The sequence below is a fragment of the Pelophylax lessonae genome (assembly GCF_965119305.1).
Source record: "Pelophylax lessonae genome assembly, chromosome: 4".
Taxonomy (NCBI): domain Eukaryota; kingdom Metazoa; phylum Chordata; class Amphibia; order Anura; family Ranidae; genus Pelophylax; species Pelophylax lessonae.
The window spans coordinates 659665488-659776165 of NC_138771.1; the positions used below are offsets into that span (position 1 = coordinate 659665488).

A 110678-nucleotide genomic window follows, 5' to 3' on the forward strand; every position below is an offset into this window, starting at 1 on the left:
TTTCAGGTGATCAGCCCAGATTAAAAACAGTGTCGAACAATAAACAAATAAATAATGTTTAAACAAACTTTACATCAATCCCACAACTGCACAAGCTCATATATTTACAATTGATACAATTGGCACATTTAATCCCTGAGGAAAGGCCAGAGCTTTTAACAAGATATATTTTGCCTAGGCTTAAAATCCACAGTCTCATGTAAAGACCCACATGGCACTCGGTCTCTGTTATCTTTTAAAGTGAACAGTGCATAAAATATTTACATTTGCTGTATGTGTAAATATTTTAAATTGAACTTACCCGTCCTGCCGCAGGATTCTGTTTGAAACAGGAATCCAATCTTCATCCATCACAGTGAGCTTTGTCATGGCAACCTTCAAGAACCGGGTCCCCTTGTTTTAGAGGGCCCATGGTCTTGGACCTGTAGAGCACCCTGCATGGAGCGCCTTTTGGGTTTGGTATTACCAAGGGTCCAGATCCCAGGGTCCAGCGCCTAAAAAGGCAACATTACAGGCAAAACCTCGTAGCTGCTTCCCGAGGCACAGGTACCATCTTCTTAGTCCATTAATTTTTTTAGATGGATCTGAAAGCAAATCCCTTGGATTCAGTGATCTTTGGTCGGGGTATGTAGCATAATCTTTTTTTCTTCTTTTGAAGAAAATGTGGAGAAACTCTCTACCGTGACCATCACCTTTAGACACTGGTGAAAAAAACTGAGGTACTTCCTGTGTGGGAGGGGTTATATAGGGGGACATCTTTTATGATTGGTTGCCAGTGTCCTGCACCTGTAGGTGGCTATATAACCCATATGTTATTTTTAATGGCTCTGTCTCCCGTGATGTACGAATAGATTATAGAGTAGTGGTATCCAAAAGGTGGCCCAGGGAGCCAGATGCAGCCCTTTGCTTGCCTTTATCTGGTCCTCGGGGCACTATTCCTCTCACTGACACCAACAATAGGGCACTATTCTCCCAACTGACACCAACAAAAGGGCAAAATTCCTCCCACTGACACCAACAATGGGGCACAATTCATTTAATTGACGCCAATGATGGGCCACTATTCCTTCCACTGATACCAATGATTGGCCACTATTCCTTCTACTGACAACATCAATGGGGCACTATTCCACCCACTGGCACCAAAAAAGGTCACAATTCCTCCCACTGACACTAACGATGGGGCAGAATTGCTTCCATTGACACCAAAGATGGGGCACTACTCCTTCCACTGACATCAAATATAGGACATTGTTTACTCCCACTGGACGCCAGAACATTTTCTACTCCCATTGGCCCTAGTCCAGCCCCCCTAAAGTCTGAAGGACTGTAAACTGGCCCTTTAGAAAGTTTGGAGAACCCTGTTATAGAGCATAGATTACTCCCTAAGCTATTATCTTCCCATACAAATATTTGAGAAACAAGGAATCAAATACATTTTCCCCCCTTCTTTAATCCGATTTTAATATTTTTTAAGAATATCATCAGAATTAAATCAAAACACAAATTAAAAAAAAAAAAAATCTTAATAACATATAGGAGTCTGGGAACACACCCACAGCCCAACACTCACAAGACCACAAAATCATCCCCAAATGAATACCTTTGATGAATAACCCATAAATATATACTTGTAAATAGGTGAGCATCTATTTGACAGCCCTGCAGATCCCAAAATAATAAAACTAAATAAAAAAAATCACAATCAACCAACAAACTAAACTTCGTAAAAAGCTAACCTAGAACAAGGCAAAACAAAACCAAACCAACAAAAACAGCGAAGAAAAAAGGAAAAACCCAAAACACACCCTACATGCTATCCACCCCGCCATGACAACCACCTTAAGATGGATCTGAACTCCTGGTTCAGTATGTAGTCCAAGTAGTCCAAGTCACAACATGCTTATCTAAGCTATCATGTTCCACAATGGAGTAGATTTAAAATCACAACTCATCGGTGATTAATTAATTGATTAGTTGATTAATTAAGTCATCTCTCAACTTAAGCTGGCCATACACCAGTAGAATTTTGTTCAAAAAGTGTAATTTTTGGAACCTTTGTTCAGTTTTCTGATTGTAGAGTAAAAGTAGGTTTTTCACCAGGAAACATAATTTAATATTGTAGTGAAAGTGCCAGGTCTCAACAAAAGGCTTTCAAATGAAATTAGTTGACTCAACAATGGGAAGAAAGAATGTTCTGATGGACGATATTTCTATGGACGTTCAATGGATACTATGTATCCCGTAAGGCCAGCTTATTTCAACCAATGGTAAAACAAGAGAAGAGAGTTGTTGTTTTTTCTCAAAAAACACATTGCACCACTTTCTAGAGATGAATTCAATAGAGCAGGTACAAAGCAGGCAAAGACAACATGCAAATATGAAATAAGAACAATTTCGATCGGTTGATAGAAGATTATTTTACATCCCACATTGCTCCTTATGCCTCATTTCCACTGAATGGTACGGTACGGTTCGGTTCAGTACGGTACGGTTCGGAACGGTACACCTTGCGTTTCCACTGCCAATAGTACCCTTTCATGATAGGCGTGGTGTAGCAGGAAAGCTGTGATAGACGATTCTCTGTCAACTAATCAAAGTTCTGCATAGTGTAGCTCCACCCTGTTGGTACGGTACTAATGTGCTTGGTACCCCAACGAAAGGGTCCCAAAAAAGTGGTACGGTGCGGTTCGGAATTGGGGTACCATTTATAATGGAAACGGCAAAAATAGCGTACCGTACCGAACCAAACTGTATCGTACCGCTCAGTGGAAACGAGCCATTAGAGTACTAAATAAACATTAATGAGTTTGTATGTGTTGGGTTGGGGGCGAAGTCCTCTTTCTTCCATGCAGTAGAATGATTAGGTGTATATTTCCATTTGCAGAATACTATAGAGATAAAGGAGCCCATACCTCCATCTTGTTATCTCTGGATACAATTTTGGGTACAATTTACTCATTTACACTTATTAAAACTAATTCCTCTAATTTTCCTTCCACTGTTTTCTTCTGCAATTGGTTGCCATCCCTGAACTTCCACATCTGGTGGAAGGTAAACTTTTTTCTTTGATGTGATAATTGTAGAATGAAAGGATCCCAGATAGAAGTTTCAAGATCTTCTCATTTTAGGTCCCAGAAAGTCCTAAAAGAACAATGGTCTTCTGTTGTACACTGTTGCAGAATGGCAGAGATATCAGGAGTAATCTAGTGTCCAAGAGCACAAATCACCAAATTTCCTTCTCACAGATATACTTAAAGTTCCAAGAACAGTTATACATTTCCCAGTGATATCCGTATGTAATCTGAACGCAGTCTTTTTCTTTTCCATTACCATGACCAGGCAATTCAAGGGATATATCTTCTTGCCAGAACCTGCCAGAGACAAGAGATATTAGTAACTAGGACTAGACTGATGGTGGGACCCAGACAGCCAAGATGGCTTTAGAATGTCCCTAGGGGACCACAAATAAAAGGACCTTTATGTAAAAGGACTGCTAACAACAATGACAAATCTGTAAAAATGAGAGAAGATATTTGGCAATCATGTTGAGATTTTGAAGAAGAACGAGAAAGTGCCTTACGTTGGCGTTGACTCATAAGAAGTCCCATCCACCCAGGCCCAGGTTCCATCCTCCTCTTCAAGACCGATCCAGAAGTTATCTGATCGTGAAAAATTACGCAGGAAATTCTTTAGGAAAACAAAAGACAGAACTTAAGAGACCTGCTGAGAGTTTCCAGTGTTCATCTTATTATTCTGGCACAATTTACAGAGCCTTAAGTCACATCAGGTTCTGTCCCAGATAACATCTCTACAACAAAATACTATATTATTATTATTAGTAGTAGTAGTTGTAGTAGTATCTGTATTAATATTATTAGGATTATTATTATCATCATCCCCAAAACAAACATCTCCATAACAACACATAATGATAATAATTATAATAATAATAATAATAATTCGATCCCAAATGACCCAGCCTTTTTTTATTAAACATCTTGGATTTACCGGTGTCGGTTTTCCAAAAAGGTATTATTAGCCATCTCCTCAGTGCGGCTAAGTCTTATATACCTTTATATTGGAAGCAGATGACCCCCCCTTCGGTGGCAAGTTGGGTGCGCAAAGTGGAAGCCATCAGTAAGATGGAGGATCTGGTTTGGTCCTCAAAACACCAGTATGAGAATTACGTATCAATATGGGGGGGTGGGAAAGGTATTTGTTAACCGAGGAAGGGTCCGCTTTATTGAGTGGTTAGAGCAACGTATAGGTTTGTAGCTAGTTACTTCCATGGTGGCCCCGTTGGGGGGTCTGGGAGGGTTCCCCCTTTTTTTTTTCTCTTCCCCTCTCTTTTTAGGTTTTTTCCTTTATAAATAAGGGGCATGGGATAGGTTAATATGATTATTTCTTTTTAACGGCTATTTGGGTTATACTTTTTGGGATAAATATATGAATATAAGACTGCTTATGTATAAAAATGCATGAAATTATTCCTATTTTTGTTATGCAGTGTTTGTAATTCCCAGCCTTAATAATAATAATAATAATAATAATAATAATAATAATAATAATAATAATAATAATATTAATAATAAAAATAATAATAATAATAATAATAACACTAAAATTATTATTATTATCCGAATTATTATTATTATTATTCATATTATTATTAATATTATGATCTGTTAATCAGTATTATTATTATTATTATTATTATTATTATTATTAATAATATTATCATCATCTGTATCATTATTTTTTTGTTTATTATTATTATACTACTAATAATAATAAAATAATTAGTATTGTTATTGTTGTTATTATCATCATCATCCAACTATCATCAATCATCCATCATCATCCATATTTTTATTATTATCCTCACAACAAACATCCCCATAACAACAAATAATAATAATATAATATCGGTATTTATTACTATCTGTATTATTATTTTTATGTAAAAAAAATGTCATAACTTAATCTCCTGTATATAGTTCTGCTTTATTGAGTTGACAAATAAATGGTGTAAACTGTTGAAAATATGAGCACTATTTGTAGATTTTTTGGTCATTCACCCCTATACCAGAACATAATATCCAATTGTTACAATACTTTATTTGATTGCAAAATAGTTACACATGAAAACAATCTCCATAAAACAATTGAAACATATAGGTGGGACCCTGTTATATAAAAAACAACATAGGCATTGTTTGCATATATTGTATAGCATACTGTGTATACTGTATACCACACATTAGGTCACCATAAAAAGTCTTTGCAGAGGATTGTCTGGAGGTAGTTCTATTATGCACATTCTGAGCACTTGACATTTTTGCAAATTCTTTGTTTTAGTGACCTTGTGCATGTTATATACTGGATGTTATTTATATGATCTATGCCTAAGACCTCATGCACATTGGGTGTATAGCAATGGTGCATGAGACTCTGGGATTTAGCTGCAGCTGAGGGGAACAGGTGCACCGTCCAGCTCCACTACCTGCAAACTCCATTAGAGTCTGACAGCTGCTCCGGCTGAACTGGCTGGAGATGCACGCAGTAGTATGTACACTCAGGGCAGTATGTGGCCAGGAACCATTCTCCTCTGTGGGCATCCATCCCTGGGTGCATACTGCCCTAAAAAAAGTACTGTTGAGTGCATCACCCAACCCCAACCAGTTGCAGCAGCTGTAAGACTCTCATGGAGTTTGGCAGCAGGTCTGGATGGTGCACATGTGCCCTCAAGCCACAGCTAAACTTTGGAGTAGGGATAGACTGATATGGTTTTTAGGGCCGATACCGATATTTTGGTCACAAGGTATCGGTATGTACATTTAAAGTTTTGAAAAATAAAGACAATTTTTACACAAATCTGGTACTGAACATGTTAATTGTTGTTTCATGCTTAATGGCTGGTTTGCTGGCACCCTGTGGTGGGTGGGTGGCTGACTGGCTGGCTGGCTACCTGTGGTGGGTGGCTGGCTGGCTCCCTGTGGTGGGTGGGTGGCTGGCTGGCTGGCTACCTCTGGTGGGTGGCTGGCTGGCTCCCTGTGGTGGGTGGCTGGCTTTCTGGCACCCTGTGGTGGATGGCTGGCTGGCTGGCACCCTGTGGTGGGTGGCTGGCTGGCTGGCACCCTGTGGTGGATGGCTGGCTGGCTGGCACATTGTGGTGGGTGGCTGGCTGGCTGGCACCCTGTGGTGGGTGGCTGGCTGGCTCTCTGTGGTAGGTGGGTGGCTGGCACAAGGGCTGTGGGTGGCTGGCTGGTACAGGGCCTGTGGGCGGCTGGCTGGTAGAGTGCCTGTGGCTGGCTGGTACAGGGCCTGTGGGTGGTTGGCTGTCTGGCACCCTGTCTGTGGGTGGTTGGCTGTCTGGCACCCTGTCTGTGGGTGGTTGGCTGTCTGGCACCCTGTCTGTGGGTGGCTGGCTGTCTGGCACCCCGTGGTGGTGGGTGGCTGGCACAGGGGCTGTGGGTGGCTGGCTGGTATAGGGCCTGTGGGTGGCTGGCTCGCTGTTACAGTGCCTGTGGCTGGCTGGCTGGTACAGGGCCTGCAGATGTGGTTGGCTGGCTAGCACCGGGCTGCTGTGGGTGGGTGTATGGCTGTGATACACTCCCGCGAGACTAGTCCCGACTCCAGACGAGGCTGTCCAAGGCAAGGGAGACGGCCTAAGAAGGCAGAATAACGTCACAAAAATATTGGCAATATCGACCAGTTGCCGATAATCGGTGTATCCCTACTTTGGAGCCTCATATACCTTGGCTAAATGCCCAGTGTGCATGAGGCCTAAAAATACTAAAATGTCCACTTTGCAAAGGGAGTTGCACTGTTTAAGAGAATTCACCCCAGAACATAATCAATGTAGTGGAGTTTCACTTTGCAAAGAACAATCACTGTCAGGACCTAGAATGCTGGACAGCTCCCTGTCTGATCCATTGGATAATCTTGCCTTGTGCCTTGTTTCTCCTAAACTTTGAACTGTTTGCTCCTCCCATGGACTTCCTATTTAAGCCATGTCTCTGCACTTCCTGTTTGCCAGATTATTGTGCTCTCCCCAGTCAATATCTCACGCTTGTTACTCCTGCTGCTGTCCATATCTTCGTTACCACTCATTACTGACCTTGTTCCCTAACTATGCTTCTGCTTGATCCCAGCCTACAACCATTTGTTACCAACCTTTTTCTTGTTTACTGACTACGCTTCTGTTTGATCCCTACCTGATATATCTGCTGCTGGACCCAGCTTGCTCACCTCCAGGTGGGGTGATCCTGAGGCCTGCGAGCTTGTACTAACAAGCAAACAAACCCCTCTCCCCCATCAAGAGCTTTGGTGAACACCGGATAGTACTTAGACTCCGTACCTCAGGTGAGTCAATGTCATCCGCCAGGGTGACCTGATTTTGTACGTATCCAGCTGGTCGGTGGGTGCTGACCTCCCAGTCTGACACCAGACCGGCATCACATGCAAGAAATATATGTAAACAGCATATTTGCTTTCACATGATTGGATAATGGAAGTCAGCAGAGCTTCACCTCATTCACTAAGCTCTGGGGCAAATTTTCTTGCAAAGTGCAGCTTCCCTTCCATAGTAAATGGCCAATTAGCTTTTAGTAATTCAAACTCAGTGTTTCCAGAAGGCGAGAAATTTGCCCCTGCCCTTTGCAAACCCCAAATGCTTGCTTTACTCGCTCCCTCACGTCTCTTGCTTCTCTGCAATCCAAGACCCTACCCAGCACTCCTGGGGTATGAAGGAGTTCTTTTATGATGATGCTCCGGCCTAGCAGCCACTTTCTAATTCCAATACATAGCAGTAAAGGCCAATGAAGATAGAGTACCAAAATCATTTATTATCAAAAGATCAACAGGATAAGAAAACCAACACATTTCAGGGGATCAGGGCTTTTAGGTTATGTCACTTCAGGAATGCTTAGCCTTTAACCATGTTTGTGTATTTCATACCCAATGTTAGCACGGGCTGGTAATGTAATGTAATTTATTTATCTATAAACAATAATGAAGTAACCTGCGCTGTGTGTAAAAGATTGGAAGCTAAACACAAATGTGGTATACCTAACCAACAAAACACATATACAAAGCAAAAAAAGTGTAGCGCACTAATAGCAATAATAGTCTGTGAACAAGTTTCATAAAAATTGAAGTCCAAAATGACAATCATAAATGTTCAAATCCTTCTATGAAGGTGCAACAATAGATCACTCGTGAAACACCGCCACCACCAGAGAGATTGAAAACTCACCAGATGATGCTGGCATATTACCTTTAATGCTCATGTGCTACTGTAATGGTAGCAACATCATCTGGTGAGTTTTCTGGTTAAATGTTTTTATTGATTTTTCAGAAGCATTACAAGTGAAAATTTATGTAAATTTTTTTTTACATAAAAATACCCCCGGACAGTCAGGGCTAGTGCATTCCACAATGGATAGCCTCTGAACTGTCCCAGGTTGCATTTACCTTTTAGAAGAAGTACTTAACTTGAAAATATCTTGTCCAGCGCTGCCATCTCAGGTGTGGGCAGCTGAATTCAGTGCGATCCTCTTCTGTGTCCTCTGCGCATCCTCTTCCGTCCTAGAATGCCCTGCACTGGCCCAGACGTCAGTTTCAGTGCAGATGCGTCATCCCTGCACAGCTTCTGGGCATGCCCAGAAGCTGTTTAGCTGGGAATGACGCGCCTGCGCAGGAACCGACGAGTGGGGCCGGTGCAGGCGCATTGATTCCTGGGAGCGATGATGTTCAGCTCCCAGGAATCAATGCAAGCAGGAAGTCACGGCGGCGGACGTGTCCACAGAGGGAGGAAGAGGAAGTTAGGTAAGTATATTTTCTTCATAACAAGGTAAGTGAAAAAAAAATAATTATCCAATTCTTTTGCAGGTAAAAAAAAAGAAGAGGATAGCAAAAAAAAAAAAACAGGGTGGAACTCCACTTTAATATAAAGGTTCAAGCAGTGTACTAAGGATGTGTTCTCGCTGCCATCTAGTGTTAGAAATGGATAGTGCATGCAATTACATATCACATATTGAATATCACATTTGTGTTCCATTGGATGCCATCTAGTGACCAAAATGTATATTACAGTATAGGTATTAGTGCATAGGGATGATCGAACTTTTGAAAAGTTCGGTTCGACCAGAACACCTAAATTTCCCGAAAGTTCAGTTCGGATTCAAGAACCCCATTGAAATCAATAGGACCCGAACTTCTGGAATCAAAAAACACTATTTTGAAGCCCTAAAACCCAATAAATGCCCCTAAAAAGTGCCTAGGGTTCTGGGTCATGCCCCAGGGACTATGAATCAGGCAAAAAAAAGTTCTTAAAAATTGTCGTTTTTGATATATATATATATATATATGTATACCCCTAACCCAGAATCTGCATAGTGGGGTCACCCTGACATGGCAGAGTTCGGTCACCCTGACATGGCAGAGTCAGTTCACCCTAAACTACACTACGGTCACCCTGACATGGTAGAGTCAGTTCACCCTAAACTACACTACGGTCACCCTGACACCTAAAGCTATCCCTACAAAAACTAGATTTTTGAATCTAACTATAGTGGTATATAGTACCCTAACTACACTGCATATTCCTTTCCTCACACTAATAATTGCAAAATGACACTGGAGCTTTACAAGCAGCAGGAGTAACAGAAATGCTTCCACTCTCTTCCACAGCCTCTGTATTACAGTGCTAGAGGTTTTGCGGGGCTATGTTAAAAAACTGGGGGGCGTATGGGGGGCGCATTCACTCCTGATTGGCCTCTGGACCCTGTAGTCACTCCAATCACATTTTACTGATGTTTTTGGGCCAATCATGGGCTTTTAAAGCCCAGTTCCTGTCCCATTGCATTTTGGGCGGTTCTGGTGGCCGAATTCCGAACTTTTACCGCAAAAAGTTCGGAATTCGGCCGAATTTCGAACACCCAATGTTCGGGTCGAACCGATGGTCGACCCGAACCGTTCGATCATCCCTAGTGCACAGAGAATTGCTCCCTTAGTGAAGTGGGTATTGTACCAAAGTGACCACTGCTGCCATTTAGATTTTTCTTTTTGGTAAAGGTCGTAGCTGGATGTCATAAGTAGCTCATATGTGTGGTGCGTTTGTGTAACATCAATTATTTCCAATAAAGAAGGTGGGTTACTGCATTTCCATTTTCTCATTATGGAAATTCTGGTTGTGAGAAGTATGTTGATGGCTACTTTGCAAGATTGCGAAGGAAGGTTTTCTATAGTTAGGTTTACCAAGGCTAATTCTGGTGTGGGTGGGACGTGTTTCCCTATGATTGTAGACAGTAGGTGGAATACCTGCTCGGCTGCTCCCATAATGCGGCAATAGGGGGGCATTCCCACAATATATGCTTGAGTGTGCCTTCTTGACCACAGCCTCTCCAGCATTGGGATGGAGAGCCTTTGTCAAATTTAGCTATTTTAGTCGGTGTGAGGTACTACCTCAGGGAGATTTTTTGGTGTTGTTCCCAAAGGGAGGCGCTATAGGCACTTTTCCACTGCAAGTACCGGCTAGTACCGGCTCGGCTCTACTCGGCCCTGCTTGGCCCAGTTTGCTTTTCCACTGCTGGTACCGCATGGTATAGGGTCGGAACGGTTCGGTACGGTACGGTATAGGTTTGCTTTTCCACTAAAGTAGTACTAAGTTAAGTGGGTGGGATAACAACGGGGTGGGTGGGATTCTCTGACCAATCAGTGGCTAGTAGTGACTGCATGCAAAGGATTGTGGGATATGGTACCAGTTTGGTACCTGTTGGAACCACAATCGAGTAGGTACTGTTTTTTCAGTACCGTACTGTTCGGTTCCATGCAGTGGAAAAGCAAACCTATACCGTACCGTACCGAACCGTTCCGACCCTATACCATGCGGTACCAGCAGTGGAAAAGCACAAAAGGGTGCCGAACCGGTACGGTTCCATGCAGTGGAAAAGCGCCATAAGTGTGGCCTTATAACCTGAGGTTAGTGCTTTTGTCCCATCTGGTGAGTTTTCAATCTCTCTGGTGGTGGCGGTGTTTCACGAGTGATCTATTGTTGCACCTTCATGGACGGATTGACATTTATGATCGGCATTTTGGACTTCAATTTTTATGAAACTTGTTCACAGACTATTAGTGCGCTACACTTTTTTGCTTTAATTTATTTATCCTACTTTACCTGCTAGTGGTAATATTGGTCCCCATACTGCTTATACTGGATTTCCCTCAGCACCTGTCCCTCATTTGGAGGTTCTTTGTTGTATGGGAGCAGCTTCACGGAGGATATTCCGCGAATAATAGCAACTAATAAGATGGTTGTACACAACATTGGATAATAAAAATTCCTATTTTGGAATCCAATCAAGAATTGTAAAAACTGGATATCTGGTTAGTTCTGGTGCTGGAATGAAAAACCAAAAAGCTACAGTGTTCCTATTTGCAATAGATAATATTGGCTGGGTCTTTCCCTCTTTGGATTGAACAAGCACACTCCCAGTATAGTTGGATCAGGATTTTTACCCATTTCCAAGAGATAGCAAAAAAAATGAAAATGACTAATGAAGGCCTAGCCTTAAAGGGAGTGTCCTGCTTCAACATACTCAAAGAAATGGCTCCTACCTTCGTCATCAGACACCCATCTCTACATCAACAGTAAGAGGAGGGCAGAAAACATAGACATAGCAGATCATAAAACACCAAAAAAAGTTGCTGTGCTAAAGGTAACAAAACAAAATATTAAAATGAGCTGCCAGCACACCATGTATAGGATACACTATACCAGTGATGGGGAACCTTGGCACCCCAGATGTTTTGGAACTCCATCCAACTACACTGCAGAGTGCATGAGCATCATGGGTAATGTAGTTCCAAAACATCGTGGGTGCCAAGGGTCGCCATCACTACACTATACCAATAAACAATAATATACAATCAGTGCAGCGCTTAAACAAGTGAAGTAAATATTATTTATAAGGCAATTGGCTCTGTTTGGCCTCAGTGCCCATGTTGACATCATTTATGACGAAACACGTAAGGCAGAGCTGGAAGCTGTGACATCAGTGTGCATGTGCGCGTACCCCCAAGGATTCTGGGAATTGTGGTTTGACATGCCTTTCTATGTATAGCGTTCACGTGAGTGTTTTTAACCAGTTTTAAATCAAACATATACCGGGTTTACACTATTGAAAGTGGTCTTTCTTGCTTTTTATGCTTTATATGCTTGGCCTTGACTGAATGGTGGATTAAAGCAGACATGTGATTTACCTCATCCCATGGTGCCCCATAATGATCACAACAATAAGTTCTTGCTTACTTCCCATTTGAGGGTCAGAACCTTTCTGTTAAGCCACAGAGTTGTTATGGAAGCATGAGCTGGTGTCTGCTTGAACTCATTGTGGATGTATAGAGGAAGAATACAAGTATTTGTTTTTTATGAACTCACTGGTGGAAGCTATTTACGAGTGTTACTGTGGAATATTATGTAACCATTTATTTTCATCTCACTTGTTTACTGTGGACTGTTATGTTACATAGTTACATAGTTACATAGTAGGTGAGGTTGAATAAAGACAATAGTCCATCCAGTTCAACCTGTGTAGGTGTGTGTGGCCGTACTCATCTCTCATACCCCTGAATGTTCTGATCCTTGAGATGTAAGTCTAAGAGTCTTTTGAAAGCCACCATACTACCCGCAGAAACCACCTCTTGTGGTAGAGAATTCCACAAACTTGTAGCCCTAACAGTGAAGAACCCCCCACGTTGCCTGAGGTTAAACGCTTCTCCTCTAATCGCATTGTATGCCCTCAAGTCCTCATGCAATCCTTTTGACTGAATAGCTGTTTTTCTATGCCGAGATCACCATTGAGATATTTATAATTTACTATCATGTCCCCCCTCAGGCGTCTCTTCTCCAGGGAGAATAAATCAAGCGATTGTAGACGCTCTTCATAGTCAAGGTCCTCCAATCCCCTAATTGGTTTAGTTGCCCTTCTCTGGACTCTCTCCAGCTCCAACACATCCCTCCTGAGGACTGGCGACCAGAACTGGACAGAATACTCCAGATGCGGTCGGACCAGAGTTTTATAAAGTGGTAGGATTAAAGTCTTATCTCTGGAATACATCCCTTTCTTTATTCATGCTAACATTCTGCTGGCTTTGGCAGCTGCCGCTTGACATTGCATGCTATTGCCTAATCTATCATCAACCAAGACTCCCAGATCTTTCTCCATTTTTGATTCCCCCAAGGGTTCCCCCCCCCTAACGTGTATTGTGTTTTTATGTTTTTAGTCCCCAAGTGCAAAACCTTACACTTCTCCACATTAAACCTCATTTGCCATGTCGTTGCCCACTCCGTTATTTTGTCCAGGTCATTCTGTAGGATATCTGCTTCATGATGTGAAGTTATTGCCCTGGCCAATTTTGTGTCATCTGCAAAAACTGATAACGAACTACTGATCCCGTCCTCAATTCTGTTTATGAATAAATTGAACAAGGTTGGTCCCAGGACTGAGCCTTGGGGGACCCCGCTTACCACCTCAGACCAGTCTGAGTATGCGCTGTTTATTACCACCCTTTGGGCATGCCCTTTTAGCCAGTTCCGTATCCAAGAGCAAACCCTGCGATCATTTACAGTTACTTGTTTAGGTGCTGCACTTTTTGTATTTTATTGCTAAAAATGATGAAATTAAACTTTTTGGTACAAGGCACCAGAAGTTTGGTGACATTAGCAGTAAGCAAACAATCGTGGCATGTGACAGTTGGATCCCTCATTATCAGTTGTGCAGTTGTGGACTTTTTGTTAACAGAAGTTTACACAGGTGGGTCATACAAGAGCCTCTCTACTCCCCATAGTGGTGCTCACCACTCTTACCATCTCAGCCTCCACATTAATGACCACCAGGTGAGCCGTCTTGTTCTTGCAGTCTTCCTTGGCAGATGTCCATGATTTATAACTTGATGACCTGTAGTAGCAGCTGAGATCGTAGTATGTCCACCCCTCACTGCACAATGAACCTGAAAAAAGAGATAGAGAGAGGGAGAGGTGAGGGTGAGAGAGAGAGAGAGGGATAGGGAGAGAGAGAGGGAAAGAGGGAGAGAGAGAGAGAGAGAGAGAAGCAAGGGACAGAGGGGGGGGAGAAGCAAGGGACGGGGGGGGGGGGGGGAGAGAGAAAGAAGCAAGGGACAGGGGGGAGAGAGAGAGAGAGGGAGAGAGGGAGAGAGAGAGGGAGAGAGGGAGAGAGAGAGAGAAGCAAGGGACGGGGGGGGGGGAGAGAGAGAGAGAAGTAAGGGACAGGGGGAGAGAGAGAAGCAAGGGACAGAGGGGGGAGAGAGAGGGAGAGAGGGAAGGATGGAGAGAGAGAGAGAGAGAGAAGCAAGGGACATAGGGGGGAGAGAGAGAGGGAGAGAGAGAGAGAGAGAGAGAGAGAGAGGGAGAGGGAGAGAGAGAGAGAGAGAGAGGGAGGGAAAGAGGGAGAGAGAGAGGGAAAGAGGGAGAGAGAGAGGGAAAGAGGGAGAGAGAGAGGGAAAAAGGGAGAGAGAGAGGGAAAGAGGGAGAGGGAGAGAGAGAGAGAGAGAGAAAGAGAGAGAGGGGGGGAAGGGAGAGGGGGGGAGGGAGAGGGAGGGAGAGAGAGAGAAGCAAGGGACGGGGGGCGGGGGAGAGAGAGAAGCAAGGGACATGGGGGGAGAGAGAGAGAGAAGCAAGGGACATGGGGAGAGAGAGAGAGAAGCAAGGGACATGGGGGGAGAGAGAGAGAAGCAAGGGACAGAGGGGAGGGGAGAGAGGGAGAGAGGGAGAGAGAGAGAGAAGCAAGGGACAGAGGGGAGGAGAGAGAGGGGAGAGAGAGAGAGAGAGAGAGAGAGAGAGAGGGGGGAGGGGGGAGAGAGAGAGGGAAAGAGGGGGAGAGAGAGAGAGAGAGAGGAGGGGAGAGAGAGAGGGGAGAGAGAGGGGGGGGGAGAGAGGGAGAGAGAGGGAAAGAGGGAGAGAGAGAGAGGGAACGAGGGAGAGAGAGAGAGAGAGGGGGGAGAGAGCGAGAGAGAGAGGGGAGAGGGAGAGAGGGAGAGAGAGGGAGAGAGAGAGAGAGAAATAGAAAGAGAGAGAGAGGGAGAGGGAGAGAGAGGGAGAGAGGAATATGAGATAGAGAGAGAGAGAGAGGGAAAGAGAGAGGGAGAGAGAAAGAAGCAAGGGAGAGAGAGAGAGAAATAGAAAGAGAGAGAGAGAGAAAGAAAGAGGAAAAAGGGGGGGGGGGGGGAGATGGACTGAGAAAGAGAGATCCACTGTTGAGAGAAGAGGGTCCATTGATGTTGGCTGCTGGGGGAATATATTGTTGCCAGCAGGGATTTTTTGTTGCTGGGGCATATCTATTGTTGCTGGGAGGGATCTATTGTTGCTGGGGCATATCTATTGTTGCTGGGAGGGATCTATTGTTGCTGGGAGGGATCTATTGTTGCTGGGGCATATCTATTGTTGCTTGGAGGGATCTATTGTTGCTGGGGCATATCTATTGTTGCTGGGAAGGATCTAGTGTTGGGGGGGGGGGTCTGTTAATATTAACCAATTCCAAACAAATTACTTAACAGCACAAAATCATACTTGGCTTTTTATTTCCTAAAATGAGTGGTACTAGGAGGGAGATAGGGGTGGAGACTCGGGTTAGTGCTCGGAGGTAGGTCAGGGTGGAGAGAGCACCTGCACTTATTCTTTGAGAAAAACAAAAACTCTGAATAGCCCCCTATGTATACAGGGAGTGCAGAATTATTAGGCAAATGAGTATTTTTGAGGATTAATTTTATTATTGAACAACAACCATGTTCTCAATGAACCCAAAAAACTCATTAATATCAAAGCTGACTATTTTTGGAAGTAGTTTTTAGTTTGTTTTTAGTTTTAGCTATTTTAGGGGGATATCTGTGTGTGCAGGTGGCTATTACTGTGCATAATTATTAGGCAACTTAACAAAAATCAAATATACAGTATACCCATTTCAATTATTTATTTTTACCAGTGAAACCAATATAACATCTCAACATTCACAAATATACATTTCTGACATTCAAAAACAAAACAAAAACAAATCAGTGACCAATATAGCCACCTTTCTTTGCAAGGACACTCAAAGCCTGCCATCCATGGATTCTGTCAGTGTTTTGATCTGTTCACCATCAACATTGCGTGCAGCAGCAACCACAGCCTCCCAGACACTGTTCAGAGAGGTGTACTGTTTTCCCTCCTTGTAAATCTCACATTTGATGATGGACCACAGGTTCTCAATGGGGTTCAGATCAGGTGAACAAGGAGGCCATGTCATTAGCTTTTCTTCTTTTATACCCTTTCTTGGCAGCCACGCTGTGGAGTACTTGGACGCGTGTGATGGAGCATTGTCCTGCATGAAAATCATGTTTTTCTTGAAGGATGCAGACTTCTTCCTGTACCACTGCTTGAAGAAGGTGTCTTCCAGAAACTGGCAGTAGGACTGGGAGTTGAGCTTGACTCCATCCTCAACCCGAAAAGGCCCCACAAGCTCCTCTTTGATGATACCAGCCCAAACCAGTACTCCACCTCCACCTTGCTGGCGTCTGAGTCGGACTGGAGCTCTCTGCCCTTTACCAATCCAGCCACGGGCCCATCCATCTGGCCCATCAAGACTCACTCTCATTTCATCAGTCCATAAAACCTTTGAAAAATCAGTCTTGAGATATTTCTTGGCCCAGTCTTGACGTTTCAGCTTGTGTGTCTTGTTCAGTGGTGGTCGTCTTTCAGCCTTTCTTACCTTGGCCATGTCTCTGAGTATTGCACACCTTGTGCTTTTGGGCACTCCAGTGATGTTGCAGCTCTGAAATATGGCCAAACTGGTGGCAAGTGGCATCTTGGCAGCTGCACGCTTGACTTTTCTCAGTTCATGGGCTGTTATTTTGCGCCTTGGTTTTTCCACACGCTTCTTGCGACCCTGTTGACTATTTTGAATGAAATGCTTGATTGTTCGATGATCACGCTTCAGAAGCTTTGCAATTTTAAGAGTGCTGCATCCCTCTGCAAGATATCTCACTATTTTTTACTTTTCTGAGCCTGTCAAGTCCTTCTTTTGACCCATTTTGCCCAAGGAAAGGAAGTTGCCTAATAATTATGCACACCTGATATAGGGTGTTGATGTCATTAGACCACACCCCTTCTCATTACAGAGATGCACATCACCTAATATGATTAATTGGTAGTAGGCTTTCGAGCCTATACAGCTTGGAGTAAGACAACATGCATAAAGAGGATGATGTGGTCAAAATACTAATTTGTCTAATAATTCTGCACTCCCTGTACATAGCTCAGTAATGCCTGTATTTTGGTAAATCCGATCGCGACTGGAGTTCCCATTTATACTCAAGTGTGAGTAAAATGTGGATGAGAAATGGAGGATGGAGCTCTGCGTCTGTGTGAGAATTCAGGAAAATGGCGATCTGATAGATTTACTTACTGCCATTTTTCTGCATCTTTTCTGCCAGTTTCCCCACAGCTCCCAAAGCCCTGTGAATGTTGCTGGAAATAGAACCTGTAAGATAAAGAAGGATGGTTTATTGCGGGGCCGTTCTCTTTATTGCGGGGCCGTTCTCCTATACACTCACTGAGACGGTGACAGCTCCTCTTCCACAGCTGTGCAGACTTGCATCAGTCAACATTTTTGTTTTATTTATATAGCGTTCACATATACTGTAGCATCGCACATCCCGCTACACATCAAATATACTGTGCATTCATTGCTACAATACAGAAAGTAACAAAGACACAAAAGTGTATGGGCGTCCTGTTGATGACCATGAATGAGAAATAGCAAAGCTCTGAACATGGTCATTTTTTCATTTAACCACTTCTGGACCGGAAGATTTTACCCCTTAATGACTCGGCCATATTTTGCGATTCGGCACTGCATTATTTTAATGGACAATTGCGGGGTCGTGTGACGCTGTACCCAAAAAAAATTAATGTTCTTTTTTTTCACAGAAATAGAGCTTTCGTTTGGTGGTATTTCATCACCTGTGCAATTTTTATTTTTTGCGCGATAAACAAAAAAATAGCGACAATTCTGCAAAAAAAAAAAAAATAATTTTTCACATTCTGCTATATAACATTCCCCCCCAAAAAATGTAAAAATCAAATTTTTTTAACATTTTAGGCCAATTTGTTTTCTGCTACATACTTTTGGTAAAAAAAAAAAAAATCGCAATAAGCGTATTTTGATTGGTTTGCGCAAAGGATATCACGTCTACAAACTACGGGAAAGATTTATGTAATTTTTATTGTTTTTTTTTTTTCTAGTAATGGCGCTGATCTGCAATTTTTTGCGGGACTGCAACATTGCGGCGCACAGTTTGGACCCCTGACTGCCATTTTTTACACTTTTGGGGGTACCAGTGACATTACTACAGTAATCAGTGCTAAAAATATGCACTGTCACTGTAATAATGACACTGGCAGGGAAGGTGTTAACACTGTGGGTGATCAAGGGGTTAAATGTGTATCTAGGGGAGTGATTCTAACTGTGGGGGGGGGGGGGGGCGTGGCTTCTGAAATGACCATAGAGACATGTGATTCTATATAGAAGGATCAGAGGAGCTCTGTGATCATTCCATAGAGAAGAACGGTCAGCTGTGTTTACAACATCTGACCATCCTTCTCTCTCAGCGAGGGACGATCGCGGGTGTCAGGCGGCAATCGGAGCTACCTGCCACTGTATCGGCTTCCCCGCTGATGAGGGGGCGGGAGCGCGCCACGGGCGGCGCACACTCGCCCCTTGACTCCCAAGAGCGAGCGCCGTACATCTGCGGCAGACGGTCGTAAGCCGGTTAACATGTTTTTCAGACTGGTCATACCTGGTTTGCTGATAAAGCGTGACGTTTACAGGGCTCAATAACTCATCACAGAACTGAATGTTTATTTGACTCCTCCCTTTTCCCCTCCCTCCTGCTCTGTACAAACAAGGCTTAATGGAGTTTCACTGTAAGAGAGACCAGCTGAAAGCAAACAGTATCTGCTCTGATCTCTCTTTGTGAACCTGTCACCCTGGGTGCTCTTGGATGTTTATTTGCAAAATAAATAATTTATATAAATAATTAAAAAAAATATAAAATAGTTTAAAAATGTAAAAACTTAAAAATAATTGTATTTTTCATAAAATCTTCAAAAAGGTGGAAAGAAACATCTTTGAACTCATTTTGGGGGTTATTTGCTGTTAATGTTTTAGATTTCTGGAGATTTTTCTTGTATTTCGAAGTTTGCATTTATTTGAAGATATTTTTTTGGACAATAGCAACATATTTTTTACATTTTAACCAGAGTGCATGCCTATGTGACTGACAGTTTCTAATAATATAATACCAGAATTATAGTTTTGTCTTTTCAGCACTATTTTCCCTTGGGAAAATGCCTAAGTCAAAGTTTTGTTTTGCAACTGGGGGGTTCTGCGTCCGTCTTTCACCCCCCGATCTTTTCCACTTTTTTGGCCAATTTAATTTTAAGAAAAATAAACAAGCATCCCCTTGATCAGTTACCACCATCCATGCCTGCTCCCTCCTTCTCTCTCCACCATTCACGCTTGCACCCTTCTTCTCTTCCCGCCATCCACACCTGCACCCTCATTTCCTCACCACCATCCATGCCTGCACCCTCCTTTTCTCACCACCATCCATGCCTGCACCCTCATTTCCTCACCACCATCCATGCCTGCACCCTCCTTTTCTCACCACCATCCATGCCTGCACCTCCTTTTCTCACCACCATCCATGCCTGCACCCTCCTTTTCTCACCACCATCCATGCCTGCACCCTCATTTCCTCACCACCATCCATGCCTGCACCCTCCTTTTCTCACCACCATCCATGCCTGCACCCTCATTTCCTCACCACCATCCATGCCTGCACCCTCCTTCTCTCTCCACCATTCACGCTTGCACCCTTCTTCTCTTCCCACCATCCACACCTGCACCCTCCTTTTCTCACCACAATCCATGCCTGCACCCTCCTTTTCTCACCACCATCCATGCCTGCACCCTCCTTTTCTCACCACCATCCATGCCTGCACCCTCATTTCCTCACCACCATCCATGCCTGCACCCTCCTTTTCTCACCACCATCCATGCCTGCACCTCCTTTTCTCACCACCATCCATGCCTGCACCCTCATTTCCTCACCACCATCCATGCCTGCACCCTCCTTCTCTCTCCACCATTCACGCTTGCACCCTTCTTCTCTTCCCACCATCCACACCTGCACCCTCCTTTTCTCACCACAATCCATGCCTGCACCCTCCTTTTCTCACCACCATCCATGCCTGCACCCTCATTTCCTCACCACCATCCATGCCTGCACCCTCCTTCTCTCTCCACCATTCACGCTTGCACCCTTCTTCTCTTCCCGCCATCCACACCTGCACCCTCATTTCCTCACCACCATCCATGCCTGCACCCTCCTTTTCTCACCACCATCCATGCTTGCACCCTCATTTCCTCACCACCATCCATGCCTGCACCCTCCTTCTCTCTCCACCATTCACGCTTGCACCCTTCTTCTCTTCCCACCATCCACACCTGCACCCTCCTTTTCTCACCACCATCCATGCCTGCACCTCCTTTTCTCACCACCATCCACGCCTGCACCCTCATTCTCTTGCAACCCCCCCCCACCACCATCTATGCCCGCACCCTACTTCTCCTGCAACCATCCACGCCTGCACCTTCCTTCTCCTACCACCATCCATGCCTGCACCCTCCTTCTCTCTCCACCATTCACGCTTGCACCCTTCTTCTCTTCCCGCCATCCACACCTGCACCCTTATTTTCTCACCACTATCCATGCCTGCACCCTCCTTTTCTCACCACTAACCATGCCTGCACCCTCCTCTCCTCACCATTATCCATGCCTGCACCCTCATTTCCTCAGCACCATCAATGCCTGCACCCTCCTTTTCTCACCACCATCCATGCCTGCACCCTTCTTTTCTCACCACTAACCATGCCTGCACCCTCCTTTTCTCACCACCATCCATGCCTGCACCCTCCTTTTCTCACCACCATCCACGCCTGCACCCTCATTCTCTTGCAACCCCCCCCCCCACCACCACCACCATCAATGCCTGCACCCTACTCCTCCTGCAACCATCCACACCTGCACCTTCCTTCTCCTACCACCATCCATGCCTGCACACTCCTTCTCTCACCACCATCCATGCCTGCACCCTCCTTCTCTCACTACCATCCATGGTTGCACCCTCCTTCTCTCACCACCATCCATGCTTGCACACTCCTTCTCTCACCACCATCCATGGTTGCACCCTCCTTCTCTCACCACCATCCATGCCTGCACACTCCTTCTCTCACCACCATCCATGGTTGCACCCTCCTTCTCTCACCACCATCCATGGTTGCACCCTCCTTCTCTCACCACCATCCATGGTTGCACCCTCCTTCTCTCACCACCATCCATGCCTGCACACTCCTTCTCTCACCACCATCCATGCCTGCACCCTCCTTCTCTCACCATCATCCACACCTGGGAAAGGACAATGTAAATGAAACAGTTTGTGTTTAGTATCACTTTAATTAAAATTGGCCAACAGTGTCTTATAGCAATGTAGGGGTTCTTCGGAAGCATCCAGTGGTGGACCAGGAGACCAGCACTGGAAGGTTTAGCTTGGTGGGTCACTTAAAGTAATATCATATGATTTGGGGAGAGTCCCCTTTTTTCCCTTCTTTTTAGAAACCACTTCCAATATACACAAATGATTGACTTACTTCTTTCCTTTTTATAAGCTTCTAGTTGTAGAGAAAGATTAACGACTGCAAAAAACAAAAAACAAACAAAAAACAAAAAAAAACAAATGCATTGTTATCTTTAAAGAGGAATATACACTTCATATTAAACAATGTAAATTGTAAACCAAATGGCAGGCTTCTTTTCCTCCTCCCCTGAATTGCTTAGTAGCCAATCCCAATGACCATGTCACAGGAAGGCACACCCCCTCCTTCCACACTCTGTCACCAGCAACACATATGTAGATACAAGGATATGGACATAATGAATCTGCAGAAGGTCAGGCCTTCAGATATTTCTAAATAGAAAGATAGGTAGACTTGGTAACCATTGTTTAGATGACAATTTTATTATATTATATTATAGTGAGTTACAAAGTGATTGCCAAGTCACCACTCTGGGTTATTGCCAAAAAAGAGAGAACCAGAATAGATGGACCAGATTTGGTCAACTTCCAACTCAAGGAAAGAGTAGTTGTTTCCAGGTTCAGTCATCTCCATCCATGGATCATAACGGTAAGAGATGAAAACCAGGTTCAGGACAGAGAGGGCTCAGTTCTGAATTGCCTAACACATCACCCAGTCCATACCAGTATAGATTCCGACACATCACCCAGTCCATATCAGTATAGATCCTAACACATTACCCAATCCATACCAGTATAGATCCTAACACATTACCCAATCCATACCAGTATAGATCCTAACACATTACCCAGTCCATACCAGTATAGATCCTAACACATTACCCAGTCCATCCCAGTATAGATCCTAACACATTACCCAGTCCATACCAGTATAGATCCTAGGACATTACCCAGTACATACCAGTATAGATCCTAACACATTACCAATTCCATACCTGTATTGATCCTAAAACCATACCCAGTCCATACCAGTATAGATCCTAACACATTACCCAGTCCACACCAGTATAGATCCTAACACATTACCCAGTCCATATCAGTATAGATCCTAACACATTACCCAAATTATACCAGTATAGATCCTAACACATTACCCAGTCCATACCAGTATAGATCCTAGCACATTACCCAGTCCATACCAGTATAGATCCTAACACATTACCAATTCCATACCTGTATAGATCCTAAAACCATGCCCAGTCCATACCAGTATAGATCCTAACACATTACCCAGTCCACACCAGTATAGGTCCTAACTCATTACCCTGTCCACACCAGTATAGATCCTAACACATTACCCAGTCCATATCAGTATAGATCCTAACACATTACCCAATCCAAACCAGTATAGATCCTAAAACATTACCCAGTCCATACCAGTATAGATCCTAACACATTATTCAGTCCACACCAGTATAGATCCTAAAACATTACCCAGTCCATACCAGTATAGATCCTAACACATTATTCAGTCCATATCAGTATAGATATCCAACATGATAGTTTTCCCCATTAAGCTCTGATGCGTTTTCAAAGTGTTCCTTGAATTTTTGTTGAACAGTGTATGAAAAAAAAATGCAGATTATACCTTTATATCAGAGCGTCTCCCGGCGCTCATGTGACTTTTCGGCTCTCTTTTCTCTCTCCCCCCTTTCCTCCCCGGCTGATGTCAGTGGGAGTGCTCGGCCCCGCCTGCTATAGCTGTCAGCCAGGGAGAGGAGAGGAGTTACGTGAGCGCCGGGAGACGTTGTGAGCGCCAGGAGATGCTCTGAAATAAGGTATAATCTGATTTTTTTTTATATAGATCAGATACTGGGACACATATTGTTATATAACAGAGGGCATGGCATGAATAGATTATAGTGGCTTAACAACCACATTAAAGACCCTCCTGGGGGATCGCTGCAAGCAGGGCTGCTGTTGGAAATCATGGGGCCCTGTACAGCCTTCCTGACGGGGCCCCCTTCAACCCCCGAGGTGCAGCAGAACAGAAGCACTGACTTTATCCGCATATGCCCCAAAATGAAAAGAAATCCCTCCTCTGCTCCCACCTCCTGAGAACCCTCTGTTGACGTGATGGGCCCAGGAAAATATCATTTAAGCCCTGGTAAGAGAGTAGGAGCGGGGGGCGTGGTCTAGTAAAATTAATGTATTCATTTAGGCAGAAATAAACAAAAAAGCTGAACTGGGCCCCCCTGTTTAACTGATGGGTCCTGGGCCCAGTACAACAGGCAACAAAGAGAGAGCCGCTCAGGTGTCAGTTCAATGGGTGGTGCTGGTCAGATCCGCCGTCCAAGCTATGAAGAATCCAAAAAAGTAGACCGCACTCAGGAAAGTAAGATGAAAACAATCAAAACTCCTTTATTCTTCTTCGGTGTAGCAGACAGACAGTACAATGCACATAACAGACGTGCCGGGTTAACGCGTTTCACGAATTAAATCGCTTACTCATAACCATACACTGTGTATGGTTATGAGTAAGCGATTTAATTCGTGAAACGCGTTAACCCGGCACGTCTGTTATGTGCATTGTACTGTCTGTCTGCTACACCGAAGAAGAATAAAGGAGTTTTGATTGTTTTCATCTTACTTTCCTGAGTGCGGTCTACTTTTTTGGATTCCCCAGTACAACAGGACCAGTTGTATTGCCTCATCAGCGGCCCTGGCTGTAAGATCCAAATGAGAGACTCCTCTAGGAGGCCCGCAAACAGCCTGAGTCTATACCAGGGACGCCGTAGCTGTGCACCGCCATGCCCGTACAAGTGCGCACCGCCATGCCCGTACAAGTGCGCATGCATATGGTCCAGCCGGCGCCGCTTTTCAACAAGTAAAAACCATTGCACAGGGGGAGGCAGGAAGGCAGAGACACATGTCACAGTTGTTGTGACGATGCATTACGGAGGTGTAGCCTCCTTTATCAAGTCACACCAACTCCCTATCCATCCAGGATTATATAGAGAACACAAGCCCCTCCCCAAGTCAAGATCTTAAAGAGACCACACCAGGAGAGGCTGGTTCATTTAAAATATATAACAAAAACTATCAGCGCAAAAAAATATCAATAGTGAATGGTGCAATAAACAAATGATATAAAGACCGGCTGCACACACTAAAAGTGTCTAAACCACACAATGTAAACTAAATAAACCAAAAAGTAGTGTTGCGCCAGTCATGTGCACACATAGTGTAATAAAACTCAAAATCAGTGTCCAGACATGTTCCAATGTCCATACAATCAATCAAATAAACGGTGAATCCATGTGTCCAAAAGAATCTTGTGCAAAACTTAATTAATGCTTTTGTGATTAGTGCAATCCCACCACCAGGTGAATTGGTCTCTCACCTCCACTATAGACCCACTGCTGGGTCAATCACAGCGTTGTATATAAACAGGGACCTTCAGATAGGAAAGGCTATGGATAGCCTATCACCTCCAGAGGGATTCTCACCGATAGACATAAAAGGAGAACAAAGGAAGAGATCTAGTGCTCTCTGTATGGTTGCAGTAAACCGCTTTATTGAGTAAAAGGAATAGTACTCACAAAGGTGGCGCTTCCAAAGCGCATAGCAATCAGCATAAACGGTATCTAGGAAGAGACAGCTTCCAGCACGCAGGCTCTGTCCCCTATACGAGTCACGTCGAAGCCCAACCACAGGCGTTGACTTCCTCAGTAGGGGTCTGAGGAAGTCAACGCCTGTGGTTGGGCATCGACGTCACGCGTATAGGGGACAGAGCCTGCGTGCTGGAAGCTGTCTCTTCCTAGATACCGTCTATGCTGATTGCTATGCTATGCTATGGGATGATTACATTGCTTCTCACAGCAATAAAAGTGATCCGATTTTTTTTTTTTTTAAAAAACAGTGCTAAAATTAAAATAAATAAATAAATAAATAAATAGGAAAAAAAAAAATATTTTAACCGCCCCCCGTCGCCGTGAGCTCGCACATGAAAGAAAACGTATAAGGAAATCACGCCTGCAAATTAAATCGCTGTTTAAACCACACATGTGAGGTATCGCCGCGATCGCAATAATTTTAAAAAAAAGCTACTCTCTAACTCTAAACTGGTAACTGTTAAAATAATTTAATGGAGATTTTTTATTGACGTACTTTGTCGCCAATCCACGGGTGTGCGCAATTTTAAACCATAACATGTTAGGTATCTATTTACTCGGCGTGACATTATCTTTCACAATATAAAAAAAAAACATGAGCTAACTTTACTGTTTAGTTTTTTTAAATGCAGTGAAATGTAATTTTTCCTCAAAAAATGGCGTTTGAAAGACCGCTGCCCAAATATAGCGTGACAAAAAATATTGCAATGACCGCCATAATATTCTCCAGAGTCTTTGCTGAAAAAAAAAAAAAAAATATATATATATATATATATATATATATATATAATGTTTGGAGGTTCTAAGTAGTTTTCTAGCAAGAAATACTGATTTTAACTTGTGAACAAAAAGTGTCAGAAATGGGTCCGGTCCTTAAGCGGTTGAATAAAGTTTATTCATGTCCCTGAAGTAAATCCGCTATCGATCATGGCATCAAGCATGGTGCTGAGAGAGGTTTATATTTATGTGCACCTGGTTGGGGAGTGATCTTACCTATTAACTAGGCGTTTACTTAGTCAGTGGTTTCACCTGTCCACTAGATGGTGCTCTAAGACTATGGATCCCTATATTAGATCTTCTGGAAATAAAATTGGATTGATTCAAGTCAATCTATATGTGGTATAATGTTTTATCCTTAGAATAATCTAGATGTGTTATTTTACTCATAATCAAGTGTAAGTGTAATTTCTGGTGGATGATCTTTTTGTAGTATTACACTTATGTCCTATAAAAGCAAAAAGTGTCAGAAATGGGCTTAATATAAAATATAAAACTATAAAATAAAAATTATATAAAAATATATAATAAAAATAGTAAAAAAAAAATGAGAATGTGTAAAAGTAGAAATAAAATAAAAATAAATCCATACATAGCTGGAAACAAAGGACTAGGCGCATGCGCACACTGGTGCATCGCTCCAGCGCCCCTGGTATAGCCTCTTAGAGGTGTCCCTCATTCGGATTTTACAGCGATCACCCAGGAGGGTCTTTAAAGGCTCGGACACGCTCATTATTACCTGCAAAATGTGAGTGTATTGGATAAAGGTTTTATTATAGTTGCTCTAAATAAACTGTATTACACAAGGGTGGATGTGCGATCTCTTTCCTTTGTGTTGTTTCTGGTATTCTTCCACCACCTACTGGATCTAACAGAGTGCTGCAGCACCCCACTGCTTGTGTTCAGTATATTGATCCAGAGCAACTTCTTTCATTATGGTGGTGGATTAGACCAGTGCACCAACTAGTTTGTGTTTTTATCTTATGTTCGATATAAACCGCGCTCGTTATGGCAAAGGTCAAGCAGCAACTTACAGTGAGACAACACAATATCCAAAATACATTTAAAAAAAGTTGCGCTATATATGAGATATAAATAAATTAGAATAACAAAGTGAATGAAATTATGAATACAATGAATCACAAATCAAAGTGAATTAATTAAATAAATATATAATAACTATGAAAAAGTATAAAAAAGTAATAATGAGGGTTAATTTAAAACCCAGTGATTAACCACTTTAAGACCGGAAGGATTTGCCACCTTAATGACCAGGCCCTATTTTGCGATTCGGCACTGTGTTACTTTAACGGACAATTGCGCGGTCATGCGACGCTGTACCTAAATAAAATTGAGGTCCTTTTTTTACCACAAACAGAGCTTTCTTTTGGTGGTATTTGATCACCTGTGTGATTTTTATTTTTTGCGCTATAAACAAAAAAAGAGCGACAATTCTGGAAAAAAAAACAATATTTTTCACATTATTTTATATGACATTCTCCAAAGAAAAAAAGAAAAAAATCAAAATTTTTTAACATTTTAGGCCAATTTGTTTTCAGCTACATATTTTTGGTAAAAAAAAAATCGCAATAAGCGTATTTTGATTGGTTTGCGCAAAAGATATCGCGTCTACTAACTACGGGAAAGATTTATGTCATTTTTATTGTTTTTTTTACCAGTAATGGCGGCGATCTGTGATTTTTAGCGGGACTGCGACATTGCGGCAGACAGATCGGACCCCTAACTGACATTTCTGACACTTTTGGGGGTACCAGTGACATTACTACAGTAATCAGTGCTAAAAATATGCACTGTTACTATAACAATGACATTGGCAGGGAAGGGGTTAACTCGGTGGGTGATCAAGGGGTTAAATGTAAGCCTAGGGGAGTGATTCTAACTGTGGGGGGGCGTGGCTTGTGAAATGACCATAGAGACATGTGATTCTATATAGAAGGATCACATGGGCTCTATGGTCATTGCAGGGAGAAGGATGGTCTGCTATGATTACAACAGCTGACTGTCCTTCTCTCTCAGCGGGGAAGGATCTCGGGTGTCAGGCGGCAATCTGAGCCGCCTGACTCGTGCATCGGGATCCCCTCTGCACTCCCTAGCGCGCCCCCAGCTTCCTGCGCGCGACCGACATAGACCTACGTCGGTTTGCGCAGGAGAGACACCCTGCCGCAGTAAAAAGGCAGCGGGTGGTTGGGAAGTGGTTAATAGTCCCTAAAAGTCCCAAACGTGAAAAAATTATAAGCCAAGGATCTGAGATCTTCTTAAACAGCAAATACATGATGACTCGTGGAAAAGCACATGTGAAGAACCCAACGTGTTTAGTCACATATGACGTCGCCCTGGACGACGTCATATGTGACGAAACACGTTGGTCGCAACATACTGACGTCACCCGCAAGCTGAGACGGTTCCCGGAGGGACGGGTAGCGAAGAGCCAGCTGGCTGTGATTGTGTTTATCTGCATACTTCACGAAGCCTTATGTGACAGAGTAAGGGGAATTTGTATTGTTTAATAAAGTGGTTGATGGTTTTACACTATGGAGCCGCTACCTCTTTTTTTGGAGATACTCTGTCTGGAGACATTTCCTTAATATAGACAGAGTACAGCGAGGTTTACATCAGCGGTATTTGCTCCGTTTGGCGTTCTGACCTTTTAGGTCGTTTTTATTTTTTTATTTTTTTTTTTTTTTCCATAAACAAATTTTTATTTTATTTGGTTGAAAGCAAGACAAAACAATAAATGAATACAGTCAAGTACATCGAAAGTCAATGAACCCACATAATATCAAGAATTAACAAGTGTGATAGCTTATGAAATTGCGTATTGACAGACATATGGAGGCATAACATTGGCATGTGATTAGAGCACTATATTCGGCAAGAGAGTTATAGTGAACAAAAAGAGAAGGAAATGTGCTTCTTTCGGGTGTCTGTAATGGGGATGCAGGTTTTCTTGGTAACGAAAATCATTGGGAGTGCGGGGGAATAGCTTGAAAGGAAGAAAGAGAGAGAGAAGAAGAAGAGGAAGAGAAAAGAAAAAAAAAAAAAAAAAAAAAAAGGGGGGGGGGGGGGGGAGGGGGGTGAAAAAGAGTATTGGGGGGGTCAGAAGGGATTGAGTATAATGGAGATTTGAGCTCGACTTCTCCGTTTCAAGTCATTCTGGAGAACCCGACTCAAATGTAATACTATAGCACCACAACCCACGGAATCAGGTCATGGAACACGCATGATGGATTTGTATTCATCTGTCTCCTTGTACCGGAGCCAGTCAAGCCATTCCGCAGAGAACTTGGAGATGTCATCTCTTGAGATGGCTATCAGTTCCTCTATTTCTTCAGTTCTATTCAGTCTGCGGAACCACTCTGCGAGTGAGGGGATCGTTGTTGAACGCCAATGGCATGGTACACAAAGTTTAGCAGAGTTCATCATGTGACGAGCAAGTACAGTTTGTGAGGAATTAGGTGTTCTAGGAGAGTAGTTCAAAAGGAATTTTTCAGGGGTGAAGGGAATCTCACTTGATGTGGCCTTTTTAATGGTGTCATGGACTTCCCTCCAGAAGGGTTGGATTACCGAGCATGACCACCATATGTGTAGCATGGTACCCGGGGATGTCAAGCATCTCCAGCAAGTGTCGTCAGCTGCCGGGGCGAATCTATGTATTTTGTCTGGTGTTCTATACCATCGGGAAAGGATCTTATATCCGTTTTCTTGGACGGTGACATTGATCGAGGAGCGATGGGGCGCGCGGCAAATAGCTTCCCAATCTTTTTCGGAGAGGGACAGTTGCAGGTCTTTTGACCAAGAAAGAGCAAATGTGGCAGATGATGCCGATGGAGCCTCAAGTATGTGACCATATAATTCTGAGATTATATGTCTTTGAGGTTGAGAGCGTTCACAAATGGATTCTAACGGTGTTAGGGTTCTAGACCACGCTGCCGGGGTGCCCCTAGATGAGAGGAAATGGCGTAATTGAAAGAATGTCCATAACGGAATGCCTGGTGGGTGTAGTGAGGAATTAAGGTTTTCCCACGAAAGGATTACTCCTTTTTTAAAAAAATGTTTAGCGAAAACTTCCTGATGTGGCCAAAGGGAGCGCAAGAAGCTACAAGACATCCCTGGAGGGAATGCTGGATTATGCCTAAGAGAAGTCAGGGGACCACATTTAGGGTCTATTTTCATTTTCTTGCGCCAGGCATCGTGAGTGATAAGCGGAGGTCCAATGTGAGGATGTGTTCTGAGGGATTGCGATATATCAGATAGGGGAAGCCATGGGAGAAGATGGAGAGGGGTGTTCGTCCAGTGATTTTCTATCTTTACTACCTCCTTTTGATTGGAATGAAGGGACCAATCAACTATTCTGCTAAGTAGACAAGCTTTGTAGTAGCTTGCCACATCCGGCAGGTTGAGTCCACCTCTGTGTTTGGGGGCTGTAAGACGGGAGAATTTAATCCTGGGAGGTTTATCCTGCCAGATGAATGTGCGCCACATATTGCGAAGAGAGGAAAAGAAGGCAGAGGGAATGTGTATAGGGATTGTTTGAAACAGATACAGAAGTTTGGGGAGGATGGACATTTTAAGAATAGCTGCTCTTCCAAACCACGAGACCTGGATATTCCTCCATGATTTCAGATCTGTTCCAATTGCTGAGAGGAGGGGTTGGTAATTGGTGGAGAAGAGATGTGACAGATCTCTTGGGATATGAATACCCAGGTATGAGAGTGATGAATTAGCCCATAAAAAAGGGAAATTGGATTTACATCTTTCCACTTCAAGGGAAGGAAGGGAGACGTTGAGGGCCATCGATTTTGAGTGATTGATTTTAAGGTTGGATAGGGAACCAAAATATTCCAAGTCTTTCATTAGGTTTGGGATAGATATGTGCGGTTGCGACAGAAATAAGAGCATGTCGTCCGCGAACGCAGCAACTTTATGGATGGAATTGCCCATCTGTATGCCACGAATATTGGGATTCTGGCGGAGCATGTTTAAGAGGGGTTCAAGGGATAACACAAAAAGGATGGGGGATAGTGGGCATCCCTGTCTCGTGCCGTTAGTTAAGCGGAAGGCGTCCGACAGGTGGCCATTGACCCTGACCCTGGCAAACTGGTCTGTATAAAGAGCCTGGATGTTGGAAAGCATCCGAGCTCGGAATCCAATAGACTCCAGGGTCTTCAAAAGGTAGTCCCAGGCCACCCTGTCGAACGCCTTCTCAGCATCCAGAGAGAGAAAAAACCCGGGGGTTTGTTTTGTGGTTAGCCAATGATGAATGTTGAGAGCTTTTGTGGTATTGTCTCTCGCTTCTCTGCCGGGGACAAAACCTACTTGGTCCAAAGAGACAAGAGATGGTAGAAAGGGGAGAATTCTGTTGGCTAGGATTTTAGCATATAGCTTGGCGTCGACATTAAGGAGGGAAATCGGTCTGTAGCTTGTGACTAAAGAGGGATCTTTCCCTGACTTCGGGATCACTGAAATGTGAGCCTCTAGCAGGGAGGGCGGGTGGTAAGGTGAAGTGGCCAGACTCCCAAACGCTCGGAGGAAGTGTGGTGTGAGAATATCAGCAAAAGAGCGATAATACTGGAGCGAGAGTCCATCGGGACCCGGGCATTTACCCGGCTTCATTTCCTTAAGGGCTCGATGTAGTTCCTCTCCAGTTATAGGGTTTTCTAAAGAGATCGCGTCCGTTTCGGAAAGGGGGTTCATGCCATGTTTCTGGAAGAAAGTATCCAAATGAGCTTTTCTGGTGTCTGAGGAGGGTTTATGAGCACGAGAATCAGCAAGATTGTATAATTTCCTGTAATAAGATTCAAAGTTTTTCGCAATCTCAGGATTAGAATGGTGATCCTTACCAGAGGCGTCTCTGATTAGATGTACCGGGGTCGACGTATGTTGGGGACGCACCGAGCGTGCCAGTAGGCGACCGCTTTTGTTTCCCTGTTCATAAAATAATTTGCGGGATAGAACTAGTCTACGATGAGCTTGCAGACCCAGCATGTCTCGCAGCTCAGTTCTCACCGCAGTTAGCTCTGATAAAGTAGATTGAGCTTGGGAGCGTTTGAAGGATTTTTCAAGTGTTTCTAGTTTAGAATAGAGATCATTAAGTTCCTTCTGCCGGGCTCTTTTGAGTGAAGCTGATAATGCAAGAAATTCTCCCCGAATCACGCACTTGTGTGCCTCCCATTGGGTCAGTGCTGTGGTGTCAGGGGTGTTATTCAGATCAAAGTATTCCGTTAAGGTATTTTGGAGCTTCGTGATTACCTCTGTGTTTCTCAGGAGCGAGGTGTTAAGTCTCCAAGACTTGCATTTCGTCTCGACTTCTGGAAACAACAAAGACAAGGTTATGGGGTTATGATCTGATAATGCACTGGATTCTATAGAAGAGGAGGAAAGGTAAGGAAGGTCCGGTTGGGAGAGAAAAAGATAATCAATTCTGGAGAATTTCTGATGGGGCGAAGAAAAGAAAGTATAGTCCCTGGTGTCTGGATGAGTCAATCTCCAGGTATCATGAAGCCGGAGAGATTGAAGCAGTGTGGTGATTTGGCGAAGAGCTTTGTAAGGAAGAACCGAGTTACCCGTGGAGGAGTCAAGTAATGGGTTCAGAGGGGCGTTGAAGTCTCCCCCAAAGATCAGGAGTCCAGATGTGAAATCCTGGAGCTCCTGAATGGTCGAGCGGAAAAAGGCCACTTGTTTGGTGTTGGGGGCATAAATATTTGCAATTGTGATTGGGCGAGAGGCTAGGAGTCCCTTAACAAAAAGAAATCTACCATTGGGGTCTGTTTTGGTGTCAGTCAATTTAAAATCTAGATGACGTGCCAAAAGAATAGAGACTCCTTTAGATTTAGAGCCTTCCGTCGTGGAGTGGAATCCTGTAGGGAATCGTTTGTTAGATAGGTAGATCGGGTCGCCAGTTCGGAAGTGGGTTTCCTGAAGTAAAACAATTTGCGTCCGGAGTCTGTGTGCCTCTGCTAATATTTGTGAACGTTTTTCTGGAACGTTAAGTCCATGTGCATTTAATGAAAGGATTTTGACACGATTTTGTATCTGCATCAGTTTAGGGTTAGACATGTTGGAGGGGAGGGGAGAGGGGAGGGAGGAAAAAAAAAAAAAAAAAAAAAAAAGGGGGTGAGAGAAAAAGAGAAAAATAAAAGAGAAAGAAAGGGGATGAGAGAGGGTAGATTGGATCAAATAATCAAGAAAGAGGGAAGGGAGGTAGAAAGAAAGAAAAAATAAATAAATAAATAAATAAATTAAATGAATAAAAAAAAAGATAGAAGTATTAGGGGAGCAGAAAGAGATAGAGAATTAGGGTCGGAGGCGCCCCCAGAAAGCTTACCAAGGGTACCGGCAAAGCCTTACTCTAAGGGGCGAGGAAATGCGCACTTGGTGCTCGGGGTCAACGGATGTCTGATAAAATGTGCAGGCACCCGTTGTGGTGCGGGGTGGAGTCTTAGAACAAAAAACCAAATAACCGTGGGGCTATACGGCATTGGGGGACAGCAGGGAAATGAAGAATAAGTTGGGTGGTATCTCCAAAAAAAAAAAAATAGTAATAGAGTAATAATACATTCAGAGAGTAAACTATATGATAACAATCTTGGCCTCATGAATTGAAGGTCATCTGAGGCATCTGTAAATACAAGTGAAAAGGACAGGAAATAACCGCTGCAGAGAGACCTGGTGGTCTATACAGGGCATTCTCGCGGTCGCTACAGTGCCCATGTCGGGAAAGAACCAAACGAGCGGAAATCCCGCCCGAGATGGGCATGCCACAGCGACAGACATGTGGTACCTTATAACTCAACAATAAGGATAAGTTTAGCTTCATGTAAGCATTATTTAACTACTGAAATACATAAACTAAAATGGCAGGAACATATAACGATGCATGAAAATCAAACAAAGTACTACTGGTTAACAAGTATATTTTGTTACATCTCATTGAGCCTGGATATGGAGTGGATTTCAACGAGAGGCCTATCCTGAACAGTCAGGAAGGAAGTAAAAAGGGGATTCCTGAAGAAATTACAAGGAGAGGAGTAAGGCATAAGGAGTTCAACAGGAGGAGGGGGCAGGATTGGGGGAGGGAGGGAATTGGGAAGGGGGAGAGGGGGAATGGGGGGGTGAAAGGATAAAGCAGGAGGATGGGAGGGAAGGGAAGAGCCGAGGGGGGGGGGGATAATCGAGGGAGAAAGAGGCTAGGGAAAATGGGCAGATCGGGGGGAGATGGCATAGGAGTAAATGATGAATGAAGCGCTGTAGTATCACTAGTAGGAAGATACAGAATTATCAACCAGCACTAACATAGAAGACATAAATGATTACAATCTCCGTGTTTGAAATAATGAAACTCCCCCCCCCGTCGCCCCCACCCCCCCTCCAGACCAACATCCCCAGCCATGGACCAAGCATTGATTTGGAGCGAAGGGGTCTAGAAACCCTAATAAGTGGATCTCCCCTATCTCATCAAGAACACTAAATCATGCTATGGGGGTATCAAACCGTAATCAGTAGGGGATCCAGAGAAAGGGTCAGTGTCCTCTTCATTCGATCAACGATCTGAAATCTCAAAAATCGCTCTGCAAAAATACACAGACATATCCTCAAGTAATTCTGTAGGCAGTTCAGGTGAATGAGGTTTGATCTGCAATCTGGTATATTGAAGAAAAGTTTCGTTACTGGAGCACAGTGCGGGAGCAGATTATATGGGACAGGGGATCGGACTCAGGCTGCGGCATTAGTCTCATGCACAAGTAATCAGTGTGGGATGGGGGGGGGGGGGAGCGGGGGAGGCGAGCACGGATGAGAGGAGCAGAGGGTGCTTATGACTGCTACTGAGAATGGTCAGGGTGGGGGTTCAGGCAGGGAAGCAATGATATTAAAAGTCATAGGGGCTTTATCTGGGCATCAGGAAAGTCTGTGGGTCAGGAAGATGGGTATAATAGGTGAGGACAAAGGAAAGGAAAGAACTCACATTGGCAGGTATCCAGGCTGAATAGATGAGCAGGTTCAGAGATCTGCGTGTTCCCTCTGCTGGGCTGGGGAGCGCAATGGACTGTTCCGGTGATCATCCCTTCCACGGTTAGGTGTTGATCCATGATGTGATTGACGGCGCCTGTGACGATGGCGTTGGGATTTAGGGGTTGATGAAGATGTGACTGCAATCCAGGGTTCTGGGGTGTAGAAGGTGCTGTACCAGTCAGGTAAGTCCATTACCGGAATCTCCATAACTTCGCAGAAGGCAGGTAGGTCTTCTGGGATTCTGAGTGCTGCGGGTCTCCCCCGAAATGTTGCGGACAAACAGAAGGGGAAGCGCCATCTGTAAGTTATTCCCTTGGCTCGCAGGGTTTCCAGCAGGGGACGAAGAGCCCGTCTGTTCTGCAAAGTGATAGAGGACAAGTCTTGGAAAAGTTTGACCTCAGATCCCTCATAGGATATATGATCTCGGGCTCTCGCCTTTTTCAAAATAGCCTCCTTCACTTGATAATTAACCAAGCAAGCCACGACATCCCTTGGGGGGTCCGAATCAGCTCCTCTTGGTCTTAGAGCCCGATGAGCCCTCTCAAAGTCCACAGGGGTGTCTGCTGGCCGTTCAAGCAGATCATTAAAAATGGCGGTCAAAGCATGCATCAGGGCTGGGGGTTCCACTGATTCAGGAAGACCCCTCAGGCGAATATTGTGTCTCCGACCCCGATTGTCGAGATCTTCCAGATGTCTGTTAATCTCGATTAGGTGTATTGTATGGGCGTCTGTTGAGCGTTGAAGCTGCTTAATGGCGGTGGCCTGGGTGAAGGAAGACTTCTCTGTCTCAGTGAGACGCGCTGTCACCGAGCGCAGCTCTACTGAGAGTTTGGTGATGGCGGAGCCCAGGGTGTGTTTAATGTCAGCAGCGACTGACTGAAGGTCTGCTAGGCTGGGTAGCGGAGTCGCCATGCTCGGTCCTGCTTGGAGCTGTGTGGGAGGGGGAGGGAGCGATCCAGGCGAGCGGGGAGCTGGAGATGGCGAGGCCGCCCTTAGGCCTTCCCGCTGAGATCGGAAGAGCGCTGGAATGTTACCCGAGGTCTGAGCATTCCGGTCGGGTGTTGCTCTATTGGCAGAGGCGCTGCGACCCGATCTTACCATTTTGAGGCGATGTAGAGATACCAAAAAGGCTGTAATTAGTCCCCCAATGCAGAGAGCTCCTCTAACATGCGGCCATTCAGGTCCGGTGCCAAGCCACGCCCCCCTTTAGGTCGTTTTTATCTCCTAAGCAGGTTCTTCATATGGTGGTGATGAAAAGTCCATTCTTCAGGTGTACTTTTCCACCAGTCATCATTTATTTGCTGTTTAAGAAGATCTCAGATCCTTGGCTTATCCTTTTTTCACTTTTGGGACTTTTTGGGACTATTAAATTAAATATTAATATTGAAATAAAATAATATTTTAAATTAACCCTCATTATAACTTTTTTATACTTTTTCATAGTTATTAAATATTTATTTAATTAATTCAATTTAATTTGTGATTATTTTTTTTTTTTCATCATTTCATTCACTTTGTTATTCTAATCTATTTATTTCTCCTATATAGCGCAACTTTTTTGTGTATTTATCTATCTGACTTGCTGCAGCTTCGAATGCACATTGTGAGAAGCTCACAGTGTGCGGTGAAATCAGAGTAAGCCATTTCAGTCCAGTAGAGGAGGCGGTACAACTGTGCAAGACTGATGTTCAGATTTTTTTTTTTCTGCTATAGATCATTGCATGTATGGTCCTGCATAAGAAGTTTATGATACATAATATATACTGGCCTATTACCACCTACCTTCATTCTCCAGGTGTGACTGTGTCCCGGAGAGACTCTTATCTGGGGAGGAAACACAAAATACCTCAATATGAGAACCCAGGGCCTTCCCAGGCTACAGGAATTAGAAAGATCATGTATTATCTTTAATCAGAAATTGACAGTTTACATATAGAACCCTTCTAGATAGGTGCTAGGTTAGGTAAGTTTAGTTCTTAGCTCTCCTGTAATCAGTAGAGCTGCTTGTGATTGCTCTGGTCTGCTCTGAGTTACACAGGCTGTGGGTTTGGCTACCTTCCCCTGTTTTCTGAAGGGATCTGGAAAGTTGTGGACTGGGAGAGCCAAGGCTACAGTATGAATATCTATGTTGTCCCAGCCAATCCCTGGGATGAGGCTGCCCAGATGGTGGCTGGGAGTGAGCATAAACAGTCTGAAGTCATGAGCAGAGGGGTTCTTGTCCAGGAGGAGGTGATCACAACCTGAAGGGCTTCTACTAGTGTTGAGCGAACACGGACTGTATTATTCGTGTTCGTACCGAATAATTGGATTTTTGTTACCCGAACACGGACACGGACACTTTACTGTATATTCGGGTAAAAATCAGTGTTCGGTCATTTTATTTCCGGGTTTTGCATGCTTTGGCGCGCTTTTCATGGCGGGCTTTCAACAGCCAATCAACAAGCGTTTAACTGGTGTGCCTTAAGCCATCCCAGCCATGCCTACAAATGTATCAGTAGCTGTGATTGGCCGTCTGAAGCATGTGACCAAGTCTTTATAAGTTCGAGGCAGCGCCGCAGCGGCGTCATTCTGCTGCTTAGATCAGGGAGAGAGCACACATCAACGTGCTGGCTGCTGATTAGGGAAAGACAGGCAGGAAAAAAAAACATTTGTGTCCGGATAGAATTGAGGGACAGGTCGGAGTGTTTTAGGCAGGGCGAGTTGTAGGCATTTTAGGGAGAGGCTGCTGCTGCTGATTTTAGGGAAATTGTGTTCTACAAACTACAATCGATATTGCTGTGTGGTGTGGGATAGGAGATAGGCAGGTGTCAGTGATCCACATCCATTTTGCTGTGTGTGGGCTGCAGTGAACACAATCTTTTTGGGGTGCAGTGAACACAATCTTTTTGGGGTGCAGTGAACACAATCTTGGTGCAGTGAACACAATATTTTTGGGGTGCAGTGAACAAAATCCTTTTGGGGTGCAGTGAACACAATCTTTGTGGGGTGCAGTGAACACAATCTTTTTGGGGTGCAGTGAACAAAATCCTTTTGGGGTGCAGTGAACACAATCTTTGTGGGGTGCAGTGAACAAAATCCTTTTGGGGTGCAGTGAACACAATCTTTGTGGGGTGCAGTGAACACAATCTTTGTGGGGTGCAGTGAACAAAATCCTTTTGGGGTGCAGTGAACACAACCTTTGTGGGGTGCGGTGAACACAATCTTTGTGGGGTGCAGTGAACAAAATCCTTTTGGGGTGCAGTGAACACAATCTTTGTGGGGTGCAGTGAACACAATCTTTTTTGGGTGCAGTGAACACAATCTTTGTGGGGTGCAGTGAACAAAATCCTTTTGGGGTGCAGTGAACACAATCTTTGTGGGGTGCAGTGAACACAATCTTTTTGGGGTGCAGTGAACAAAATCTTTGTGGGGTGCAGTGAACACAATCTTTTTTGGGTGCAGTGAACACAATCTTTGTGGGGTACAGTGAACACAATCTTTGTGGGGTGCAGTGAACACAATCTTTTTGGGGTGCAGTGAACAAAATCCTTTTGGGGTGCAGTGAACACAATCTTTGTGGGGTGCAGTGAACACAATCTTTGTGGGGTGCAGTGAACAAAATCCTTTTGAGGTGCAGAGAACACAATCTTTGTGGGGTGCAGTGAACACAATCTTTGTGGGGTGCAGTGAACACAATCTTTTTGGAGTGCAGTGAACACAATCTTTGTGGGGTGCAGTGAACAAAATCTTTGTGGGGTGCAGTGAACACAATCTTTTTGGGGTGCAGTGAACAAAATCTTTGTGGGGTGCAGTGAACACAATCTTTTTGGGGTGCAGTGAACGAAATCCTTTTGGGGTGCAGTGAACACAATCTTTGTGGGGTGCAGTGAACACAATCTTTTTGGGGTGCAGTGAACAAAATCCTTTTGGGGTGCAGTGAACACAATCTTTGTGGGGTACAGTGAACACAATCTCATACTTCTGAAGATTTGAGGGTGCTGCCTGTTCCATACTCCTCCTACTCCTCATCCATCCTTTTAGGGGTACAAACAATAGTAATTGGGGCCTAGTGTGGTTGTGTACGTGTGAGATACATACACTTTTTTTGATCATATTTCCTATTCCGCTATTCAATAAATTCATTTTTGCTCTTTCTCACTCTTTTGGGGTGTACCCTCATTTAAAATTTGTGAAAAGAAGCAGTGTTGGCTACCTCGTCCTCCTCCCTCCTCCACCGCCGCTTCCACCTACACCGCCCATAGGTATGCGCAGCCTATTGCATTAGGGTGTGCACCCCAAAGTTGAAATACACATGCATGTGTTTGCCTACATGTACATGGCCCCGATACATTACTCTCCCTGCTGGCAAAGAGAAATGGAGCAGAGCAGGTCCGAGGGAGATCTTTCCCATCTCCTCACTGGCAAACAGAGCGATAATGCTATGTGCCCTAGGTGATTAGGGTGTGCCCAGGTACACCCGGCACACCCTGTGTGCACGCCTATGACACAGCCACATCCACCACCACCTCAACCTCCCTCCTACTCCATATGGGCCTCGTCCTTCAGAGATGAAGAACATTGTTTTATTTTTCTGTTTTTTTTTTGTTGTTTTAAGTTATTTCCCTATCCACATTTGTTTGCAGAGCACTTGCCACTACGTTTTGCTGCCATTTTCAGCACTCTAGCCCTTTCCATTGGTGTTTTAGAGCCATTTTAGTGCCTGAAAGTTCGGGTCCCCATTGACTTCAATGGGGTTCGGTGTCCGGGAAAAGTTCGGCAAAAGTCCGGGACACGGACCCGGACTTTTTTTTAAAGTTCGGCCGAACCCGTCGAACACGGACATCCAGGTGTCCGCTCAACTCTAGCTTCTACCCTTCTGGGCAGTTGAGGCATGCTATCTGGGGGGAGGGGCGCTATTCTACGGAACTTTGCTGGAGCTGATTTAGGGACTTAAAGTGATTGTAAACTCTCGTTTTTTTTCAATAAAAACAACAAACATGTTATACTTACCTGCTCTGCACAGTTAGTTTTGCACAGAGCAGCCCGGATCCTCCTCTTATGGGGTCCCTCTTAGGCTCTCCTGGCTCTTTCCTCCTTTAGAGTGCCCCTACAGCAAGCAGCTTGCTATGGGGGCACCCAAACCGAGGCACAGCTCCATTTATCCATTTAGACATGGAGCTGTGGTTCAGGCCCGCCCCCTCTCTCTCCTCATTGGCTAACTTTGGTTGACAATAGCGGGAGCCAATGGCGCCGCTTCTGTGTCTTAGCCAATGAGGAGGGTAGTCCCAGACGGCTGAGACCATTGCAGGAGGACACAGAAGAAGGAGATATGGACTGCAGTGCATCCTGGGGCAACAAGAGCCAGCTGGGAGGAACTGATACTTGTGGTGGATGTAGTTCCCAGATTGACTGAGCCTGCGTATCAGATTCCCAATGGAACTAGTTACTGTATCTCAGCATGATTATGGCTCTGTGGAGAGGAAAAGGAAGGTCTGTTCCTGCACTCAAGGCAGATGAGATGAGGACATTGTGGGGGACAGACCATACTGCAAGCCTTCAGAAGAACATTTTGGCAAGCTAATAGCAGCAAGGATGTAGAGAGGAGGAGTAGTGGACATCTCCTGGTATATGAGAACACCACTATGGCCAATCAATGCTGCCACCTGATTGTTGAGGATAATGCCACTGTCACTGACTGGTGCTTCCACCTGATTGTTGGGAAGAACACCACTGTCACTGACTGGTGCTGCCACCTGATTGTTGGGGAGAATGCCATTGTCACTGACTGGTAATGCTGCCTGATTGTTGGGGAGAATGCCACTGTCACTCACTAACTGGTAATGCCACCTGATTGTTGGGGAGAATGCCACTGTCACTGACTGGTGCTGCCACCTGATTGTTGGGGAGAATGCCACTGTCACTGACTGGTACTTCCACCTGATTGTTGGGGAGAATGCCACTGTCACTGACTGGTACTTCCACCTGATTGTTGGGGAGAACGCCACTGTCACTGACTGGTGCTGCCCCCTGATTGTTGGGGATAATGCCACTGTGACTAACTGGTGCTTCCACCTGATTGTTGGGGAGAACTCCACTGTCACTGACTTTTAATGCCACCTGATTGTTGGGGAAAATGCCACTGTCACTGACTGGTGCTGCCACCTGATTGTTGGGGAGAATGCCACTGTCACTGACTGGACCTGCCATCTGATTGTTGGAGAGAACACTACTGTCATTGACTGGTGCTGCCGCCTAATTGTTGAGGAAACACAGACTAATCACTGAGGAGAACACAACTGCTACTAACTTTGAGAACAGAGGATATCAACTGGTGAAAAGCCACTGACCAAACCCTACTGCACCTCATTACAGAGGAACACCATTGCTTCAAGACAAAAATGTGATGCCGTAGCACCTATCCCCTGTGCTCAGAGACACGGCCCCCTGTCAGACTTAATGGAAGATGTTATTCAATGGATCTCACACCTGGCTTCCCAAATGGCCATGGCCTTGCTGCCCTTTTAAGACTGGGGTGGTCTGAAGGCACTAGAGTCAAAAAAAGAAACAAAGGGCGCCCTGAACTAGCGCATTATCCTCAATAACAGGCTTTAATAATTAAAAGTATATATACTCACAAACAAAGGTGTAAACAAGCATATCCAATCTGAACATCTGGACCAAACAGTATCTGTGACCAATGTCCTCAATATATGATGGCTAACGCGTTTCGAGGCTTAGCCTCTTCTTCAGATTGGATTGGCACAGCACAGGCACCCGAGCTAGGAGGGAATTTATCCTGAGTAATACCAGTTCTGAAACCCAATGCGCTGGCCAGCAAGGAAAGGCCAAAGGTCAAAGTCCAAACCCAAAAACAGAAGGACTGCTCGTCCCTGATGGTCTTATTGGAAAAAGGGGGGGAAGTATTATTTACAGCCCCAATCTCTAGGCACCCACACAAAATTAAGCAATAGCTTGTTAATGTCCGTTGACCAGCATACTAGAAACTAGAACAAAAAAAGGAGAGGAAAAGATTATCCTTAAAAAGAGTCAACTGGGGACACTTGGGTATGTAGAGAAAAATAACTTTATTGAGGTAATTAGAAAATCATTGACTCCAAAACCAAAGACACAGACTCACATAAAATACATTTGTTAAAAACAAAAACTAGGGATCACTGCAATGACCAAAAAACATTCCTAAACTTGTGAGGGTGTAAAATCTTGTGGCTGTAAGAGAAAATTGAACCCCGGTGTCGGGGGAATTGGGCACAGTCACTGTAGAAACATTCACTTCACAGGTGGCAATGGTCTCATGAAATAAGACCCACAGAACTTTCAGAATTAGCCAGCATAAGATAACACAGTCCTTGGCTGTATAAAGGAAGATACGTCTGTTGTTTGCTGGATGTACTGTCATTTAGGACATAGGGAATCGACCCAGAAAGCATGGAGGCTATATCAATCAGCTTAAAGCATGCTTAGCATAGACTTTGACACAGTTCTTATGAGTAAAGGTACCTCCTTCTATGTAGGGCGGTTCCGTGCTTCTGATACAGTACTTGCAGGTTTCCGATGTGCTGTGTTGGTCAGCAGTAGCCGACGTGTGTCCCCTGCCAGGAGGCTCTCTTCCACCTCCTTCGCTCTTCCGAGCTGGTGCAGGAGGGGTGATCGGCAAGCCGTCACTGCGCCGTGACTTCCGTGCTTGCTCTCTCCATTGCGGCTGGGCTTGATCACATCAGAGTCCCTGATTGGTGCAAAACAAAGGATGCGGTGCTGACGCCTTTCACCAGCCAATGAATGCTGGTTTCCTCAGAGCTAGGGGAGTGTTCTCTGGTGTCCCTCTACAGGGGCTGACTGGCGACTTTCAGCCGAGGGGGCAAGTACAAACCAGAGGCCCATGGTGCAGCAACTTGGCCCCCCCTCCCACTCTCCCTCGTCCCTGCCCCATCCTGACCCCCATTCCAGGCTGAAGCTCCGCTCCAGGTACTCTCTACCCACTGGCTGAATCCGGGTTCCTGACCTGGCCAGCAGAGGGCGAGGTCAGGTACTGGGACTGGGGGGAGCAGGGACAGCTCAGTTGGGTCTGGCCGGAGGGGGGGGGGGGAGTCTCCAGTAGGGCATGGAACCGGCCTCTGCTCAGACACAGTTTACACCATCCATGCTGGGGGGGGGGGGGGCCTGTGCTCGGTCCTTGTCTTCATCCCACACTCAGTAGGTCAGCGGCAGGGACTTTTTACTTCTCTTCAGCAGGAATTCTTTAGGCATGTTTTTGGCAGAAGCAGTGCAGCCTTTTTATAGAGCATCAGAGTGGCCCAGGGGGCAATTGCCCCCCTGCCCCCTGGCCCAGTCCTCCCCTGCCTCTATAAAAGGCCCTTAATTGGATACAGGTTTGTGGTTTCAAATTAATTATCAGTGCATTACCAACAAACGTCCACAAGATGCCCTCAGAGAGCAGGAAAATTTCCCCAGCAGCATTCAATTAATTGAAAACAATCCACATATTGAATTACTTAAAATTAAAAACAGGATATAACATTTCTGTGGCCACATCTCTTAATCAGATACTTTATATTAAAGGACTTCTTAGACAACTGAAGTAAACTTAGATGTATAGAAGGGCATACCAGGGTATAAACCTACAGCCTGAAAGATTATTTTTCACCTTTTTTTCCCTTTTCAGATTAATGTGCACATCTTATAGACAGTATAAATTCAATAGGTATATGGAGACTAGAAAAATAAAGGTCAGAAGACAGAAAAATAAAAAAATGAAAAATAAAAAATGAAGTGAATATACTGAAAATGAATAGTAAATAAAGTGGGTACTGCATATACGGGCACTATAAAGACCATATTAATGGGATAAAGAAAAAGGCTGGGAACCCATAGATCCATTATTTAGATTGGGTACATATTTTATCACACTTATCATATATAGTTATAATCTTCTGGGTACCTGTTTCGTTCCATCCATTATTAATAAAATGATCCCACTCTAGAATTTCCAGATCCCAAAGGTAGATCACAGAGCGGTAGGGAAGAGGGGGGGGGGGGGGGGACACACTAACTAATTTTAAAATTGTTAGTTAATTAAGTCTATATAGGGTCCTTTTGGTTACAATGGAGATAATCCACATTACCGTTCAAGGAAGGGTTGCAAATTAAATTCATATTGAGACATTTTGGTGTAAGAGAACCCATTTTATAAATCCAGAGTGTTTCTTTCTGGAGGAGGATTGTATCGGAATCTCCTGTGCAGGCTGAGTGTATAAGTGCATAAATTCCCCTCACTCTCAGACATTTGGGGTCAGCATTATGGTACTCAAGTGCAATGATAGGGTTTTCTCATCATCTTTCTATTTAATACTGGCTATATGTTAATTTATTCTTATTTTAAGTTGCTGTTTTGTCTTGCCAATATAGGTTTTTCCACACAGGCAGATTAATTGGTAAACCACTCTGGTTGTCAAACAGTTGATGAAATTGTCAATATGAAATACCTTAGTGCCATCACAGCTGGTAAATGGATCTGGTTTCCAGACATATCTGCATATGGAACAGTGTCCACAGGCAAACATGCCCTTTTAAAGGGGGTAAAGATGTTAACCAATTACTCCGCTCCTGTGTCCTTTGAAATCCTGAGTGGACCAAAATGTCCTTCAAATTTGTGGTACTTCTAGCTGTAATAAGGGGCCTAGGTCCTTGTGACGGAATCCTCTAAGTGCAGCATTTATTATTAGGCATAAAACCACAATAAAGTATCAACTCACAAGGTAGAAGTAATAATAGGCTTGTAAGCTCCGGTGGTATATCGGGCGGTAGGTGTTAGCCCAGGGGTCCTGGAGGATGGAAAACCTTGTGCCGGTCTGGTGGACGGATAGACACTGTGCATGGGATCCTCCGTCTTCCGGGTTTGGTTGGGCGCCAAGGACCACGCTGGAACGCAGCGTAAGCTGCTTGACGTCACCGGAGGCAGTGGATGACACACTGCCTCCGGTGACGTCACGCAGCGTACGCTGCGTTCCAGCGTGGTCCTTGGCACCCAGCCGAACCCGGAACCCAGAAGACGGAGGATCCCCTGCACAGTGTCCATCCGTCCACCAGACAGGCACAAGGTTTTCCATCCTCCATAACCCCTGGGCTAACACCTACCTCCCGATATACCACCGGAGCTTACAAGCCTATTATTACTTCTACCTTGTGAGTTGATACTTTATTGTGGTTTTATGCCTAATAATAAATGCTGCACTTAGAGGCGCTCTGTCCTTTTCTTTTACATTTACCCACAGCACCGACTTCACTGGGTTTTTGTCAGAGCTAGCCCTTACAGCAGCAACTATTTATATATTGACCTTCATCTGTTGGACATTTTTTGGACTTTCTTTTGGACTTTTTTGTACTATTTACTGTATTTTATCCAGTCCATTGGTCTGTTCCTTCTCCCATCATCCATATTAGAGCTACGCATTGGTCATATTTAGTATACAGCTACCATCCCATCTAGCCTATACCTAGAGCGCTTGTTCCTTTCCTGTTGCTTGTGATGGAATCCGGACACCCAAACTGGGTATCTCCGCCAGTAACCTGCTTCCTAAGCTCTGGAACACGGGATCCGTGAATCTGGCTATAGTTACCCCAACAACTCAACAGTACAAGTTTTGGAGTCAAACCAGAATCAAACTGTTTATTCAAACACATGCACAAAGAGATATACACTCTGACAACCCCTCCCCCTTAGAACCAATACACACAAACATACACATCCCATAATAAGCTTACTCAAGGCAGACAGGAACAATAGAACAATGGAATGCAGGTATTCAACAATAACAAACCCCCACCCCACTAGCAAGGGTTTATGAAAACACTTTATGCAATATCCTAGCAATCTGCAATATATCTTTATATATTTCCTGAGGGACACTGTTAAGAAATATTACAGTCCCAAGTGAAAGAGCCCCTCACTCCCCCAACACAAACCACACATATAGAACCCAGGATAACCGGGGTAACATAAAAGGCTGAGTCCAGTGTGGTTGTACAGCGAGTCTGATTAGTGCAGACCTGACTGGGGTTCTTGGTCACCCTGTGCCCCTAATAGACACAGGGTGACTTACACATAAGAGGGGCTGGGGAAGCTGGACAAGTAGTCTCTCAACCTCCCAGAAGCACTCTGGGTTCCACAAGCCCCCCAACCAAAGTGACACGTCACAGTCCTACAATTATTTTGACCATTGGTGACACTGTGAGCACTTTCCAGTGTCTATCAATGACACTTTTGACTTGCTTCCATTGTGCTCCAAATTTCATTATTATACGTGGGTGAGTTGTTGTTCCATCTTAAACAGCAGGCTGGGACTTCTTATCTTCTCCCAGAAGACTTGCTCCATCCCCCACCGCTACTTTCTTACGTGCCTTTCTAATCATGCCATGTGAATAGCCCCTCTCCCTGAATCTCCGGTGGAGCTCCCTGGGCTCTGTTTGATAGTCATTAGGTTTTGAACAATTTATTTTTATTCGTAGAAACTGGCCACCAGGGATTCAGGGTTTTTAACCACTTTACGTCCAGCCGCCGCAGATGTACTGCGCAAGCAGGCTGGCTCTCCCAGGCAAAGCCCCATACAATTACAGCGCTCGCCTGGGAGGAGCTAGGGGGCGATCGCGCAGCCGACGGCGGCACGCTCCCACCTCCGCTCGTCAGTGGGGAAGCTGGCGCGAGTGTCAGGCGGCTCCGATGGGCCGCCTGACACCGGCGATCGCTCCCCGCTGACAGAGAAGGACGGACGGCTGATGTAAACACAGCCGCCCCGTCCTTCTCTCTGACATGATCACATGATCTGCTATATAGGATCGCGTGGTCTCTCCCAAGCCCAACCCCCCACAGTTAGAAGCACACCCCTAGGCTTACATTTAACCTCTTGATCACCCACAGGGTTAACCCCTTCCCTGCCAATGGCATTATTACAGTAATAGTGCATATTTTTAGCACTGATTACTGTAGTAATGTCACTGGTACCCCCAAAAGTATCAAGAATGTCAGATAGGGGTCCGATCTGTCCGCTGCAATGTCGCACTCCTGCAAAAAATCGCAGATCGCCGCCATTACTAGTAAAAAAAAAAAAACAATAAAAATGACATAAATCTTTCCCGTAGTTAGTAAACGCAAAAACTTTTACACAAACCAATCAAAATACGCTTATTGCAATTTTTTTTTTACCAAAAATATGTAGCAGAAAATAAATTGGCCTAAAATGTTAAAAAAATTTTGATTTTTACTTATTTTTTTTTTGGGAATGTCATATAACAAAATGTGAAAAATATTGTGTTTTTTTCAAAATTGTCGCTATTTTTTTGTTTATAGCGCAAAAAATGAAAATCGCAGAGGGGATCAAATACCACCAAAAGAAAGCTCTATTTGTGGGAAAAAAAGGACGTCAATTTCGTTTGGGTACAGCATCGCACGACCGCGCAATCGTCCGTTAAATTCACGCAGTGCCGAATCGCAAAATAGGGCCTGGTCGTTAAGCAGCAAAATCTTCCGGTCTTAAAATGGTTAACAAATGTATTTTATGTGAGTCTGTGTCTTTGATTTTGGAGTCAATGATTTTCTAATTACCTTAATAAAGTTATTTTTCTCTACATACCCAAGTGTCCCCAGTTGACTCTTTTTGAGGATAATCTTTTCCTCTCCTTTTTTGTTCAAAGTCCAAACTCTACTGCACCCCAGTAAAGAGGAACAGTATTGCATACTTGAGACACAATGCTGGATCAGGACCCCAACGTACCGGCTATCAGGGAAAGGGTTTTTATTTCAAAATAACAGACTGTTATTGTAACATTGTCCCTTAGTCAGGGCCCTTCCCAGTATAGGACTTAGGGGTCATCCTCTAGACCAGGGCTTCCCAAACTTTTTTGGGCCAAGACCCACTTCTGAACACAGTTATTTTTCGGGACCCACCTGCTTGTTATTAAATATTGTAAAGCGCTACAGAATTTTTTGGCACTATATAAAAGCAAATAATAATAATGCATATTTTATGTTAAATTAATAATATCAATTTACTACTTTTCAATTTATTATTGAATACACTTGTCAGATGTTCTAAGTGAGGGGTCAGAAACCTGCGGCATGTTTGGCATATAAGCGGAGTTGTAAGTAATCAGCACCCTCATAGACAGTATAAGGCAGGCAGAGGACAGAAATCAACCACCCCAGGACAGGGATCAGCAGGCTATATGGCACTCCCCCTCCTTCCTCCCCCAGCGGTCCACAGTGAAGGTGAAGCCCCTGTTTGCCCTCTCCAGGGCCCAGCACACCTCACCCAGAGTCTCCATGATGAGGAGCTTTATGCTGGTCTTGGTGTCCTGGCTCTTCTCCTTCAGATCCTCTACTGGGATCACCAAAGCTGCCATGAACTCCTGGCACCGCCGGGCCACCTGGTCCTCCTACGACACCAAAGCTGCTGTCTCTGCCCACGATAGCTGGGAGAATCCCGCCACCAGACTAGCCACCACCGCTGCCGCCAGCAGGACCGAGGAGCTGGCTCTGCACACCATGAACATATCCTACATAACGGCCCACATACGTACTCACCAGTGCAAGTATCCTCCTCGCGGGAAATGCAGACCAGCCTCCGTAAACTGCGTGGGCGGGGTCCTGAATCCATCGCGATTTGACTGCTCTGGTTCTCTTTAATTTGCGCGGGCTCACACAGCACAATTTAAGCGGGCCCGATATCAGTGATTTCCGGCTCACCGCGACCCAATCAAACGCAGTTCGCGACCCACCAGTGGGTCCCAACCCACAGTTTGGGAACTCCTGCGGTAGACCATTGGATTATTATCTACAGTATGTCCTATTTGTTACTGTTTATTCATTTGTTTTCCAACTGTATACCCTATGGGCTACTATTTTACTAATTTATTTGAAGGGTTATTTGCCAGTTCTATTTCTTTTGTTATTTTAGTATTACATATATTGATGCAATATATATCAGCTCTATAGCCTGGGAGTATCAGAGAGCGCAGTGCAGCTTGGAGAGTCGCGGGCTCTGGAAACAAATGAGAAAACAGCGCCTCCTTCAGGAGCAAGTGCTACATACATGTGTCATTCGTTTTTTTTAATGTAGTAACAAAGAAAACATAAAATGACAATTATAACAAAGATACTTACAGTAAATCAAGAGGAGACTGGTGAGGATGACCAAAATAATGAAGGCCAATATTAGGAGGACCCCCAGGATCAGTATCATACGGTGCTGTTTACTCCTGGCAGCCGGAATCTCTACAGACAGAGAGCAGAGTGAGGAATCCTGTGTGTATCAGCCGCTATAATAATCCTCCAGAATTCTTATCTCACATAAAGACATTTTATATCCATCCCGGATCATCTGTGTGCTTCACCTCAGCATACAAATATATTATATTAGGTGAATATGACATTGATACAATCATCTGCTGAATTATAGATCTTCCGCTATAACTGTATATACCAGTCGTCACTAAATGGGGACCCATGGTCAGAGCACGGACCGAGCAACGCTCCTGCCCGGACCGCCAGACCGCCACTGCCAAATGTCAGCAGTCATTGGTTTGCTGGGACCGCGGGTTTCCCAGCAACCAGTGATGTCGCGTGTGTCCCCGCCCCCCTGCTCATGGCCGTGGCTCTACACTGGCTCTCACTTCCAGCCGGGCTACGAATTGGCATGTGACTTCACATGCGCGTCCCGCCCCCTTCTGCTCACGGCTCGTATATCCTGCAGCTTGCCAATTGTGCCGACTCCTGCCCTCAAGGTATGTGGGGCACATTACTGCCTAGGGTGATCGCTGATGGGCATATTTTTTTAATGTGCACACTGATGGGGATATTTTGTAAGGGGCACACTGATGGGCACATTTTGTTGTGCCCATCATATTGCCCTTTAACATTAAATGTGCTCATCAGAGTGTCCCTTAACATAAAATGTGCCTATCAGCATGCTACCTGTATTATGTTAATGGGCATTTTTTATTTTAAGAGCAACACTGATGGGCACATTTTATGTTAAGGATGCACGCTGATGGGCACATTTTATGTTAAGGGGTACGCAGATGGGCACCTTTTGTTGTGCCCATCAGAATGCCCACTTAACATACAATTAAAAATGTGCCCATCAGTGTGACCCTTATTTTATGTTTAGGGGCACACTGATGGGCACATTTTATTTTAAGGGGCATGCTGATGGGCACATATTTTCGTGCCCCTTAACATCAAATGTGCCCATCAGAGTGCTACTTATTTTATGTTAAGGGACACTCTGATGGGCATATTTAATGTTGAGTGGCACTCTGATGGGCACATTTCATGTTAGGGGTCACACTGATGGGCACATATTATGTGAAGGGGGCACATAGATGGGAACATGTTATGTTAAGGGGGCTCTCTGATGGGGACACCTGATGTGATGGGGACACCTGATGTAAAGTGGTCACTCTGATGGGGAAACCTGATGTGCGTGGGGGCACCTGATGTAAGGGGGCACTGTGATTGGGACACCAGATAAAAATAGGCACTATGATGGGGACACCTGATGTAAGGGGGCACTCTGATGGGGACACCTGATGTAAGGTGGCACTCTGATGGGGACACCAGATGAAAATGGGCACTCTGATAGGGGACACCTGATGTAAGGGGGCACTATGATGGGGCCACCTGATGTAAGTAGGTACTCTGATGGGGACACCTGATGTAAGGTGGCACTGAAATGGGGACACCTGATGAAAATGGGCACTCTGATGGAGATACCTGATGTAAGTGGGCACTCTGATGGGGACACCTGATGAGAGGTGGCACTGTGATAGGGACACCTTATGAAAATGGGCACTATGATGGGAATTCCTTATGTAAGGGGCCACTCTGATGGGGACACCTGATAAAAGGGGATACTCTGATGGTGGCAACTGATTTATGGGGGTAGTCTGATGGGGGCACCGAGTGTAATGAATTACTCTGAAAGGGGCACCTGATGTAAGGGGGAACACTATTGGGGACATTTACAATGTATTATCAGAGAGTGTGGAGGAAACAGTAAGAAAAGCGCTAGACAGTGCAACTTGTGCCAAAAAAAGGAAAGACAAAGTGTACAATCGTTCATGGCATAGATTTGTGATTTGGACCTCGGGCGGGAATTTTTTTTTAGTTCCCGGACCTTCTTGAATTTGAATTCACTACCCCTAGTATATATACTATATTACCAAAAGTATTGGGACACCTGCCTTTACACGCACATAAAATTTATTGGCATCCCAGTCTTAGTCCGTAGGGTTCAATATTGAGTTGGCCCACCCTTTGCTGCTATAACAGATTCAACTCTTCTGGGAAGGCTGTCCACAAGGTTTAGGAGTGTGTCTATGACCATTCTTCTAGAAGTGCATTTGTGAGGTCAGGCACTGATGTTGAAGAGAAGGACTGGCTCGTCTACTTTATCACTTTATCCCAACTGTGTTCTGTAGGGTTGAGGTCAGGACTTTGTGCAGGCCAGTCAAGTTCCTCCACCCCAAACTCACTCATCCATGTCTTAACGGACCTTGCTTCCTGCACTGGTGTGCAGTCATGTTGGAACAGGAAGGGGCCATCCCAAAACTGTTCCCACAAAGTTGGGAGCATGAAATTGTCCAAAATGTCTTAGTATGCTAATGCCTTAAGACTTCCCTTCACTGGAACTAAGGGGCCAAGCCTCACCCCTGAAAAAAAATTCCCACACCATAATCCCCTCCACCAAATGATTGGAGACAAGCCAGGCCTTCTTGTCTAACATCAGTGTCTGACCTCACAAATGTGCTTCAGGAAGAATGGTCAAACATTCCCATAGACACTCCTAAACCTTGTGGACAGCCTTCCCAGAAGAGTTGAAGCTGTTACCACTGCAACTACGGACTAAGACTGGGATGCCATTAAAGTTCATGTGCGTGTAAAGGCAGGCGTCCCAATACTTTTGGCAATATAGTGTATATACAGTGCCTTGCGAAAGTATTCGGCCCCCTTGAACTTTGCGAACTTATGCCACATTTCAGGCTTCAAACATAAAGATATAAAACTAATTTTTTGTGAAGAATCAACAACAAGTGGGACACAATCATGAAGTGGAACGAAATTTATTGGATATTTCAAACTTTGTTAACAAATAAAAAACTGAAAAATTGGGAGTGCAAAATTATTCAGCCCTTTACTTTCAGTGCAGCAAACTCTCTCCAGAAGTTCAGTGAAGATCTCTGAATGATTCAATGTTGACCTAAATGACTAATGACGATAAATAGAATCCACCTGTGTGTAATCAAGTCTCCGTATAAATGCACCTGTACTGCTATAGTCTCAGAGGTCCGTTTAAAGCGCAGAGAGCATCACGAAGAACAAGGAACACACCAGGCAGGTCCGAGATACTGTTGTGGAGAAGTTTAAAGCCGGATTTGGATACAAAAAGATTTCCCAAGCTTTAAACATCCCAAGGAGCACTGTGCAAGCGATAATATTGAAATGGAAGGAGTATCAGACCACTGCAAATCTACAAAGACCTGGCCGTCCCTCTAAACTTTCAGCTCATACAAGGAGAAGACTGATCAGAGATGCAGCCAAGAGGCCCATGATCACTCTGGATGAACTGCAGAGATCTACAGCTGAGGTGGGAGACTCTGTCCATAGGACAACAATCAGTCGTATACTGCACAAATCTGGCCTTTATGGAAGAGTGGCAAGAAGAAAGCCATTTCTTAAAGATATCCATAAAAAGTGTTGTTTAAAGTTTGCCACAAGCCACCTGGGAGACACCAAACATGTGGAAGAAGGAGCTCTGGTCAGATGAAACCAAAATCAAACTTTTTGGCAACAATACAAAATGTTATGTTTGGTGTAAAAGCAACACAGCTCATCACCCTGAACACACCATCCCCACTGTCAAACATGGTGGTGGCAGCATCATGGTTTGGGCCTGCTTTTCTTCAGCAGGGACAGGGAAGATGGTTAAAATTGATGGGAAGATGGATGGAGCCAAATACAGGACCATTCTGGAAGAAAACCTGATGGAGTCTGCAAAAGACCTGAGACTGGGACGGAGATTTGTCTTCCAACAAGACAATGATGCAAAACATAAAGCAAAATCTACAATGGAATGGTTCACAAATAAACATATCCAGGTGTTAGAATGGCCAAGTCAAAGTCCAGACCTGAATCCAATCGAGAATCTGTGGAAAGAACTGAAAACTTCTGTTCAAAAACGCTCTCCATCCAACCTCACTGAGCTCGAGCTGTTTTGCAAGGAGTAATGGGCAAAAATTTCAGTCTCTCCATGTGCAAAACTGATAGAGACATACCCCAAGCGACTTACAGCTGTAATCGCAGCAAAAGGTGGCGCTACAAAGTATTAACTTAAGGGGGCTGAATAATTTTGCACGCCCAATTTTTCAGTTTTTTATTTGTTAAAAAAGTTTGAAATATCCAATAAATTTCACTCCACTTCATGATTGTGTCCCACTTGTTGTTGATTCTTCACAAAAAAATTACAGTTTTATATCTTTATGTTTGAAGCCTGAAATGTGGCAAAAGGTTGAAAAGTTCAAGGGGGCCGAATACTTTCGCAAGGCACTGTATGTATCACATCCTATTATATTGTAGAATAATCTGCTATAACTGTATATGACTGTATCACATCCTATTATACCATATACTGTATATCATTATCTCATATACATTGTATTTAGGTGTGAAATTTATCCTGAAGCATGGCAACCAATGAGATTCTGGCTTTTATTACCCCTATACAGACATAGTAAGAGGTGATATGTGATTGGTTGCTCTGGTTTATAGATCCAGTATAGTAGTATTAGTATTAGTATTAGTAGACATGTGTACTATAAATGGAGACTCGGGTCCTCCTCAGCTGTCTATAATGGATGGAGAGGAGACCCCTCATTATAATAACTTACCTTTGGCTTTTTCTGTATTCTTCTTCTTCATCCTCTGTAAATCAAGATCACACGTGTTGACATACGTATTTTCCTCAGAAGATTGCCCTAGAGACGAAAAAAGACCTTCATATCAATATTGTAGAATTCAGGGAGGATATTCAGATATAATGGAGCTCTATGAGAGCGATGTATACTCTCCAATCAGTATTGCATCCAGTGTTTGGCTGTGTTGACAAATGCCTCACACAGATCAGTCCCTGCTGTAGAGTCTATCCTTGCGACTTGTTACAAAGCAAAGTCCCCCTCCTATATAACCCCTCCCATACTGAAAAACCCCTCCTATATAACCCCTCCCATACAGGAAGTCCCCTCCTTTATAACCCCTCTCATACAGGAATTCCCCTCCTATATAACCCCTCTCATACAGGTAGTCCCGTCATATATAGCCCCTCTCATACAGGCAGTCCCCTCCTATATAACCCTTCTCATACATGAAGTCCTCTTATATAACCCCTCTTATACAGGAAGTCCTCTCCTATATAACTCCTCCCATTTAGGAACTCCCATCCTATTAATCCCCTCCCATGTAGGAAGTCCCCTCCTATATACCCCCTCCCATGCAGGAGATCTCCTCCTATACTGTATATCCCCTCCCATGCAGGAGGTGCCCTCCTCTATACCCCCTCCCATTCAGAAGGTCCCCTCCTATATATCCCCTTCCATGCAGGAGGTCCCCTCTTATATATCCCCTCCCATGCAGTAGGTTCCCTTCTATATATCCCCTCCCATGTAGGATTTCCCCTCCTATATATCCCCTCCCATGCAGGAGGTCCCCTCCTATAGATCCTCTCTCATGCAGGAAGTACCTCCATTTTTTTTGCCATTGTCTGAAGGAAATTTTCACTGCTGTGCCGCTCTTTGGACAATGTTACCAGATACTCAACTTTCCCAATTAGTATCAGGAGACTAGTGCTATCTGGATCCACTCCTATGGCTATCACTACTCATCAGAATTGTACCCAGACCCTGCACTGGACACAGTGGCGCTGCTATAGGGGTGCGGGGGGTGTGGACTGCACCCGGGTGACACTCACCAGAGGGGTGACACCATCAAGTAGGAAATTATATCCTACCATATTACCCCTATTCATGACAGTGCGGAAGGGTCGGTGTGACACCAGAGAGCCCAATGGGGGGGGGGGTCTGTGTGACACCACAGAGTTTGATGGGGGGATTAATGGAGTTTGGTGTTACACACAAGAGCCCGATGGGGAGGGTGGGGGGGTGGTTGATGTGCCATCAGAGAGCCTGATGGGAGGGGGGAAGGGGTGACACCATGTTTTACCGCACCAGGTGACTCCAGCCCCAGTGTTTCCACCTACTAGACAAAAGGAACATGACAGGGGGATAGGCTCTAAGCAAAGAACAGTGGCTAAGTGGTTAGCACTTTCACCTATCAGCAATAGGGTCGTCGGTTTAAATCCCAAACACGGGACCACCTGCATGGAGTTTGCATGTTCTGCCTGGGTGGGTTTCCTTTGGGTACTCCAGTTTCCTCCCACACAGGACATGCTGGTAGGTTCATTGGGTCCTGTCTAAACTGGCCCTAGTATGTGCATGAATGTAAGTTAGGGACCTTAGATTGTAAGATCCTTAAAGGCGGGGACTGATGTAAATGTACAATATATACTGTATGTAAATTAGTGGAGCTATATAGGTACCTGTAATAAATAAATAAATGTTGCTGGTGGTACTGGACCCTGCGTATACAAAGCCCTGTGCAGTAGAACAGCCAAGGTGTTTTCCAGTAGGGTACTATACAGGTCCAGGGCAGTAAACCCCAACTGGCTGAACGCCCCTCTTAAAGCACAGCCCACCCGGATAGGTTAAATCAGGACATCTCTGGAAGGAGATGGGTCCTGCAGCAAAGAATTTGTTTTGGCTGAAGGAAATGTATGTGGTGTGTTAGGTGCTGGGGATGTAATAACCATTCTAAATGGTTGTTAATATAAGCCTGCTGGCTGTGTATTGGTGATCTCGCCATTAGGGGGGTGGGGTGGGAGCAGCATGGGCTCTCCACACTAGCTAGATCAGGGCACACCAAATGCATGCAAACACATGCACTGCACACAGAATCTAACCTCATGGGGCAGGGCTATGTGGTGGTGGCCATGTAGTGGTGTGGGCCTTTATCCAGATTCAGGTGCAAGTCCCTTTACCTCAACTCCCCACAATCCTCTGGGCTTCCAGAATCCACTGAGCTCCTGGACACGCCCAGGGAGTATAAATGCCAGCTCCTCCCAGCTTCCTGTGCTCAGAGAGATCCTGCCTGATGGGACAGCAGTGGCTGGGCAAGTGAGCTGTCCCCAGGTTCAGGGTCCTCCCCTGTTAAGTCTGGTGTGCGGGCCACCAGCAGTGAGCACAAGAGCATGCAGCATCGGTCCAAGACCCAATCACTGGAGAGGACTCTGGTACAGACCATATGGAGAAGCTGTCCATGCAGTGACGTGGTTCTATCTACAGCCCCCAGAGCCTCCTGACCAAAGTCAGCATCAGCAGTGCCAGTGTGAAGTCTGTGCCAGCAGAAAATCCCCTCAGCTCACAGTCTGTTGAATGAACGATTACTATCTTGGACACATGAGATTTCTTTAGCTCTCTACTCTGTCAGTAAACATAGCTCAGAGCACTCTGCTGCCATCCAGTGGCCACTAGTAGAACTGTTTTTATATGTTCTAACCCTGCTTTCTTGCTGTTCATATTATCATTTTGTACTGCAAACCCCTGTTCATGTGATCTCCAGTCCTGTGTAATCAAGATTTTCATTGTTAAAGCTGAGTTCTGTCCCCCCCCCTCCAAAAATTAAAAGTCAGCAGCTACACATACTGTAGCTGCTGACTTTTAATATTAGCATACTTACCTGTCCTGGAGTCCAGCGATGTCGGCACCGCAGACGATTATTCCATCACCGCCATTGCCGGTCAGGGAACCCGGCAGTGAAGCCTTGCGGCTTCACGGGCGGTCCCTACTGCGCATGCGCAAAGCGCACTGCACATTTGGATTGACTCGGCGGCGGAGGAGGGGTCCTCACTTCGCAGCTGCACCGTTTCCGGAAGTGGGGAAGGGTACCTGTCAAAAACAGGTACCCGTTCCCCCCTCCCCCCTTAAAGGTGCCAAATGTGGCACCGGAGGGGGGGAGGAAGCAAATGAGCATATGCTCCACATTTGGGTGGAACTCTGCTTTAAGTAAAGTAGAATTTGCACATCACCACTGGTCTGATCATTTGGCTGATACCGTTACATAACAGCCATAGAAAGGCTTATTTGTGTCCTGTGATGTAGTTTAACCACTTGAGCTCCGGAAGGTTTTTTCCCCTTCCTGCCCAGGCCATTTTTTGCTATACAGCAGTGTGCTACTATAAAATGGTAATTGCACAGTCATGCAACACTGTACACAAACAAAATTTAAATCCTTTTTTTTCACATAAATAGAGCTTTCTTTTAGTGGTATTTGTTAACTACTGGGCTTTTTATATTTTGCGATATACATAAAAAAAGGCCGAATATAAAAAAAAAAGGAAATAATAACTTCTTCATAATTTTTGCCAAAATATATTCTGCTACATGTCTACATGTCTGTAGTAATAAAAAAATAGTATTTTATACTACTAATGGCGGGCGATCAACTACTTATAAATTAAATGCGACGGACAGTCTGACACTAACTTACGCTGGGGGAAACTGACTAACTGCCACTGACATCACCAGTGACACCAATACATTGATAAGTCTAATACTACAAACTGTGACTGTACTTGTCAGGGACATGCTGGCCATGGTCCAGCTGATTCCCCAAGGCAGATATAAATGCACATGCGGGATCCCGCAAATGTCCATCGTGCCAGGCACACAATATTCGCACACATGCGCCAATGCGCACTCACCAATACCGTTGGTGCCAAATGCCATATATACTGTAAGTTTAGCAGGTTCACTAGTACTTTGCAGTCTGATCTGAGCTGTACCTGTAATCCTGAAACCTGATCCTGCTGACTCCTGTATTTGACCTGGCTTGCCTCTGACTCCGTTGTTCCTCTCGTATCCTGACCTTGGCCTGTATCTGGACTTTGCCTTTTATCTCTTGCTTAGCTGCCTGAAAATGTTGCCAATCTCTGCCTGTTCTTTGACTATTCTTTGCTTGCCATCTTTGCCTGCATCTGACCGTCTGTTACTAATCCAGCTTGTCTGACCACCATGCATCTGGTGTCTCTTCTGCCCAGTATAATCCTGCCTGTCTCCAGCTACCTCCTGCCACCAGCCCAGAGTCTGCTGATCTACCAACATCTGCTGCCTGTCTTTCTGGTCCACCTGGGTAAAGCACCTGGCACATGGAAGAAGGTTCAGGCACCCTTACACCACTGTGCTCTAATGGCCACTGTTACAACGTCAGAGGTCCCTAAGCCAGGGTTGTATGAGAGGCCTTCTTCTGCACATCAGGCTCAGCCAACAGTACCCCTGTTAAGGTGCCCATCTAATAGTTTTTTTGAAACTGTTGATGCTCCCTGCTGATACCACTGCTTGTGGAAGAGAATTCCACATCCTTACCGCTCTGACAGTAAAGAACCCTCTATGCAGTTTGAGGTTAAACCGCTTATCTTCCAATTTTAGTGAATGGCCGCGTGTCTTTTTAAATTCCCTCTCGCTGAAAAGCTTGTTCCCTATGCTAGGGTCACCAATACAGAATTTGTACATCGCTATTATATCCCCTCTCAAGCATCTCCTCTCCAGAGTTATTAAGGTAAATGCTTGTAGTCGTTCCTCATAGCCGAGATCCTCCATTCCCTTTATTAGCTTTCTTGTCCTTCTCTGGACTCTCTCCAGTTCCAGCACATCCTTCCTGAGGACCGGTGCCCAGAACTGGACGGCATACTCCAGATGCAGTCAGACCAGAGTCTTGTAGAGTGGGAGAATTATTGTTTTATCTCAGGAGTGAATCCCCTTTTTAATGTATGCCAGTATTCTGTTGGCTTTGCTTGCAGCAGCTTGGCATTGCTTGCCATTGCTGACTTTGTCCTCTACTAGGACCCCCAGGTCCTTTTCCATTCTGGATTCCCCCAGAGGTTCTCCCCTAAATAGTAACTTGCGTTCGTATTTTTATTACCCAAATGCATTACCTTACATTTTTCAACAATAAACCTTATTTGCCATGTAGTTGCCCAGTTTTTGTAGTTTCAACATCCTGCATAGAAAATATTGCCCTGCTTAGCTTTGTATCGCCCACAAATATTGAGAATGAGCTGTTTATCACCTCCTCTATATCGCTTATGAATACATTAAACAGAATTGGTCCCAGGACAGATCCTTGAGGGACCCCACTTTCCACACCAGACCATTCCGCGTACTCGCTATTTATCACCACCCTTTAGACCCGCCCTGTAGCCAGATTTCAATGCAGGTACTCGCCCTATGGTCTATACCGACAGACCTCAGTTTGTAGAGTAAACATTTGTGGGGACCTATATAAAATGCCTCTGCAAAATCCAGATACACCACATCTACAGGCCTTACTATCTAGATGGCAGCTCACTTCTTCATAGAAGATTAATACATTGGTCTGGCAAGAATGATTTTCCATGAATCCATGCTAATGATACCATTTCCATTACTAAATTTTGTATATAGACCCTTATCATCCCCTCCATTAGCTTACATACTATTGATGTTAGGCTAACTGGCCTGTAGTTCCCAGGGATATAGTTCAACCATATTTAAATATTGGTGCCACGTTGGCTTTTCTCCAATCAGCTGGTACTGTTCCAGCCATTAAATTGTCCATAAAAATTAGGAACAATGGTCTGGCTATCAACTCGCTGAGTTCCCTTACTTATTGTTCACTTACTCTGATGTTTGGTACACCTGCAGATAGTCAGCAGCGGTTACAAATAGCAAACAAAACCCCTCCAAAAGTTGCTTACAACCATTGATAACATTAGCGCCAGATCTTTCTCTTTTTATTAAATACTGAGATTGAGCTGTTTCTTCCCTCCTCTAGATTGTTTATGAATACATTTAACAGGATTGGTCCCAGGACAGATCCTTGGGGGGCCCCACTTTCTACACCAGACCATTCCGAGTACTCACTATTTATCACCACCCTTTGGACTCGCCCCTGTAGCCAGTTTTCAATCCAGGTACTCACCCCATGATCCATGCCGAGATACTTTAGTTTGTACATTAAACGTTTGTGGGGAAATGTATCAAATGCCTTTGCAAAATCCAGATACACCACATCCACAGGCCTTCCTTTATGTAAATGGCAGCTCACTTCTTCATAGAAGGTTAATAGATTGGTCTGGTGTTTTCATTATTAAAGTCTTGTGTATAGTCCCTTATCATCCCCTCCAATAGCTTACAGACTATTGATGTTAGGCTAACTGGCCTGTAGTTCCCAGGGATATATCTCTGGCATTTTTTAAATACTGGTGCCATGTTGACTTTTCCCCAATCAGCTGTAACCATTCCAGTCAGTAAACTGTCCATAAAAATTAGGAACAATGGTCTGGCTATCACCTCACTGAGTACCTTATTGTTCACTTACTCTGATTGGTACACCTGCAGATAGTCAGCAGCAGTTACAAATAGCAAACAACACCCCTCCAATAGTTGTTTACAACCATTGATAAACTTAGCGCCAGATCTTTCTCTTTTTTAAATACTGAGATTGATCTAGCTATCAACTGACTACGTTTCTTAAGGACCCTCGGATGTAAGTCATCTGGTCCTGGTGACTTATTTATGTTACATTTTTCAGGTCTATTTCTCATTCTGTCTTCTGTTAGCACGAGGGTGCCTTCTGTGACGTAATATTACCATTACAGTCTTGGTTAAAATATCCACCATTTCCTTTGTGAAAACTGAGTAGAAGAATACATAAGGACCTTTGTCTTGTCTTTTGTAACCAATTTTATCATCCTTTATGGGCCAATATTATATGGCCAAACTTTCTTACTGTCAATATATTTAAAGAATTCCATTGGGTTGATTTTTCCTTCCTTCCGCTATGTGCCTTTCGTGGTTTATTTTAGCTGCCCGAGCATTAATGACCAGATTAAAACCATTAATTGGCAGGCTAAATGTACTAAGTTGATAGACTGATCAACTTAGGTACAACCAGCCTGCTGAATTGGCTTCCCATAATCACCATCTTCTCCCAGTGGGGACAGCTTCCCTGACCCCCAATCAGTAAAAAGGCAATTGCTTGGCAGGAGGGATTCCCCTATCAACACTGTCTGTGTTGAAGGGGGAATCGTGCACATTTCTTACCTGTGGTTGCAGGAAAGGAATTTGCTTCATCTATGGGCTACCTAAGGAATAATAGAGGTGATCTGCTCTGTGTTCCGTGACAGATTTTACAAGTGAGTCATAAATCATTTTTTTTTTTTTTTTTGGTGTACAGTATTTAATAGCGATCATAATAATTCAACTTATTATCACAAAGCACGTCACCAACAACTGGTGTTATGATAAAAATTGTGGAGGACGTCTGCAGTGCTGATCCGTTTCCTGAAAGTCTAGAACAGCGTTTCTCAACCAGGGTTCTGTGGAACCCTAAGATTGCTCCAGAGGTTAGTAGGGGTTCCTTGAGCAATGGGCAATTTCTGCCTCTTAGATAAGTTCCCCCTGACACCATTGATCTTTTTAGCTATCTGGAAGAAGGTAATTCTTCCCAGTGTCCACAAGTGTAAGGAGCATTCATCCCACTGACCATCACACTAATAAATCACGAGTTGTAAATATAGTCATTTTTAGCAGGGGTACCCTTAGACTTGAAAATTATTTCAAGGGTTTCTCTATGTTGAAAAGGTTGAGAAAGGCTGCTCTCGAAGGAACTAAAATATTTGTTGAAATAGGAAGATAGAAATGACAAAAGAAGGAAAAGAGGAAGTGGGTAAAATGACGTGACCATGAAAAATACAAGATGATCATTGTATGAGAATACGAAATTCAGAAGATCCAATCTCATAACAGTAAACTATTGATGACCTGCCAGTAAATTATTCATGTTGAGTTGTAAAGTTATTGTATCAATTTACAACTTAAAGAAATTCTTAGTAAACGGATGATGACTAGGGATGGGCGAATGGTTCAGCACGTCCATTCGCTGAACATCCGAATTTTCAGGGTGTTCGCCGGGTGTTCACCCTGATGAACACCCTGCAATGCACTGAGCACTGCGCAGTGCATTCTGCACCCTGATTGGGCAAAGCTTTGCCCAATCAGGGTGCAGTGTAAGCTGGTTGTTAAGGAGCAGGGCCGGGAAGCCAGCCACGCATCCTTAACAACCAATGAGTCATCAGCTGTCAATGGGTTTCCCCGCTGACAGCTGAATACTAATAAAAAAAGTTTCGGTAAAAAAACAGTGCCCCCCCCCCCCAGTCTACATCAGGGGCTTCAGGTCTGTCATGAATTTAGAGGGGAATCCCACGCCAAAATATAAAAAAAAAAAAAAACGGCGTGGGGTCCCCTCCCTGAATCCATATCAGACCCTTATCTGAGCATGCAGCCTGGCAATCCTCACATTCATGAAAAAAGAAAGGGGAGAAGCTTTGATAGTGCATTAAAAGAGTATACCCCCGGAAGACGTCACATATGATGGAACATGTAGGGCGTGGTCTACGGCGGTGACGACATCACGTTTCCCTGGCTCTGATTGGAGGCTGACCTACTCCCCTCCCGAATGCCGGGTGTGTGAAAAACGAAGCCACGGCAACATCTGCTGTTTTCTATGCCATCACCGACTGAGGAGATTGTGAGTGCAATAATTTGTATGTCTTTTTAAATAAATGCATACTCTTTTAATGCACTATCAGAGCTTCTCCCCTTTCTTATTTCATGAATGTGAGGATTGGTGACCGCTTTTTCATGGTATTGGCTGGAGGCTCTTTTTGATCATCTGATCTGATTATTTATTATTGATGTGATCCGGCTGACAATCTGGAGGATATGAGAGCATTCCTATATGGATAGATGTGACACCTTTCTGACCACCTATAATCTGGTGGTCCACTTGCTCTGGTAAGGAGATTATTGTACCACAGAGGGTGTGAAGTGTCTTTGCTGACTTTCTAGTCACCCTTTTTCTCCCTATCCGGTTTCTGGTTCCTCTGGGATTATTGGTGCCATTTCTCCTGGACTGTCTGTTATGGACTCTGCATGAATTTTATTTATTTTATTCACTTTATACTACCTTTTACAATGGATTTTGCATGAATTTTTTTTACTGCATTTACCAATCATGTTGTACTAATATTTTTAGCGCTGCACTACTCTGTATATTGTTTTCTGTTGGAAGCCTGTATCGCTATTCCAAGTGCTAGCAGCTTCCCTGATTAGCGCAGTGTTTTTCTGTTTATGGGAAAAAATTAAACAGGATTGGTCCCAGGACAGATCCTTGGGGGACCCCATTTTCCACACCAGACCATTCCGAGTACTCCCCATTTATCACCACCCTTTGGAATTGCCCCTGTAGCCAGTTTTCAATCCAGGTACTCACCCTATGGTCCATGCCGACATACTTTACTTTGTACATTAAACGTTTGTGGGGTACTGTATCAAATGCAAAATCCAGATACACCCCATCTACAGGCCTTCCTTTATCTAAATGGCAGCTCACTTCTTCATAAAAGGTTAATATATTGGTCTGGCAAAAATGATTCTTCATGAATTCATGCTGATTACTACTAATGATAATGTTTTTCGTTACTAAAGTCTTGTATATAGTCCCTTATCATCCCCTCCAATAGCTTTCAGACTATTGATATTAGGCTAACTGGCCTGTAGTTCCCAGAGATATATCTCTGGCCTTTTTTAAATACTGGTGCCATGTTGGCTTTTTTCCAATCAGCTGTAACCATTCCAGTCAGTTAACTGTCCATAAAAATTTGGAACAATGGTGTAGCTATCACCTGACTAAGTTCCTTAAGGACCCTCAGATGTAAGCCATCTGGTCCTGGTGACTTATTTATGTTAAGTTTTTCAAGTCTGTTTCTGATTCTGTCTTCTGTTAGTCATTAGGGTGTTTTCTGTGATGTATTATTAACATTAACATTACAGTCTTGGTTACTGTATCCCCCCGTTTCTTTTCTGAAGACTGGGGAGAAGAATACATTCAAAACCTTTGCCTTCTCTCTGTCCTTTGTAGCCAAATTCTCTTCATCGTCCTTTATGGGGGCTGTATGTTCTGACCTCACCTTCTTATATACTTAATGCATTTCTTGGGTTTTTTTTTTACTCTCCTCCACTATGTGCCTTTCATGCTCTATTTTACCCGCTCTGATTACACTCAGGGCAACATTTCTTATTGCATTCTTTGTAATGTTGGAATGCTGACAATGACCCCTCAGCCTTGTCTTTTTTGAAAGCCATTTCTTTTGATTTTTTATGCATTTTTACATTGGAGTTTAGCCACCCAGGATTTATTTTAGCTCTTTTAAACTTATTTTAGGGAAGTGGGCTCTTTTTCGAAATTCAGTTTCCTTGTATTACCCTTGTGCTTCCTATTTCTGTGATTTATACTGAAACTAATTGAACTGTGGTCGCTGTTTCCTAAGTTTCCCTGTATTTTTACATCCACGATCATGTCTGTATTGTTAGTAATCAGTAGGTCTAGTAATGCACTATTTCGTGTTGGTGTGTTCACCATCTGACCCATGAAACTGTCCTGTAGGAAATGGCGAGCCTTAGACGAATGTCTATATCTGAATAATTAAAATCCCCCATTATAATGACATTTCCCAACCTTGTCACCATTCCAAGCTGTAATAGGAGGTCTGCCTCCCCCTCCCCCTCCCCCTCCCCCTCCGCCCTCTGGTTAGGGGGCCTATAGGATACGCTTAGTGTTACTTTCCCCTTAGTTTCCTCCCTTTGGAGCTCTACCCACAAGGTTTCCAACTCCTCCATAGCTCCATTAGTGATATCATTTCTCACATTCACTTGCTCATCATTCTTGATATACAGGCATACTCCTCCCCCTTTTTTACCCTCCCTATCTCTGTGAGATAGGGAATACCCCTGAACGGTTGCCAGCCAATCATCCTCCTCATACAGTAGCAGCTCCAGTTCTCCCATCTTGTTAGCTAGACTTCTAGCATTGGTATACAAGCCTCGTTCTTTTGTCTGGCCACATACTATTTTAGATAAACTCCTCTTTAAGGTGTCCTCAAGAGATTTCTTCTTCTGCTCCCTCTGTGGGGACAGGATGAGTTCTGAGACTTTCCTCTTGTAACGGTGGTCAAGGAGGGTAACCAACCAATAGTGATCCTTCTCCTTGATGCCACGTATTCTTGAGTCCTTTCGCTGGCTTTGAAGCATGAGGGAGCCCATGCATCGCAAGTTTGTGGAGGCGTGAGAAGTAGACTCCTCGGGGTCACTGAGGACTGCATTATCTGGAACTGCCTCCTCCCAGCCACATACTACTTCCAAGGGTTCTGGGGATGAAACACCATCTGTTAAGGGTTGGCGTATGTCTTGCTCTGCTTCAATGCCTCCAAAACTCCCAGAATCCTCCTCCTCCCTCTCCTCTTGTGTGTTCTGTAGTGTGGCAAGAATGGTGCTGTATAAAGCAGGCCTTGAGAAGAAAGAAAGTACTCCTCTTCCTCCAACAGGAACACAACAAGGATTGTGTCACTGATGCATGCACTCATGGCTCACTTTCCCTGTCACCTCTTCAAACAGTGACAGTACAGTGCATGCATCCTTTATCAGCAGCCATTGGTGTGGGGGAAAAAAGCCAGCCTGAGTGTGTCGTTGTACCATATTCACATAGGTACTCACTGACAGCCCTCTGCTGCATGTGCAGCCTGCATGTGCAGCCACTGCAGCATTGCCAAAGTTGATTTCCACCAATCAGGCAGGATAACCGGCAAGTGGAATTCCCACTGAATTTCAGCCAACCAAGCACGGCTGTGTATGACCGCCTGAAATGGCTACAGACTCTTCTGGCCTGCTTTAGCAGATATTCTAACCCTGTGTAAGCCAGGCATGGCACATGTGTCAACTTTCCCTGCCTAAGGGTGGGCAAGAGGTTTTTGCCATTCTCGCACACCATCATTCTGTGATATCATGGCATGAACCATCTCTGGACCTGCCTGTGCAGAGCTACAAGAATCTCTAATCCGGTGTGGGTCCTGTCACCTAGACACACCAGCTGAGACACTGCCTGGCACCTTTTTTAGCCTGACCTTTTAAATAGCCTCTTTAACGCTTAGGGGGCACTTGTGGTTCATAGGAAAATTCAGCAGAGGAGGGCACGGAGGAGGTGGAGCAGACAAATCTTGCATCTGAGAGGTCATTAGGTAAAGTGGGGGTAGACTGAGGTGAGTAAGGAGGAGGAAAAGAATTGTGTCCCTTTTGTGTGGCTATCAGGTGCTCTTGCCAACGGGCTAATAGTGGGAGGTTAATGGGAGGCCTTGTCAAGCATTTGGTACCAAAATGGCTGGTGTTTTTGCCAAGCTTGATGTGCTTGAGACAAAGATTGCAAATTACAACAGTGCGATCGGCTGCACATGTGCTAAAAATGGCCCAGACAGCTGAGGTGTGGGAAGGGTGTCGGGAGACATGTTCCTACCTTCATCAACCTCAGAACCAACATCTGAATAAAGTAATGGCTGTGCATCCTCAAGGAGCAAGAGGCTGATGCTGTGTTCAAGTACTGTAACTCAGCTGACTCCTCCATGCCTGACGCTGGGGCTATGGCAGGAGTAGCTGTGGACAAGGAGGCATATTTAGCCACTCTGGCAGCTGTAGTGCACTGCGCACTAGTCTCCGCTTGGATGGTTTAGTAAGTGAGCCCACCACCTACTCCTCATGCTGTGTGTCACGTACCTTGTAGCAGAGCCTGACGTGCAGAGGGAGACCTCTCGTACAGCCCTGGCTCAGGCACCACTGGAGTTGCAACAGTGGATGCAAGAGCGCAGTGAGGTAAGAGTGCCTGCGCTGGTCCTCTGTTGGCAGTTGAGAAGAGTAGCTGATAAGTCACTGAACGCGGCTGGATTGCTGAGCAGCAGGAAGAAGCAGGTAAAGAGGTGCGGATGCACAGCGGATGCAGGACAGCGTCTCCAGGCACTGGAAGGAGCTGGATGGGCAAAGACTGGAGCAGGGTCAGACAAGCCGGTTTCAGACACAGGTAATCAGATACAGTTCAAGCAGCAGGCAGAGAGTAGTCAGTGTACAGGCAGGGGTTGGCAGCAGGATATCAGGCAGGAAGCAGGTATAGCAGAGTCAAAGCAAGCCGGGATCAGGACTGGAGATAGCAACGAAGTCAGACAAGCCAGGTCAATACAGGAATCAATACAAGCACAGGAACAGACTCAAAGTAAAGCTGCAGATCAGACAGCAATGACACAGTGCTTCTGAGGTGTTTAAATAGGGCAGCCTGTTACCAATCATTGCAATTAGTCTGCACTAAGTTAACCCTTAGGTGGCAGACCCATGACATTGCCCCCTCCCGACGGGCAGCCTCCGGATGCCTAGCTGGTTTTCTTTTTCTGGATGGGCACGGAAAAAGGCACGAACTAGCTCTCTGGCATGGACATTACATTCTGGTTCCCAAGAGTTCTCCTCAGGACCATAACCTCTCCATTTAATTAGATACTGCAATTGGTTCCTCCTCCTTCTGCAGTCTAACACTGCTTCCACCTCATATTCCTCTTCTCCATCAACCAACACTGGTTCAGGTGGGCCCGCCCCCCTATTAGGAAAAGGATCTGGTGTTGCAGGTTTCAGAAGTGACACATGAAATACAGGGTGAATTTTAAACGAGTCAGGTAAGGATAGTTCATACGATACCTCGTTCAATTTCCTCTTCACCGGGAATGGACCAATAAACTTGGGTGCAAGTTTCTTCGAAGGACACGCCAGTCTGAGGTTTGCTGTAGATAGCCATGCTTGATCGCCCAACTGAAGACTTAGTTCCCCTCTTCTTTTCTTGTCAAATGCTCTCTTGTTGTCTGCCTGGGCTTTTGTTACTGCTTCTTGTAGTACTTGGTTATTGCGTTTGAGGAAGTCCACTGTGCTCTGGACAGCTGGAACTGTAGATTCTGGAATAAAATCGGGCAAAAAAGACAAGTGAAAACCATAATTGGCATAGAATGGTGATTGTCCTGTAGCTGAGTGACTGGCATTATTATAAGCAAATTCTGCTAATGGTAATAAAGACACCCAGTCGTCTTGAACGAAGGAAGTGAAACATCGAATGTACTGTTCGAGTGTCTGGTTAGTCCTTTCTGTTTGCCCATTAGTTTGAGGGTGATAAGCTGAGGAAAGGGATAATTCAATCTTCAGTACCCCACATAAGGCCCTCCAGAAACGTGATGTGAACTGCACACCTCGATCAGACACGATGTTTGCCGGGATTCCATGCAACCTAACAATCTCTTTAATAAATACTTGGGCTGTTTCCAAGGCAGATGGTGTATTTTTTAAGGGCAGAAAATGGGCCATCTTAGATAACCGATCGACCACTACAAAGATTGCTGTGCAACCTTCAGAAGGTGGAAGTTCTACTACAAAATCCATAGAGATCATTTTCCAAGGCCTGTCAGGGACAGGCAAAGGCTTGAGTAAACCCCAAGCCCTGCTTCTTGCAGTCTTGTTTCGGATACAGACAGCACATGAGCTCACGTATCTCTTGCAGAACCCTTCCAGATCTGGCCACCAGAAGGTACGTCGTACCAAATCGAGAGTCTTATGGATGCCGAAATGGCCTGCCAATGGGTGATCGTGAAGTAGCTTTAAAACATTCACCCGTAAATTTTCTGGCACAAAAATCCGGTCTTCCTGCCACAACAACCCTTCCTTAGACGACAAAGTGTTTCCGGCAGGGCCAGAGATGCCCACGGAGGCCAGCTTTATCTGTGAGAGTAGGTCAGACTGTATCATCAGGAAGTTACCTTCGGGTAAGATGGTATCTGGGGTTACTGATTCCTTGGGGTCATCATACATGCGGGATAAAGCATCTGGCTTAATATTTTTTGATCCTGGTCGGTAGGTTATATGGAAAGAAAACCTAGAAAAGAACAATGCCCATCGAGCTTGACGAGGCTTTAGACGCTTGGCAGACCTCAAGTACTCCAAATTTTTGTGATCCGTGTATATTAATATGGGATGTGCTGCGCCTTCCAACAGGTACCTCCATTCCTCCAAAGCTGTTTTGATGGCTAGTAGTTCTCGATCCCCTACATCATAGTTCTTTTCTGCTGGGGAGAGTTTGCGTGAAAAGAAGGCTACAGGATGCATTAAATCTTTAAGACCCTGACGTTGTGAAACAACTGCCCCTACTGCTGTTTCAGAGGCATCCACTTCAAGTATGTAGGGAAGCAATGGATCAGGGTGGCTGAGAATAGGGGCTGAAGTGAATAATTTCTTTAAAGTTTCGAAGGCGTCTTGAGCCTCTGGGCTCCAGCGGAACCGCAGGTTCTGTTTGGTCAGTTGCGTGATTGGGGTAATGATAGCAGAGAAGCCTTTAATGAATCTCCGGTAAAAGTTTGCAAACCCCACAAAACGTTGTATCCCCTTCTTATCTGTAGGTGCAGGCCAGTCCAATATAGCAGAAACCTTTTGGGGGTCCATCTTAATTCCTGCTGCGGAAATCACCAACCCCAAGAACTGGATGCTCTGCTGCTCAAATTCACATTTCTCGGGTTTAGCATACAGTCCATGTTGGCGGAGCCGGCCCAAAACGTGGTTGACATGTCTTCGGTGCAGGTCAAGGGACGTAGAAAAAATCAAGATGTCATCTAAGTACACGACTACAAAGATATCCAGAAAGTCTCTGAACACATCATTTATAAGATGCTGGAAGGTGGCAGGGGCATTGCACAAGCCGAAGGGCATGACCAGATATTCAAAGTGGCCGAATCTGGTACGAAAGGCTGTCTTCCACTCATCTCCTTCGCGGATACGGACCAAGTTATAGGCCCCTCGCAAGTCCAACTTGGTAAAAATGGTCGCGGACCTTAATCTCTGGAATAATTCAGGCATGAGGGGAAGGGGATAGCGGTTTTTAACCGTGATTTTATTTAATTCCCGGTAATCCACACATGGTCGCAGAGACTGATCTTTCTTAGTAACAAAGAAAATTCCCGCCCCTGCAGGAGAAGTAGATGGGCGGATGAATCCCTTCTTTAGATTTTCATCAACATATTCCTTTAAGGCCTCTTGCTCACGTTCAGAGAGTGGAAATATTCGCCCAAAGGGGATCTCTGCCCCGGGAAATAGTTCAGTCGGGCAGTCATATGGTCGATGTGGAGGGAGAGTTTCAGCCCCCTTTTTGCTGAAAACATCAACAAACCCATGATAGGCCTCAGGCACCAACTGGTGTATTTCGGAATCAGGGTCCGTGCATAACAGAGTCAATGAGGCGTCAGGGAATTCAGAAAAGCAGTGTTTTTGACAGTAGCGTGATTGGAAACTGACCTCTCCGGAACTCCAATCAATCTGAGGGTTATGGGCTTGAAGCCAAGGTAGGCCCAAGATGATGGGAAATAATGGAGAAGAGATGGCATCCAGGCTCAATAACTCCTTATGTTTAGTAGGAGTAATCACGGGTAACGGAGGTGTTTCCTGAGTAACTTGTCCTGATCTAATACATGAGCCATCTGCCAGGTAGACAGAAAGTCCTTGAGTCTTAGGTCGCAGAGGAATTTGCTGCTGAGTGGCAAAATTTAAGTCAATGAAACAACTGCATGCTCCAGAGTCAATAATGGCGTTAACTGAGATAGTTCCTTTTGGAAGCTGGAACGAGAGTGGGAGAGCTAGGTGAGTTGCATTGGCAGATAAAGTTGACAGGTTAGCAGGGAAGACAGATGGACACTTACGCATCTTAATAGGACAGGTCCTCACATAGTGGCCGGCTTCTCCGCAGTAAAGACATAGGTTGCCTAGTCGGCGGCGTTGTCGCTCTTCAGGAGACAATGCAGGACGCATTAACCCGAGTTGCATGGGTTCAGGGACATCTGATGCAGGGTTAATAGAACTTGAACTGGCTGGAGCTGAAGTTGTAAACATAGGATGAGCAGGAACTGGAGCTCTAGGCATCATCCATGTAGGACGAAACTGCGGGGAAGATCTTTCTGACCGACGCTCACGGAGCCGACGGTCAATCTGGATAGCCAGGGTGATAAGGCCCTCCAAGGTATTAGGTACTCCAACCCGGGCTAACTCATCTTTAAGACCTTCCGACAATCCAAGGCGGAACTGGTGTCGCAGAGCTGCATCATTCCATTGTGTATCCGCGCTCCAGCGTCTGAAGTCTGTGACATAGTCCTCAGCCGCTCTGCGGCCTTGCTGGAGCGCATGGAGAGCAGCCTCCGCCGTGACAGTTCGTTGGGGGTCATCGTACAGCTGGGCCATTGCGTCAAAGAAAGAGGACATAGCATGAATCTGAGCACTATTTTCCTCGAGTAGACGGTGGGCCCAGGTCTGGGGTTCCCCTTGAAGTAAGGAGATAATGAATCCTACTTTAGTAGAATCCAGAGAGAAAGTACGGGGTTGCAGGGCAAAGAATAACTGGCATGCGTTGCGAAATGCCCTGAATTTGCTTCGATCCCCCGAGAACCTTTCAGGTGTAGGAACCCTGGGTTCAGGTGGTAGCATCATCACAGTGGGTGCTGTAGTAGTCAGCGTTGGTGCAGCAGCAGGAGAGGGAGCTGTGATAGGTCCTGCAGAGGTGGCTAAAGACTGCACACGTTCATCCAGCTGGACGTAGCCTTCCTGCAGGGACTTGACGGCTTGGTTGAGGGCTGTGAGATGTTGACAGATCTCATCCATTGCAGAGGTCCCTCTTGCAGGCTCAGACATGGCTGTCTGATACTGTCACGTACCTTGTAGCAGAGCCTGACGTGCAGAGGGAGACCTCTCGTACAGCCCTGGCTCAGGCACCACTGGAGTTGCAACAGTGGATGCAAGAGCGCAGTGAGGTAAGAGTGCCTGCGCTGGTCCTCTGTTGGCAGTTGAGAAGAGTAGCTGATAAGTCACTGAACGCGGCTGGATTGCTGAGCAGCAGGAAGAAGCAGGTAAAGAGGTGCGGATGCACAGCGGATGCAGGACAGCGTCTCCAGGCACTGGAAGGAGCTGGATGGGCAAAGACTGGAGCAGGGTCAGACAAGCCGGTTTCAGACACAGGTAATCAGATACAGTTCAAGCAGCAGGCAGAGAGTAGTCAGTGTACAGGCAGGGGTTGGCAGCAGGATATCAGGCAGGAAGCAGGTATAGCAGAGTCAAAGCAAGCCGGGATCAGGACTGGAGATAGCAACGAAGTCAGACAAGCCAGGTCAATACAGGAATCAATACAAGCACAGGAACAGACTCAAAGTAAAGCTGCAGATCAGACAGCAATGACACAGTGCTTCTGAGGTGTTTAAATAGGGCAGCCTGTTACCAATCATTGCAATTAGTCTGCACTAAGTTAACCCTTAGGTGGCAGACCCATGACACTGTGGCTGGATAGCACGGGCAACATCACTAAACAGAGGAAATGATGCCCTGCCTGAGGACTGACCACGTCCACCTTTGCCTGTGGACACATACGCTGCTGGCCACCTCAGAGTGCCATGGGAACGTCTGCCTCTCCTTGTTGGCCTCCCAGATATGTTGGGGGAGGGGTGGGTGGATATTAACAAATTGTAATAAAGATGTGGAAATGTGTATGTGGGTGCACTTTAATCAATGGAAAGTGATGTTTGATGCACTTTAATCTGAGTACTCACTACACAGACACACTCCACCGAAATACTACAATATACTCCAGTAAAACTGCATTGACACACTGCAATATACTACGTTAAACGTGCACTAACACACTGAAATATGCTAAGTTAAACGGCACTAACGCACTAAAATATACTGCGATAAATGTGCAGTAACGCACTGCATTAAATGTGCACTAACACACTGAAACATACTGCATTAAATGGCACTAATGCACTGAAATATACTGCGTTAAATGTGCACCAATGCACTGAAATATACTGCATTAAATGTGCACTAACGCACTAAAATATACTGCATTGAATGTGCAGTAACACACTGAAATATACTGCATTAAATGGCACTAATAAACTGAAATGTACTGTGTTAAACATGCACCAACACACTGCAATAGACTGCGTTAAACATGCACCAACACACTGCAATATACTGCATTAAATGTGCAGTAACGCACTGAAATATACTACGTTAAACGACACTAACACACTAAAATATACTGCGATAAATGTGCAGTAACGCACTGAAAATATACTGCATTAAATGTGCACTAACACACAAACATATTGCATTAAATGGCATTAATGCACTGAAATATACTGCGTTAAACATACACCAATGCACTGTAATATACTGCATTAAATGGCATAACGCAATAAAATATACTGAATTGAATGTGCACTAATACACTGAAATATACTGCATTAAATGGCATAACGCACTAAAATATACTGTATTAAATGGCACTAATACACTGAAATATTCTGCATTAAACGTGCACCAACGCACTGTAATACATTGCGTTAAACGTGCACCAACACACTGCAATATACTGCATTAAACGTGTAGTAACGCACTGAAATATACTACGTTAAATGGCACTAACGCATTAAATATACTGCGATAAATGTGCAGAAACGCACTGAAATATACTGCATTAAATGCGCACCAACACACTGAAACATACTGCATTAAATGGCACTAATTCACTGAAATATACTGTGTTAAACGTGCACCAAAGCACTGTAATATACTGCATTAAATGTGCACTAATACACTGAAATGTACTGCGTTAAATGTGTCCCAATGCACTGTAATATACTGCGTTAAACGTACACTAACACATTGCAATATACTGCATTAAACGTGCAGTAACTCACTGAAATATACTGCAGTAAACCTGCCCTAACCAAATTAACTGACACTAAAGTTAAAATGAATGGTCACTACACTCACACTGACTGAACTATCACTAGATTCACACTAAGTTGATATTCTACACTGACAATAGAATCAGAATAGTACATTAACTCACTAGCAACAATGAACAGAGCCGTGTTCTATCTCTCTTCGCGCCAATATCACACTACAAATGGCCACTTTAGGGAGAATATATTTATAGTGTTGGGCGGGACTAAGAGCAATGAGCCATGATTGGATAGAGTCATCATTACTTTCTCCAATCATGGCTCTCATAGTGCTCTGTGCCCTGATTGGGAAAGCTTTCATTGCTTCAGCAGTTGTCAGTGGTCGTTCGGCGGGCCGAACAAATGGTCAAACACTCCGACAATTCAGATTTTCGTCAAATGGGCGAACAGCCAATGTTCGGCCTGAACTCATGCTCAGGCCGAACCATTCGCTCATCCCAACCCTACCAGCCGGTGTCATTAGTACAGTGACAGTGCATATTTTTTTAGCACTAATCAATGTATTAGTGTCAATGGTTCCCACAAAGTGACAAAAGCGTCAGTGTCCAATTTGCCCACCGCAATATCACAGTCCCGCTATAGGTCGCTGATCGCTACCATTACTAGTATAAAAAATAATAATAATAAAAATTCCAGTATATTTTCCAGAGTTTCTAGACGCAATAACTTTTGCACAAACCAATCAATATACACTTACGGGATATTTTTTTTTTTACCAAAAGTATGTAGTCTAAATTTATGAAAAAATTAGATTTTTTTTAATGTTTTTATTGGATATGTTTCATAGTAGAAAGGAAAAAAAATCTTTTTTTTTTTTTTCAAAATCTGCAATATCGCAGTCCCACTATACAGTAGGTCACTGATCGCTGCCATTACTAGTATAAAAAATAATAATAATACAAATTCCAGTATATATCTCACAGTTTGTAGACACAATAACTTTTGCACAAACCAATCAATATACACTTATTGGGATTTTTTTTTTTTTTACCAAAAATATGTAGTGGAATACATATTGGCCCTAAATTTATGAAAAAATTTGATTTCTTTTTAATGTTTTTATTGGATATGTTTTATAGCAGAAAAGAAAAAAAAATATATATATATTTTTCAAAATGTCTAGTTTGTCCACTGCCATATCGCAGTCCCGCTATAAGTCGCTGATCGTTGCCATTACTAGTATAAGAAAATAATAATAATAAAAATTGCAGTATATATCCCATAGTTTGTAGATGCAATAACTTTTGCGTAAACCAATCAATATATACTTATTGGGATTTTTTTTTTTTTTTACCAAAAATATGTAGCGGAACACATATTGGCCTCAATTTGATATATACTTATTGGGATTTTTTTTTTCCAAAAATATGTAGCGGAATACATATTGGCCTCATTTTTTGAAAAAAAAAAAATTTTTTTTCAAATGTTTTTATTAGATATGTTTTATAGCAGAAAAAAAAACATTTTTTTTTTCACATTTTTTGGTCTGATTAATGTATTAGTGTCACTGGTTCCCACAAAGTATCAAAAGTGTCAGTGTCCAATTTGCCCACCGCAATATCGCAGACCCGCTATAGGTCGCTGTTCGCTACAATTACTATTATAAAAAATATTAATAATAAAAATTCCAGTATAAATCCCACAGGTTGTAGACGCGTTAACTTTTGCGCAAACCAATCAATATACACTTATTGTGTAACCCAAAAGTGCAGCGCTAAAATAAATGAAAAAATTTATATACTAATAATTTTTACTAATATACACTTATTGGGATTGTTTTTTTTAGCAAAAATATGTAGCCTAAATTTATAAAAAAAAAAAAAAAAATCGATTTTTTTTTAATGTTTTTATTGGATATGTTTTATAGCAGAAAAGAAAAAAAAATATTTATATATTTTTCAAAATTTTTCGTCTGATCAATGTATTAGTGTCACTGGTTCCCACAAAGTATCAAAAGTGTCAGTGTCTAGTTTGTCCGCTGCAATATCGCAGTGCTGCTATAGGTCGCTGATCGCTGCCATTACTAGTATAAGAAAATAATAATAAAAATTGCAGTATAAATCCCAGAGTTTGTAGACGCTACACTTATTGGGATTTTTTTTTTGTACCAAAAATATTTAGCGAATACATATTAGCCTAAATTTATAAAAAAAAAAAATGATTTTTAAATAATTTTTATTAAATATGTTTTAGAACAGAAAGGAGAAAAATATGTATATTTTTTTTCAAAATGTTTCGTCTGATCAATATATTAGTGTCACTGGTTCACACAAATTGTCAAAAGTGTCAGTGTCCAATTTGCCCACCGCAATATCGCAGTCCCGCTATAGGTCGCTGATCGCTACCATTACTATTATAAATAATATTAATAATAAAAATTCCAGTCTAAATCCCACAGTTTGTAGACGCGATAACTTTTGCGCAAACCAATCAATATACACTTATTGGGATTGTTTTTTTTAGCAAAAATATGTAGCCTAAATTTATAAAAAAAAAATTATTTTTTTAAATGTTTTTATTGGATATGTTTTAAAGCAGAAAAGAAACAAATATATATATTTTTTCTAAATTTTTGGTATTTTAGTTTTTGGGATTAGTATCAATGGTTCCCACAAAATATCAAAAGTGTCAGTGTCTAATTTGTCCACCGCAATATCGCAGTCCCGCTATAGGTCGCTGATTGCTGCAATTACTAGTATAAAAAATAATAATAAAAATTCCAGTATATATCCCACAGTTTGTAGACGCTATAACTTTTGCGCAAACCAATCAATATACACTTATTGGGATTTTATTTATTTATAGCAGAATACATATTGGCCTAAATTTTTGAAAATATTTTATTTTTTTTAAATGTTTTTATTGGATATGTTTTATAGCAGAAAAGAAAAAATATATAGATTTTTTTTTTTTTTTCAAAATTTTTAGTCTGACAAATGTATTAGTATGACTGGTTCCCATAAAGTGTCAGTGTCCAATTTGTCCACCGCAATATCGCAGTCCGGCTATATTTTTAATTATTTAATTTTTTAATTTTTTTTTCAAAATTGTTGGTCTTTTTTTTGTTTATATAATAAAAAGGATAAAAAATGCCGAGATGATCGAATACCACCAAAATAAATATTTATATGTGGGGAAAAATCTGCACAGTGTTACATGACGCAATTGTCAGTTAAAGTAACGCAGTGCCTTATATCAGAAAACAGCCTGGTCATGAAGGGGGGTAAATCTTACGCAAAAGGTAAAAAAATATTAAATATTAATTTGTCCGATTTCCCCCTTCCCTCAATATTCATCGATGGTCACATCTGCCACCTACCTGGCTTCATCTCCAGATGTTCGGTTCCTCTCATTGCACGCCGCGGACAAACACGATTCTGCGTCACGTCTGTCGTTATTTTATTTATAAATGTCATGTAAGTAGGTGTAACACATTCTGTGTTTTAATTTTAGGAACTCAAAATGCTACAGAAAAAAAAAAAGAGGAAGTACCCGGAGTTCTGTAATCTTCTATGTATCATTACTACACAGAAATGTCTTCCCACTCATAAACAGGATATTTAAAATGAAACTAAATTGCATCTGAGCACCACAAACCAAGAACAACATTTTGAACCCCTTTGCACCTAAGGGTGAAATAAATCTTAACCACTTAAGCCCCGGAGGATTTGGCTGCTCAAAAACCAGGCCCTATTTTGCGATTCGGCACTGCGTGACTGTAACGGACAATTGCGCGGTCGCGCGGTACCCAAACGAAATTGACGTCCTTTTTTCCCCACAAATAGAGCTTTCTTTTGGTGGTATTTGATCACCTGTGCGATTTTTACTTTTTGCGCTATAAACAAAAAAAGAGCGACAATTTTGAAAAAATAACAATATTTTTCTAATTTTTTTATATGAAATTCTCAAAACATAAAAATGTAAAAATTAAATTTTTTAACATTTTTGGCCAATTTGTTTTCTGCTACATATTTTTGTTAAAAAAAATCGCAATAAGCGTATTTTGATTGGTTTGCGCAAAAGTTATTGCGTTTACTAACTAATAGGCTTGTGACGGTATCAGATTTTCATGCTGCGATTAATTGATTAAGGTTTTGCCACGGTATACGGTATTATCACGGTATTCTATTATTAAATTTAAATTATTAAATTTCCACCTCACTTCAATTTCATTGCTGAATTTAGGGGCTTTGGTTCACTTATGCACATTATTATACTACGTGACCTGATGCTCCTTTACGAAGAAAGTAACCCCACAAATGATCCCACTAGTATGTCTCAGGAAAGGGAAGCAATTCCAAATACTGAGACTAACAAGATATTTAAACCAAAATCCAAAAAATTCCCAGATATCATGACATGTCCAAATGTTTGGGCGTTTGTCAACCAGATGATTAGAGAACTGAAACAGACACACTGGTCTCCAACGCATCAAAATCTTACTGATAGACAACGTCGAGCATTACAGGATCTACAAAACAATCCTCAGTTAGTCATCAAACCCTCAGATAAAGGAGGGAACATCGTGATTCTATCCCATTCCCAATACCAGCACATGTGTTTGGAAATTCTAAATAACAAGTGTTGTTATAAACGAATTGATTCCACACACATTGATACCTATGTTCGTGAATATAGGGATCTTTGTCTACAGGTATCTGGTATCATTGATAAAGACATATATGAGTATTTGCAAAATAAACACCCCAGAACCCCTACATTTTATACCCTCCCTAAGATCCACAAAAATCCTATACACCCCCCTGGTCGTCCGATCGTATCGGGGATAGGGTCCCTGACGGAGCAAGCTAGCAGATATGTTGACTCAATCTTAACTCCACACGTACGTTCCCTACCGTCATTTATCTTAGATACATCTGATTTACTGAAACATATAGACGACATGGAAGTACCACCAGAGGCCCTTTTGGTCTCTGTAGATATAGAAGCACTCTACTCCAGTATTCCTCATGAACAAGGAATAGCATCCACTGCACTTTTTTTGAAAGAACTTGACCATTCATTATGGCCCCGCAATAATTTTGTCTTAGCTTTGCTAAGATTCATTCTCACAAGAAATTTCTTTACCTTTATGGAGGATACGTTTTTACAGCTACAAGGTGTAGCTATGGGCACATGCTGCGCCCCCTCCTATGCAAATCTTTATTTAGGTCATTGGGAACGATGGATCTTTTCCAGCGACGCATATGCTGAATATTTTCCGCATGTGTTGTGCTGGTTCAGATACATCGACGATCTATTCCTAATATGGACTGGCCCGCAAACACCGCTCAAAACAATGTTAGAAGAATTTAACAACAATCACTTTAATTTGAAATTTACATATAATTTCAGTTCAGTGATGATTCCATTTCTAGACATTGAAATCCGGCTATCCGATTCAGGTAGAATAACTACCAGTCTATATAGAAAACCGAATGCAGGCAATACCCTGTTACATGCCACACGTGCGCATCCGAGTACATTGATAAGAAGCATCCCCTATGCACAGTACCTGCGAGTACGCAGGAACTGTACTGAAGATTTAGACTTCGAAATTGAAGCAGATAAATTGCAGAAATGCTTACTAATACGTGGATACTCAAAAACCACACTAAGAAAAGCATATAACAGGGTAAAAAGCCAATCGAGAACTGACCTATTATACAAACACAAAACGTTAAAAGAAACGTCCACGGTGAGATTAATCACTACTTTTTCTGACAACTCCATACAATTCAGAACTATTGTTAACAAACACTGGCATCTACTAGCAGACCATCCCATTTTATCGAAATATGTTAAAGATCGACCGGAATTAGTATATAGACGGGCAACCTCAATAAGAGATCGGCTAACTTCTAGCCATTATAGGGAGACCAAACAAACAACTACATTCGGCCCTAAAGGTACATACAGATGTGGGAGTTGTGCTCGATGCCCTTGGGTCCAGGAGGGCCCCATCACCCTTCTTCCCAATGGGGATAGACACAGATTACGGACATATACTGACTGCACTACGCAAGGCGTCATTTATTTAATGACATGCAAATGCAAGGCCTTTTACGTAGGCAAAACCATCCGTGAATTTGGTCTCCGGATACGGGACCATATCTACTGTTCTGGCAATGGTAAAATTTTAACACCAGTGACCAGACATATTGGTCTACACCATAAATTTAATAATACTGTGGTATCATTTCAAGTCCTTGAAGTCATACACCCAGACCCAAGAGGGGGTGACTGGGACAAACGGATCTTACAGGCCGAGACTCTCTGGATCGAGAGACTTAATGCTCTCGATCCCCCGGGTCTCAACGAAATGCATACTTTCAAAGCTTTTTTATAAATTATAGTATATAGAACCTATTTGATGCCCCCCCCCCCCTTTTTTCTCGTTGGATCCATATTATTGTCGTCTTTTTTACTCTATTAGATTTTTGCTCCTCTATTGTGTTTTTCCTCTTTCTCTCCCATCCCCATTCCCCTCCCCCTCCCCCCCTTTCCCCACCTTCTATTCTTTCCTTCATGGCTTTTTCTCATACACCAACCCCTCAGGGTACTTACTTTGTCGGCCATAGCCGTTTTTTTCTGTTGAGAGGTATTTCCATAGACAGGCGGCTAATGGCAGTTTTCAACTAATATAGGTGTTTTTGCTATTACGTTGTGGGTGGCTACACAATGTGTTAACAAATGGTAAAAGTAACATTCTTGTATTGATATGTGCAAATAACCTTGTATATATATATGTAACCATGTACACATTGGTATGCATTCCAATTTAGGCATCTGATCTCCCATTGGTGGCGTGGACCGTTCGGCGCAGGCTATTTCGGTCATCTGTGATGTCCCACGGGCGGGCAGGAGATGTACAGAGGTTCTTGATGTGCATTGATTACACACAGTCCCTTTGTCTACACGGAGTAATCCGTTTCCTCACGCCATTCCATCTGCACCCGTTCAGTGTTGCTCCTTGGCGTCCCAGGTTGCGTGGCAACCTACGGAGGGACGGCCCTCTGTGTCTTTGACAGCTGCGCGCCGCGTCTACCGACGCGCGTGCGCTGTTGTACATCTGACTCCGTGACGTCACCGAGGCGCGCGTCGCCTGTGTGTGACGGCGGAGTTGATGATCTATTTAAGACAGGTACGGTAGCCAGCTAGTGTGCAGACGATGGAGCTCCGACATATGGATCATTAAACGGTAACAACGCTTCAGCCTCTTTATCATCTACTATCTTTTTTACCTTGCACATTCTGAATTCAGCCACGTACCCTCCCCCTTGGAGTTTAGGTATGGGCATTAAGCTGCACTTACTGAGCATTCTGTGACCATGTATGGACTCAGAGCATGTTTAGAACTAGCCTGTTCAAGCTCCCCTTTTTTGCTTATTTGCTACTTTCCTTTTTTGAACACATTACAGAGCGATACTGGCTGAATTGGAGACTGAGATGTGATGTCTCGCTTGATTTGCGATATCATTTCTGTGCCTCTCTGATCGCATATTCTCTCCACCCTTTCTCCATCGTCTGACCATCACACAAGCCCTGGCATAGAGTCTGGTAGGTTTTCATATACTCTATTGATGTCATTTTTGGTGAGCATTTCCCCCCCTCTATAAAGATTGGAGGCGTTTCAATTTATATCTCTAAATTTTTCAAACACCAATTTCTATTCATATTTAATGATCTGAATAATGTGACCAATATAATCTGCAGTATATATTTCTGCAGCCTTTAAATGAATACAATACTCTATATACCAGCATTCTCTATATCTTCCACTGTCTAGGCTTTTTTGCCAATTGGTCATCCTTGCCCGCCCGGGGGACAATTTTTTGTGACCGACGCCTATGCTCTGTTTGCCATTAACCATCAGTTCCACCACTGGAAGTATCACATATATGCTTTGGCCTACATGCCAGTGTAGATCACTCTTCTTGTATACTCATGTAAGTAAAATGTCTATCATGTGATCGAATAAATGACGGACTAGTGTCAGAAGTAGGAGGGGCTTATCGCCAACTGCTCCATACTTGACACACACCGATATTCGAAACAGCAAAACGAACATGTATATGTACACACGCTTTTATATATGTATGATAATCATGTATCTATTTTTGTCATTCTTTAGTGGCTTTTTATCAAGTTACATCCCTTGTACCCCTGAAGAAGCGGTATTACCGCGAAACATGTCGGGTAGTGGTATTTGGACCGACTAGAGGGACACACACCAGTTCTGGCACCTCCAGACTGACTGTGACCTCTGACGAGTCCTGTCCACAATCTCAAGGAAATTATCTCTGACGATATTTTACTAAGTCTGTTGTTACTATGATGATGTTTCATGTTATCTTGTAACAGTAATGTCCTTGTATTTGTATTTGTATCTTTCTCATTCTATGTGATATAATAAAATTATATACGTTTTAGATATATCTCTCTTATTAGTTATATAACGGTACCCTTAAAATTCCATCCTGGCCCCACACTTTGCTACCTTTCCGAATTTGTCTAGGGATGAGGTACCTTAATACCTAATATCTAATTCAATGGGCTAACTTCTGCCACATTATTATATAGTCAGTCAGTACAGACTCTGTGAACCAGGCCTAAAATAAGCCATCAAGCAGTGTCTGGCCTAACTGGTGATAACTGGTCCTGGCGCTCGGCTCCGATCCGATGGCCTGGTCATTAAGAGGGCAAATCCTTGTGGTCAAGAAGTGGTTAAACCTGAAGGAGGTGTTGTTTATAAATGACTTTACTATTGCTTTAGGCCTGGTTCACATGTATGCGGGTTGGCGGTTCACATGTATGCGGGTTGGCGGTTCACATGTATGCGGGTTGGCGGCCCACATTTGCACAGGCATAGCAGCCCATTGATTTGAACGGGCTGCTATTCCCTCATTTTCCGCAGAAAAAAGGTGCATGCAGCATTTTTTTAAAATTCAGTGGCCTTGAAATCCATCCTGCTTTTTCACCATGCGACTAACCTGCAGTTCCTGCTCTGGCAAGCTTTCTGCATTTTTTGTATACGTGGGCACGGCATTTAAAAACAGTTTGCGTGTGCAGCAACGGCAGGTAAGTCGCATGGTGCAAAAGAAGGATGGATTTCATGGCCACTGCATTTTTTTTAATTCTGCATGCACCTTTTTTCAGCTGAAAACGCAGGCATAGCAGCTCAAGCCCATTCACATCAATGGGCTGCTATGCCTGTGCAAATGTGGGCCCCCAACCCGCATACATGTGAACCAGGCCTAAAGCAATAGTAAAGTCATTAATTGGTTAAACCTGCAGGAGGACCGGTGTTTTTATCTATTAATGACTTTACTATTGCTTTAGGCCTGGTTCACATGTATGCGGGTTGGGGGCCCACATTTGCACAGGCATAGCAGCCCATTGATGTGAATGGGCTTGAGCTGCTATGCCTGCGTTTTCAGCTGAAAAAAGGTGCATGCAGAATTTAAAAAAATGCAGTGGCCATGAAATCCATCCTTCTTTTGCACCATGCGACTTACCTGCCGTTGCTGCACACGCAAACTGTTTTTAAATGCCGTGCCCACGTATACAAAAAAATGCAGAAAGCTTGCCAGAGCAGGAACTGCAGGTTAGTCACATGGTGCAAAAGCAGGATGGATTTCAAGGCCACTGAATTTTAAAAAAATGCTGCATGCACCTTTTTTCTGCGGAAAATGAGGGCATAGCAGCCCGTTCAAATCAATGGGCTGCTATGCCTGTGCAAATGTGGGCCGCCAACCCGCATACATGTGAACCGCCAACCCGCATACATGTGAACCACCAACCCGCATACATGTGAACCACCAACCCGCATACATGTGAACCAGGCCTAAAGCAATAGTAAAGTCATTAATAGATAAAAACACCGGTCCTCCTGCAGGTTTAACCACTTCTGGATCGCAAGGATTTGCCCCTTTAAAGACCAGGCCATCGGATCAGAGCGCCAGGACCAGTCATCACCAGGTAGGCCAGACACTGCTTGATGGCTATATAATAATGTAATGTGGGCTGCTATGCGTGTGTGTATATATATATTAGAGCTGCACGATTCTGGCCAAAATGAGAATCACGATTTTTTAGCTTGGAATAAAGATCACGATTCTCTGTGTAACAAAAAAAAAAAAAATTGGGATAACTTTACTGTTACGTTTTTTTTTTTTTTTTATTCATTAAAGTCTATTAATTGCGTTTGAAAGACTGCTGCGCAAATACAGTGGGACATAAATATTACAACAATCGCCATTTTATTCTGTAGGGTCTCTGCTAAAAAAATATATAAAATGTTTGGGGGTTCTAAGTACTTTTCTAGCAAAAAAAAAAAACTGATTTTAACTTGCAAGCAACAAGTGTCAGAAAAAGATCTAGTCTTTAAGAGGTTAAACTTCCTTTCTCCCTGGCAGAGGGAAGGAAAAGATACAATGTAATCATTTTTGTTTATAGTTACTCGGAGACTAAGGCTGCATTCACATGTCAGCTTATAATCGCGGGCAGAACCGCCGCGGTTCCGCCCGCGATTCCGCCCGCGATTCGGAGATTTATTGCAAATCGCGGGACGCCTAGCGTTGCCCGTTGATTTGCAATAGCCCCCCAAACGCCGAGCGATGTTGCCGCGATTTACGCCCGCCGAATCGCGGCAACATCGCGCAAACAAAATCGCGGGACGCAATACGCTCCAAAGAAGCTCTTGTACTTTTTTGGAGCGTATTGCGTCCCGCGATTTTGTTTGCGCGATGTTGCCGCGATTCGGCGGGCGTAAATCGCGGCAACATCGCTCGGCGTTTGGGGGGCTATTGCAAATCAACGGGCAACGCTAGGCGTCCCGCGATTTGCAATAAATCTCCGAATCGCGGGTGGAACCGCGGCGGTTCTGCCCGCGATTATAAGCTGACATGTGAATGCAGCCTTAATGCTGAAAGGCTTAGCTGTGTGAGTGAATGAGTCATCCAGCTCACTGAAATGTATCAATTCACAAGTCAGGCAGACTTGACAGAGAAACTCGGTATTTTAAAAATGCCACAATAACCTTACCCTACCATCCAAGCTACTTTACAGGCGTGGACCCATCTGCTTGGTCTAAACTTCTGTGACGAAGAATGTGTTCAACTCAGTACCCCCCTAGCGGCGTATGACCTGCTCGTCCCGGGAGTTTCGACTCTGCAATGGAGAAGGAGGGGTTTTCACTTCTCCGAGCATTTAATCCAACCCCAATCGGCCCTCGACATGTTAACGAAGTTCCAGATCTCAGCATACAATAAGGTCCACACCTCAAAAACTAACCTTATACCTAAAAGACTTTGGGAATTCCTTGTTGCTAAATCCCGTTCCAATATTAAGGGTATCTCACTTTGCTATAGATATTTTAATTTCCAACCCCCTTTAAGCAAAACCTCTACCATTCTAAAATGGGAAACAGAGTTGGGCCAATCCTTCCATATTTCTCAGTGGGTGAGGGCATTCCAGTACAGCCGCTCGTCTTCGGCATGTGTGGACCACTGGGACAACTCCCAGAAACTGTTTCATCGTTATTACATGACCCCAGCTAGACTCCACGCTATGGATAAGAAGCTCTCCTCCCTCTGCTGGCGGGATTGTCAAATGCAAGGTAATATATTACATATATTCTGGAGCTGTCCGGTGGTTCAACCCATGTGGAAGGTAGTTTTTAAGTGGGCTTCCCAATTGTTGGGAATGGCTTGTAACCCTACACCTGAGCTGGCCTTGCTGGGGCTTGGTTTGGATTCCTTCCCCCCGGGTCCCAGGAAGGTATTGGCGCATATATTGTTTGCTACTAGAATAGCTATAGCAGCCAAATGGAGGACCACTAGCCCTCCATGCCTAGCAGAGATTAAGAATAGAGTAACCCTCCAGTATGAAATGGAAAAAATGCTCGCCTTCAAACTTAGGAAGGCAGATGTTTTCAAGAAACAGTGGAAATCTTGGACTGATCAACCTCCTGACTAATTGTGTAATCTCCTCTCATGATATGACACGCTAGCATACTTTTATCAGCTGTATGTTCATAGCACTGGTGGCACATTCCCCTCCCCCCTCTGCCCCTTCCCTCCTTTTACCCCATACCATGTTCATAGTTTGTTTGGTCATTCTTAGTAACTACAAGATGTTGGCACCTCCACAGCAATTGTGGTGGGGAGTCATACACAGGTAGTGGCGACCCTGTGTCTGAGAAAATAAGAGAATGGAGACGGTGCTCCCACAGTGTGTACCCAATGGGGGTGGGAGCTCGTCTTCCGCAACATTCTGCGCCAATCCCTATCTCAAGTTTGGTTTTGGTTTTGATTGAGTGCAAGTAGTGTGCTCTTTGCACTGTATTTCTTTGATTGTGTATGCAACCGGCATTTCTACAATAATTATTACTTGTTGGTATCGTTCATACTCATATAAGAATGTACCACTGTTTACCATGTTTGCATGTATTGTTACTATTTTCCTATCTTTTCAATAAAAATTGATTTACAAAAAAAAAATGCCACAATAACAATACCGTGGCTATGCAATACCGCGATATATCGAATTACCGAAAACCGGCATATGTCTACTAACTAAGGGAAAGATTTCTGTCATTTTTATTGTTTTTTTTTAACTAGTAATGGCGGCGATCAGCGATTTTTATTTGTGGGACTGCGACATTGCGGCGGACAGATCGGACCCCTGACTGACATTTTTGACACTTTTGGGGGTACCAGTGACATTACTGCAGTAATCAGTGCTATAAATATGCACTGTTACTGTAATAATGACACTGGCAGGGAAGGGGTTAACTTTATTGATGATCAAGGGGTTAAGTGTGTCCCTAGGGGCGTGGTTCTAACTGTCAGGGGGCGTGGCTTGTTAGATCATCACAGAGACGTACGATCCTACATAGCAGGATCGCATAGCCTCTGTGATGATCTAAGGGAGAATGACAGACGGCTGTGTTTACATCAGCCATCTGTCTTTCTCCCTCTCCTGAGCGAGATCGAGTGTGACCCGGCAGACATCAGAGCCGTCGGTCACTCGCGTGGGAAAGGCAGGGAACGAGCGGGGGCAGGAGTGCGCTGGCGGCGGGCGCTCGCCCTTTACAGACTCGTGGGCGAGTGACGTACCCATACGTCACTTTGCCCAGGAGAGGCTGACTGCCGCAGTATATAGTCGTGCGGCAGTCGGCAAGTGGTTAATGCCTAAGCACAATTTTTCAACTTTGACATGTGTTAGTAAAACCGTACATATCATCACAACTACTTTGTGCATCCAGGAGGATTATACCCAGGGCTGGCCTAGTACATTGTGCTGCCTGGGACTAAGAATGAAATGCTGCCCTACCCCCCCCCCCCCCCGACCCCAAAAAAAAAAATTACGGTCACCAAAAGGCCCCCCACATCCATTATTTTATATAAATATAAATTTAGAAAATATTATATTAACTGTTATCTTTTTCCATAACTCACCACCGGACCGGTCCACCAATCACCCGCTGTCTGTCCTCTGTCCTCCTGTCACTCCTGTGTCTACCGTCGCCACCGCCCTAGAAGATCCAGCCTGTCCTGCGTGAGATGGAGTGCGCTGATGTGTGATGTCATTGCGCACACCACAATCTGACCTTGACCCAAACACTAACCCTGGCACTGACCTAGATCAAACCTTGATCTAGGTATTTTTTTTTTTTCATTTATTCATTTATTCACTGTCCAGTGCACCTGAGGATGCAGAGAAAGGCATTGGGGAATCTCTGTCCTCTGTCCTCCGTCCCTCTCTCTGTCTCAAAACTGAGACATCCGGGGTCTGTTTAAACCTTTGATATTTAACCAAAGCCCCCCAACGTGGCTCCTAAAAAAAATTGTAAAAGAAAACATTATATTTTATTTTTTAATTATTAATATTTATTAATAATAATACACAAATATAAAATATAAATATAATAAAATATTTACAAAAATGTGAGGGGTGTACTCACTTTTGTGAGATACTGTGTGTGTATGATAGTTGTAGTTTGTACCCGTAGTACAGCCCAGAAAGAATAGTGCACATTTTTCTTTTCTTAAACCTTAGCTCAAACACACTGACACTAAAGCCCCGTACACACGTACCCATCGTCGGCCGAACGATCGGCCGTCTTTTGTCCCCGGGCTGTCGATGTCTGTTGAAAAGTGCAAAAGACTGCACAAGAATTTTGTCCGCCGACTACAGCCGACTGCAGAAGTGATGTCATGTAATGGTTAACTTTCCCTGTGTTTTGTCTTTTCTGAGCATGCCCAGTCTTGCAAATCTGCTGTCTGTCGGCCGAATTCTGTACTGACTGGCGAACAATCGGCCGTTCTGGTGTCGGCATACAAAAATTTTAATGCTTGCAAAACAGATTCTGTTCGGCCGAAAGTGCACTGTCGGCTGTCAGCAGCATCATACTAACAAGCCGAAAATCGGCCGATCGGTCGTCGGCCGAAGCTTTTCGGCCAACAATCGGTACGTGTGTACGGGGCTTAACTGATACTAATTACAAAAAAAAAACCTGACAAAAACACTGACCCTGACCTTTGACCCTGTTCTAGACCCAAACATTAACCCTGGCACTAATCCTAGTAAAAAAAAACTATAAAAAAAATTCTGACCCTGACCTTGACCCGAACACTAACCCTGGCACTGACCTAGATCAAACCTTGATCTAGGTATTTTTTTTTCATTTTTTTTTTTTTAATTATTAATATTTATTATATACATTTTTTTTCTACACATTTTTTTTTTTTTTTTACACTGTTATACAAGCTGTACACTCACTACTTTACATTGTAGCAAAGTGTAATTTCTTCAGTGTTGTCACATGAAAAGATAGAATAAAATATTTACAAAAATGTGAGGGGTGTACTCACTTTTGTGAGATACTGTGTGTGTATGATAGCTGTAGTTTGTACCCGTAGTACAGCCCAGAAAGAATAGTGCACATTTTTCTTTTCTTATACCTTTGCTCAAACACACTGACACTAACTTATAGTAATTAAAAAAAAAAAAAAAAAAACAGACAAAAAATACTGACCCTGACCTTTGACCCTGATCTAGACCCAAACACTAACCCTGGCACTGATCCTAGTAATAAACTGTAAAAACAAAAATCTGACCCTGACCTTGACCCAAACAAACGCTAACCCTGGCACTGACCTGGATGAAACCTTGATCTAGGGTTTTTTTTTTTTTTTAATTTTAATTTTATTTTAATTTTTTATTTATTTATATTTATTAATTTTTTTTTTTTTCAACACACTTTTTTTTTTTTTTGTTTTTTTTACACTGTTATACAAGCTGTACACTCACTACTTTACATTGTAGCAAAGTGTCATTTCTTCAGTGTTGTCACATGAAAAGATAGAATAAAATATTTACAAAAAATGTGAGGGGTGTACTTACTTTTGTAAGATACTGTATGTGTATGATAGTTGTAGTTTGTACCCGTAGTACAGCTCAGAAAGTATAGTGCACATTTTTATTTTCTTATATCTTAGCTAAAACACACTGACACTAACTGATTAAAAAAAAAAAAAAAAACTGACCCTGACCTTGACCTTTGACCCTGATCTAGACCCAAATACTAACCCTGGCACTGATCCTAGTAAAAAAAAAAAAATTAAATAAAAAAAAAAAAAATTCTGGCCCTTACCTTTGGCCCTGATCTTGACTTTTGATCCTGACCTTGACCCTGGCACTAACCCTGGCACTGACCTAGATTAATCCTTAATCTAGGTTTTTTTTTTTCTTAAACTTTTATTTATTTATTTTTTTAATTATTATTATTATTTATTATATTACATTTTTTTTGCTACACACACTTTTTTTTCTCTCTGCAAAGACAGGGAAAAAAACAATGTACAATGTATCCAATCACAGAGAAAGAAAACATGGGGTGGGCTTCACAGTGCCAGTGCTCGTTAGTACGGGGTTCGAGGCTCATGGTTAGACCCCGGTCTCTGTGCTGTGGCATGAAGGGAGGAATGCAAATATGGGGCCCCACAGCAAAAAACCCAGTGCAGAGAAAGCCCCGCCTCCCCTCCTATCTAAAAGCATAGAAAATATCATTAACCACTTGCCGCCGGCCCACCATCAAATGACAGCCTAGCAGTGCGGCTCATATGACGCCCCCCCCCCCCTTAGAACGGCCGCTCTTCCACACGGCGCGACCCCAATCTTGGTAAAGAGCCAATGAAGTGGCTCTTTACCCATGTGATCGGTGGTGTCCAATCACAGCCGGTCACATGTAAATGAGGAAGTGTCGTTTATCGGCTCTCCTCGCCTCACACTGTTATAGGGTGTGGTGAGGAGAGCCGATCGGCGGCTCTTCCTTGGAGGGAAGTCCAGGAAAGGTAATCAGGGCACTGATCATCAGTAACCTACAATAGTGCCCATCAATGACATCAATCTGTGCCCACAGTGTCCTCTATCAGTGCCCATTAGTGATGCCAGTCAGTGCCCATCAGTGTCTATCAGTGTCGTCTGTCAGTGCCCATCAGTGTCGTCTGTCAGTGCCCATCAGTGTTGTCTGTCAGTGCTCATCAGTGCCATCTGTCGGTGCCCATCAGTGCCGTCCATCAGTGCCCATCAGTGTCTATCAGTGTCATCTGTCAGTTCCCATCAGTGACATCTGTCAGTGCCCACCAGTGACATCCATCAGTGCCATCCGTCAGTGCCCATCAGTGTCTATCAGTGTTGTCTGTCAGTTCCCATCAGTGCTGTCCGTCAGTGCCCATCAGTGTCTATCAGTGTTGTCTGTCAGTTCACATCAGTGCCGTCCGTCAGTGCCCATCAGTGTCTATCAGTGTCATCTGTCAGTTCCCATCAGTGCCATCTGTCAGTGCCCATCAGTGCCGTCCATCAGTGCCATGCGTCAGTGCCCATCAGTGTCTATCAGTGTTGTCTGTCAGTTCCCATCAGTGCTGTCCGTCAGTGCCCATCAGTGTCTATCAGTGTTGTCTGTCAGTGCCCATCAGTGTCTATCAGTGTTGTCTGTCAGTGCCCATCAGTGCCATCCGTCATTGCCATCAGTGCCATCCATCAGTGCCCATCAGTGCCGTCTGTCAGTGCCCATCAGTGCTGTCTAGTCAGTGCTCATCAGTGCCGCCCATCAGTGTGGCATATTAGAGCCTCCTCATCAGTGCCCATAAGTGCCACCCAGCAGCATAACTACAGGGGTTGCAATTGCAACCAAGCCCCATGCTCCAGGAGGCCTGTGCGGCTCCCCTGTACACCTGGGTAGGAGGGGGGGGGAGGGGACAGCATGTAAAGAAATCACTGTCCTCCTTTTTCCTCCTGTAGCTGCAGGAGGAAAATGGAGGTGATTGGTTCCTCTGTGAGCTGCCCCCGCCGCCCCTCCTATCCAGTTCACTTGTGTTCTGCTGTCTCTGGGCCCCTGTGTGCCCCCCTGGTCCCCCCCCACCCACACTGTGCTGCTCCCCCCACTGTGCCCCCCCCCATGCTCCCTCCCCTTCACTGTGCTCCCCCACACACCCCACCCCACTGTGCCCCCCCCCCATGCTCCCTCCCCTTCACTGTGCTCCCCCACACACCCCACCCCATTGTGCTCCCTTCCCTCTCCTGCCGGCTGCTGCAGGGGATGTGTCACAATAGAGAACCAGGAAGGGGTTGGTAAATATGTAATTTACCAGCTCCTTCCTTTTCTGAATGGACAGAGTCATAGTCAGTCACATTGTAAAAAAATAAAATAAAATGATCCAAAATAATACAATTAAAATACCAAAAAATAAAAACTGCTGACACCAGTGGGTGAACTTCCAGGATTGCAAAGGTCACACTTGCGACCGTGCCCTGGCATTCCACCACCGTGGGGAGGCCCCAAGATGGCAGGAAGGGGGCCCACTGCAGAACTTGTGGAAGGGTTCCATTGCAGGACTGTAATAAAGGGCCCTGCAATGAGAGTAAAGGGCCCCAGGTCTGATACGCGCTTCCTGATTGGCCGGAAGGCAAACCCCATGCCATTGGCTGGGGAGGAGGCGGGAGGACTGAGGACTCAAGGAGACGCCACTGAAGAGAAGCTGCGAGCCTTCGCTGATGAAATCTCCATAGAGGTATAGAGGTGTGTGTCCCCCTTCCCCAGGTACATCGTCACCCCCCCAGGTACATGTCATGGATGTCAGTCCCAGACACACACTGATCCAGGCATTGTGTCCACTCTGATCCCTTCCACCTCCTGCCCCAGTGACAGCTGTACCCGGCTGCCCCCCCCTGTGACAGCTGTACCTGCTCCCCCGTGCACGCTCTGCTCTGCGCTCCTCAGATACTTGTTTATAAACAGTCTGCTCCGGTCCCTGGCATCTTTCCGGCCACAGCCCTGGCTGCCCCGCTCCTTCTATGAGAGTCCATAGTGTGCAGAGGGCTGGAGAGCCGACACCGCCGCCTTACTCCATCCTTGTCCGCCCTCATTCCCGGATCCTACTCCGACCTGACATCTCCACACTCCTTCATTGCCATACTGGCTAATTCTGGTTTCAGAGAGGAAAATAGATGAACGATGTGTGCAAACATCTCGCAAGCACACTCTTTTGGCAGGATGGGGAGCCTGTGTACACTCTACCCAAAGCTATACACTGGGTATATAGAAAGTATACATTTCACAGATAGGGGTACACTCTACACATAGCTATACACTGGGTATATAGAATGTATACAGCGCATAGATAGGGGTACACTGAGGCTGAGGTAAGTGCACTGGTCTCGCGTGCGTGGGGGGGGGGGGGGGGGACACACTTACGCTGGTCACTCTGCATTGAAAGGGGGCATGCTGGCATCTCTGCATTGAAAGGGGGCATGCTGGCATCTCTGCATTAAAAGGGGGCATTCTGGCATCTCTGCATTGAAAGGGGGCACGCTGGCATCTCTGCATTGAAAGGGGGCACGCTGGTCTCCCTGCATTAAAAGGGGGCAAGCTGGTCTCTCTGCATTGATGGGGCAGGCTAGTCTCTCTGCATTGAAAGGGGGCACGCTGGTCTCTCTGCATTGAAAGGGGGCAAGCTGGTCTCTCTACATTTATGGGGCACGCTGGTCTCTCTGCATTGAAAGGGGGCACGCTGGTCTCTCTGCATTGAAAGGGGGCACGCTGATCACTCTGCATTGATGGGGCATGCTGGTCTCTCTGCATTGAAAGGGGGCACGCTGATCACTCTGCATTGATGGGGTATGCTGGTCTCTCTGCATTGAAAGGGGGCACGCTGGTCACTCTGCATTGAAAGGGGGAACACTGTTCTCTCGGCATTGAAAGGGGGCACGCTGGTCACTCTGCACTGAAAGGGGGCACGCTGGTCTCTCGGCATTGAAAGGGGGCACGCTGGTCTCTCTGCATTGAAAGGGGGCAAGCTGGTCTCTCTACATTTATGGGGCATGCTGGTCTCTCTGCATTGAAAGGGGGCACGCTGGTCTCTCTGCATTGAAAGGGGGCACGCTGATCACTCTGCATTGATGGGGCATGCTGGTCTCTCTGCATTGAAAGGGGGCACGCTGATCACTCTGCATTGATGGGGTATGCTGGTCTCTCTGCATTGAAAGAGGGCAAGCTGGTCTCTCTGCATTGATGGGGCACGCTGGTCTCTCTGCATTAAAAGGGGGCACACTGATCACTCTGCATTGATGGGGCATGCTGGTCTCTCTGCATTGAAAGGGGGCACGCTGATCACTCTGCATTGATGGGGTACGCTTTTCTCTCGGCATTGAAAGGGGGCACGCTGGTCACTCTGCATTGAAAGGGGGCACACTATACCCTAATTACTGAAGGCCCCTTTCACACTTTTGTGACCTCAAAGTCACGCAATTTTTTACAGTTTTTTGGCGCAAAGCAATGCCTATTACATTTTTCTGTTTGCGCCCCCCCAAAAATTTTGAGCACCAGCCACCACTGAGCCCCAGGCTTGAAGGGAAGGGCCCCCAGGCAGGGGTCCGGGGGGGGGGGGGGTTCTTCATGGTTTCTTGCACCGGGGCCCTGAAGGTTCTAGTTAAGCCTCTGGTGCCACCTAATCAGTGCCCATCAGTGCAGCCTCACCAGTGCCCATCAGTGCCCATCAATGAAGGATAACATTTACTGACAAAAATTAAGAAAAGCTTTTTTTTTTTTCAAAATGTTCTGTCTTTTTTTCTTAGTAAAAAAATAAAAAAAACTCAGCGGTGATTAAATACCATCAAAGGAAAGCTCTATTTGTGTGAAAAAAAATGATAAAAATATAATATGGGAACAGTGTAGCATGACCGCATAATTGTCATTCAAAGTGTGAGAGAGCTGAAAGCTGAAAATTGGCCTGGGCAGAAAGGGGGTGAAAGTGCCCAGTATTGAAGTGATTAATCATTAATGATTAAAGTTTCTGATTGCACACAAACCTGGTTACTATGTGCCTTGCCAGTTCGGTTAATGATTAATGATTCATGATATTCTCATTTCAATCAGTTTTTTTAACCACTTACCCCCCAGCCCTATTTCGGACACTTTTTGTTTACAAGTTAAAATCAGTATTTTTTCCTAGAAAACTACTTAGAACCCCCAAACATTATATATATATATATATTTTTTATCAAAGACTCTGGAGAATCAAATGGCAGTCATTGCAATATTTTTTGTCACGCGGTATTTGCGCAGCGGTCTTTAAAACGCCATTTTTTTGGAAAATTTTTGAAAAATCACATTTCACTGCATTTAAAAAAATACTAAACAGTAACGTTAGCCCATTTTTTTTGTATATTGTGAAAGATGATGTCACGGCGAGTAAATAGATACCCACAATGTTACGGTTTAAAATTGCGCCCCCCCGTGGGATGGCGACAAACTACGGTCAATAGAGATCTCAATAGGCGACTTTTAAATTTATTTAACGGTTACCAGTTTAGAGTTAGAGTGTAGCTCTTTTTTTTAAATTATTGCTCACGCTCTGACGATCGCGGCAATACCTCACATGTGTGGTTTGAACAGCAATTTAATTTGCGGCTCGACTTCCGTATACGTTTTTTTTGTGCGCGAGCTAACGGTGACGGGGGCGGCTAAATTTTTTATTTTTTCCCCATTTATTTTATTTATTTTCTTAACTTTATTACAGTTTTTTTAAAAAAAAATCTGACCACTTTTATTGCTGTCACAAGCAATGTATACATCCCTTGTGACACCAATATGTAGTGACAGGTACACTTTATGGAGGGATCGAGGGTCTAAAAGACCCCAAACCCCTCCACTACACTTCCCTGTATGCAAAACGCCGAAAACGGCGTTTTTGCATACAGCCGTTTTTCAAATTTGCCGCCTTTTTGCAGCACACTAACCCAGAAGTGACGTCATGGACGCTGCCTCCGGGTTACGTCATCGGAGACCCGATCTAAGCCGTTTCTGGCATTGATCGGGACTCCATCCAGCCGGCGGACGCGCCGGCTGGGTGCTCGGGACTCCCGGTGGGACGGGAGCCCCGGTAAAAGCCACGGAAGGCGGCGGGAGGGGGGGACGTCCCCTCCCGTCCCCTGGGTAACGATCGAGCGGCTCCCGAGCCGCATCGGTTGGTACCGACGGAAAGCCAACCATCAGCTCTAAACCACAGTACCGGGATGATGCCTCTAGCTAGAGGCATCATCCCGGTATACCCCCGCAAAGTTTACCGACGTCATATGACGTCCACCCAGGGAGAAGTGGTTAAAATGTAATTTTACATTAAAATAAAGAGTAAGATGAAGAAAGAGAAGAACAGGCATTGGAGTCATGAAGGTGAAACAATAGTAACACAGTAACATTAGTGGCTCAAAGATTACCAGTTCAGTCATACTCCAACGTAGAATCTGATAATCTATGATCACTATTATGAGCACAATGTATCAACGTATCAATGTATCAACGTATCAATGTATCAACTTATCAATGTATCAACTTATCAATGTATCAACTTCCTCAGACACCTCTTTGGGAACATACTGTGTCTAAGGGAAGAGGCCACTCACTGGCCCATGGTTGCCATTCAACCCCCTTCTGGACCGGAAGGATTTCCCCCCCTTAATGACCAGGCCCTATTTTGCGTTTCGGCACTGCGTTACTTTAACGGACAATTGCGCGGTCGTGCGGCGCTGTACCCAAATACTATAGATGTCCTCCCCCCCCCCCACAAATAGAGCTTTCTTTTGGTGGTATTTGATCACCTGTGCGATTTTTTTTTTTTTTTTTTTGCGCTATAAACAGAAAAAGAGCGACAATTCTGAAAAAAAAAAAAATATATATATATATATATATTTTTCACATTCTGTTATATAACCTTCCCAAAAAAAAAAATTAAAAAATCTAAATTTTTTCATTTTAGGCCAATTTGTTTTCTGCTACATATTTTTGGTAAAAAAGAAAAAAAAATCGCAATAAGCGTATTTTGATTCGTTTGCTCAAAAGTTATTGTGTCTACTAACTAGGAGAAAGATTTATGTCATTTTTATTGTTTTTTTTTTACTAGTAATGGCGGCGATCTGCGATTTTTAGCGGGACTGCGACATTGCGGCGGACAGATCGGACCCCTAACTGACATTTTTGACACTTTTGGGGGGGACCAGTGACATTACTGCAGTAATCAGTGCTAAAAATATGCACTGTCAGTTTTGCATTTCTTTTTTGAACCTTATGCACTAGTTGTTGTTTGTTTTAATACCCAATAAAATGTTAAAAAAATGCACTGTCACTATAATAATGACACCGGCAGGGAAGGGGTTAACACTGTGGGTGATCAAGGGGTTAAATGTAAGCCTAGGGGAGTGTTTCTAACTGTGGGGGGGGGGGACCTGTGAAATGATCATAAAGACCTGTGAACCTCAATAGCAGGATCACAGGGGCTCTATGATCATTCCAGAGAGAAGAACGGTCGGCTGTGTTTACAACATCCGACCGTCCTTCTCTCTCAGCAGGGAGCGATCGCGGGTGTCTGGCGGCAACCGGAGTCGCCCGCCTGCTGCATCGGCTTCCCCGCTGACGAGTGGGGGCCGGAGCGCGCTGCCGGCAGCTTGCGCTTGCCCCCTAGCTGCAGGCACGTGACCGACATAGACCTACGTTGGTTCACACAGGAGGGGCTGCCTGCTGCAGTATAACTCCGGCGGGCGGTCGTTAACTGGTTAAATAAACCTTTTTAATGGTAATGCACGAGGTCGGTGCGCCCTTCTCTTGTTGTTGTTTTTCAGTGTATTTGGATACTCTTGGTCCTGAGGGGGGGGGGGGCGGCAAGACCTTAGATGGTGTTAACCACTTGTGCCCCGCCCACCGTACATATACTGCAGAACTCTGCCGCTGCTGGGCAAAGTGACGTACCGCTATGTCGCTCGCACAGGCGCCAGTGGGGGGCGAGCGCACGCCACTGGGAGCGCGCGCGTGCCCCCGCTCGTTCCCTGGGGAGCCAGCGCGTGTGACCGGCGACTCCGATGGCCACCGGCCACTCGTGATCTCCCGCAGCAGAGGGAGAAAGACAGACGGCTGATGTAAACACAGCCGTCTGTCATTCTCCCTGAAGTGATCACAGAGGCTATGTGATCCTGCAATATAGGATCGCATGTCTCTGTGATGATCTCACAAGCCACGCCCCCTGACAGTTAGAATCACGCCCCTAGGGACACACTTAACCCCTTGATCACCAGTAAAGTTAACCCCTTACCTGCCAGTGTCATTAGTACAGTACCAGTGCATATATATAGCACTGATTACTGTAGTAACGTCACTGGTCCCCCCAAAAGTGTCAAAAATGTCAGTTAGGGGTCTGATCTGTCCACCGCAATGTCGCAGTCCCGCTAAAAAAATAAAAATCGCAGATCGCCGCTATTACTAGTTAAAGAATAAAGTAAAGAATAAAAATGACATAAATCTTTCCCGAGGTTAGCTATAATAACAATAACTTTTGCGCAAACCAATCAAAATACGCTTTTTTTTTTACCAAAAATATGTAGCAGAAAACAAATTGGCCTAAAATGTTAAAAAAAAATAGATTTTTACATTTTTTTTAGAATTTCATATAAAAAAATGTGAAAAATATTGTTATTTTTTCAAAAGTGTCGCTCTTTTTTTGTTTATAGCGCAAAAAGTAAAAATCGCACAGGTGATCAAATACCACCAAAAGAAAGCTCTGTTTGTGGGAAAAAAAGGACGTCAATTTCGTTTGGGTACAGTGTTGCACGACTGTGCAATTGTCCGTTAAAGTCACGCAGTGACGAATCGCAGAATAGGCCCTGGTCTTTTAGCAGCCAAATCCTCCGGGGCTTAAGTGGTTAATGGTAATGCACAAGGTCGGTGCGCCCTTCTCTTGTTGTTGTTTTTCAGTGTATTTGGATACTCTTGGTCCTGAGGGGGCAAGACCTTAGGTGGTGTTAACGAAGACCACATAAGACCACTCACCTTCTTGCATACCATTCGAGCGCAGGAGAAAAACAGCAACTTTCACATTTCTGCTATAAGCCTATTTATTTGGTGATAAGTGTTGGAACACTCACCGTACATATACTGCGGCAGGGCAGCTGTTCTGCGCTAGATCACATACCTAGTAAGTATGTGGTCTGACACCTCCGGGTATAGGCCCCGCGTGTAAGGGATGTCAGGCACCCCATAAAAAAACTAATAAAGATCACATTTCCATTTCATGGCATTTCTATTAAATCACCAGTAGATGGCAGCACAAAGCAGAAAGTTCAACTGCAAGCAACGCATTGGGAACAAAAAAGACAGACCTTTTGTTCCTGGGGGGAACAGAATAGCAGTTGCTGTGCGGTCTCTCAGACTGAAGGTCATGCGTTATGTCATTGCAGGTAAGAGGGAGTATATTTAGGGCTATAAACAGGGCGAAATTAATTTAATTTACATCCCTGTGATCAGTAAAGGCTGCTGTCACTACTGTGTGATTAACCACTTGCCGACCGCTCACTGAGCTGGTACTGCGGCAAAGTGGCTCGTTATCGTCCAGCGACGTAGACCTACGTCGCTGGATCCCGCCCCCTCTCGGCGGCGCGCGCGCGCCGCTGGAGGCTTGCTCCTGCTGTATTCAGTCACAGCGGGAGTCAGGCTAGGGGAGGAGAGGCGGTGATCACCGCCGCTCTTCCCTGATCGTTGGGGATCGAGTGAGGAAATCCGCCCACTTGTGTAAACAAAGCAGGCGGATCTTCTCTGTGACAGGCAGGGACAGATTACAGGATTTAGCATAGCTGAACCTGCGATCTGTGTCTGTGTCACAAAATCCCCTCCCCCCCACACACGTCAGTAAGCATGAGGCATACATTTAACCCCTTGATCACCAATTAAGTTAACCCCTTCTCTGCCAGTAATGTCACTGGTACCCCCAAAAGTGTCAAAAATGTTAGTTAGGGGTTTGATCTGTCCGCCGCAATGTCGCAGTCCCGCAAAAAAAATCACAGATCGCCGCCATTACTAGTAAAAAAAAAATAAACAACAAAAATGACAAATCTTTCCCGTAGTTAGTAAACGCAATAACTTTTGCGCAAACCAATCAAAATACGCTTATTGTGATTTTTTTTTACCAAAAATATGTAGCAGAAAACAAATTGGCCTAAAATGTTAAAAAATTTTGATTTTTTATTTTTTTTTGGGGAATGTTATATATCAGAATGTAAAAAATATTGTTTTTTTTTTTTTTCAAAATTGTCGCTCTTTTTTTTCAAAAATTTAAAATCGCACAGGTGATCAAATACCACCAAAAGAAAGCTCTATTTGTGGGGGAAAAAATACCATAAATTTAATTTGGGTACAGCGTTGCACGACCGCGCAATTGTCTGTTAAAGTAACGCAGTGCCGAATCGCAAAATATGGCCTGGTCAGGAATGGGTAAAATCTTCCGGTCTTAAAGCGGTTAAAAATACGCTCATTGAGGATTTTTTTGTCAAAGACATGTAGCTAAATACATTTTGGCCTAAATATATGACAAAATTGAATATATTGGATATTTTTTAACTGTCAAAGTAGAAAATGTAAATTTTATTGCAAAATTTTCACTCTTTTTTATTAATTGTCAGTTAAATTCGCGCAGTGCAAAGTTGCAAAAAGTGGCCTGGACGTAAAGCTGGAAAATCCTCCGGTGGTAAAGTGGTTAAATAAGACTGCACAAACGTTAGTGGGTCACACTGTTTCATCACATGACTACAGTGTACCAGGAATGTGATTATTATAGTGTTATGTTTTTATATCTTATATTAAATTGTACTATAAGATCACTGTGATGCAGAAGGAGTAACAACATTTCAGCACATGTTTAATTGGTTATTTTCTTTGAAGACCAGTGGCGACTGGTGCTCAAAATTTTTGGAGGGGCGCAAACAGAAAAATGTAATAGGCATTGCTTTGCGGCAAAAAACGCTGTAAAAAATTGCGTGACTTTGAGGTCGCAAAAATGTGAAAGGGGCCTTCAGTAATTAAGGTATAGTGTGCCCCCTTTCAATGCAGAGAGACCAGCGTGCCCCTTTTCGATGCAGAGAGTCCAGCGTGCCCCCTTTCAATGCACAGTGACCAGCGTGCCCCCTTTCAATGCACAGTGACCAGCGTACATGCCCCCAATGCAGAGACCAGCATACATGCCCCCTTCAATGCAGTGACCAGCATACCATTCCCCCAATGCAGAGATCAGCGTACATGCCCCCAATGCAGGGACCAGCGTACATGCCCCCAATGTAGTGACCAGCGTACATGCCCCCAATGCAGTGACCAGCGTACATGCCCCCAATGCAGTGACCAGCGTGCATGCCCCCTTCAATGCAGTGACCAGCATACATGCCCCCAATGTAGTGACCAGCATACATGCCCCCAATGCAGTGACCAGCATACATGCTCCCAATGCAGAGATCAGCGTGCGTGCCCCCATTGTAGTGACCAGCATACAAGATTCTCCCAATGCAGAGATCAGCGTGCGTGCCCCCAATGTAGTGACTAGCATACATGCTCCCAATGCAGAGATCAGCATGCGTGCCCCCAATGTAGTGACAAGCATACATGATTTTCCCCAATGCAGAGATCAGCGGGCGTGCCCCCAATGTAGTGACCAGCATACATGCTCCTAATGCAGAGATCAGCATGCGTGCCCCCAATGTTGTGACCAGCATACATGATTCCCCCAATGCAGAGATCAGCGTGCGTGCCCCCATTGTAGTGACCAGCATACAAGATTCTCCCAATGCAGAGATCAGCGTGCGTGCCCCCAATGTAGTGACCAGCATACATGCTCCCAATGCAGAGATCAGCGTGCGTGCCCCCAATGTAGTGACAAGCATACATGATTTCCCCCAATGCAGAGATCAGCGGGTGTGCCCCCAATGTAGTGACCAGCATACATGCTCCTAATGCAGAGATCAGCATGCGTGCCCCCAATGTTGTGACCAGCATACATGATTCCCCCAATGCAGAGATCAGCGTGCGTGCCCCCAATGTAGTGACCAGCATACGTGATTCCCCCAATGCAGAGATCAGCGTGCGTGCCCCCAATGCAGTGACCAGCATACATGATTCCCCCAATGCAGAGATCAGCGTGCGTGCCCCAAATGTAGTGACCAGTGTACGTGATTCCCCTAATGCAGAGATCAGCGTGCGTGCCCCCAATGTAGTGACCAGTGTACGTGATTCCCCCAATGAAGAGATCAGCGTGCATGCCCCCTTACTTACCTGGAGCAGCAGCGGCGGCGATCGGCTTCTCCTCAGTCCCCCGAACGGCTTCTTCTCCTCGGTCCCGGCGCGTCTCCTCGGTCCCGTGTATCGGACGCGCTTCCTGATTGGCCAGAAGGAGGATCGGTGTGACAATAGCGAATTTTCATTTATTGTCACACAATGGGTGGGCTCGGGATGCACTGCTCTGCGCCCCGGGTCCACCCTTTGCATCGCCCTATTAGAGCCTCCGGCTCTAATCAGGTGATGAAAAAAAAAATAAATCCCCATTGAACTCCATGCGTCCGGCACCCCTGCATGTAGATTAGGGGGCCGGACGCATGGTTTGGGGGGCGGCGTCCCTAACGAACCGGCCGCCACTGATGAGGACGTTATTCCTGTATATGAGAATGTTGATATTATTATATATATATATATATATATATATATATATATATATATATATGTGTGTAATAGTATGTATGAACAGAATAGCAGTTGCTGTCCTGTCTCTGACTGAATGTCATGCCTTATGTCATTGCAGAAACTTTTCAATAAAAATAATTCTGCTTTCACCCGGCCCGATCCCTTCGCACATTGAAATTATTGACCATACTTTCAGCATATGTGCAACAAAATCGGAGCCCGAACAGGGACCGGGTGAGGAAAACGCAAAGGTCACGGAAGTGGAAGAGAGCGGTTACGCTGTCCGTGGTGAAGCTGAGAAAGATTAGAGTATTAACCATTGCTGCACAGGAATCGCACACAGATGGATATAGAAAAATTGCAAGACGAAATCAGTGGGCATCTGATTCACATGACAGTCGGTGATCTCATTGAGACTTGCCAGTTTATCAAGGCCTCCGAAGCAGGAAAAACCCGGCGCCACTACATGCGGAGAGTCAATGAGATGAACTGGTCGAGACTGAAAGTGAAGAAGCGGTGTGACAATTCCTTCAAGCAACTAAGAGATTTGTTAGTGAGCTAGAGAAGAAGAAGGACAATGCTGAAGCACCAAACACCAGTGAGAAAGACCCCCAACCAGAACAGCAATTAGCCAATCTGAAACGACAATACCACACTATGCAGGAGAAGTTCCAGGAAACGTCCAGAATGATCGAGGAACAGATAAGAGTACTAAAAGCAAGGACTTAAATGACAGTCATTCCAAACAAGAACCTATTCCAGTTACTCAGAGACTTTACCATGGTAACTTGCCAGAGGTGACAATCAGGAAGGACTTTAAGATTGCTGGTCAGATAGGTGAAAAGGAACAGAAAGACAAGTTGTCCTATACAAACCTTATGCACCAGATCGACATGGGACTACAAAAAGGGTATCCCGAGTCCGAGATTGTGGAAGCTGTGGTAAAAGCCATTAGTCCCAGCCTTAGGCCCTATGCACACAGGGCGTTTTTGCAGCTGCTGTTAGCAGTGTCAGACGTTTTTTTTTTTTTTTTTGCAGCTGCAGAAAACCCATCCATGTTATTCTATGGCCTCATACACACATAGAGCTTTTAGGAGCTCCAAGTGGCATAGGAGTTTAAAAAAAACCAGGACCAGTGCGTTCTGGAGCTGCAGCGTCAAGCTGTAAAAACATCTGATGCTGCTAAAGGCTGAATAATGTTGCTTAAACAGCGTTAAGCCACGTTATACGTTTTTTTTTTCCTATTCAAAATCAATGGTTCCCTATGGGAGCCTATTGATTTGAATGGAAGGCGCATCCTGATCCAACTTGCGGTGTTACTTGCGCTGTGATAATCTTGAGGGGGGACTCCATACCAAAATGGGAAAAAAATGTCGTGGCATCCCCCCCAGGTTCCAAACCAGGCCCTTCGGGTCTGGTATGGATTTTGAGGGTAGCCCCACACCAAAAAAATGACGTGAGGTCCCCCCAAAATACATACCAGACCCTTATCCGAGCATGCAGCCCGGCAGGCCAGGAAAGGGGAGGGGACGAGCGAGCGGCCCCACCCCTCCTGAACCATACCAGGCAACACGCCCTCCACATGGGGGGGTTGGGTGCTTTGGGACAGGGGGTGCTCTGCACCCCCCACCCCAAAGCACCTTGCCCCCATGTTGATGAGGACAAGGGCCTCTTCCTGACAACCCTGGCCGGTGGTTGTGGGGGTCTTTGGGCAGGGGGCTTATCGGAATCTGGAAGCCCCCTTTAATAAGGTGGCCCCCCAGATCCCGGACCCCCTCCCTATGTGAATGGGTATGGGGTACATTGTACCCCTACCCATTTACCCCATAAAAGGCAGTGTATGTAAATAATAACAGGAGACGTTTTGAAAAGTTTATTAAAAATCTTCATCTGGTCTTCTCCGCTCTTCTGCTCTTTTGCCCTCCGCTCTTCTCCCCTCCGCTATTCTTCTTCTTCTTCTTCCTCTGACGCTGTCTCCGGTGATTATACCGGTCTCCAGTCTATGCAGCTTATTATATAGTCATTAGGGGCGTGGCCTCCCGGTGACATCATTGGGAGACCCCCGCCCCCTTATGTCACAGATAAATGGAACAGAAGCAAAATAAAATTCAGCCCAGCAATTCGATGAAAGGGAAAGAGTGTCAGTCCAATGTCTTAAAGTGTCCTCAAGAACCAGATGTCCTGACAGCGACTGCCGACACAAGATCAAGTATCCCAACCATCCAACAGCTTTCAAAGAGCAACTCTGAACTGGAAAAGCTGATACTCCAGATGCAAAAAGAGATGATAGAGATGAAAACACTTCTCCAAGGTTCGAGAACTCAACGAGACCTTGAATTTAGAGGGCCTCAGGTAATAGTGGGCTGTAGCAATGGATGTTGTCAATCTTGTAAAAGAACTGGTCGGAGATGCTTCAGCTGTGGTCAATCTGGACATTTAGCGAGACCGGACCCAACCAGTTAAATGGGAGAGGGTTGCTGTCAAGGGACCGACAGAAACCTGTGCGAGAACCAACCCTGTGTCCCAAAGTGTCGGTAGCAAAGCAAAAAGCTCTCAAATCACCAGCAGTGCCACAGCTGGAAGGGTGAACCCAGATCCCTTGCAAAGGGTACCCAACCGCCATAACCAAAGACTCTACCAGGTGGCTGAGGAAGTGCCAACTCATGTGGACGGTCTTACCATGAGACAAAACAGCAAGTTACTGAGTCTCGTTTGAAAAAGGTGCCTTGTGAACTGTGAAATAGAGGATACTCCTGTCCAGGCCCTATGGGATACCGGCTCTCGGGTTAGCATTATCAATGAGAGCTGGAGACAGCGGGTTCTGCCACATACGGTGCTCCGATCTTTTGAAGAATTGCTTGGGTCAGGAGTCTTCCTAGGAAAAGCAGCTGAGACTGAGATACTCTTCTCTGGGTGGATTGAGGTCGTTTTTCAGCTAACATTGGGAAGTAACACCTGCCAACAGTTAGTAGTGCCCCTTGTGGTATCGGAAGACATATATTTCCAGTGGGAAGGTCGCTTCTGCAGAGAAAATGTTCCCACTGTTAGTCAAATGTTGCAAATATGCATTTTACTCATTTCCCTTTGCAGGTCTGCAAGGGGCACCTATGCCTCGGTTGAGCCACCCTACTGTAATATGTGCTGTAATATATGGTGTACAATAGTTAGTTAGGATGTGTTCAGTTCTCGTACCCTACCAATCCTTCTTTGTTTGGCACAACCAAAGTGCACTTGGTAGAGTTCTGCCTTAACTTGTTAATACATTGTACAGCAGGTGCTTTCTATTTTTTGTACTATAATTTATTTGTACATACTGGCCACATATGGGGTATGCCCCATGGCCCTGTTCATTTGTTATTTCCCCTTTTCCAAGTTTGTGGGATACTCCGTGTAAATATTTGGTCAAACATTTTTGTAGGGGCGGCTGCCCAATCCAATGAGGACATGGCTTATTTTGGTGGGGGGTGAGTGTTGCACCCTCCTAGGTAGGTGCTAGGTAGGTGTATAAAGGTTTTGGTTTCTCTGCTTAACAGGGAGACAGCTAGGTAAATATAGAAACTGTCTGAGATCTGTGATTCTTAGATAGGTCCTGCCTAGTAATGCTGCTCATCCTGGCTTGATGTTTCACACTGATCCAATGGTAGTGCAGTTTATTGGACAGTGGGAGAAAAATATGCAGATTAGAGCAGGGGATATCTGTACAGCACTGGCCAATAGGCACTAGAGGGGTCCCGGTGCATGCTGGGTGACTGTCCTTATATCTGAAGGGCACATATGGCTCCTAGTATTTGGCTAGAGTGTGGAGTCCAGGTTGGGAGGGGGCTGCTGCCTCTCCCCAGTGAAGGCTGCCATGCAGCCTCAGGTGGTTGACTTGAGGGCCATAGTCAGAGATGCTGAAACCCAGGGATTGCTGAAACCCAGGGACTGGTCATTAAAGACAACAAGCGAAAGTGTGTGTGTGCAACTGGCAGCATGTGAAAGTACCTGGTATCTGGCAACAGCATAATCAGAGGGAGACCCAAGATAGATCTATACTCAGCAGTTCCAACGGGGGCAGTGCTACATACACTTCCCCTTTTTTGTGGTCACTTTTACAATGAATTTGATGAGCTGCTCTTCACATATTTAGAACAGAAGACCAGTGCAGTCCCAGAAGACGGAGAATGCAGAGCAAAGGGAATCCCGTTCATCCGCAGCGTAAAACAAGGAAAAGTAAAGATCTGGAGATGGATTTGGGTAAGATTCACATGTTTAATTTTAACATACTGAGATGGGAAATGTGTCAGTGTGTTTACCAGTTAGTAACAGTCAGGTGTATCTAAACACATTTATGTTTTCATTTAATGGGGATGAGATTTAAAATTGCATAACAATAATTTTGCAGAAAATTTCCAGAATTTAACATGCAAGATTTGGGCGCACTCATAGAGGATGAATTTTGGCTCCCACCCACAATACCTTGTGCCAGCAGACTCACAACAGCCAATAAAGGGGATGAGGGATGGGGGGGGGGGGGTAGTAAGATGCCAGCCACCCCACCATGGGTCTAGGACCAGGACTTATAGGTCTTTCTTGGGTGCCCTGGACCTCTATGGCAGGTGTCAGGAAAAGAGATGAGCAAACATCCATTTACTGATCATCCTTATGTAGCACAATTCCCAGCCGTTTTCCTGGATATGGGTCCGCCTGGGTTACCGCTAGCAACAACAGCCAGCACATTTAAGCATGTTCCCCAAGTGTGAGCACTGAGACAATGACCAGTCCAGTATCTTTGGGTTTTTGTATTTATTTTGTAACTTGGATGGCAGAAGGGATGAGTGGGATACTCCTTTGGCTCAACTATGCACAAATTGCTAGGGACGAATGAAAAATTCAGATTGGCGCTGACTTGATGCTGGCGGGATGCCGGTCAACCCCGATTAACGCTGGTTAACGCTGGCCTGTTGCCTGTTAATACTGAACTGACTTCTGACTGCTTTCCTGGATAAAGAAGTCCTCTTTAATCTCCCTTAAGCACTCCTTGCTGACATAGCTACTTGTATACACTGCTGCACTGCTGAACTGCTGAACACTTCAGGGTCCACACCGGCGCCCCCTTTCACTCTCTTATATTCAGGGCTTAGACTCTGGCACCCCCTTTCTAAGCTTTCTCTACAGGTTAGCTGGCTCCCAGATCCCTTTGACCTTCTGAAGTGGTCCCCTCTCCTAGGCAGACCCCTGGATGGTTTTGAGTACTCACAATACTGTTTTTCCTGGAAACTTCTGCCCAGCAGCTCCACTCGGTCCACAGCACTCTGGATCCCTCTCTCTGCAGCCCAGCTCAACCTTCGGCCTCTAGGCCGACCGCCTAGGACACCTTCTCTAGCTCTGACAGGAGGAGAGACAGCGGTCAGCCTCCTCCTGGGACTCTGCTTCCCGCCAAATACGCTCTGTCATGTGTTCCCCTCAGATTATACCCCATCCCAGGATGCATTGCGGCACACTCTGCCCACTGCGATAGATATAAGCCCCAGGGCGCTATGGCCAGGTTTCTTCCACTGCCCAACAAGAGCCCTCACTGGACACAGTGGGGAGATTCCCCAGACTCAACAGACATCCCTGCAAACACATGACAGTGTCACGATCCGGGGTCAGGCTCGAAGACCAGTAGCTATAGCAGTCGCAGGTCAGACAGGAACCAGCAGGATAGGAACACTGGCAGGTCACCCAGGCAGATGACGCAGGCTCACCTGAGGTGCAGAGTCTAAGTACTAACCGTTCTTCACCAGTGCTCCTGAAGGTGGAGATGGATTTTGCTGCGTGTAAGCACCAGGTTGCGGTCCTCAAGATCGCCTCACCAGGAGGTGAGCAAGTCAGAGTCCAGTAGCAGAAAGGGATTAAGCTGAAGCGTAGTCAAGGAGTAGCCAAAGGTCGGTAACTAGTAGTTGCAGGTTGGGATCAAGCAGAAGAGTAGTCGAGGAGCAAGCCAAGTGTCGATAACGGATGGTAGCAAAGATACGGACGGCAGCAGGAGCGACAAGTGAGATATCGGCTGTTGAAGGCACAATATTCTGGCAACCAGGAAGTGCAAGGCCATGGCTTATATCAGGAAGTTCATGGGAGGAGCAAAGGGTTCAAGGTTCAAGGCAATAAAGATTCAGAGCAGGATTTGTCCAGGGATTTGTCCAGGGATTTGTCCAGGGAGCTGTCCAGGGAGCTGTCCAGCATTCCAGGTAGCTCAGCGAGTAGAGTCATTGCCAGACACCATGGAGGTCCCAGGTTCAAGCCTGGGTCCTGACAGACAGCCTAGCTGAATGATCAGGCCCCCCGGATAAGCAGACAGGGCTTTTTCCTAGCACCTACCTAGGAGGGTGCTACGCTTATGAAGAATAAACTGGGATGCACTCAGCTCTGATCACTTCTGGGTTCAGAACTGTCAATCTGCGTCCCTCCTGATCATGCTTGTTCAGCTTCATAAAAGGGCAGAAGTGAAGATCAGTGAAAAGATGTGTCTCCTTTCATCATGGCACCTGCCATAGAGGTGCAGGGCACCAGGGGAGGGCTGGAAGCCTTAGGCCTGGGGGGCAAGCCCAGTCAAGTGGCCCATTGAACCATTTGAACCAGCTCACCATCCATGCCTACCTGGTTTTATAAAGGATATTGATGTTATGAAGCAAGACAAACATGATGCAACGTGGTAACTCGTACTCTGTACACTCATACAGTTCTGCAAATAGAACATTGTGTAGCGGCGACAAGCATTTTATACAGTGTCAGGCCCCTAAATTAATTTAGCCCTGAGGGTGGCCTTTTTACTCAGCATCAGAGCGGCCTGGGGGGCAATTGCCACCCTGCCCCCCCTCCCAGTCCTCCCCTGCAGGGCACCTCATACAGGTCTCAGGCTCTTCATTCATGTACATGACACTTTATACCAGTTGTAACCTGGGGTAGCTCTGGAATGACCGCCATCCAGTTTGGTGAAAGAAAAACAGTTCATTTATTTTAATCACAGCTAAACAAAAGACAGCTTACTTCAGCCAAAGTAAGCAAACAGTCCAAATCCTGGTATTGGTAATTAGGCAGCAGGCTCGCTGCTAGTCTTCAGGCCCACACAGGCGTCAGGTTCCTCCAACGTCAGGGTGCCAGGCAGGCAACACAGGGGTGCTGGCAGCCCTTGACTCAGCTTGTCTGAGAGCTTCCACGTACTACACAGCTAGCGAATCTCTCCTCCTTCACCTGGGACTTAACACCTTCGGGATCAAAGTCCTGGTAGTCAGGGTTTGAAGGCTCTTCCTCCCAAGTCTCTTTGAACCTTCAAAATCCTGGGTCCCTGATATACACTAATGGCGCTTTTCCACTGCATGGAACCGAACAGTTCGGCACGCTTTTGTGCTTTTCCACTGCTGGTACCGCATGGTATAGTGTCGGAACGGTTCGGTACGGTACGGTACGGCAGCGCTTTTCCACTGCATGGAACCGAACGGTACGGCTCTGAAAAAACAGTACCTACTCGATTGTGGTTCCAACAGGTACCATAACTGGTACCATATTCCACAATCCTTTGCATGCAGTCACTACTAGCCACTGATTGGTCAGAGAATCCCACCCACCCCGTTGTTATCCCACCCACTTAACTTTAGTACTACTTTAGTGGAAAAGCAAACCATACCGTACTGTACCGAACCGTTCCAACACCGTACCATGCGGTACCAGCAGTGGAAAAGCAAACCGGGCCAAGCAGGGCCGAGTAGAGCCGAGCCGGTACTTGCAGTGGAAAAGTGCCATTATATACATACTTACAATCCAGAGAGTCCTGGAAGTCAGTCCCCTCCAGCCAAACTTAACCCGGGACACCTCACCCTGCATGGGTGAGAACCCCTGAGTACCACAAAAGCTCTGCAACTGCCATCTAACAATATGTGACATAAAAAGTTGTAACTGCCACCTTTTTATTCTACAGGGTCACTGCTTTCAGAAAGCATACAGTATAAAATGTTTGGGGTTATAATGAATCCTCAGGATTTGAAAAATGAATCCTCAGGATTTGGAGGATTTTCATGTTTGTTTTATTTTTTTTTTTTTGGGGGGGGGGGGTAGCTGGGTTTTTATTTTGTGTTCATAGGGAATTAGTATATTTGGACCCCAAAACTAAAGTGTAATATATTGCTTCTTGCCGATCCATAGATGCCGTGGCTGCTTTCGTATTCACTTTTAAGGCTAAGAAAAAACATTTTTGTAAATTCTTTATTTATATTAGAGGAACAAGGCATACATAACAGTTGAGAACAATTGTGTAAAACAGACTTTTATGACTAGTGATACAGAAAATTTTTCAGAACACATGTGAACATATAAGGTAATCAAGTAAGTATCAAACAAGCGGTCCTGTGAACTCAGTATTGTGCGGGGGCTAAGAAAATTTTCAGCAAGTACAGAAAATAGCTTTTCATCCTTGTAGAAATGTAACATCCCTGACACTTTCTGTGAGCTGAACTTAAAGAATAAACAATGTTATATTTCTTCCTGTAAACTACAAATCTGCCATCCCCATAGTGGAGATGAACAGAGGCAAATCCCCTTCTGATAACACCCAGTGTTGTTACTGGGATCTCTGGAAGTCCTGGGGG

The 110678-nt window shown here is 44.6% G+C and overlaps 1 protein-coding gene across 1 annotated transcript; it reads right to left on the minus strand.

Moving 5' to 3' along the window:
• Positions 1 to 2996: 2996 nt before the first annotated feature.
• Positions 2997 to 77398, minus strand: LOC309554933 (asialoglycoprotein receptor 1-like). The gene is made up of 9 exons (XM_082256671.1): positions 77344 to 77398; positions 54076 to 54162; positions 49292 to 49402; positions 36922 to 36963; positions 21774 to 21818; positions 17466 to 17540; positions 13874 to 14016; positions 3584 to 3690; positions 2997 to 3374 (listed from the first exon to the last, which is right to left on the minus strand). The coding sequence occupies exons 1-9, from the start codon at positions 77375 to 77377 to the stop codon at positions 3227 to 3229; spliced, it is 792 nt and encodes a 263-aa protein (XP_082112797.1). The 5' UTR covers positions 77378 to 77398; the 3' UTR covers positions 2997 to 3226.
• Positions 77399 to 110678: the final 33280 nt, after the last annotated feature.

Coding starts and splice junctions, on each gene's coding strand:
- LOC309554933 (XM_082256671.1), bottom strand. CDS start 77,377: ATGAGAGGAACCGAACATCTGGAGATGAAGCCAG. Junction 54,163..77,343: donor ACATCTGGAGATGAAGCCAG/GTAGGTGGCAGA, acceptor TTTCGTCTCTAG/GGCAATCTTCTGAGGAAAAT. Junction 3,691..13,873: donor TTAATGTGGAGGCTGAGATG/GTAAGAGTGGTG, acceptor GTTTTCCTAAAG/AATTTCCTGCGTAATTTTTC.